This window comes from Notechis scutatus, chromosome 5 (genome assembly GCF_049901735.1).
Source record: "Notechis scutatus isolate UNSWTSFEM ecotype Mainland chromosome 5, rNotScu1.2, whole genome shotgun sequence".
In the NCBI taxonomy this organism is placed as follows: domain Eukaryota; kingdom Metazoa; phylum Chordata; class Lepidosauria; order Squamata; family Elapidae; genus Notechis; species Notechis scutatus.
In genome coordinates this window covers 87,753,212-87,897,390 of record NC_142013.1, presented here as the reverse complement: position 1 = coordinate 87,897,390, position 144,179 = coordinate 87,753,212, and the positions used below count along the sequence as shown (strand labels likewise).

The 144,179-nt window shown below is 38.7% G+C and overlaps 3 protein-coding genes and 1 long non-coding RNA gene across 8 annotated transcripts in view; 2 read left to right on the top strand and 2 right to left on the bottom strand.

The window, feature by feature from the left end:
- The window catches only part of NALF1 (NALCN channel auxiliary factor 1), a 485,452-nt gene extending 447,129 nt beyond the window's left edge, over positions 1 to 38,323 (bottom strand). The window contains 2 exon segments of the mRNA XM_026668865.2: positions 37,368 to 37,518; positions 37,520 to 38,323. Coding sequence (XP_026524650.2) covers positions 37,368 to 37,518; positions 37,520 to 38,031 — 663 coding nt within the window. The 5' untranslated portion in view covers positions 38,032 to 38,323.
- A 668-nt stretch (positions 38,324 to 38,991) lies between these two features.
- Positions 38,992 to 44,910, top strand: LOC148130574 (uncharacterized). Its single transcript, XR_015749900.1, has 3 exons — positions 38,992 to 39,122; positions 41,529 to 41,564; positions 42,147 to 44,910. It is a non-coding gene; the product is annotated as an uncharacterized LOC148130574 (long non-coding RNA).
- A 39,554-nt stretch (positions 44,911 to 84,464) lies between these two features.
- On the top strand, positions 84,465 to 115,285 carry NAXD (NAD(P)HX dehydratase). 4 transcript variants are annotated; one of them, XM_087967286.1, is made up of 11 exons: positions 84,465 to 84,548; positions 89,315 to 89,689; positions 92,718 to 92,868; positions 94,522 to 94,567; positions 95,892 to 95,980; positions 97,280 to 97,388; positions 100,751 to 100,801; positions 100,882 to 100,986; positions 102,553 to 102,673; positions 103,194 to 103,314; positions 104,266 to 107,431. In XM_087967286.1, the coding sequence occupies exons 1-11, from the start codon at positions 84,482 to 84,484 to the stop codon at positions 104,414 to 104,416; spliced, it is 1,386 nt and encodes a 461-aa protein (XP_087823412.1). In that variant the 5' UTR covers positions 84,465 to 84,481; the 3' UTR covers positions 104,417 to 107,431. The 4 variants fall into 4 exon arrangements, with proteins under 4 accessions (XP_087823412.1, XP_026524688.2, XP_087823410.1 ...); XM_026668903.2 differs by having other exon boundaries at positions 84,465 to 87,557; XM_087967284.1 differs by lacking the exons at positions 84,465 to 84,548; positions 104,266 to 107,431 and adding exons at positions 86,210 to 87,557; positions 113,943 to 115,285.
- On the bottom strand, positions 112,500 to 143,395 carry CARS2 (cysteinyl-tRNA synthetase 2, mitochondrial). 2 transcript variants are annotated; one of them, XR_015749899.1, is made up of 15 exons: positions 142,404 to 143,347; positions 140,905 to 140,955; positions 137,980 to 138,097; positions 135,621 to 135,692; positions 134,596 to 134,701; positions 133,709 to 133,792; positions 130,597 to 130,726; positions 129,081 to 129,214; positions 125,806 to 125,870; positions 124,185 to 124,251; positions 120,857 to 120,995; positions 119,873 to 119,996; positions 116,288 to 116,386; positions 114,167 to 114,499; positions 112,500 to 112,638 (listed from the first exon to the last, which is right to left on the bottom strand). XR_015749899.1 is itself a non-coding variant. In XM_026668895.2 (15 exons), exons 1-15 carry the CDS (start codon positions 143,261 to 143,263, stop codon positions 112,576 to 112,578), a joined length of 2,373 nt encoding a protein of 790 aa, XP_026524680.2. In that variant the 5' UTR covers positions 143,264 to 143,395; the 3' UTR covers positions 112,500 to 112,575. The 2 variants fall into 2 exon arrangements, 1 of the variants encoding a protein (XP_026524680.2); XM_026668895.2 differs by having other exon boundaries at positions 114,167 to 114,427; positions 142,404 to 143,395.
- Positions 143,396 to 144,179: the final 784 nt, after the last annotated feature.

The following is a 144,179-nucleotide window of genomic DNA, read 5'->3' as shown; positions in this document are numbered from 1 at the left end:
CCATGGGCCTGTAAGACCGAGACTGTAGTCTGAATTTATTCTGCATCTTCATGGTAACCTTGAATTCTCAAAGATCAGGTGAAGTTTTCTTTTTACTTATTGAATTCCATATTCTCCCAACTGGCAAAAGACAGGTATTAAGACATATACTCATTTATTTTATTTCTTTGCTGAACAATCAATGGAATTGTATATTAACTGAAATAACAGTATTTTAAAACTACAAGTAGTAGTAATCAATACACAGCAGAGATCAAAATGATGTGAGTATATCAAACTCAACAAAGACTAAAAAATATTGTTGTGGATGACACATTTTTGAACACAGGTGGATGAAAGAACCAGAGTAGTCAACAAACATATAAAATGAAAAGCAAAATAAGAAAATTCAGATTTAATGTAATGTTTATAGAACAAATCAAAAAATGTCCAAAGGCAATTGGGCAATTGCTTCAGCTAAAAAGGTTGTAATCTTATTACATGTTTCCTTTTTTGCAATAAATTCATTAGTTTTAAACAAAAAAGATAAAAATAATAAAAATTAATATCCAAGATACAGAAAAGTTTTTTAAAAGAACTAAGTCAAAAAGTGGGGGGGGGAGGGGGAGAGAAAAATATAAAGAAATTACTTCCAATTTTCTTTTTCAACAATTATAGACATAAATTTAAATTTAAAAACCTTATACGTTTAAACAAGTGGGTCTATAACTGGATTTTGCTGGATAGGAAACTCTGCTAATAAGCGGTCCAGTGCAGACATTATTGCAATATGGTACCTCCCTGTAATCACCACCAAGGGAAGGGCATCCAATCCCACCAATGTAACAATCTTTCTGTGTACAAAAACATTATGGAAATTTCCAAGTATGAGAAAAGAAGCATCCGCAAACTAGCAATAGTGAATATCTGAGTTTTGGGGAATATCAGGGTCGAAAACTTCCCACACTTGAGCTTTGCCAAGACTTTATCTGAACCCTGGCTACAAAGAGAGCCTTATCAATTCCAACTCTATCTTCATTTTCAAGGAAAACTTGTAGCTATTCAAAAGTGTAAAATGGGCCAAGATTTCACTCCAGAATGTTTGTTTTATCCAGAATTAAAATTAGCAAAAGTTCTAGTTGAAAAAGTGTATTTGCAGTTAATTACGGGATTCAGCTAGAATACATAGCTACATCAGATGATGTGTATACTTTATAGGGCTAAGGAAGTTTTCAAATAAAGTTTTGTTTCAGTTAAGTTTGAATGAAGCACCCTTAAACCCTGTTTCAAAAAGCAACAGCAGTGCCCTTAATTCTAAGACTGAAAAAAAAATAGCCATGTTGATATGCTTTGATCTATTTTGGAACCCTTCACAGCTGTCCTCTCAAGACCTAATGCTACTGGAGAAGGCCAAGTGGAGCCCTCTGCAGAAGCACTGCCCAAAGATTTCAACCTTTCAATGTGTGCTGAAGCAGGGGTCACCAACCTTTTGGACCTCAGGGACTATCAAACTCATACTTTTAAATCCCAAGGACCACTAATATGAATTTTTTAAAAAAGATAATATATTTAATATTACAAATTATGTTATATTAAATATAAATTTAATATTAAAATTAATTTTAATATACATATACATATACATAAATACATATACATAAGTTTTGGGTACATATACATATACATTCATCTATATATATACGTCATAAAGTACACGTTTGCAGAATCTCATCTGCCATCATCAGGCTTCTGTAGATGAGATTCTGCCGAAATGTTGCTACAACTTTAAAAGCACAACTACAATGACGTGGGAAAATACTGACAAAGCTGAATGCCATACATGTATACCGTCAGTAACTTAAGAAACACACATATATATACCCGTGTTTCTCATATAATAAGGCCGGGTCTTATTTTTTTGAGCCCGAAAAAATGGCTAGGCCGTCTTTGGGGTGACTTAATTCCCCCCCGCATCTTTGGGAGGGCGGCGACGGCTTGGATGTTGACCTCGGCGTTGGTGGGCACTTCGTATCGGGGTCAACGCAGGCAGCACCATATCCGGCTGTGCAACAAAAGTACTTCCTAACGGCAAAGCCCCCCCACCATTCCCCCATTTTGCATGTTTTAATATAGGCCTTAATTTGGGGGAGGGGCTTAATTTCATTTCATGCCTATAAAACATGCTGGGACTTCCTATTGGGGGAGGCCGTATTGTTGGAGAAACAGGATATATAAGCATGCTTATTTAATTAGAACAAAATTGTAAATGCTTAAACATAACTGTGGGGCAGAGTGAAGGAAAGGAGGGGCCTCTCTCATCCTTTGGCGGGAAAGAGGGAGGTTTTCATATTGCTGGGATTCAAAAGAAGCCACATGGTGCCTGGAGGCTGGGAAGATCTGGATGGGGAGGAACTGGCTCCCACTCAAATGGAAGAAAAGCAGAGCTGCCCACCCCCAATCTGGTCTCCTATCATTTCATATCTCCCCCGAGTCAGAGGAAACCTCTCCCTCCTTTGCCAGGTGTGGCTGCCTGGAGTTGGGGGAGGGAAGGAGGGCCAGGCTGGAAGTGCTGAGGAAGATGGGCTCCTAATAACCAGACAACACCCCGCTTCGGCCTACACACAAAAAGACTCCCTGAGGCTAAGCTCCAGGTTTCTCCTGCTGCTTCCAAGCAGAGAAGGGTCTCTCGAGCCCAGAAAAGCTTGAGTTCTCGCCTGCACAAACAGGCTGGTTATTAGGAGCCCGTCTTCCTCAGCACTCTTTTGGTCTGGGCATTGGTCTCCCCCCCGGCCCCATGTCAAAGGAAAACCGGCCAGGCTTCTCCTTCCCTCCTTCCCTTCCCCCTACTCAATCCTCCTTCGGGACAGAGAAGAGCATGCTGGAAACGTGTTGGCATTTCCAACATGCATTTTTCCAGCGCTCGCCCACAATTCTTTGTGTTCCTGCAGGCCTGGCTTGCTGAGGGGGGGACAGCAGCCCTGACGTCTCTGCTGCCCCCCCCCCCATAGCCCCAGCCATTGCTGCCCGGGGAAAGCATAGGAAAAGAAAGCCAGCAGAAACATAGCTCTCACTGGGGCAAAACAGCGAAGACTGGGGAAGGCACAGGCAACAGGAAGTGGCACTTTTCAAAGGCGGCAGCTTCCGTCTTCTCTTGCCTGTGCCTTCCTCGATCTCAGTTCTTTCACCTCAGTGAGGCAAAATGTTTCTGCTCGCTTTTCCTGTGCATTCCACGGGCAGTGATGGGGCGCAAGGGGCGGGGGGGCAGCAGAGCAAAATGCCGAGAGGGACGAGAAGATTGATGTGGACTTGCCCATTCCACCCCCTCTCACCACCACCAGCCAGTATTTTTCCTGCCCCAGGCTGTCCCTACAGCCCGCAGCCATCGAGGAAGTACCCAGGCCAGGAGAGGCAAGCTGGAAGGTGCGGGAGTGTCACACAAATGCAAGTAATGCATTGCCCCTGCACCTTCCGGCCATCTCCAACGCCGCTTCAGCCCGCCTGTGCTGCCAGCCCCCTCTTGCTGCAACAGCACCATTACCTCATCCTGGCCAGCAAGGGCTGTGCTGCTTTTTGCAGGTTTGTGCTCGGCTGAAGGGTGGGGGTCAGCTGGTGGGCAGGATATGTAGGCAGTGCAGCCTTGTGTTCCCACGCAGCCTGGATTGCTTTGGGGGGGGGTGCTTTGGGGGGGACATTTCCCTACGGCCCACCAAAATTTTCTCACAGACCACCAGTGGGCCATGGCCCACCAGTTGGCGACCACTGTGCCGAGGAACCCACTTTTTGTTAAATAAATCCATGCTGCTATACACAAGCCTAATAATTTAGCCCTGTTGGAATATACTGTGCTAAACTATATTTATTGTACATTTAGTTTAAGAGATTTTATGCTGCCTTTTAAGACCATTCATTTATAAGAAAGCACCTAACATATAATATATGAATTGCAATGGAATAGCTTACAAATAATAATAAACCAATTTAGGAATATAGGAAATGCTTAAAGTGCATAATTTTGATGCTAATTTCTGGCTTGGATAGTAAGCCAACTATGCAGGAGGTTCTACTGATTTTAAAACTCACAGGCTTCTGGGTGGTTATAAGGCACCAATTCAGATGCGCCAAAATTGTTGGAAGGAATTAGCTCCTGGTTCCAGTTTTATTTATGCTACAGTTCAAGTCAATTAAAAGTGTCAGAGAACCAAATACTTTCATTGAGAGTTAATATTGTGTGAGAGAATGTCCAACAATAATTGTTCATTTAAGCACTGAATGTAGCTATTCTGCCTTAAAATCGTTTCTTCACATTTCATTTTCTTTTTGTCAGAAACCTTTAAAATGTATTCATTCCTTTAACAAAGCCAATTCATAATACAGTAGTTATATGAACTATGCATTATTTTTATGAAACTCAACAACCACTCAAGACTTTTGACAATGTATTTCAATATATTTATAGGATTTATTCAATAATCTATATAGATTCAAATAAATAACAAAGATTTTATGTTTATGCCCAAACCAGTTTTCAGCAAAATGATGCTCAGCTTTATAATAGAATCCACAAATAATTAGTATAATAAACTCTTGTCTATGGTCAACATTTTAGATATATATTTTATTAGCCATCTAAATTGATGCATCAGTGTAGCTTGCCCCCAAGGCTCAGGCAAGAATTTCAATAAAATGTTAAAAGAAGTTCTAATGCCCTCAAATTCTTTTCCTTTAATCCTGAAGTAACCAAGGGAAATTTAAAATCTCCCTTCTCATTTTGTCTTGAATGCCACACTTAACACGAGATTAAATGGAAAGTAAAATGTGGAATGAGCAGGTAAATCCTGAAGACAGCTAAGATTTGGAAGAATGAAGTAGTGGGTAGTTTTTTAAACCTTCAGATTGACAGAGAAAAAGGAATGCAACTGCTTCCATTTTTTAACAGAAGAATTCACACTTTTTCCAATTTAGTCCAAGCAGAATTTTGGAATCATTTTGCTCTAAAATCCTGTAACTATGGAGGTAAAACAGGACAGATCCATTTGTCATATCAATGACACTATCGCCCTTGAATCTACCTTTCTTAACTATAAGTAATATTATTACTTATAAGAAGAAGAAAAGCACAAGACTAGGACAGGGGAAATGAGAATAAGAAAAAAGAGAAAATGTGAGTAAGAAAAACAGAAGGAATATTTCATAGTTGCTTTGGAAAATAAATTCACTGTTTGCAGCTATTCTTTCTATAAGAATGCAAGTTAAATTTACAGAAACCTATTATTCTAGACATTCTCTACTGTACCTAAAATGTAGGGCTGCTGTTCTCCTTTGCAGCCTACACTCTAGTACAAGGGTCTTCAAATTTGGCAAGTTTAAGACTTGTGGACTTCAACTCCCAGAATTCCACAACCAATTTTAAAGTTACTATAGTTGAGAAATCCTACTCTAGTTGGTCTCAAATGAGAGCAGCATCTGGCTGGCTACAAGCTAAAGAAGGGCTGTGTCTGGTTAGCATTTAGATGGGAGACTATTACCTAAATTAGAAAGTTTTTTTTAAAAAAGTCATTCTGGAAGAAGTCAATGACAAACCACCTTTGTATTATTGCCAAGTAAATGACATAGATGTATTGCAATTTGACCCAAAAGAGAATTAAGTTGTTTAAGATTCCAGGATAGGAACTGTATGAAGGAGAGTTGCAAATGGAAGCCATATGAGTGCGATAGGGTTGGTAATGACTTGAGCAAAAGCAGATGAAACTCAGCGGTGGTATGCTACTGGTTCAGTCTGGTTCTGCCAGTAGCAGCGATGAGCAGTGGAGACTGAACAGGTTCTCTCCACCACTCTGTTGTTGGGCCCGCCCGCCGACCGGGCTCCCATACTCACCTTTTATCTTCTGCTTTTGAAGCGCAGCTGCTTTGTGTGGCACAGCAGAGTGTTGCGCAGCAGCTGCTGAAGCGACTGGGAGAGTGCAGGCTTGCAGGAGGTGAGTTGGAACGCCTCTGCGCCTGCACAAATGCCTCTGCGCCCGCGCAAAGTGTGTGCACATGCGCAAAGCATGCCCGTCAAGCCATGCACACTGAACCGGTGGTAAAAGTTTTTAAATCCCACCACTGGTGAAACTAGAATGCTACCATTCTTCTTCAATAAATAAATACAGACCTTGTTGTACTACTATTTTCTCCCTTACTTTTTATGCCATAGAGCAGGGGTCGCCAACCTTTTGGACCTCAGGGACCACCAAACTCATAATTTTAAACCCCGCTGACCACTAATATGAATTTTGACTTTGAATGGTGGCTTGCTGACATTGGTGGGACAGTCAGTCCCATATTCCAGAGCTGCAGTAGTCACAGGACTGGCCCTTTGGTCACCCCGGAGCAGCTGCTCCTCCATCTGGGTGCACCTGCCTGCCATGGACCAGAGGAGCTGCTCCAGAATGACCATAGGGCCAGTTTTGTGATTACTGCAGCTCTGGAATATGGGACCAACTTTCCCACCAATGTCAGCAAGCCACCCCGGGGCGGGTTTTCCTCCCCTGCCGTTGGTCTTACCTTCCAGTTCCAGCTCGCATGCTCTACTCAAGGTAAGGTTTGCGCTTGGCTGAAGAGTTGGGGCCAGCGGGTGGGCGAGCCATGTGGGTGGCGCAGCCTTGTGTTTCCATGCAGCCTGGATTAATTGCTTTGGGGGGACATTTCTCTGAGGACCACCAAAATTTTCTCATGGACCACCAGTGGTCCCTGGCCCACTGGTTGGTGACCACTGCCCTAGAGCGCATGTGAACATCTTGTTATCCACTGTTATGATCACGTGGACATGGCAAGGCAGGCCTCTAGAGAGTCCTTTATTTTTTCTCAACAAGTGCTCCAACAAACAGCCCTCCAATGAACATTAAGGCTCCACCCCTATGCTACCCTGAAGGCAGCCACACTCAATCCCCCAAACACTATAGTACAAGCCCCTATAGTACAAGTGAACCCTACAGAGTAGGAGCACTCTCACGGGGCAACACCCAGGGTTCCACGTGCACAAGGCAGAATCCAGGCACAAGACAATGGCAGTCTTCCAATACAAGAAGAAGTTTCAAGGGCACAGTGAAGCAAAAGCCAAAAGTAGTCCACAAGAGAAGGGCTCGGTCCAAGACCAAAGGGAAAGAGCCATCTTCCAATAGAGGCAAGACAAACAGCAACAGTCAAGTCAAAGCTGGGGGAGTGTAAGCCAAAGCAAACAATTGTTCCTGGCAAAGATTAATTCCCCACGGCTGCTCCTTAAGTTTCTCCACTCCAAATGTTCCTTGTGAGGAGGAATAGGCTAACCTCCTCCTGAGGAGGTCCCTCTCTCCTTCTCTGGGCTGCTGACGCTCCGCTCTCCTTGCCCTTGGATCAAGTGGAGTAGGCAGCAGGCAGCTATTGCTCATCAGAGGAGATCTGCTACCTCTCAGCACCACTGCCTGTCAGCAGCTGATCCTCCCCTGTGTCTGCTCTCCATCTGGTCAATCACCTCCCCCAATGGCTGAGCAGCCCAAGATAGCATCATCCTCAGTCCCTGGCCTTTCCAAACCTGCCAAGGGAGACATGCCATCCCTATCACAGTCCCAGTTCCAACTCCTCCTCCTCCAGTGGGGCCATGACACCCACATGTCACAAACATCTCTCAAATCTATTCTGCCCAGTCGCCCCCTCCCCCACAAAACAGGAAAGCCTATCTGCTTTGTCAAATAGCTAATCAGATACCAATTAAGCAATTAGAAAACTACAAGGACAATGTACAGAAAATCTATATTTATAGCATGAACAAAATAATATCATAAAACAATGGATGGAATGTAGAAGAATTTATTATTAAAGCAATCATGCATATTTACATAGCCTAGCAGCTACAAATGGATGCATTAAAGCTGAAAAAGATGCGTTTGACATCTCCAAGGTGACATAAGGATGTGCATCCATTCCCATGCATTTTTATGTGTGACTAACTGCTCCCAACTTCAGCTCAAATCTGGAAGCTAACACTAACTGAGCAGTTGGTGCAGGTTCTGACTCATGGTTTTAGAAGTAGGAAAAATCCAGATATCCTTAAAATATTTAAATTAATAAATTAAACTCCAAACTAAATTTTACAATATTATAAAATATTAGATAATGAAATGCTCTCCGATAGTTTAATATAATGGCTTTCTTTTGAATAGAAATTATTTCACATATTAATTTTGTTGCAAAAGTTTTTCCACTTAATGTTGAAAAAAACACCAATACCACAAAATTGAAATGAGTTCTATTTGCATAGATTACACAATGATTTGAAATATTCACCTTTTGTATTTGAACAAACATTTGAAGGAGTATAGAATAGGTGTTGTCTTACCTGAACGCAGTTTCTCAGCATGCCTTGGGATAATCCACATATACGGGTTGAATCTGCCTTTCTGCCCAGAAATTGAGTCATCAATCTTTGCCACGCCTCTTCCTGTCAGGCCAGGAAGCCCCCAGGCCCCAGTCACGATGAATCATCTTCTTTGTGGCATTGGCTTTGCTCCCCACCTGGACACTGGACCAGACGGTTTCCAGTGGATTCTCCCAAGGCATGCTGAGAAACTGTGTTCAGGTAAGACAGTGCCTATTCTCCAGCACGCCCATGGAAGAATCCACACACATGGGAAACCAACCATCTGAGTGACCTGAGGGTATCTAAGGGAACCTGAACCTTGACATTGGACATGCTGGTCCCTGCCCTTTGGAATGGTAGGAGAAATGCGCCCAGGGAACTATGGCTATGCACGATATCATTTTTTCCCAGGAGTTTGGACAATACCACCAAAAGAACCACTCATTCCGCTCTGATCTGACTGATCAAAGACTTGATGCTGTCTTGGCGCTCCTAGGACAGGTAAGCTTGGCACAGACAGGTGTCTAATACCATGCCCAAGTGTAACAGGCAGGTGGATGCTAGTAACTGACTTTTTTGAAAGTTGATGGAGAACCCGTGTTCCTGAAGAACACGGATTGTGGTCCCCAAGTCAGCCTGTGCCTGTTGGCTGGAACTGGACTGGATGATGATATCATCCAGTTAGCACTGGACTCGCACCGGGATTGTTCTGGGGTGTGCATCCAGTGCATCCAGCACCTTTGTAAAGGTTCTGAGAGCCAACAATAGGCCGAATGGCAGGGCCCAGCATAATAGAACCTGAGGAACCTCCAATGGGAGGGAAAGATGGAAATGTGGAGGTAAGTCTCCGTCAAATCTATGGATGTCAGGAGTCAGCCCCCCCTTATGCCCTCCAAAATTGACTGCAGAGATTGCATCTTGAATCTGTTGTACACTAGGTGTACATTTAATTTCTTGAGATCCAGAATTACCCTCCACCCCACTCCCACCCCAAGACCTTCAGACCTATGAAGAGAATGCAATAGAAACCATGTCCCCCCTCTGGTCCTCCGGTTTGATGGTCTGAACGTCCAGCAAGTGCTGGACTGCCTTGTTCATAAGTCCTCTTCAAAAGAGGTTCTTGGAGGTGGGGCAATGGATGAATGTCCGCGGGGGTGTGGAGAGAAAGTCCAGAGAGAGGCTGAATCATATGATTCTCACAGCTCATGAATCAGATGTGATATTCTCCCACCTGTCTGCAAATAGGGCCAGGTGGCTACTGGTGGGAGGAAAGTTCCGGCAGTCATTTGGAGCTGTGAAAGGGGCAGCATCCCGAGCCATGAAAGGTGTGCTTGGATTGGAACTGATGCCTAGCCCTGTCCCGAAAACCTGACTTGTCTGGTGGTTGCTTGGATCTAGGCTTGTAGGTTCTCTGCAATTGTGAAAATTCCTGTCCTGCCTCTGTCAGACGAAAGGGCTGCCTACAGGTATAGGGAGAGGCCCTTCTATCTGCTCTCCTGGTAAGGGTGGAAAAGACCTTGTGCTTTTCCTTAATTTCTACCAGGAATGGATTTAATACATCTCCAAAGAGAGAAGTACCTGAATATGGAGCAGAGGCAAGCCTCCATTTTGTTCTGGCATCCTCCTGCCACTATCTGAGCCATAGCAGGTGGTGAGAGGTAATGTTGGAGGCCAGTGCCCTGGAAGAAAAATGGGCTACATGTAAGGAGGAATCTCTGCAAATTCAGAGGCTGCTACCGGTTTATTAATGTCCTGGTGCATCCGCATCTCCTCCGGGGGAACCTTGGCCTGTAATTGTTGAAGCCAAAGAAGGGATGTTCTGGTAAAGAAAGATGTGGTTGCTGCTGCTTTTGCGGCCCATGCATTGTCCTGGTGTGTTCTGCAGAAGTTTAGTTTCGCCTTCCTATCCTCTGCCTTGAGGGCCTCCACTATGTCTCCTGATAAAGCGGTGGGAGAGACCAAGGAGGCCAATGGTTCATCTAATGCAGGCAATTGAAGTGCCTCAGCAAGAAGGGGAGTCATATTTAAAAAAAAAATTATCATTACCACCCGGGGTGGGAAATGTGCCTGGTTATAACCATTCTCTTTGCACTACATCTAGGAACAGCTTGGGGCAAGGTATGTCTTGTTGTATAGGAGTGGGCTCAAAGAATACTTTACTGTTTGGGCCCTGGTTGTCAGATGGCACTGCTGAAGGGGAAGGTTCTGTGCCTATCTGAGCAGTGGTTCCGGCCTTATGTAATAAGTACTTTAAAAGGGCTGGACTAAAGAGTCCAGTAAATGCGGGAGGGTCAGGGACCAGGTCCTCATCTTCTGAGAACCCCTGTTCTCTTTGATCTTCCTCCTCTAGCAAAGATGCCTTATTTCGAAGAGAGCAGGTGGGAGACTCTTCTCTTTGGTGTCTTAGGGCCTCCATAGGAACCTGGTATTGCATATGGCCTGCAACGGAGGCTCAGATCCCAAGGAGGGAAGATGGCTCCTTCCCTACAGGGTGGAGGCTACCCCATGGGAAATGGCCTGGGCTATGAGGGCCTTAACCTCCTCAGATAAACCAGGTCCCCCTGGGTCAGGTGGGCAAAGATCTGCAGAAGTGGGGGTATCCCTTGACTGTGATTCTACAGGATCAGGGGCTAAACATGCAAAGGGAAAGGCCTTGGTTTGAATTTCCCCTGCTGAGGGTGGATAAACTTGCTCACTATCCCCCTCTGGTGACCAAGCCCTTTGAATTGCAGGCAAGGCTTGTTGCAATGGCTGAGGGTGGGAACTGTAGCCTCTGGCTGAGGGGAGGGGGAATACATCTCCTGCACAGCTTGCTTCTCAGCTCTGGAAAGCTCCCTTTCTTTTGTCCTGGTAGGTTTTCTGGAGTAGATGGCTTTTGCCCTTATTTCATCTGCCGCATCCTTGCTTGCAGATCTAGTCTTCCTGGAGGACTTCTTAGCATGCTTGGGCTCCACGCTATCTGCTGTGTAATCACCATCATGTAGCTTGAGGCCTGAGACTGCCCTGAGAGGACAGACTAATAGCTCAATCCACCTTAATCCTCCAATTAGGGGTAGTCCTTGTCCCAGGTCTTCTCCCCTAGGTTGTGGCAGTGATGGCAATACCAGTTTCCTGGGGTAGCCTGCACAACTCACCATGCCGTCGCTTCCAAAATGGCAGCCACTAGCCCCAATGATCAGCTGTGGGGCAGTAAAGTGAAAAACGGTCCTACCGGAGTTACCCAGGCAAGTCTGGGCATCCAAGTGTGCAGGAGGATTTTGCGGGTGTGGCTCTTCAGCGCGCTCCCTAAGGGGAAATTAATGAAGAGCTGTCTCCTCTATGCCTGGCTGTTGGGCCCTTATTGGTGATTCAGGGGAAGCTGCGCAATAAGCAGGGCGAAGAGCAGGCTTTGAATCCAATTGTTGCCTGCCTTCTGTTTTTCAAACCTTTTGGAGAATCTACACAATGAAGAATGCTGCTTTTCCAAAGTATCTCTGAAGCCAACCTTTGCCAAGACTGAGTCGTGACTGGGGCTAATGGGCTTCCTGCCCTGACAGGAAGAGGTGTGGCAAAGATTGATGGCTCAGCGCTGATGGAGCTGGGCAGAAAGGCAAATTCAACCCATTATGTGTGGATTCTCCCACAGGCATGCTGGAGAAATGTGTATTGCAAAGTCTAAATGCACCAAGGATTCTACAAGTACAAGTTTACATGCTTTATTTTCTAGGTATTTTTTTTCTTTTATTAAATCAACTGATTTAAACATTATGCCTTAATACTAAAATGTCACCGATGATAACTTATTGTTAGACAAAATATTTTTTCTTATGCATAATAAACACAACATGTTTATACTTTAAAACATATCAAATCATCAAAGGTTTCATCCTTTATGTAATCCAGATGTGACAGAATTCTGGATAACATCTACAATAAGAAGTCTGATTTTGTTTTGGTACTGATGATAGATAGCAGACTAACATCATTAGTAGCAAATTAAAAATACATTGTTTACATTTCCTGGAAAGTGAAATGTAGGCTAATTCCATGATCCAGATCTGTCAGATTCAATCAGTTATACAAATATGGTTGCTTTACTTAATTAACCTTCTATGAAAATGAGTTGACATACATTCTTACAGTATATAAAACAAATGTTTGTCAACAACTTGTAGATACTGCCAATCTACTTAATTACCAGGCAACATACACATGAATATGGAAATAAACTTAAGAGTAGAAATATAGAAAAGAAATACGATACTTTGCAGGACCCAAGTCATGATTATGCTGCCCATCACTGTATGTGAAGGTGTGTTAAAAAGGCAAAATTTTTGCAAATAAGAAAAACTGGCATTGGATGCATCAACAATTTACAATTATGAAAAAGGCTGTGATGAGGTACTTATAGTGTTAACACCACTTTATAATGGCCACACTTGGAATATGCATCTACTTTTGGTCATCACAATGCGAAGAAGAAGAAAAGATATTGAGACTCTAGGAAGAGTAAAGAGAAAAGCAACAAAGATGATTAGGGGACTGGAGGCTAAAACATAGGAAGAACAGTTGCAGGAACTGGGTATGCCTAGTTTAATGAAAAGAAGGACTAGGGGTGACATGATAGCGGTGTTCCAATATCTCAGGGGTTGCCACAAAGAAGAGGAAGTCAAGCTATTCTCCAAAGCATCTGAGGGCAGGACAAGAACCAATGGATGGAAACTAATCAAGGAGAGAAGCAACATAGAACTAAGGAGAAATTACCTGACAGTGAGAACAATTAATCAGTGGAACAACTAGCCTCCAGAAGTTGTGAATGCTCCAACATTGGAAGTTTTTAAGAAGAGATTGGATAACCATTTTGCCTGAAGTGGTGTAGGGTTTCCTGCCTAAGCAGGGGGTTGGACTAGAAGACCTCCAAGGTCCCTTCCAATTCTGTTATTCTATTCTACTTTAGGGGAGTCTTCAAATTATTGAGGAATAGAAAGAAAGAAATGAAGCCCAAACATACTTAAACACAAAGTATGTCCTCATGATTTCAAATTAATGTATGAATTTTAAAAAATTCACAGAAACACGTAACAGTTTGGCATATCCCCATTTTGCAGAATGTTAGGAAATGACTACTGCAAGCTATATTCAGGAATCCTGATGGCACCTCTCCTAGGAAAGGAAATTCTTTTTCCAACTGGTTCACAGATGCCTGAAGAAAAAAGGAATTTCTGTAATTGGAAATTGGACCACCCACTACGGTCAGCAATTAGAAAAGAGGACCTACAGCAAAACCAGAAAAGCGGTCAGGGTATATGCAAAGGAGCAGAGGGTTAGGGAATGATTGGTTTGGCTATTTATGAGACCATGGCCAGCAGAATAAATTCACAGGACATTGAAACAGCGTAATCATTCAGAAATTGACAATAAACTGCGGTTAAATGCTTTATCCATATGTAATTAAGCATTTCCTTGCAAATATTCCCTAAAAAGCAACGTCAACAGAAGATGCCAAACATGTTAAACAACTATCACTAAAATATAAATTGCACTGCTCAGTTGGTCTGTGATTTTTATTTAGATATCTTATTTAAAAAAACAGTTTTGCATCATAAGTGAGAGAGTGGTGGGTTCTAAATGCTCATTTAGCTATGATGAAATAAGCTTTCAGCTGCTGCCGTTAAATAGTTTTATCTGAGGAGCTTGAATGATTCCAGCTCTGTGACTTTTCAGTTCACACATCTCCATTTGCTCTTAATAGAGGAAACAAAAAGCAACTCAGTCCCAATCATAGATCAAAGTATAAACTGCACTCTCTGTACTAAAAGCTAAGAAATCAATAGTAAAATGGCCAAAGTTCAAGATTAATTTTGTTTTAGGTAGCCCTCAACTTATAACCACAATTGAGCCCAAAATTTCCATTACTAAGCAAGACATTTGTTAAATGAATTTTGCCAGCATTTTATCATCTTGCTTGAAACAGTTGTTTACGTGAATCCATGCAGTTATTAAGTTACTAACATGGTTGTTAAGCAAATCTAGCTTCTCCATTGACTTTGCTTATCAGAAGGTGGCAAAAGGTAATTTCATGACCCCAGGACACTGCAACTGTCATAAATATTTGTTGGTTGTCAAGTGTCCAAGTTTTGATTATGTGACTATGGGGATGCTGCAATGATCATAAATGTGAAAAATGATCATATGTCAGTTATTCAGTGCCACAACTTCAAAAGATCATTAAATGAGTGTAAATCAAGGTCTACCTATAATAGGCAGAGAATTACTCATATGACTGAGTACAGTATTGTTGGGAATGAGTTTAAAAACTTGTAATAGTTATCTACTGAAAGGTATCATTTGAATCTATATTTATACTGCCAATTCTAACATTAAGAAAAAGTATTAAATCCAGATGAACTGAATGACTGAAGTAGATGTCAGAAGAGCAAAATAGAAATAGAAACGGCTTAGGAGAAATAAAAGAGTCCTAATGAAATTATTCTTGATTGAATAACTGTTAAAAGTAAGCAGGGGAGGGCTGTAGTTTAATTGGAGCTGCAGGGGGGACACTTTCCAAGAGACTCTATCTGAAATGGCCTAGAATTTTATTCTCGCATTTTTCAATGTTTTGATCCCACACAAGTATTAAAGATGCCTTTACCAAATCTGTGTGGTTCTTGAGGATTTGTTTGGTTTGCTAGTTACGTAGAACTTGCCAATAATTAAGGAAGTATATTTGTGTTAGTGCCAGACAAGTAACCTTGGACAAATATATGGAAAACCTTGGATTATCCAACTATACTTGCACATAAACCCACACTGTACATGTAGGAAAGCTACTACTGGAAGAAGCTATACATGTATGAAGATGACTCAGCTGGAGAAAGATGTCTTTAAAAATAGGAAATGGACTGTGTATATATATATATATATATATATATATATATATATATATATATATATATATATATATATATATATATATATATATATATAAAACCTGAATAACCAAAGATAGATAGATAGATAGATAGATAGATAGATAGATAGATAGATAGATAGATAGATAGATAGATAGATAGATAGATAGATCGATCTTTGGTTATTCGGGTTTTTTATTTATATATGTGTGTGTGTGTGTGTGTGTGTGTGTGTGTCCACTAAAATGGATAGCTCCCCTTGCATTTATCACTGGCAGTGTGCAATCTGAGTAACACAAAACCACAAAAATAGCAACTCAAAACACTTTCATGTCACACAGGAGACAAAAAGTCTGTTTATTTGTTGCAATTCCTAAAAGTCCACATTGTAGGCAGAGAGGACCACTGGTTTGAAGAAAGAGTCAAGGAGACCATCTATATTAAAATTGAACAGACCCCTCTTAACAGAAGGGAAGGGATACAGCACCACCTATCTCCTATGTACAACATAGGCCTTTCAGCTGTCCCAAGAAGGTTCCACCCCCATTTGCACTGTGATTCAGGTGACACTGAGGACTCAGATAAATCCCCAAGTGGCCTCAACATCTCACAGAGAGCTAATAACCAACCTTCAGAGTTCTAACAACCAGATGACTGCTAAGGGAATATAAATCCTTCCATTCCCTACAATTCACCCAGAACTAAAGAAGCTTCTTGGATGAGAAGCAAAAAGTTTTCAAGGGGAAAAAAACTAAGAAGTCCAGTTATCTTTTGAAAAGCTCCTTTGGGACAATTATGACATGGATGATTAAGTATCTCCATAGACAAATTCCTGAAAGTCTCACTCAATTATGCAGTGAAACAGAAATTTTTGTCCTGAGAATTAGCCAAAATGTCCATATGTAGGTCATTTCACCATATCATAAAGGTGCTAGTTTGCATGCAATAAGTAATTCCAATTAAAAGTTATCACCTCACCATACACATATGTAATCATTTCTAGTGTAATTCCACAAAATAGTTGTGGCAAGATATATATTTCAACTGCACCAGCTCTGTTCAATTTACCTACCAAGTTCTTTAGAGTTCTCTTGAGGCTTTGATATCAAAATTTGATTTTGTGATTATAGGCATTTAGTCCTCCTTTTTTAATTAGGGATGTGTGGTGGCTCAGACTCTGGGCTTGTTGACTAGAAAACCGTCAGCCCAGGTTCGAGATCCGAGCACTATGTGACAGGATGAGCTCCCATCCTCACCCCAGCTCCTGCCCACCTAGCAGTTTGAAAACATGCAAATGCAAATAGATTAATAGGTACCACTTTGGTGAGAAGGTAACAGTGTTCCATGACATCATGCTGGCCACATGACTGCAGAAATGTCTTCTGACAGCTCTGGCTCAATGTCCTTGAACCATAGATGAGCACCACTCCCTGTAGTCAGCAACAAGAAAAGTAAAATCCACAGGAACTGGGTTACCTTTACCTCCTTACTTTTCTTCTTATTCTTCACTCTTGTTTTCCCCCTTAAAGATTGCAAAATATCCAAACAAACAAGAAGATGTGGAAGAAACTCAATAAGTCAGACATTACTAGCTGCCAAATTCATTATTCGTAAATAAATTCTATTTCCACAGGCACTTCCATTTTTTTTCTGCTATCTCTAGATTTGCTACATGTATAAACTAGTATTTTGAACTCCAACTAAGATAGAACAGTTCCAAGCAAGGAATCTGTTCAAAATGATTTAGCTGTAATACAGTGAACTTAAATTATGTCTTATTATTGGATTTCTTAATAACCTTTTATTTAGTTCCCTTTCCTTTGTTCCTATGCAACCAGGAGGTCAAGGAAATGTTATTCTTGTCCTTTCATTTACAAAGATTTGTTCTGGAAAAAGAAAGCAGATGATGCCTTCTGTGGCAGAGATCTAAATATTAATAGGTAGTACTGCAAAACATTTTCAAAGGGCAGCTCATAAAGGATGTAAGCATGAATGAGGAACCACTCCTTGAAGGGCTAAAGTAATTATGTCCTTTGGAAAGCTCCCCTGATTTCTTTGAAAGGTGTGTGTGTGTGTGTGTGTGTGTGTGTGTGTGTACACACAAAACCCAAAATACATGTTTAGTCTTCTGTTACACTAAAACTCGTTCCTATCTTTCTTGCGTGCATTAACTGTCATTCCTAGATGTGTTCATTCCACGTTTTTTTCTTCATAAGTATGCACTGGCATATATAAATAGGGACTTATCCACACTGCCAGATTGTCCCAACATCAGCACAGTCCAGCAATCATTTTGGCAGCAACACATACTCTCACCCATTGCAAAACTCACCTTCAGCTGCACTTCCCTGCTCTGCTTTCAAAGTAATATTTCCCTGTTTCTTTCTTTCAAGTGTTTTCAAGTCCCATCTGTTGTATCTGCTGCTGTTACCTTTTTTTTAAGCCAACCCTGCACAAAGTTGATTGTCAAAGTTAGGGAACCTTCTCAATCAATTCAATGGTTGTCATAGCTCTAAAGTCTTTGAGAGCTACCTTGAACAGTCTCTTGCAATAATGCAGTAATTAAAACCTTAAGTTGTTGTATGTGATGTCGCTGGTTTAAAACACAGCAAAAACCTTTGGGATTTTTATTACTATTTTTCTCTCACAGACTTGCTTGAGTGACAAGAAATGATGAAAGGCTACAAGGCTTATTTTAAATGGATAAGAGGGTAACTCAGGGAAAGAAAAAGTAATTTTAAAAAATGCTGGGTTCTGAAAAACAATATTCTATGAACTAAGCAAATGTTATTGCTGTCTGCTTCTGGAAAACCCTAATGACCAACCAGATGTCCCGAAAAACATTTCTATTTTAAAGCTGGCTGTTGTACCTACATCCATGTGCATATTAATGCTTTAGTTTGAATGTATAAATTCAATTTAGTGTGTGTGTTACTTGTATTGATTATATGGGTATATATTTATGTGCACATGCACACACAGACACAGATACACACACAAAGTTATATTTGTCCTGTAAGATCTGCCCAGAAAGTGATAATTGGCAGTTGCTTCCCTTGGACAGGAAATTGACAAGGCACAGAAGCAGAGGAATCGTCTGGTGGGAAGCTGGGGTACCCTGCAGCCCAGATTCAATCCTTTGCAAGTTTTTGGTAAACTGTCTCAGACCAGACAGGTTTTCTTTCTTTTTTTTCCTTTTCTTTTTTTTTTAATCGTTTTTATGACATTTTTCAAAAATACAAATCTCATCCATATTTATGACATTTTGGCATTGACAAATACATAAAACTTATGTACCTTATTCTATATATCATTATTCTATACATCTATAACTACCTACATCTTATATGTCTTATTATGTATATCAACAAACACATATATCTTATATTTCTTATTATAACAATATCTACAAAATGGTATCTTAAAGCCGTTTAAAGTCAAGCAGGAATGAGTAGAGAACTGGAGTAGCTTAAGGTATAGTGCAAGTATGCCTACATCATGATCAATTCATTTGTATTAAAAACCTAGCATGGCCAATCCTTATCAGCTTAATCCATGCCCTTCAGTTTAAATAGAGTATAAGCCATGTTATTCTGAAATATAAATCAGAAAGTAAGAGAAGTTCACCTGATAAATTTCATATATGAAAGAATGATATAATTTGCAATGATTTTTCCAGTTTGACAAGGATGGGCACTGATAACACTGCATCAACTTCAAATTACAGTGCTGTCCTTGAAACAAGATTTGTGCAGAACCATTACTTCAAACAGAGACTTGAGTTCTTCAGGAAATGCATTCCCTTAAAGAACAGAATTGCCATCTAATATTTCAAGAGATATAATTTCATATTACCTTTTTTAATTTAACAAAATAAAATGCAGCAGCATGCACAGGGAGACTATCAAACCAATAAGTCTCATGAAGGTAAATGATGAAGGCAAGTGAGTCTTATTTATATTACAGTGTTTGGAGGGGAAGGGGGAATTGTTAGAAGTGTCTGCGATATTATTATTTGAAATGGTATGGAGCAGTGGTCGCCAAACAGTGGGACAGGGACCACTGATGGTCCGCAAGAAAATGTTGGTGGTCCACAGAGAAATGTCATCCCCAAAGTACTCCCCAAAGCAATTAATCCAGACTGTGTGGGAACACAAGGCTGTGCTGTCCACACGGCCCGTGGGAACACAAGGCTTGGGTTGATTGCATTGCGAACAACACAATGTAATGAGGGGAGGGGAGAAAGGGGGGAGGGGGAAACTTGCCCCACTCACCCCACTCGCCTCGCCTGGCCACCGGGCTGCTTCTTTCCACTTCTTTCTTCTTCTGCTTTTGGCTGCACGCAAGGAAGGCAGCAAAAGTCTTTCTTTCTCTTCCCCAAACTCCACCAGAAATGAGTCTTTGGGACCCTGCAAGGCATCCTGCTCCAAGAGGCTGTGCCGGCACGACAAGTCTCACAAAAACACATTTCTGGCGGAGTTTGGGGGAGAGAAAGAAAGACTTCTGCTGCTTTCCTTGCATGAAGCCAAAAGTCTCTCTCTCTTTCTTTCTCCACACACCCCCAAGAACGAAGCTGGAGACAGTATCCTGCAATCCCAAGTAAAGAATGACCAATTGGTAGGAAAACGGGGTGGGGAATTTTCCTGCAGACTTTTTGGGGGATTTTCCCAGGGTCTCTGGTCCGTGGGATTTAAAATTATGAATTCGGTGGTCCCTGAGGTCCAAAAGATTGGCGACCTCTGGTATAGGGTCTCCTACTTGAGCAGAGGGTTAGACTAGAACACCTCCAAAGCAGGGGTGGGATTCAAATTTTTTAACAACCGGTTCTCTGGGTGTGGCTTATTAGTTGGTGAGCGTGGCTTGGTGGTAATGTGACTGGGTGGACATGGCTTGGTGGTCATGTTATTGGCTGGGCATGGCCAACTCAACATCACTCACATCGAGGCATGCATCTCCTCGCCTGGCCTCTCATGACTGTGGGGATGCTGCAATAGTCATAAGTGTGAAAAATGGTCATAAGTCACTTTTTTCAGTGCCATTGTAACTTTGAATGGTCCCTCCACACAAGCAAAGTACCAGCAAAGGAGGGTAGAAGCAGTTTCTGTAAGCAACACCAGAACGTTTCCTTCCTGTCTTCCTTACAGGATTGGCCCAGTAATTTCTTCTAACAACCGGTTCTCTGAACTGCTTAGAATGTTAACAACCGGTTCTAGCGAATAGGTGCGAACTGGTAGAATCCCACCCCTGCTCCAAAGTCCCTTTCAACTATTTTATTCTATGTTCTATATTCTATTTGCCAAAGGACCTGAAGGCAGGACAAGAAGCAATGGATGGTAAATAATCAAACAGAGAACCAACCTAGAACTAAGGAGCAATTTCCTGACAGTTAGAACAATTAAACAGAAGTTGTGGGTGCTCCTACACTAGAGGTTTTTAAGAAGAGACTGGACAATCATTTGTCTGAAATGGTGTAGGGTATCCTGTCTGAGCAAGGAATTGGGCCAAAAGACCTCCAAGGTCCCATTGTTATTCCATTATTCTATTCCAATATTATGCCACCACAACACAAGCCTCAAGCTTTGTGTAGATACATCATGACTTTGCACACACATCCAAAAAGGATAGGGTTTGGGATGCAACAACAAAATGCTGATGTCACTTTGACAACAGGAGCCAAAGTCACAGATGCCCACTACAAAGTATTTCTTTAATCAGTTACTGCTTTTCGAATGTTACGAACACTAATGCTCTCAATAGCAATACCCCCCAAAGCTACATATAGTAATAATAAATGCTAATATTGTAAAATGACAAAAGCCTGCAAAAAAGTCAAAAGACACAAATTAAGTGGAAAAACAAATATTAGAGGTCAATATATCAGGAAAAATTGCTCAAAAGGCAAACCCAGAAGAAGATGAAGGGGTTTCCAGAAGAAAACATCAAAATCTGTTGATTTTTGCAAATTTACAAGTAAAGGTTCAGAGATTATATGGCTATGTAAAAAGCTGTATTTACTAATTATAAGAGAAATTATTAACAATCTATTAGAAAAACATTTTACCTAACAATAAATATGTGTTTATTTGAAAGAGTTTTGAGAGTTAATTTAAATTGCTGCAACAATCACCTGGCACACCAGCCAAACATGGGCATGGAACAAGGAGAGCAAATGACCCACAAGATGACCTTATCACACAATTGTGACAGTGTGCAAAGCTTGCATGTGACAACCTGAGACAAGTAAGAAATTGTATTTGCCTACAATACCACTCTATTTGTTGTCATTTCATGCCACTGCACTTAGACAAATGATTTTGTGTAATCTGGATATTCAAAAACCATATCATTTTAGATTTGATTGATAACTGGCTGTCTTATTTGCAAAGCAAGTCCTGAGGTGATAAATATTTTACAAATTTGCTAACTTAAAACAGTGCTGTTTTCTGCATCTCTAGCGTAGGACTTTCAGATACGGACTGAAAAGTTGGGATAACAACTAAAAGGATATACTATCTCCTACTGATAGTAATTGGAGTACTGGATTAGGACTGAGGCAACACAGATTCAATTCCACATGAAATTCAGTAGGTAACTTTCAGCTAATTATCTTACCTATTATCATAGTAATAACAATTCTACCTAGTGTCACAGGAGCGTTCCAAGAAAAAAATTAGGGGAGATTCTATATACATTTGCCATACTCACCTTGTAGAAAGTGAAAGGAAGGGTTTAGCACAGGATACAAACTGTATTTTACTACCAGTTCTCATTCAATCTGTTGAAAGAAAATGTATTTTTGACATTTTCTTAAAAGAATGTGGGATTTCTCAAATGTTTTCTCCTTCCTTTGAAGAAGGTATCTATTTTTCTCCCCTGTTCTCAGAGTGATGGATAATTGTTTCCAATTTCTCTTGGTGGTATTTTAAGCTTATTGTATTGCTGGAGATTGGATATTTACACAGAACCTTGGCCATCTTGTCAGAACATTTCATTTCACCCATGATAATTATACTGAAATTCTAATCTTCTAACTCCATATTAGCAGTCTTTCAGCTTAATAAATTAGTTAAATAAATATGTTCCTTTTTTAGAAATGAATGTGGTATAGGAAAGACATGAAGATACATAATTCATACAGAATACTTTTGATGACCGTACCTATTCATAAGTAATCTTTTAATATTGGAGTTCTGAATTACTTTTAATAATGCTGCTTTCTATAAAATGGAATTGACATTTGTACTACATTGTCTATGCAAGTATCTGATAGAGAAGAATTCATTCTTGTGTCTTCATAAATATTTCCATTGGGTTCTTAACAAATGAGATGCATCATATTTTGTCATTAAATGTCTGAGAAATCAATAGACTAAAAGGAAAGGATCAAGGTTATATGTGGCAGCACAGAGCAGGAACTCCATTTAATATGACAAGAGTAAATTACTATCATTGACAGTAAACCAGAAAACTGGATGCTTTTAACTAAAAATGTTTTCTTTACATGGCTAAGTTTCTGGAGCCTTATCAGGCAGAATTCCCCATTATTATTTACAAAACTACCTGATATGTATTTTATAAGCATGTAAATCATAGTATAAAATCACTGTCCTGCTTACACTAATATTATATTGAATTAATGATATAGGCAATCTCTCGTTTTTCAGTTTAAGATGCCACTTGGGGCATATTTATCTGAGGATCACATTGAATATAAAGTCTTGTTTCTAAATAAACCTCACAGAGTTTAGCTGCAAATTCATCAATACATTATTTTCTAAAGCTTTAAACTGAAGAAAAAAAATCAATATAGAATGCATTTACCATATCTTACTTTTACTGTTAACATTTTTAAAGATGATTTTAAAGTATAGTTTTGGAAAATCTAAAACCTTGTATCAATAATTAATCTGAAAATTTTATTGTTAGTTTATTAAATGTTACCCTGGACTGCAATTTTTCTAGAATGCCAAGAACTATTGATGGATAAAGGAAAAAATTGTGGACGTAATAAAAGAAAGAAACTCAACTAGCTAGGCAATTTGCAGCACAGGATTCAAAGCAAGTAATGGATTTAGATAAAAAGTTAATTAAAAGGGTGGTAAAATACAGATGAAACAGTCCATTTTAGCAACTGAGGAACAGGAAGAATTTAACTTACCAGCTTAAAGTACAAATTGTTGACCCGCTTGCCAGCATCTCTTTATTTCTTTCCTTTTACAAGAGCTGCTGGTAAACTGGAGCCAAAAAGAACAGGAAGCATCAAATAGATGAGTTTGTACTCCAAGGCAGTACTAAAGAACGTTTCTAGACATATGCCTACTTAATAAAAAAAACAAACGCCACTGAATTCTTATGCTAGAAATGACATTATAAGTATTGCATTTTCTATAGAATACTAGAGCTAGGACTTTCATGTGACACCTTGCTGATTCAGTAGATTAGAGCTTTCTGACTCTTCATGACATCAACAATATCACTAGGATAAGACCACCATATATATTCCCCATATTTATTCTCAACAAACAGGTTCTGCATGGTATCTAATAACTGCATAGAAAGGAAACAATTTTTAATTTGTTTTCTTCTACAGTCCTTCCCACCAACTATCCTTTCATCCCCAAGTATCATTGCAGTTATCTTCTCCAGAAGTTGGCTTCTAAATAATGATGCTAAGACTACTGGAGTTTATTTATTTTGTTATTTTTGTATTAAATTTGTCATCCATCTGACCACAAGGCGATTTTTAAAGATGCAATGGACAATGCAAATCACCTGGAATCAGATGGCTGTGTTTTCCTTTAGCATAGATCCCACTTTGAGATAATTGTCCCCTCATTTTGTCTGCCATACCTACCACATTGGCCCTACTTCCGTCTTCCGGAGTCTAATATAATAATAAGAACTGCAGGGGAAAAACACATGCAGGACATTGTTTCTGGAATTCTTTCCAACCCTATCTGGTGATGGTCAGAGGTGGCATCCATCCTTTTGTATAATGAAGTATCTTGTGGTTATGTGCTTATACTGTATATTTATCTCTCCAAGGAACGTCACATTTTAAGTAAACATAACACTGTCTTTGTTTTTGAGGATATAATTGGGGCAAGCTAGTTTCATATCTTGTTTCTATATTTGTTTGAGTCTAATCAAGGAAGGGCATCTATGTTGCATTTGTGTTTGTGTTTCTCCTTGTGCTGTCCCTGTCTGCATCCATCTAACTTCTTTTTAAGGAAAAGTTTACACTCTCAGGCATAATTGGCATGACAAAACAGCATTAATGGATGCAAATCCTACATCTATGTAATTATTTATCTTTGTTTGTTTTTAAATAATACCTTAAGGCTGATTATTCTGTCAATCATTCACTCATACAATATTCTCAATTAGCAAAATCCTGTTTAAAATTCTTATGAAATAGGTGTTGGCTTACCTGAACGCAGTTGCTCAACATGCCTTGGGATAATTCACACATATGGGTTGAATCTGCTTTTCTGCCCAGAGACTGAGTCATCAATCTTTGCCATGCCTCTTCCTGTCGGGGCAGGAAGCCCCCTAGCCCCAGTCACAATTAAGGAGCGGCCATTTGATGATCTTCCTGTGGCATTGGCTCTGCCTCCCACCTGGACACTGGACCAGACGGTTGCCAGGATGGGAGTGGATTGTCCCAAGGCATGCTGAGAGAAACTGTGTTCAGGTAAGCCAACGCCTATTTCCAGCATGCCTTTCGTCCACACATATGGGACATACCAAAGCTGCCAGTCCCTATGGGCAGGAAGAAGTTTGGTCTTGTGCACTCCCGTCTGTATGCACTTGCTGTAGCACTCTTCTTCCGAAGGCCACCTCAGCTGAGGTGTAAGTGTCCAGTCTGTAGTGCTTTACGAATGGAGACGGGGAGGGACCACATAGCCACCCTGCACATATCCTCAAGTGAGACCTGCATAGCCCAGGTTGAGTGAGCTGTTACCCGTCTGGGTGTTGGAAGAGTCTGGGTCTCGTAGGCCTTGGCTATACAAGCCCTGATCCAGCGGCCTATAGTTGAAGAGGAGACTTTAGTGCCCATTGAAGATGGCTGAAATGAGACCAACAGGGCTTTGGTTTTATGTTACGTTGATGTATGTTTAATGTACCTGTGAAGAACCCTCCAAACATCCAATTTATGCCATCTGTGCTTTCTGTCTTGTGAAGGAGCAGGGCAAAAGTCAGGAAGAATGACTTCCTGAGCCCTGTGGAAATGAGAGTTTACCTTTGGGGTGAAGGAGGGGTCGAGGCACAGGACAACTCTGTTGTCGTGGAATGTACAGAGGTCTTCCCTGATGGAAAGAGCTACCAATTCTGACATGCGCTGGGCCAATGTGGGGCCACTAAGATGGCAACTTTGAGCGTTAAGAACCACAGGCTTACAGATTGAAGAGATTCAAACGGGTCCTGAGTAAGGGCTTGTAATACTGCAGACAGGTTCCAAGAAGGATATCTGTGGACTGTTGTAGGTTTTAGATTGATAGCTCCTTTGAGGAAGGAGCGGTCGGCCAGATAATGAGCTAAGGAATTCCTCTTCCCGTAGTGCAATACGGTGGATAGGGCTGCTACCTGCGTACTAGGAGAGAACCCTTTGTCGAGCCCTGTTTGTAGAAAATCCAGGATCTGTGGCACTGAGGCCACAGTCGGGTCTGTGCCCTTCTTGGTGCACCATTGATGGAACGCTTTCCAGGTAGTGTCGTATATTCTGTTTGTAAAAGGCCTCCTGGAGGCTTGTATTGTTTTGATGATATTTCTGGAAAAGTTATCCTTCCTCTCAAGTGCCAGGTGGTCAATTGGAGCTACTGAGGCTCCGGGTGTTCCAAGACCCCCTGGCTGAGAGATATCCTGCCTTGAGGGATCCTCCAAGGGCGAGACACTGACAGGCTAACTAGATCCGCATACCACGACCGTCTGGGCCAGTGGGGAGCGATGAGGATGATTTCTGCCTGTTCCAGAAGTACTTTCCTCATCACTCCTGGTATGAGGGGAAGAGGAAGGAAAGCGTAAAGGAGATCCTTGGGCCAGCAGCTGTGAAGGGCGTTTACCCCTTCTGCACCTGGCGACAGGAATCTGGAGTAGAATCAGGGAAGTTCGGTGTTCGTTAGAGTGACAAGGAGGTTGAGTACTGGCCTCCCAAATCTCTGAGCTATGTCTTGGAACAGATCTGCATGGAGACGCCACTCAGAGTTGTCCACCCTGGTCCTGATTAAGTAATCTGCCTGGATATTTGCTATCCCCAATATGTGCTCTGCCTTGATTGACAATAGGTGAGCCTCCGCCTAGGTTCCCAGTTGCTGCGTTTCGGACATGAGGGATCTGGAGTGGGTCCCTCCCTGGCGATTGATGTGTACTTTGGCCACCACATTGTCCAAATGGCAGGGCCTTGTATTGATAATGACCCCTTGCATAATAGAACCTGAGAAACCTCCAATGGGAGGGGTAAATGGGGATGTGGAGGTAGGCCTCCGTCAGATCGATGGATGTTAGGAGATCGCCGCCCCCCCCCCCCCAAGTTCTCCAAGATGGACTGCAGAGATTGCATCTTGAATCTCTTGTATTCTAAATGAGCATTGAGCTTTTTGAGATCCAGGATCGCTCTCCATCCCCACCCCCCAAGGACTTGGGAACCACAAATAGAATGGAGTAAAACCTATGCCCCCTCTGGTCCTCTGGTACCAGCTCAATGGCCTGGATGTCCAGCAAATGCTGGACCGCCATGTCCATGAGCTTTCTCCTTATGTGGTTCTTGGAGGTTGGGCAATGGGAAAAGGTCCTTGGAGGAGTGGACAGAAAATCCAGGGTGAGACTGAATCGCACTGTTTACAGGGCCCAGGAATCAGATGTGATGATCTCCCATCGGTCTGCAAATAGGGCCAGACAGCCGCCAATGGGAAGAAGGCAGTCATTTGGATCGATGGTACGGACTACCTCCTATGCCACGAAAGGCCCGTTTACATTGAACTGTTGTTTGTTTCTATCTCAAAATCCCAATCTATCTGTGGGTTAATCTGATCTGGGCTAGTAGGACCTTTGGAATTGCGAGAATTCCTGGCCTGAGTCTGAGGAACGAAATGGCTGCCTACGAGTGTAGGCCTCCTATCAGCCCTCCTGGTAAGAGAGAACACCTTTCTCTTGTCTTTATGCTCAACTATGAAGGGATTTAAGGCCTCTCCAAATAGGGAAGAACCCATGTAGGAGGCAGAGACCACTTTCCATTTGGTTCTAGCATCTGCTTGCCACTGTCGTAGCCACAGCAAATGACGAGAAGTGATGTTGGAGGCCAGGGCCCTGGAGAAGAATTGGGCTGAGCAATAAGGGCCTTAAGATCCTCTGATAATTCTGGGGCCACCCTATCTGCTGAGTGCTTCCCCGCTGCAGTTGGAGTAAAAGTAGCCTCAGGTGTTCCAGTCCTGTCTCTGATCTGTAAATCTGCAGGACAAGGAAGCATGCAATCAAAAGGAAATCTCTGAGTTTGGATTTCCTCAGCAGGAGGGATAAATCCCTGCTCCCTGTCTCCCTCTGGTGACCAGGCCCCTGCGGGCAACTCCTGTGCTAAAGGCTGTTGGGGGAGGGGGCTAACAGGCCCTGGGTGGAGGAAGGGGGGTATACCTCTCCCAGTCTGCTTGCTTCTGAGCTCTGGAGAACTGCTTTTCCAATGCTCTTTGCTTCCTTTCTTCTGCTCTTATGGGCTTTCTGGAATAGAGAGCCTTTGCCTTTACCTTGTTAGCAGCCTCCTTACTTGCAGATCTGGCCTTCCTGAGACTCTGCTTGGATTGTTTTGCACTCGTGGGCTCCATGCTGCCTTAGTCAGCCATGCTGATAATGCCCAGATACCAGATAATCAGAGTTGGAAGGGACCTTGTAGGTCACCTAGTCCAACCCCCGCCCAAGCGGGAGACCCTACACCATTTCTGACAAATGGCAGTCCAATCTCTTCTTGAAAGTCTCAAGTGATGGAGCTCCCACAACTTCCAAGGTTAATTGTTCTCACTGTCGGAAAGTTTCTCCTTATTTCCAGGTTAAATCTCTCCTTGTTCAGTTTCCATCCATTATTCCTTGTCTGGCCTACAAGCACTTTAGAAAATAGCTTGACCCCTTCCTCCCTGTGGCAGCCCCTCAAATATTGGAAGACTGCTATCATGTCTCCCCTTGTCCTTCTCTTTACTAGACTAGCCAAGCCCAGTTCCTGCAACCGTTCATTGTATGTTTTAGCCTGCAGTCCCATAATCATCCTGGTTGCTCTTCTCTGTACTTTTTCTAGAGTCTCAACTTCTTTTTATAATGTGGTAACCAAAACTGGATGCAGTACTCTACGTGCGGTCTTACTAAGGCTTTATAGAGTGTTATTAGTACCTCCCTTGATCTTGATTGTATCCCTCTGTTAATACAATTTAGGATTGCATTAGCTTTTTTGGCTGCTGCTGCACACTGCTGGCTCATATTTAGCTGGTTGTCCACTAAGACTCCAAGATCCCTCTCACAGTTCCTGCTATTGAGCCTGGTTTCACCCAGTCTATATGTGTACTTTTGGTTTTTCTTGCCTAAGTGTAAGACTTTACATTTCTCTACATTGAATTTCATTTTGTTAGATTATGGCCCAGTGTTCTAGTCTGTCAAGATCCATCTGGATTTTGAACCTATCTTCTTGGGTGTTAGCTATTCCTGCCAGTTTAGTATCATCTGCAAAGATTGCAGGGAGGAGAGCTCTCTCAATTCTCCAATCCTGATACTCCAAGGGGAATTCCAGGCCAGGAAGCCTTCCCTGGGCTATGGCAGTGGCACCCCTACCAGTCTCCTGGATAGCCTGCACAACTCGCCATGCGGCCAGAATGGCCGCCGCCTGCCCCAGAAATCAGCTGGAGACCTTGAAAACAAAAGTGGCTGCTCTGGAGCTATCCAGTTAAGCCTGGGAGCTCCACGACGCGCTGGGGGCAATCGCAGCTTCAGCACACACACACACGGGGTGGGGGATCATTTTGGGGCTCCCCCTTGACTGCCTGGGCTGTTAGGCCTTCAATTGGTAGTTCAGGGGGGGCTGCGAAAAACGGAGCAGGCAGAAATTCCATTGCTGCCTGTTTATGATGATTTGAATATCTTGAGGGAGTTTTTGCAAACCTTTGGGAGAATCCACACTTTAAACTGCTGCTTTCTGCTGAAATTGTTGGAGCCAACCTTTGCCACATCTCCATAGGGCCAAGACTGAGTTGTGACTGGGGCTAGGGGGCTTCCTGCCCCAACAGGAAAAGGTGTGGCAAAGATTGATGACTCTGTCTCTGGGCAGAAAGGCAGATTCAACCCATATGTGTGGATTATCCCAAAGACATGCTGGAGAATGAAACTGTAACAGCATATTTATAAAATATTTAAAATTTAATTTACAGTCAAAAATCAAAAGACAAAGCAGTAATGCTGTGAAAAAAATTGGAATATTAAATAAGCAAAAGATAGCAGCAAACATTAAACACTGGGGCCAACCTAGTCTGTACTGTAGTTTCATTCTTAAAGTTTAGTTGCTTCATCACTATAATCTGTAATTTATTATTTGCTTTAATACATAATTGTCCAAAACATGCAAAGCATTCTATACAAAGTTACGAGTTGGATCAAATTTGTATCCTGAATGAATCCTTTAACATACTATTGCTTTAAATCCAAATATTAATTCAAAGAAAATCTTAATATTCTTCGTTTCTCAAATGGTACAATAAGAAAAAAAAATGATTGTGATGTATCAGGTGGGGAGCTAAAGCAGAACGGAGGAAACTTGATTGAAAGCTTAATTCATATATGTGAAGTTTCCTGAGAGGCTTGGCCAAATAAGCTATGAGACATCTTGCATTCTGAAACAAGAGATGGGATATTAATGTAATAAATAAACTGAAAAAGATAAAAAAACATTCTTCTATCTCTTAAAGTCATAAGAGATTTTTCATTAAGAATCAATAAGCAATGGCCCATAAAATTTGAGTCTGGTCCTTGATGATATGAAGCGATGACTTCTGTTCCAGAAATACACGTATTAGTGACTTGCTGCCAAACTATAGAACCCATGATATTTCTTCACAAGAGACAGCAGGACAACAGGAAAGTGAAGCAGAAAACAAAAAATTGGAGTGCCTGCCAGAATGTCTCTTTCTATACTCTGTGCTTTCAGAGAAACCTCTAATACTCATTCATCTGATACATATCTCAGCTTATCAACAGTGGATATATTACTTGCTGCATCAATACCCATGGAAATTAAGACTGTGATTTACTATCATGGTGTATAAGAAACAGTGCTGATCAAACCAAAAACAATCTCCATAAACATGGTAGAAACAAATTAAATGTAGCCAATGACATAAATCTTCCCCTCCCATCTATCAAGGTCATTCCTAGAACCATTACACTTTGGAACAACCTCCTTTGTCAAACTTGCACAAGTTGAGCTGTGCACACATCAGCCCAATGCTCACGTGGCCTGATCTCCTCTCCACCCCAGCCAGGCTGCCAAGCCACAAAAGTTAGGGACCGCTGCATTATAGGAACAACCAAATTTTTAAAACACATACTTTATATATGTATAACAACACATCCACCATGTCTTTGCAAAGTGGGCGGGGGGGAGGGGGAACCCAAGCCAAAACATTGACACAAAAACTTCCATGCACACACCCAAAATTACTTTTTACCAGCTGCAGATTTGTGAAACAGAATAATGGAGCAACCTGTACATTTATCCATAAATACATTAAACAGACAAGGGGATATCACAAATTCATACTTCCATGTTACCTTCTTACCATTTTCTAAGCATTTCATTTATCGCCATGCATGTTTTATTTCATATACTATGATAATACTTAGCAACCTATCTTCAGCTTCATATTCATGCAAAACACTTCATAATTCAAGCCTATTCACTTCGTTATACACTTTCCTTAAATCAACAAAGATGCAGTAAAATTTCTCTTTCTCACATTTATATATTTCTCAGAGATCTGCTGAGGAGCAAAAATATGGTCTGCATTATGCCTGGCATAATCTTTCATCAAAAATTATAATTTTAGTAGTCTATGATTTTTACTTGCAAGCCTTTCTAATGGAAATGAGAAATACTTGTTCAAAATGTTATCATTATTTTTTAAAAAATGTGGGTAACCCAGATGAGGCCTTCAACTATCCATTATTCTACAAGTTTTCACTCTGTAGTTGATCTGCATCAAAAAGAAGCCACAGTTTGCCTTTTCAACAAGTTCAGTCCCTGATTGAAGGGAATTGTTTTCATGTTTAGTATCAATATACCACTTACAATGCACATTTGAAATGAGGTAGCAGACATAGACAATAGATATTGGTAAATAAATAAGCAACCAGGTCAGTGCTACCAAGAAAAAGGAAAAGAGCAAAGCAGAAACACTGTCAAAACTCCCATTTGGGATTTGATCAAGCAAGCCCACCACTACCTTGGACAGCTAAAGCAGGAGTATATTCTGATAGTAATCTCAGATTACCTATGTAAGTAGGATGAACTTTGAAATAAACTGCAGTACTTCCCTCCTAGGTTATTGTTGTATTATGGCTAATGGATATGCCATAACACCTATTATTACTGTTCTGAGAAATCTTTACAAGGAACACAAAGATACTAACTGAAATTGAAGGAACAGAATGGGTCAGAATTGGAAACAGGTAAAGTAATGGTGCACAGAACTGGAAGCAGGTATAGTAGTGGTGCATATTTCCCTATATCTATTTAACTTTTACAGTAAATATATTCCAAAAAATAGCAAGATCAGAATTGATGACATCAGGAATCAAAACAGAAAGATGAACATCAACAATTTGAGATGAGCAGATAACACCATTGTCAGTCAGGAAAAAATATGAGCTATTTAGAATACCACATTGTAGAAGTAAAATTAATAAAGTAAAAAGTATTAAGAAAACAGTAATGTTAATCAATGTGCTTAGTGAACTCACAGTTGATTGAAAAGTGAAGGTGTAAGACTGGTTTTCTTTGGCTCTAAATAAATAAACATGGACAATGTGCTAGACGAAGCAAAGAGGAATATTAATTCTAGGGGAAATGGCAATGACAAACATATGCAAGATAAGATAAGATAAGGAGATTTCTAAGAGCAAAAATATTAGAAGACTCAAAGAAGGTAAGGTATGTCAGTATAAACTGGATATTGAGAAAGAGAAAGCAGATGCAAACTTCTGAATATGAATATGAAGTTACTAAGAGTATCAGAGTACAAAAAAAAACTTGAAAGAAAAAAAAGTATTGTCATATTCAACCAAAAATCACCAAGAAAAAATGTATATATTGAGGGGAATTGATATAGTGAATCATAAACCAGATAAAACAACTATTCATGAAATGAAGGGGATAAAAGGGGAAGACAATAGATAAGGTAGATGGATGGTATCAACGAGATTAGGTATCTAACTTTTTACAAATGAGAAAGCTCAACAACTCATCAATTTTATTATATACTGCAAGATGGACTCCAATTGTTAAGTATTATAATTAATTTTGATCATGGAAGTTTTCCCAGTATATTTCATTTCAACGTAAAATAATGGGTAACTGAGATGGTAATATAAGAACAGGTCTAAGTAACATTGCACTGTTTTCTACACATAAACTTACAGTATTATACTGTAAAGACAGACCTGAGAGCTTTGAAGTGAAAACACGCTATTAAGCTGACCAAACAGTACACAAACTTTGGCTTAAGGCCAGTATCTGACTGAAAATGCACAGGGCCTCCACTCAGATATACAAGCAGGTTATTCTGGACTACAGATTTAATAGCCCTGTGGAACTACCATGTTTGGATATAGATTTGCTTTGTTTGGGGATTACTTATTTTTCTGATTTCATCTCTTTTCCTTTTGTCAACACATCCTTTAAGATGTGTGCATGCCTAAGCAGATATTTTATTATTTTTAATTGTATTTACATGTATTTATATTGTTAAGCTTATTTCCAAGTGTTTTAAGTCAATTCTATTTTTTTGGAAGCCTTCTTTCTAATTTCCCTCAGAAGGATCATATATTGTTCTCCCAAATTCCTGTCCAAAATAGAAACAGTTTTCATCAATGATTAATTGCCCAAAAGGAAAGTAGTAACCTTGAGTACCTAATGTGAAATCATTGTGTAAAACTGTCCTTCTGGCAGGCCCAGGCCTCCAGACATGAAGTTGTTATGAGAATACTCCAACTGGAATTCATTTCAGTCCTGTCCTTTAACTAGCAATCTCAATATTCTGAAACCAGAGACACATAAGACTCCTAAATCCAATGCACAGTACATGGCATAATACAACAACATAAAACAACAGATCTTCATTTCTGAAAATGGCCATTAGGTATGTCTTGAAAATGAAAAAGTGGAACTATCCCCAAACATCTGGATGAGACCCATTAAATTAAGCAGAATAATTTAGGAAGGAGGAATTGTGAATGAGTTCACAAGTATGGGTAGATTTCTGACTGAAAGTCAGACTGGTGCTGAAAATATCTGCCTTTTTGGTTATTCAGGACCTAATATCGAAAAGGTAGCTCTAACTTTTGTCCTTCAGTGCTCAATAAAATACCACGTTAATAAGAAAAAAAATTATTTCACTTGGTTGTGCTGTTTAACTTGTTTATTTTATGTATTAAAACTACCACAAGACCTTCTGGAAAGTAGGGATGCTGTGCATATTTAAAAATAAATAAATTTCAACCTCATTCAAATATTAAGCCTCAGTAAAATATTTTAATGGAGACATGGCTTCCATGAATTTTATTCATATCCTCTCATGTAGCAACTTTCAGAAGCACGTTTAATTCCCATCTTCAATGTTATCCTGAGTACAGGTTTAAATGTAGCGATTGGAGCAAAGGTCTCAATAAAATTAACCCTACATTCCTAGCTCATATTTCTTACTTTGCAATATAAAAGTATGTATAGACAACTTTCTGAAGAGATAGCTATATTTTGTTAAACAAGAAAAAATGTTATTTGTTTATACACAACATGGAAAAATATACTAAGATAAATTGCAATATATTTCCTCAGCAGTGCTAATGACATCTTGCTACTGATGTCAGAGCCATTGGCATTCTATTCAATTACTTTTCACTATCATATTTGTAAAGTAATTGTTATCCTGCTTCAACTTTACTAAATTCATGAGGGCATGAGATTAAGTTGTCCAACCTCAATTACACATGTTCAAAAGTAGCCAAAAATAGCATCAACAAACATGACTAAATCAGCATGCAAGTTACTGTGAGATCCAACCAGACTCATAAAAATGACAAATACAATTGGATAAAGAATTGTAACTATACTGACACTATTCCTATGGAATAATGTTGTATTCAGTTCAAATGTAAAACTTTATATTGTTGTTGTTTTACTATTTTCATGTAAAACCATCGATTCAAACTAACATATCAGCTAACACCAAGAAGCTTTGGATTGCCTGTAGTTAATAATCATTTGTAAATCTTATTTGTGGATGACTAAAGCTGCAGTAGCCATGGTTAAACCTCACAATGTTCTGACTGTGATACATAACTGCAAATATTACCTTAGTATGATGCACAAAGGTATACATGGGATAGTGACCAAAAGAAAAAATGGTTTTTATTATAGTTTCATTACATTTCTTTAAAAAATTATTTTTAATGCTATAATAATAAAATATCAGCATAGTGTCAAACAAGTAGCCTTTGACAATTACAATAAACAATACAATTCTAGGAGTATGATAAGTGAGAACATTGCCTGTGCCAGCCATTTGTTCTTTGAGGCTACTTGTACAAGAAAGAGGTAAGGACAGAAAAAACAAATGCTATAGGATATCGTGTGCATATTAAGTATCATTGCTTTAGTTACTGAATGTAAATTATAAATTGCAATAAATGCTTTCATGTCTGTTATGGAACAGTTGTCTCAATAGGTTTTCTGAGGCTGTTTAGAACATATCTTTTTTAAAGCACATTTAAAGGTAACTAGTAGCACATAAAACAACAACTAAATAAGATATAAAATAAAAAGTATCTGTAATTATTCCAAAGGTGCTTTTTCAATATATAATTCTATATCTTAAATATTCAAAACTGAAACAAAACTTATCTTATCTTAGCTGTCATACATGATTATATATCTGCAGATACATTAAAATTTCCATCTAAAGTTTTAATTAAAGAGTTAAAGGATTAAAGAGTCTTAGTACAAACAATACAAACATCAAAACATAGTTATATATTTGAGATAGTGAGGCTTCTACCTTCCAATGTGCTAAGAAAAACTCAGTTATAACCCATCTGATTATATTCAGTTATCATAATGATCAAAAAGGTGGTGCTCAGTGATTTAAGATACTCGGAAAATACCTTTGATTTCACAAAAACAGTACAAGCAAGGATAGCTAAGCTCTTTCAGCACCATGGACAGCATCGAGCCTCCGCAGCGCTGTAGGCCTGTTCCATCTCACAGGACTGGATGTAGGTATGATTCAATTTACAGTTCAGAATAACATACAACCTCAGCACCTCCATTTCCTCAAATATGAAGCAGCGCTTATGTTGATCACAAGAACAAGCTTCCAAGACACGTGTAAAGCTGAACTGATCATCATATCCCTGAAGTTTGGAAATCGCAAGTTTATTTATGAAGATACCATTCTCATTGCAAACTTTCAAAATAAGTTGCTTTTTTAAAAAAACAGAAAACTCTTCTTGACCAATAAATATTTCCTAAAGTATTACTCTTCCAGGGGGAAAGTAAACTGGTTCCATCTAAAAGTGTTTTAGGATATTTTACATTTTTTTGTTTTTTTACAAAACCTAAAACAAAATGCTTTAGGTTTCTTAAGGTATCATCCAGATCTTTCTCTTTCAAAATAATATTGCTGGCCTTAGTATTTTAAAACATAACACAATTCTTATAGAAAGTGATCACATAGCCAGTTTTATTTGTTTAAAATAAAACCATACCATTAGCTTTAGAGAAAATTATTTCTGTATGAATTCACTTGGGACCACAACTGTAAAGAGATTCACTACAACAGTCACAACACAACATGTTTTGCTACACATGCAATTGTGGCTTGAGTAGAATGACAAAATAATCAAGTATACAGAGCGACAAAGCAGACACAATTCTACCACCATCAGTGTTTTCTACCCAGAATCACTGCAGAATGTATTAGCAATTAATAAAACTGGAGCTAATCCTAACTCCAGAGATTTGATAGAGAAGACATATATCTGCCAAGAAAAATAAAGTCCACCTGGGACTACTTCCCTTCCTCTATGACCATCCTCTCTAGTGCTCCCAAGATAATCACCGAGCTTTGATTCCCAAAGGTAACACTTTAAACCCTGCAAGCAGACCTTTCACAATGAATTTGGACAAAACTGTCCTTCAAAGAGACGCTGTAAGTACTTGACCAACCACGCAGCTATTATCTCTCTGCCATTTATTCTTGACAGTCCGGAGGTATAGAAAAGAAGTAACACCCAAGCGCCTTATCTTTGGTAACACAGGATACTGTGATGAATGCACGCACACAAAACCCAAAAGAACATATATATCCAGTCTCTTATCACCTATTCAACCCCACAAACACAGCAACTTCAAAATTAACTTCCTCTGCAAAGCAGTCACTCTGGCTCACTGACCTCTGAATGACGCCTCTTCCTTGCCAACTCCGGGAAACAACCGAAATCGCAAATCCAAGTAAGGACGACGTGGGAAAACCCCTTTCCAACTATGCTTCAACTTAACTATCCCCTTCCCCCCCGCCTCAGCCCATGCACGTTATTTCACCTTGGATCCTTGCTCGCTGGCTGGCACGCCACCGCTTTTCCCTGCCAAGCCGCATTCCAGCCCCAGGCGAAGCGGGCCAGGGGAATCAACAGTGCCTGGCGGTTCTCGGGAGGAAGCTCCCTCTGCCCTCCCAAGAGACCGAGGATAGCCCTCCGCCCGTCCTCCCCCCACCCTCACGCCTAGACCACGCGCTTCCTCGAAGATCGCAGGCCAGCACGGTAGCCACAGAGCTGAAGGGTAAAAACAAACACAGCCGCCGCCGCCGAAAAGCAAGCGAAGCTCCTACCTTGCAATCCTCCGGGCCGGATTTCACCGAGTACTCCTCCGCCTGCAGGTATTTCTGGAGCACAAGCTCGAACTCTCGGTAACGGTCCTGAGCTTGTCGATCGTACCTCTGGTAAACCAGGACGCAGCGGCGGCAGGAGCGAAGCCAATCCTTCCCTGCTGCGCCGATCCCCTTCCCCAGCGCCCCCGTCGTCGTCGTCGTCGTCGCCGCCGCGGTCCACAGTGCAGTTCAGCGTGTCCGGCCGAGAAAGCCCGGCGAAGAGCTCGCGCAGCGTATAGGAATTACAAAAGGGAAGGTAGAGCTCCGCCTGGGCCGAGCCCCCCGGCTGCAAGCGGCGACAGGCAACCTCGGCGTCGCCCAGCAAGCTGAAGCACTGGCCAGCACTGGCCGGTGCCGCGGGGCTGCTGCTGGGGGCCGTCCCCCCTACGTCGTGCTCCATGCCCGGCTCCGCGCGGCGCTCCCGGTCCCGATGGCGCCCGGCGGCGACTTGCCTGGCCTCAACGCAGAGCCACAGGTGGTCGGAGAGCAGGACGGTGAAGAAGAGCAGGGAGGCCAACGACAGGCGCCATTTCTGTGCCCGCTCCGAGTCGGCGAAGGGCTTGTCGGTGTCCCGCGGGCCGAAGCACACGCCCGAGCCGGATCCTCCCGTGGGGCGGCTGCTCATATTTCGGGAGCGCGCAGCCCCGGCCGGCTCCACGGCGACGGGGGCTCCGCAGCCGGGCTCGACGGCCCCACGGGCATGGACACTGGGCGGCGGGGCGCCAGGCTCCCCCCCTCAGCGAAGGGTGACGACGGGGGTGGGGGTGGCCGCGGCGGCGTTGTTGGTGCGAATGGTGGCGATGGTGCTGGTGCTCCTGCGCGCTGGGCTGGGCCGGGCCGGTAGCCGTCCCCTGCCTCCCTCGCCTTTCCCGTCACCCGGGCATGGTCAGAGCGCAGGCCCCCATTTTGGCGCCAACCCCGCCGGTCCCCGCTTCCCGCCCGTCGCCTCATGCCGCGCTCCACCGCCCCCACCCCCCACCCCGGCGCCCTGGAGAGCCACCCGGGAACCCCGCGGACTGCGCCCCGCTAGCCCCAGACGAGCTCCCGGCGCTGGGCTGGCTGCGGCTCGACAGGTTGCCGGGGCTGCTGGGGAGATGCCGGAGCCCCGGGGCTGAGGCTGCTGCAGTTCCTGCCGCTTTGGAGGTGGCGGCTTCTGCTGCTGTGGCTCTCGCTGCGGCTGGCTCTGCTCTCGCTGCTGCTGCTGCTGCCGCCGCCGCCGCTGCAGCGGCTGCTAAGAGCTTTGGTGCCACTGCGCTGCGGTTGCTGTGGCTCTCGCTGAAGCTCCCGCCGGCCACGATCCCTCCCGGCTCGCGGCACGGATTTGGTTGCCTCCTGCCGCCCGGGGGCCACCCTCATCTTGGGGCCCTGCGCTAAGTTGCCGCCATCTTCGTCCGGGAGAAGCACTTTTTTGGTGGGGAGCGCACGGCCCTTTGCGTCATCTCCTCCTGCGCCGCCAGCCTGGCGCATTGGCAGCGGCGGCGGCGGCGCGGCGTGCCCTGCTTTCTTTCGACTGGGGAGGAGGAGGGGGGGTGACGGAGGAGGAGAAGAGAGGCGAGGGAAGAGGGGGGGGAGATTTGGGGAATTGCCTGCCACTCTGTGGCTCATTCTCGCCGTTTTTAGGATCCCCCACCGCTGACGTTCGGGCTCGCGGGGGAAATCTCTCAACTCTCCTCCTTTGCCCTTCAAGGAAGATGGACGCATCGGGGATCCTCAGGGGTGAGTGCCTCCGGCGGGTCTCTTGCATCGAGTTAAGGCATCAGTTGCTGGAAGACCCGCTTCCCATCTGGACCTGCGCGCCCCTTTCCCACCCACTCTCCCCGAAACTCTACCCTATGGCGCGTCCAGCGGCTCTTTCATATGCAGGCAGCCGCCCAGCTCTCCCCGAGCCACTTCGTAGTGCAGAAGGCACGCAGTTGCAGAGAACTTTCTCTGCTGGCTTTTGCGGGTTGTTGCTTTTTTCTAAAAAAAAGAAAAGCTAGAGTCTGACCGGAGTCCTTTTGCTGAGAGAAAAGCAGAAAGCGCGACGTCTCGTTTTGCCGAAAATCAGCCTCTTTGCGCTATTCTCTTAGTTCAGACTTTGACTGAAGAAAGTTCTTTTTCACAGGGCTAGAAGGGGAAAAAAAACCTTTCGAGTTAACTGTAGTTGATAACTATGACTGTGTTACGTTGTGCACTATATGTACCCGTGCAGTAACACTTTGGAGTAATACAGATTTTACCTTTCTAACTGAACTTGATTGTGAGGACATTCCTTCCGATTCTGAGGCTTATTCTACTATAGAGAGAAGTGTTGGCGTTTGTGGAATTGGAGCTGGAGATTACAAGGGAGTCTGTTTTTGTCCTGGTGCACTTCTTATTAAAGTAGCTAATTAGAGGGTGGGGGGATAGTTTCGTTTTAGCTTTCAAAATATGTTCTTGCTCTCTTCTTGAAGGAAGACAAAACTGCAGGTGAATTTAAGGCAGCAGTTAATGGCTACCCACCCCCCATCCAAATACCCCCCAAGACTATTCATACTAACATTCACTATGCTTCTGCTATTAGTGCAGCAACTCTCCATCTTCCTTCTATTTTGATGGCCCGTGTTCAAGAACAGCTACAGCACCACCAAAAGGATTTGCAGCAGAATAGTCTGGCAGTAGGCCACATCCTAATCTGATGCCCATGTACACAAAGCAAAGGCCAGCAAGTGTGATAGGAGGTGCTTCTGAAAAGGAGTCCATAAAATTACGGCATCAGTTGTGCCAGTGTTATAATACCAATCAGAGGTTAGACTTTCACATGGAAATTGAAGTCTTATTTTACTCAGTCCTTAGGTATCTTACTGATTGGGAGATAGGCACAATGGTTTTATAAATTTCTAGTATTATGAGCTGTGGTTTTTAATAATATAGAAACTGATGGCTACAATGTTTAGATATCTAGATGTAATACAGATAACCAACTTATAAATGTATCTCTTTAGTCCTTTAAACATTGAATGAAAGACATGGGATCTTTTCTTTCAAAGAATGGTGGCCTCGAATTTGAAACATTTCATATGCTAAGTTATGCTCCTGAGTATTTTCTTTCCAAAAAAGCTAGACAGATATGTTGACCCAATCTAATTTCAGCTCGTGTGTCTCTTTTATGCCATGTCATTAAGGTATTGCCTAGTAAGTGAAAAGCATAATACATAAATAAAATTCCATGTTATAGAAGTTGTGCTGTCCAAACAATCTCAGAGAATCAGACACAATTGAATGGAAGAAAAAAATGAAGCTGTGTAGATTTTCAGTTAATGTTACAAGAGAAATCACAGGATAACTCATATCAGTTACATGATATGTTTACATTTTGCTATTTCAGTATTAAGATTAATAAAAATTTGCAGGATATGTTAAATTTTATGCATTAACTGTATTTCCATACAGGAATGACTAAGGATGTCATGCATGTTTATAGTGAGATTGACTTATAGGTATCGGAATTACAGAAAACAAGAAAGAACAGTTTTCAAGAAGCAACAAATGAGGTCCTATCAAATTTTAATTTATTTGTCCATTTCAGAGAATTCTTACTGACTTAAACAGTGTATACATATCAAAGTGCAGTTACATTAATAGTTGCCTTTAGTGGCATTTTCAGGTGGGTTCATATGTATTCAGGTGGCATGGATAAGCTTTTTGGAAATGAATTACTATTTTCCCTCCATCTTCTCCACTATGTTTAGTTTTATTTATTTATTTTATTTATTTATTTTTATTTGTCAATTGCTTACAAGATAATAGGTATAAGTAAAAACATAGTTATGAATACATGGTAATATGATATATATATATATTATATATATATATATATATATATATATATATATATATATATATATATATATATATATATGAATGAAACACAGGGACAGTAGGCACCTTGGTGCACTTATGCACGCCCCCTATAGACCTCTTAGGAAAGGGGTGAGGTCAATAGTAGACAGTCTAAGGTTAAAGTTTTGGGGGTTTGGGGGAAAAAACCACAAGAGTCAGGTAGAGTATTCCAGACATTGACCATTCTGTTGCTGAAGTCGTATTTCCTGCAATCAAGTTTGGTGCGATTAACCGTGAGTTTGTATCTATTGTTTGCTCTAGTGTTGTTATGGTTGAAGCTGAAGTATTCATTGACGGGTAGGACATTGCAATGTATGATTTTATATACTATACTTAGATTGGACCGAAGGCGGCGTAGTTGTAGGTTTTCTAGGTCTAGAATTTCAAGTCTGGTGGCATAAGGTATTCTGCAACGAGTAGAGGAGTGGAGAACTCTTCTTGTGAAATATTTCTGGACTTTCTCAACTGTGTTAATATCAGATACGTAATGTGGGTTCCAGACTGATGAGCTGTATTCAAGTATTGGTCTAGCAAATGTTTTGTATGCTCTAGTTATTAGTGTAATATTACCAGAGAAAAAGCTACGTAAGATTAGGTTAGTTTCTCCACTATGTTTAGTACCATCTCTGTTGCAATCGTAGGTTAGATTTTGGGACTTCCATCTGCAACAGTTCACAGTACTGTAAGAGCGCCTATGTTTTATTATGAAAATTTACAAAGTGTGTACATGTGAACCTGGAGGAAATACAGAAACCAGCCCCAGTTCCAGACTTCTGGCAGTGGAGGGACAGGTTGGGTATAGCCTTGTCATACCAGTAGTATGCACCCATGGTGAGCAGATGAAGCACTTTTATTTTATTTCCTTTTATTCCTTTCCAGAGTGAAGGGGAAATATTTGTCTTATTGCAGAAGATGAGAAGAAAGGCAAGACATTAACAGCTGGTTCCTGATTGACTAAAACATTTTAGCTAATCACTTGGGCAGAAATCACATTCTGATTGGCTTCTGGTTTTTGATGAGCATTGGAGACTTACAGAACAGAAGTGCCTGTAGCATCTTGTGAGAATGGGCCACTCAAGACGTGCTTAATTTCAATCCAAAAAATACAAGACTTAGGTGATAAAATAGCTGGAAGTACTATCTGGAAGCACTTCAGATAAGTAACAAGCTTCTTATGCCAAAACTGTTTTCCAAGTTGGCCCAAACTAAGTATGACATTGGAGACCTGTATTTAGTGTTCATTTCTGCTATGGGTTATTTTTAATTAAAATGCAGTTAACAAATATAGAAGGTGACTCATCTCTTTCCTGTAGGCCACTTATTTTATTAAAATAATCTCCAAGGGCTATTTTTAATTCTGTTTAGGGCAGGGGTCCCATATTTGCCAAAGAATATATAAACAAATAGGAAGATGATTTAGATTGGGGGGGCAGGCAGAAAGAAATACTGGTGCAGGTGTTCACAACTTAACTTATTACTGCACTATTCATATATTTTTATATACTGGATATATACTCTGTCCATATCCAAAAATCTAGGGAGCTACACTACTTAAATTTGCATAATTGCATTTCAAAAATAAAGACTAAATAAGACTACTGTGCACTGTTTTAAAGAAAATAGGTCTGCAGTGGAAGCTATCTTGTAGAATCTGTACAATACTGGAAGAAGACAAGGTTGCTTTAATAGGTTATTAACAAGCGATCTATTATTACTCCTATGAGCTCCAAAGCACCTCTTTCCAATCTAGCCTGCCATTCAAACAAGCAGTTCAAAATACGAATCTTGACTGTAGAAATCCAAATTAAAGCTTCCTAGACAAGCATCCAGCCTCTGCCTGAAGCCATCCAATGAAGGAGAGAGAAAGAGACCACTGCCTCTTTGGATAATTAATTTCTATAACTGTTCTTGCCTTCAGGATAATTTTTCTAACATTCAACCAGAATCTGCCTCCCTGCAATTTAAGACCACTTTACAGATTCTGTACTAAACCCATTCTTGTGGAAAAAATTTATTGACCATTTTCAAAATGCTGGTAGTTGCATATAACTGCTATAATACAGTTTAGCAGCTCTCAAGCTGTCATTTGACACTATGTAGAATATCGATTTTTATTGCTTTGATTTGCAGATGCAAACATGAAAAACAATGTGAAAATACTGTATAGGATAGAGCTTACAAATTCTCAATTGGAATATATTTTACTAGAAAAAATGATAGGTGATCGATCATTAGTCAATTCCTGATATATGACAATGACCTTTAATTAATAACAGCTAGGCACATGGTAATTATTTTTCTAAATATTTATTACAAAATAAATTGTGACGTGTTTTCTATATTTTGGAAATAAACTCTGCGTATTTAAGTGACATTTAGTAAAACAAAGACAAATGATTTAACTTTTGTAATATGTACACTTTTCTCTTTTTCTGTTCCAGGAATTACACTAGGCAAAGTTTATGTTGATAAAGCATCTCCTATAAATATTTGCAAAGTTCCAATGCTCTTCTCCTGGGCAAACATGGTTTGCAAAGGCTTTATCTGATTCTCAACTGCAGCACACAAACCGATTCTGCCACATTGGAATAGGTGCAGTTCTGGTGTCCAGCTCCCCCTAGCGTTAGCCTGGGAATCTAAACAGTAATCAGTGATAATATGGTGCAAGGTTGGAGAGAGGTTTTGATTCACATCATGGGGAAGTGAAGCAGATCGATATAGAACCCAGCAGTATTATATGTATAAAATTATTGTCAATTTTATTCTGTTAACTGTTCTGTATTAATATCATTTCTGATATTATGGCAGCTTAGTTGTGCAAACAAGAAGTACCATACTGGCAAATAATTTAACCTTCTTAGCTCCCTTGGTGTTCTCTTATTTGTATTACGTAAGACAGTGTACTGTTGAAATTTTGAAACTTTCACTTTCATTACTGTCCCTTTTCAGTTTCCCATTTCCCTCCCACAAAACTCAGTCACAATTCCATGTCCATTTTAACCGTCCGTGAACCTGTAACAAAACATTGCAGCGTGAAGTGGTCCAGCCACTCAAGGTTCTAAATTGTCACCTAAGTCAATGTTCAAGATATTCAATTTTCATTTTCTCTTTCCTCAATTATGTTTCTTTTTTCAACCTTTCTATAGACCGCATTTTGTGGCCACCATGAATCCGTTTAGCTTTCACTCAGATTTGGCTCCCCTTGTTAATTATTTATAATTGTTAAAATAGACTGCAAACCTTACTTCCTTTTGATTCTTTGGTTCTTAACTGATCAACAATGATTTGCAAAAGATATTCCAGTGAATTACAGGACTTATCAGTACAATGCAAACACATTGACAGCTGCAGGAACCCTTGTTCAAAATGCAGATGGATGCCCTTTTCAAAATAAAATTGCACTACATGAAAAGCAAAGGTCTGATGTTTGAGAATATGCATGGCAATTATTTTGCTCCTCAAGAATCAGAGTGCTTTCCTCTGGCTCAGCTTGATGTACCTGCTACATTTTTGCCTTGCAATAGGATATCTCCCATGTCTTCAAACTAAATTGATCATCTGCTATTTTCTGTGTACAATTCATAGTATTAATACTGACCTGCCAAAGTCCTGTAAAATTTCTGTATATCAGGAATCACATTTGCCATATATTTATTCATTTGGAAATTCATTATTATTACATAGCTACCTTTCTTTTGGATTTTTTGTTGTTGAAAAAAATACTCATATTTTGAAAACTTTTTATTAACATTGCATGATGTGATAAATAAAATGCACATAAACGTATGTCTATTTCTACAGGGATAGATACAACCAGTTAGCAAGAAGTCTAGCTAGTCCAGGATTCTATTCTGCAACACTAAAAAAGTTGCTTAAGAGAAGCTTAGAACAGGATATGAATTTATACTTTCCTATGGAGATTTTGCATACAACTGATACCGATTGTTGATTCTAATTGATTCCATTAATACAGTAACACTACCATTAAAAACCCTTGAGTTTCTTGAAACATTCAGATTGACTAGCCTTTGCTGAACCCTTTGGTAGCACAGTATTAGTTGCAACAAAAACAAGAGGCTTGCATCTTGAAGGCTAACAAATGTATGATGGTGATTTTAATTTTCCCAACATTTAGGTATATCATGACAAACAATGTGTAAAGAAAGATCCAATTAGCCATAAATTATGGTTTAAAGTGAGGAGAAAATTGTATTTTGGACAACAACTGTGAGAAAGCTTTGGGTGAATGTAACAACTCTAAAATAGCAGTATTTCATCAAATTAACTAAATATGGAAACAGTGTTGCAGTATAATGTCACTTGTTGAAACTTTGTATATTAATGTAAAAGCTAAAGAACCAGTAATTGTTCATATATTGGAATCCAAGTGCCATCAATTCCAGCCAAAACTAATGATAATTTATGATAGAATGTATAATCCAGAAATATTCTTAGTCTCATACTCATGGTTTAAATTTCAACCCAAACTTTGTTAACTTGGAAATAATGTTTAGAGAAATTACTGGGGCACAATCTTAAGCTTATACAACATGGACAAACATCTATTATTTTGACTAATTTCTAAATATACATTCAAAGCTACATTATTGTTAGGGAAGCAAATACGACATTATCTCTTAAGGTTTGGCATATTGCACTTCCAGGAATGCACCTCTTATTTTAGCCTAAAATTTTCTATTACTAACTCATAGAAAACTTTATATATTAAATGTATTTATAATTCCCTACTCTACAAGGATTGATAAGATAGGAATTCCTCCAAGACTTTCTCCACAGTAAGCCAGGTCAGCAGATATTTTAAACTGGTGTCCGTGATCTACTTCATTGTAATGTAATTCAGCCATGCAGTGTTTTCAGTAGGGGGTAATTCTTCGGGTGTCATTTTGTTGTTCAAAGTGCACAATATGTCAGATTTGAAAAGATTTTTCATCAGTGCAAAAATAAATACAACAGTAGAAGCACTGTGCTTCAGTGCAGTATGGTCTCATTTTGATAGATTTGTGCTTTCTTGGCAATAGGCACCATTTCAAGTTCCTACATCTCTGCCTTTAACAAAAAACCTTATGATTACATAGGGAGGGTAAAGATGGAAAATGTTTAAGTGTCATGCTTTCTGCTCAGAAATTCCAAATTGATGCAAGATCTTAGTTTAAAAGTGCCAGCTTGTGCATGATTTTTGAGAATGGTTTATAATTCAAGCAATGCCAAATACATTTGAGGTTATTCAGCATATACTCTAAAATAATTTTCTGGAAATTTATATTAACAGGGCATTTTCTATACTTCTTCAGCACCATATTTATTGCACATTAAGAATAATAAAGACCAAGGTCAAAAATATTCTGCTCATAGCAAGAATGAGTATCAACTCCCGAAACTGATCCTAACTTATAACAATGGAAGCTCTAAAACATAAATGCTTGCTTCATAGCAGAAACCAAATAGCCAAATCCAAAATAGATGACAATTAAGATGAAATATGATATTGTCTGTTCAAATACATGAACATGTCTTCTGCTGCTCTTTTATGAAATATCCTTTTCCTATATAATTAGAGCCACATTGGTTGTTCCAGATTTTCTTTACAGTGTTTGAATTTTACTCACAAATACCACTAAGAAGTAAAATCAGAGCAAAAGAAAAGTAGGAGGCTCCCACTTTCATATATGCAGTTTTTTCCAGTAGAAGCATTATCTCCCTTCCTCATCAAATCTGGAGAAATAAATTAACTCTTTCTTAGCTATAGAGCAGTGGTCCCCAACCTTTTGGGCACCAGGGACCGGTTCTGTGGAGAGAGGTTTTTCTGTGGACTGGTGGAGTGAGTGTGGTTTTGCATGCTGCCTGCATCCTGCAGATGGGGATTTGCTTGTTTGCGTGGCCTGGTTTCTGGCATGCCATGGACCAGTGCTGGTCCATCACAGACTGGAGGCTGTAGAGGATGTAATGATGTAGCCATCCCAATAATAAATCCTAGTTACAAAATGTTAACATGAATTTACAGAGTTGCAGATTCTCAAGGCCATTTCCAATGCAAAGATCCTCTTCCCCAAAGACGAATGCTCTGAATGATTATATACTTATGCTGGTAAAATCTGAAATGAAAATATATACGGACAAATACACATACATCAAGGTTGGGTAATGCAGAGCAGTGTATCAGTTTATTCAGTTCAACATGACTGAAATCCTATTCATACTTATCTGGAAATAATCTCTAGCCATTTTTCATTTTCTGACATTCTGCTCATGTTGTTCTCTCAGACTTTTAATGTACTTTGATGAATCTCAACATTATAATCCATTACTGAATGGTCAATTCTATTTATCTGACCCAGGTACTATTTAATGAACCCTCTAAACAAAGGTCGGATTGCAGGGACTATGATGCACATGTATCTTCATTGTGAGATTGCCAGATATTTTTTTGCTTTATTTGTGTACAGTTGTCCTCCCAATTAAATTCTGTTGACTAATACTAAACTGTATCAGGCTATAGAAGGCAGAATTTCATCTTCTGCCACAGTTATTTTTGGGTGAGATATAAAGATCAAGATGAGCATATAATTGCTAAATGCCCACCCAGTAGTATTATCATGATGCAGTCAATTGTTTCTATATCTCCTGTGCCTATTCTGTTCTTTGATCATCTCTTTCTCTTTATTTTCAGTCAGTAAAGTCCTTTCAAAGACATGAGTATGAAATGTACCAACAAATAGCAGCCAAATACTTGGCTGTTTTGCAATATTTTTAATTGCTTATACTAATCATAACAAAGCAAACACCTTGAGGTCTAAGGAGCATCAGCAATGCATGGATGGAATCTTCTCTAGTTTGCATATCTTCCCAAGGAATTAGAATGTACTATGTGGACCACACAACCAACTTAATAATGAGGTCATTTCTACTGAATAACATAACATTGCATGATGGGTAGGTCCCTATCTCACTTGATACAGTGGTTTTCTGTAGAAGTATTTGCGCAGAACTATTGAGCATATAACTGTATCCTGAAATATTACAGAAATGTTTTCAACGTATACATGTCACACTCAAAAAAAAAAAAATGGAATGGTTTGTCCTTGCAACTTTAGTGTTTTGGGGCATACATTGAAGCAATGCATACATTGAATATTTTCTTTTTTCCATAATCCCTTCATTATTCGCTGCTATTTTAGTTCTCTGTTAAAAATATGCATTGTAAGTCAAGCTTGCTATAATGAATTAACATAAAGAATGTTAAGAGGGGAGGGATTACCAGGGCTCTTATTTCAGGATCAAATAAAGCCCTTAAATAATTTGTACCTAGTACCTTCTATTCTTGAATTCTTACTGTAAAATTGAGTAATGGTTTTTCATATCTGAGGAAGAGAAATTAAATTTGTATCACACTTGCTTCCTAGACATTTCAGTTTGGATTTTAAATTACAAGGTGATGTTCTGTTCACTAGTAGTCTGCAGTGACATACGTACACAGACTTATTATATCATTTATATACATTTATATAGAGCAAAGAAGGACGTGGGATGACATGATAGCAGTATTCCAATATTTAAGGGACTGCTACAAAGAAGAGGGGGGTCAACTTATTTTCCAAAGCACCAAAAGTTCAAGACAAGAGACAATGGATAGAAACTAATCAACCTGGAATTAAGGATAGACTTCCTAACAGTGAAGACAACCACTGGAATCATTTGACTTCAGAAGTTGTAGGTGCTTCATCACTGGAGGTTTTTAAGAAAAGACCAGACAACCACCTGTATGAAATGGTACAGTCTGCTTGAGCAGGGGGTTGGACTAGAAGACGTCCAAGGTCCCTTCCAGCTGTATTCTGATTGATTTTTTTTAAAACTTAATTTTAAACTACATTATTTCCAATACACATGGGTATGCAGTATATGTAGTGTGTGTGTGTGTGTCTGTGTGTTTAGTTTATATATGGAAAGAGATGTTTTAGATCAGAGGTCTCCAAACTTGGCAACTTTAAGACTTGTGGACTTCAACTCCCAGAATTCTCCAGCCAGTAGTTCGCTGGAGAATTCTGGGAGTTGAAGTCTACAAGTCTTAAAGTTGCCGAGTTTGGGGACCCCTGTTTTAGATTGATATTAGCTCTGCAAAATAGTCCAGATGTGAAGCACAACTAAGAATACTTGCTCTGACTTGTTATGTTGTTATATTGTTATGACTTTATTGTTAACAGAATCTTTCAAGTCTAAAAGTGTTTCTCCCCACCTTACCTTTTAGTCTGCAAAAATAGGGTTCTTGTTGAAATATATCTGATGCCATCCTCCCTTCCGTGGGCTGAGACTCTTTTATATGCTGCTTGTCCAGTCTGCATCTTTCCCTCCTATCTCCCAAGGTCATTCCCTCACAGCATTATAAGATTTCATTGCAATATCTGCTGCACAATTATTATATGAGGCTCTTGGAATACGGTCCCCATTTTGTTCCCATTTGAACAAATATAATTCGGGTCTCGAAGAAGCCTTTTTCTGGCTCCTAAGTTATAGATTGCCTGAGATTAGAGATATGACTGCTAGAGCAGAATCCCGAATTTATTTATTTTTTATTTATTTTTTTATTTGTCAATTGCTTACAAGATAATAGGTATAAGTAAAAACATAGTTATGAATACATGGATACATATAAGAAAAATAAAAAAATAAAAAAGAAACAATAGGACAGGGACAGTAGGCATGTTGGTGCACTTATGCACTCCCCCTACAGACCTCTTAGGATAGGGGTGAGGTCAATAGTAGACAGTCTAAGGTTAAAGTTTTTGGGGTTTGGGGAAAAAACCACAAGAGTCAGGTAGAGTATTCCAGATATTGACCACTCTGTTGCTGAAGTCGTATTTCCTGCAATCAAGTTTGGTGCGATTGACCTTGAATTTGTATCTATTGTTTGCTCTAGTGTTGTTATGGTTGAAGCTGAAGAATTCATTGACAGGTAGGACATTAGAATGTATGATTTTATATACTATACTTAGTTCGGACCGAAGGCAGTGTAGTTGTAGGTTTTCTAGGTCTAGAATTTCAAGTCTGGTGGCATAAGGTATTCTGCAATGAGTAGAGGAGTGGAGAACTCTTCTTGTGAAATATTTCTGGACTTTCTCAACTGTGTTAATATCAGATACGTAATGTGGGTTCCAGACTGATGAGCTGTATTCGAGTATTGGTCTAGCAAATGTTTTGTATGCTCTAGTTATTAGTGTAATATTACCAGAGAAAAAGCTATGTAAGATTAGGTTAACAACTCTTAATGCCTTTTTGCCTATGTAGTTACAGTGGGCTCTAGCACTTTGGTCATTAGAGATGAGTACTCCAAGATCCTTGACAGAGTTTGGATCATCAACAAGGTCTTGACTATTCAGCCTGTATTTTATTTTCTGATTTCTTTTGCCAATATGTAGGACAGAGCATTTATTTGTTGAGATTTGAAGTTGCCATTTGTTTGACCATTCTGATACATAGTCAAGTTCTTTTTGAAGGGTAGCAGTATTGTCTGTGGTATTGAATAGCTTTACGTTATCAGCTAAGAGAATGCAATTGCTCTTGATATGATCACAGAGATCATTTATGTAGAGTATGAAAAGAGTTGGTCCAATTCACCGGTTAATTTTATTCATTGGCTAATGTTCCAAAGCTGTCTTTTTTAGGGCTGTACTATATAATCAAGGGTGATTGAGCTCCTTTCTCCCATAGTTTTTAAGACATCGATCTCAGACAGCTTACCATGAACATTGTTTGATTAGTTTTTAAATCAAAATGTCTCCAGCAAACATAGATATAACTACCATTGTAATTCTTCATAATCAATATATTGTCCTTTAGAATGCGCTGTTGGAATTACAGTCCAGAACATGATGCATGGCTGGACATAAATTCTGTCTTTTGGTTTCACAAAGATTAGAGCAAGCAAAGGGAAAGACAACTTAGGTTTTCTTCCTATCACAAACAAAATAAACAGTTGCAAGGTGTCTTGGGATTCGAGATCACAGAAGACTTTGTGGCCCTGTGGCTATTAACTTGTGTATTTTAATGTGTGAACTTAAGCACATGGAACAAAATGTTCCATTATTATTCATTTAATTACCTTGGCAGGCAAAGTGAAAAGGACAACATATACCTCCAAAATAAAAGAAAGAGATAAGTGACAAGCAAGGGAAAAGGTTTTGTGTTTTTTGTTTCTCCATGCTTGTTTGTCAAGGTTTTATAGATTTTTCTAGATATTTGCTCCATTTAGATATCTCTTGTGGTTATTTATTCAAATCAAAGAGTAGAACTATGAACTAGAACACAAGATTCTGAGTTTCTTAGATCCTTTATTTTATTTTCATCAGAGATTTACAGAAAATGGCTTGATTTGTTGTTGTCATTTCCTTCTAAGGTATTTTCCTGCATATTTAATTAATAATGGATATATTATAAAGTCATTTTTATTTTCAAATCTACAATGTTAAAAACCAGGCTTTTGTGTTTCTTACATATTAGCATTCACTTCATGTGGTATCTCCTCTCACCTAACTGGAAGGATAGCTTACACCCATTCACCATGGCAACTGAAGGATCTAGCAACAGATTTAGGATTTGAAAGGGGAAATATCCCAGCTCTAAAATTTGTTTTGTTTTCAGAACACAAACCATGAAGAAAGATTTTCCCTCTGAGTCGGAATCTTCATAAATAGATGAACAGACAGCATGGATTGATGGCTCACAACATGCATGAGAAAGCTGAAGGCTTTTCTCCACAGAAGTATGAGGTGCCTACTTCTCTCAGATATTAAATAAATAGGATTGCCTGTAGTTGAAAAAAGGCACTTTCATATTGTAAAGCTCCCTAAATACAAGTCAGAAACATGAAATTCTACCTATAGTATCCAAGCTGACTTGGGTCTTTAACATCTTTCTGGCTTTAGGACACATATTTGAAGCCTCCTAATTCTGTTATCTGGCCTTTTGTAGGAATCCAAACTGTATGCCAACTGTCTTCTCAGTGGTAGCACCCCAATTACAGACTTCTGTCCTGCATTATATCTATTCTGCATTTCAGCATCAAACAAAATCTCTTAATCTGTTATTGCTTTATGCTGCTTGTTATTCCTTCATGCTGCTTGAATTTTATTACCCCAATAGTTCTTGTTTTACAGCAATTTATAGTAAGCTTGGGTAAATAACTGCCATGTGAACTCTTAAAAAGGCAATAAGGAAATACACATGAATACTCATATAAAATACAACCTCTTTCCTCAACTTAGCACTGTTCAGAAGCTCCGACTGTTAAAATTTAAAGCTAGCAATTGCTGTTTTTGGTTGAGAATTCTGGGAATAGGTATCCCAGTATAAGACAGCAGAAGTCTCCAAACTGAAAACTTTAAGACTTGTGGACTTCAACTCCCAGAATTCTTCAGTCAGCATGGTTGACTGAGGAATTCTGGGAGTTGAAGTCCACTAGTCTTAAAGACGTCAAGGTTGGAGATCCCTGGTCTACAGAAATAAATATAAAAAAAAGAAATATTTAGCGCAGCTGATTTTATGATGATTCTGTACAGTCATTGTATGTCCTAAAAATATTGCATCATTGGCTCTTGCTGCATGAATAGAAATATAATGTGAACCAGTTTATTCAATAGAAACTCACTTTCTGAAATATATTCAAGTGGTGTCAGGTTTTCACTAAGTCAATAAAACATTAATTTGCTAGCATAGGTATTTATTTATTTATGGTAATGTTTAATAGTGTCTAATTTTATTAATATTATTATTGTTTCTGCAGATATTCTGATGTCTAATTGCTAAAAAAGGAATGAGAGGATATATACTTAATGGAAAGGGGATTATGTATTTATGTTGATAAGTATTTTTGTTCATTTTTACTGGACCTTTATAGACCTAGGATTGCTGAAGACTTAAAGATAAGCTTATAGAAAATGGGGTGAGGTGTGGAATGAAGCCATATCTGGTTGTAATTTAAGAGACAGCGATAAATACTTTTGTGTTGAATATGGGAGTGAAGCGGAAAGGGAAAATTTTGTTTTTCTTGCTATCTGTTGAGGGGAAATTTTTATTTTTCACACTTTGTCTTCTTTGTGTATATACATACATACCTTTTTGTACCATGTTTTGTATGATGTTTAATATAATTCTTAATAAAATTATTAGAAAAAATAATCTATTTGTCAGCCTAAATATTTTCCACATGGGCATGTTTCAGTCTCATTCCCTTTTATAGTTCAAAGACTTTATCATTTACCTTCACTTTTCTGTGCTCTTCTTAAAAGCCCAGCTTTCTTCCTAACTTGAAACTATCCAGCAAAAATTAACATATGGAAAGTAGAGTGAAAAATCTTTCTGCTATAGTATACCCTAGATCAGTGGTTCCCACAGTGGATGGTACCACCCCTGGGGGAGTGGTGGGATGCCTTGGGGAGGCGCTAAGAGGTGGCAGGGGGGCGTTCAAGGTGCCAACCTCACAGGCTCACTGACTGCCGGCCACACAGTCCATTGACTGTTTCATTGCTCCGTAGCCAGCACCTCGAATGCAGAACCCGTGCGCGGCGAGCCTTGCCAAGCCTGGAGGGGAGAGGTGGGAGATGGCAGAAAGGGGGTGCCTTAGCTTGCAGGCTTCCCTCTCTGGTGGAAGCGGTGGAGGTGCACCAGAAGGCCTGAAAGCAAAACCCTCCCAAGGTGCGCAGTGGAAGGGGTGGGTGGTCCGGCGTTAGGGACCCCTTCCCTGGAGAACAAGGTAGCGCACAGCAACCACCCGGCCTCCACCCCTCCAGCCAGCCGGGTTTTCACGCAGGATGCGAGTGGATGCAGCTGCGGCTCTCCAAGGCACATGGCTCGATTTGGTTCAGCTCTGCGTGGCCGGCCCAGACCTAGAACCTGGCCTCCCTCTGCAGCCTGGTTCTTCTGACCGAGCCCTGCACTTGCTTGCGTGCTTACTTTCCAAGTGATCGTTCCCTCCACCTCCGCCGGTCTGGGCTGTTTCCGCACACCTTCTTCCTCCCGGGCGGAGCGTAAAGATGGGTGGAGCACTTCCCCGACGTTAGAAGTCTCTGAGCATGTGCAGAGCACCTCCCCTTGCTTAGCCCAATGGAAGTGGACGTTGGGTCGAAGCAAAGAGGGTCAAGTCAGCCACATCACTGCCAAAGAAATTGGGGCAGGGGGCTGGAGAAGGGGCAGAGGGGCAGCTGCATTAAGGAGCAGGAAGATCTTAGCCATGGTTTATTGACTAAGCCAGAATCAAACAGCATGCTAAACTCTAAACCAGAATGGCTGGATTGATATATTCAGCCCGTGTTTCTCAACCTTGGCAACTTGTGTGGACTTCAATTCCCACTCTGGCTTTGCTCTACTTTTCCAAAGTGCTTCCACTGTCGCATTCTGTCTGCCTGCCTGCCTGCCTGTCTGTCGATCCATCCATCCATCCATCCATCCATACATACATACATACATACATACATACATACATACACACACATGCATCCAAAAGGTCTGCCTGTCTTCCTGCCTGCCTGCCTGCCTGTCTTTCTGTCTACCTACCTACCTATCTACCAAGATAGATCTATCTATCTACCTACCTACTACCTATCCATACATTCATCCAAAAGGTCTGCCTGCCTGCCTGCCTGCCTACCTATCTATCTACCTATCTATCTACCAATCTATCTATCTATCTATCTATCTATCTATCTATCTATCTATCTATCTATCTATCTATCTATCTATCTACCTACCTACCTACCTACCTACCTACCTACCTACCTCTATCTATCTATCTATCTATCTATCCATCCATCCATCCATCCATCCATCCATCCATCCATCCATGTTCAAAGTGCCAGCCCCACAGGCACATCAGGAAAGTAGAGCAAAGCCAGTCTGGGAGGGAGAGGGAGAGAGAGAGACCTGATCCATCAGATTGAAATGAGGCCCTTTTCCACATTGAAACATCTTTGGCTTCTATTAAAGGTTTTGTGGACAAAACATGGTCAAGACTATCAGGAAGCTCTCACATTTTGTTGAGGCTTTAAACAGGATCCATTGGAACAGATTTCCACCCTAAAAATTACTTTTCCCCGATGTATTACAGTGCCAATTCTGAAGAAGGCAAAACCAAAAAGTACTGGTTAATTACAAGGAGAACACACACACACACACACACATACACACTCCCTTCTAACCCTGCTGGAGCAGGTGATTGGATGAGAATAGATATCTCATTATCTTTCTCCTCCCTCCCTCCTTTATTTCTTTTTCTTTTTGTCCCTTTCTTCCACCCACCCCCTCTTTCTTTGTCCCTTTTTCTTTCTTTCTTTCCCTTTTCTCTTTTCTTCTCTCTTTCTCTCTCTCTCTCTCTCTTGTCTCTCTTTCTCTTTCCCTCTCTAAGGCTCACCCCATTGACTTGACTTGCTTGGGCAGGTCCTTCCAGTGCAGTGGGCTCAATGGGGTGGACCTGCGGGGCCGGCAGTGGCAGCATGTTTGAAAAGTAGAGCAAAGCCAGAGGTCAGTAATTTTTGCTGCAGAGAATCACAAAGCTTCTGGGTTGTGCACAAGAAGGGACACACCATGTGGTCAATGCGATTCAGCAACATAAAATAAAGAGATACAAATAAAACAAACAACAAGAATCGGCAAAGCATCTCTGATTAGATTTTATTCACTACTAGAATCTCATCAGAGATGCTTTGCCAATTCTAGTCCAATGACCTGCTCCAGCAGGGTTAGAAGGGAGTGTGTATGTATATGTGTGCATGGCTGTCAAAACTCCAAAAACAGGCCAAGTATCTCTGGGGAGGCCAGTCATTAATTAGAACACTTGCTAAACAACCGGCCATTAAGTGAGGACCACTTGTTTGCCAGTCACCTGGCCATGCCCACCCAGTCACATGACCACCAAACCACACCTACCCAGTCACGTGACCAGCAAGCCATGCCCACCCAGTCACGTGACCAGCAAACCACACCCTCAAATTAGGCCACGACCACAGAAATTTGAATCCCACCCCTGGGTGGGGGGCACCGAGGATAGTTTGTAGCACCAAGGGGGCGGTGGACTGAAAAAGTTTGGGAACCACTGCCCTAGATGGTCTTTTAGCCCCAAATTTTACACCGTCATGTCTCTTCTTCATCTAAATAATCCAGAAGCGTATCTATGATAGCTGAAACTTCTTGCAATTTTCCAAAAGGCAATTATTCCTGATAAATATTGTTGAAATAAATAGCCTGAAGTCCTCAACCACCGGGCCACAGACCTCCAGTGGTTGGCAGCCTGCCAGGAACCAAGCTATGCAAGTAAGTGAAGCCCCCTCTGCGCACACACGGGTTCCAGGCAGCATGTGAAATCATGCCCCCTCCCCCCGGTCGATGGAGAAACTGCCCTCCACAGAACCAGTCCCTGTTGTTCAAGAGATTGGGGGCCACTGCTATAGCCCAGCGATCTCCAGCCTTTCCAGATTGGCGGCCCAGTGTATGGGGGGGAAAAGAGGGGATAGGTTTGTGTGAGAAATAGGTCCTCCTGCACAGAAGCACAGCTTCATTTGCATGAGCGATGGTCACCTGTACCCACCGTGAGCACAAGCGGGGCCTACATGCACTGGTGCCCACATTGAGCACAAGTGGGGCTAGGTACACACATGCCGTCCCACCACTCACATGGCTTGGTTGTGAATAGGCCACAGCCTGGGAGTGGGCCGTGGCCCATAGGTTGGGGACCCCGCTATAGCATTTCTTTTTTCTTGACCATGTGGATTATAAGCGGATGTATTAAAACCACTCCAACTTGCTGGCTTCCTGTTCTGAGTCATATAGCACCTCCAGCTTTACAAAGGCAAGATGCACCAGTGAGAGAATACAGAGAAATTAGGAAGAACTCATTCCTACCAGTGCATGCCAACCTTCCTCATTTAGCATCCGGAAGAATCAAATCCAGGAAGCCTCCACTGCCACTGGCACAATATCTGCCCAACAACTTTAACATCAATTCCCAAAGGAAAGCCAACTGGGTTACTGAATGTCCAGACATAGGAAGACATAAAAATTACCCCACAAAAAAGGTGCCAGGATTAAAACTACCATATCAGCAGTAGACAATCCTGAATAGGATTCGCACCTCACATGGCATCTGCCTGGATTCTCTGTATAAAGGGACGTAGCATCCTCCCCACAGTGTTACTCCAGTGTCTCATGTCAAACTGTACATCATAAACTGAAGGCATACACTGGTCCAGTATCTGTTGTTTTTTTTATATAAACGAGGCTGCGCTTCAATGGTTAAATGACCTAGACATTGGTATTTGAACATAGATCTTTTTAACATTTATATCTTGTTGTGTTTTACTAATCTAGATGACTGGACATGGAACCACTGATAGGTTCAAAATTGGGAAAGGAGTCCGGCAAGGCTGTATACTGTCGCCCTGCCTATTTAACTTATATGTAGAGCACATCATGAGAAAGTCAGGGCTAGATGAATCAAAAGTTGGAATTCAGATTGCTGGGAGAAATTTCAACCTCAGAATGCAGATGATACTACTCTAATGGCAGAAAGTGAAGAGGAACTAAAGAGCCTCTTGATGCGAGTGAAGGAGAGTGCAAATGTTGGCTTGAAACTCAACATTATGAAAACTAAGATCATGGCATTCAGCCCTCTCAATTCCTGGCAAATAGATGGGGAAGAAATAGAAGTAGTGACAGATTTTATTTTCCTGGGCTCCACGATCATCACAGATGGGGACTGTAGCCAAGAAATTAAAAGACACTTGCTCCTGGGAAGAAAAGCTATGGCAAATCTAGACAGCATACTAAAAAGCAGAGACATCACCCTGCCAACAAAAGGGCATATAGTCAAGGCTATGGTTTTCCCTGTTGCAATCAGAGGTGGCATTCAGCAGGTTCTGACCAGTTCTGGAGAACCAGTTGCAGAAATATTGAGTAGTTCAGAGAACCGGCAAATACCACCTCTGACTGGCCCTGCCCCCATCTATTCTCTGCCTCCCGAGTCCAAGCTGATTGGCTGGGTCTTCTTTTGTTGCCCTGCACAGGAGAACGGAGCTGGAAAGCAGGTTAGTGGGGTGAGGAGGGAATGGGGATTTTGCAGTAACCTTCCCCTGCCACGCCCATCAAGCCACACCATGCCCACTCACAGAACCGGTAGTAAAAAAAAATGAATCCCACCACTGGTGGCAATGTATGGCTGTGAAAGTTGGACCATAAGAAAGGCTGAGCACCAAAGAATTGAGGCCTTTTAACTATGGTGCAGGCTAAGAGTCCTGCGAGTCCCTTGGCATGGGCTTAAATGGACTCCAGAAGATGGTAGAGGACAGGAAGGCCTGGAGGAACGTTGTCCATGGGATCGCAATTGGTCAGACATGACTTCGCAACTAACAACAACAAATCTAGATGGAAGGTTAATATATATTGCTAGTCCATGTATGATATGCCATACCATAAATAAATAAATATTTGTTTTTCTAAGATACTGTAAAAGACATACCATGAAATGCTCAGTAACAGATTTTTGAGGAATAAGATAATAGGATAAGATAGGCAAACAGTCTGGACCCATACATGAAGGGCATATTTTTAAACTGAAAGGAGAAGTGATAAGCCAACTAGAAAAACATTACATGTTACTTCTTGTTTTCTTTGGCAAGGCAGAGGAGAAAAGTCAAAGAGCACGCTAGTATAAGATTCAGAAGACCATAACTCTTTCCCTACCCAGATCACAGGACAAGATGGAACTCTTCAGCCAGCTTTTTTTTTTTTTTTTTCATTTAAAAAGCTTTGCATGAAAATAGCATTCATTTCTACCAGGAAAAAATTAAATGGATCTTTCTTCTCACTGAAAATCTCAAATTCCACCATTTACCTGAATCTGCTCTAAAACGAGCACATTCCTCAAGAACTATGCCTGATCTTATTATATGTAGATATCCCTCACTCCTGCTTGAAAATGAGGATTGATCAATAAAGAACCAGGGCATCCATGGAGAATGATATATGATGGTTAAAAAGCAGCTTCAGTTGGCTTATCAGCACACTTCTGTTGAATACAGTTTTACTGTTCTTATTTAAGATAGAGTTTGCATCAAATTAAAATCAAGGTGTATAGATTTTGCTTTTAAGAAATTACTCCAAGAGACCTTGCATCAAATTTAATTTATACACCATTATCTGTTATTTATTTTTAAGAGACTTTTATTCGACAAAGTACTGTCATTAAAAAGAGTACCATAACTAATAAGATTTAAATGGCAGACACCATCAGCATTGTTGGTTTATATTTGAACATTTCATGTCATTCATGTATTATAGTGCATTCATTATGATTCAAAAGATAATACCTTCTTAAAACTATTTTTTAATCACCAATTAAGGTTTAAATAGCTTTTAACTGTTTTCCTCAAAAACATAAAAATTGTAAGTTAAGGTAGACAGCTTGATTTCATACTATGTAATGAATGCAAATTACGTTCAACTTTTATGCTCATCTTGCAAATTAGAAGGATGTGAACAAACAAACAAAACTCAATGTTCACAACTCAACTCAAAATCTTTATTTTGTTCATAGAACAGTTTTCAAAAAATACAAACAATTAGTGATTTTAAAAGCTAAAAAATATAAAATATGAAAGGTTAAAATAAAGGTGGGGTACAAATAAATAAAATATGAAAACAAAAATCTAAAACCTATAAAAAGGGGCAAAACATTAAATAAGGAAAACATAAATGTTAGTATTGTAATAGGATCATAATTTATCCACTCTAGGAGATGAGTAGGTTAAGCCCAAGGGAAGGGTTAAATTTGTCATTAGTTTGGAGTTGTTGCATTCCCACAAGAGACCTAAATCTAGTCCCTCATGAATTCAATTGAGCTTTATCTAGCACCAATTTGGCTTGACTATTAGTAGATCAGATCTTGTTTATAGGTAGCATGTGATAAATTTTTAGTGCCTTCAACTCAATTCCTGTTACTTTTGCCTGATATCCACTCTATTCTGGGGAAAAAACTCTCAGGAAAAAATAACTGAGGTACAATTTCTCCAAATTTTTTAAAACACCCCTAGATAAAGTGTTTTCCTCTACAAGGACAGATTCTTAATTTCAGAATTACTACCCAAATATTGCTGCAATGTTTTGTCCACACAATATTTTTCCTAATGAGACAAAAATCAGCTTCCTTCAAATCTGAGAAAATAGTCACAATGCTCGCAGTTCAGAGGCCTTCCATAATTTAGATTATCTAAGGAATTGAATGTTCAGGAACTAACTTAGTAAAATAATTTACTTTATCTCAAATATATGACTTGGAGCTATTGGAAGTAAAATGTGATCCAGTTCCAAGCCGGGAAAAGACACTGAAAAAAACTAACTGGAAGCAGGCTACAGGAAAGGAGGTCTCTATTTATTTGGTAGCCAGAAACTACAGTGACAGCAGCATATTTGTGGGGCGGCTGACAGCCTGGCATGGTAAGTAGAGTGATTTGTATATACCCTTTTGGACCTTTGAGATTGAGATGCCTGTTGGGGTTATTTGATGAAATTAGATTTCTGTATTCTAATTGTCCCTATTTGGTTTCCTGGGTGGTGGTCAGTATCAAGGCTAGCCTTGGGGAAAGATAGGGAATAAATTCTGTGTGGCTTTGTGTTTTCTGACTTAATCCTGTCAACTTGGTCTGTCTCAGTCTTCTTCTTTTTTTAATTTTATTGGTTTTTAAAAAGAAACATAAACAAACAAAACATAAAAACATCAAGCTATCTTCCATAGGTGTACATACAGTGTGCCGGTTGATTTACAAATTGTTTTGTGCTTCCATTTCATAGTCTTCAATTACAACTACATTACATATAATCTCATATTGTCAATCAAAAATTAAATACCTTAGTATCATTATTAATCATTTGACTATACTTTTATTCATTCATGTTTTACAAGATAACCATAATTTACTTAATTTATTTTATAACAGTTCATATTATCATCCCAAATCTATCCTAAAATCATTTTGTAGATATAATAAGAAAGAAGTACATCTTTATATATCTATTATTTTCTAAAAATCTACATATTTCATTACTGTACTTTATTGTCTAACCATTAATAGAAAAGATCCCAAATTTTATAAAATTGTTTATCCTCTTGTTCTCTAATTTCAAATGTCAATCTACTCATTTCAGCACATTCCAATATTTTCTTAATGATTTCCTCCTGTGATGGTATTTTCTCATTTTTCCAGTTTTTAGCAAATACAATCCTAGCCGCTGTTAATACATTTACAATCAGGTATTTCAAGTCTTTACTATATATTTCAGGTAAAATTCCCAATAAAAATATCTCTGGTTTCAAGTCTATATGTTTTTTTGTCATTTTTTCCAACCACATGTGGATTTTAGTCCAGTATTTTTTAGCATCCGCACAAGTCCACCACATATGGTAATATGAGCCAGGTGTCTGATGACATTTCCAACATTTTTCGGATTTGTTCTTGAACATTCTTGCTATTCTTGTCGGGGGGAAATGCCACCTGTAAAACATCTTATACAAATTTTCTTTATATGCTGTTGACATTGTCATTTTATAATTTTGAGACCACAATTTTTGCCATTTCTCTAAATCAATCCCATATCCAAAATTCTTCCCCCAAGCAATCATAGTTTCTTTAACTTGTTCTTCTTCTAGTTTAATTTCTAATAGATATCCATACAATTTTTTAATCACCTTTTCATCAGTACCTGTCAAAATCTTATCTAAGTCAGTCAGTTTATCATAGAAACCTTCTGTTTTAGAATCATCATACCTTGAATGTGCGCATATGAAAACCAATTCATCTTTATACCTTGTTCCGCTCGTTTTTGCATTGATTTAAGTTCACCCTTTTCATTCAGTATTTCATCATATCTAATTGTTTGTTCCTTTTTGTATATTATAGGATACGAAAATGCTTCAATAGTCGATAACCAGACTGGAATTTTCAAATAACATTGTCTTTTAATCTTCTCCCAGTTTAACCACAGAGACTCCCGTAAATAATGTCTTCTAAAATACCCCTGTGTTTTAGTTCCTTTGTACCATAAAAAAGCATGCCACCCCAATAAAAAAAGAAAAAGATATTTTTTAAAAAATGAAATAACTAAAGGGACCCTCTAACCTAAAATATTACAAAATCAAAAAGGAGAGGGAAAAAATAGATATAAACGAAAAAACCAGTCCAGTTTCAAAATACAAGATCATATATAGAAAATCCAGCAATGAGAAAAAAAGAACAAAACATTACTTTGACATTCCTGTTTAAAATCGCCGCTTAATCACTTCTGTCAAAACTTTTACAGATTCTTTCTTTTCCTTAGGGTGTCCTTTCAGATCTTAGAGTAAAAAAAAAGTTCTCACCAAACCGGCACACTCTCTCTTTCTGCTCTCTTCCGTTTCGGAGCTGTCCCAACTTCAGCAGCTTTAATGGCTGCCTCTTTGCTGCTGGCAAGAAGAGCTTCTCCTGGATCTACCAGGGACTTTGCAGTATCCCTGGGATTGACAGGATGCGCTCTTCACTTTCACCGTCTCTTCGGGACGGTTTAGATCTGATAGGACCGTCCAGGAGCAAAGATATGGGCAGCGATCGCAGACCTCCAAGATCGCATGCCGTATCGTCACGACGCCAGCTCTGCCCTCGGTCTGTCTCAGTCTTCTAACCAGAGTTACTTGAGGCCATTCTGGTTGGGAGGCAGGGATTACTTTAGCTTCCTTGGATTGTTCTTCTTTGCCTTCTCTGGGGGCATGGAAATAAAGGGAGTGGATATGATTCTTCCTACAGAGTATATGGCCTAAGCAAATTGGTTTTGAGTACCTGAGAGATTTTTTGTTTTTGTTTTAATGTATATTCTTTTCATTTTTGTTCTGTACTTATTATTATATCCCACCCAAAATTCTGCAGGATTTGGTAGGCTTTAAATATTGTTGAATAAATAAACAATTATTAAGAAATGTTTATTATTATTATTATTATTATTATTATTATTATTATTATTATTATTATTATTAGATTGTACAGATATATTTGAAAGGGAAAGTATTCCTATGCCACTCTGCAATCTCTGCTATTAGACAACTCAGAATGTCTTCAAGTTGTGTTGCTACCAGGAAATACTGCCAAAAGTATAGAAAAGTAATAATGGCAAAGCTACATAATTTGCACTTCATTCATTTGTAGAGTAAAATACAGTATTTCTGATGGGGAAGTTGCAGACATTTTTTTTAATCATGCACAATCATAGAACGGGCATTCCTCTGGCATGTGAAGGAGGAAAAATGTGTTCTTAAGACGATGCTCTCCATCAGCAGTTTTCAAGCACTTGTGTTAAAAATAGTATGCAAAATTATCAAATCTGCTGACAGTTAAGTAGGCATATGTTTTAGCCAATTAGAACTATTCATTATGCAGACTGATTAAATATTGCAGTCTAGGAAACTCAGCAAGCTGCATTTCAGTTATTTTAAATGGAAAAAAAATCTAGATATGGATTATTCTGATAAATAATGTCTAGTTTAGATTACAGTATATGTATCCTGTTGTTTAATTATTGAACTTTACATATAACCTCATTCCCAATAGCAAGGAGTAGAAAGAAATTGTCATTAGTGTTTGCCAATTAGTTTGTTCCCTTTTCAGATTTTTTTTCCATAATTATGAGAATGAAACATTTCCTGAATTCTAAATGAATTTACAACTCAGTTCTTAAGTGTAAAAAGTTTAATGTTAGTTTCTAAAGTAGCACTGAAAAAGAGGGACAATCTTGTAATTGACTGAACTGGCATTCATTGAAAAGATAACACAAGTAAAAAGTTAGATACAGAGGCAAACGGGAAGGCAGGCAGGCAGACAGGCAGGCTAAAATACATCCTGACGAATAAAGATGTGGGATAGATAGGTAAGTAAATAATGTAGCCTACATCTTACTGCATTTGTACCTTCAGAAATTCATCATGAATAATGTATGCAACAAAAGAAGGCAGGATAAATAACAAAGATGGAAGATGAAGTAAGCAGAGCACAATGGAAGAAACACAAGCATAAAAGACAGTGGGACATGGCTCAAAGGTTAGCCTGAAGAAAGAAAAGGAAGAAGTATTAAATGGATCAATGTGACTTAATATAGATTGTGGGTGGAAAGGTTAGTGAAAATTTTATCTTACTTTTGAGTACAAGGCAGGCAAGGAGGATTTTTATATGAATACTGAAATTCAGTATTCAGAAATCTAAAAATTCAAATCTTATCAAAACCCATGAAAGGCAAAAAAAAAAAGTTATCTCAAAAATGTAGAAGCACTGAATAGTGTTTTTATGAAGAAGGCAGCTCCTAGTGATGGTGGATTTTTAAAAAAATATATATTCAATATGAGGAAAATGCAGGGTTGAAATTGGCATCCCTTCTGCATGACCCACTATCAGCCATATTCATAGGGAATGTCTTCAACCACTTTTTAAAATATAATTAACAAAATGGAATTGCAATGGGAAAATCTCCCTGATTCGATTGGGCATTTAATTTTCTGAAACTCAAAGGCACTATCCTGCAGGCTCATATAGTCAAATAAAATCCTCAGCAACTATTAAGCTAAGTGATTCATGCAGAGCCAGTGATCTGATTTGCAAAGGAAGATCAACAATTAAGCAATTCTCCAGCTTTGTTTTCAATCTTCTTTCATAGCTACAGGAAAGTTGTTTGTTTGGAATAGAAATTCCCCCCCCTCCCCAATCTCATAAACCCAAAGTAGCTACCACTTTTTCAACCATACATTGGTGTTATAAAAAAAAACAGTAAATGGCTTTTGTTGATGATGATGTCAGTACCAGCAGTTTTAAAGTTTAAAGCACTGATTCTTACTCAGAACACTTATTTTAAAAATGCAGGTTGACAGCAATCTGAAGGTTTGACTTTGGAACTTTTTGTTAAAGACGCTTTCCTTACTATCACTGATAATGTTACCTAGTTTTGGTAAAAACAACCAAGCTCAGTACCAAGAACCCTTCACATGATGTTGTCTAAAGATTTAAAAAGGTATTCTCAGGAGCTCTTCATTTAAGTGAGGAACTATTGCTGACATGAAGAGTGAGAGCAAGGAGATTTAACTCATTTTTATATTTGACTGAATCTTGGAACTAAGAAAAATGATTTACTACACTGCTTATAAATATATCTAAATAAAAACATTAGGTACAGAAAAAAAATAATTATAAGTACAGAAGCCATCCTAAATATCAGTGTGAAATTTTTAAAAGAAAGACATTTCTGAATGGGTAACTGAATCTCAGGACAAAACTGAGATAAAATCAAATCTAACATCCATTCTGTATACAGTTATTAATTTTTTTAAAAGTGAATCATGTGATTGTTAAGTAAATCTGGCTTCCCGCATTGACTTTGCTTGCCAGAAGCTTCCTAGGAATAGCAATAGCAATAGCACTTAGACTTATATACTACTTCATAGTTCTTGGCCCTTTCTAAGCAGTTTACAGAATCAGCATATTGCCCCCAACAATCTGGGTCCTCATTTTACCGATCTCAGAAGGATGGAAGGCTGAGTCAACCTTTAGCCAGTCAGGATCGAGCTGCTGGCAGTTGGCAGAATTAGTCTACAATATTGCATTTTACCCACTGCACCACTATGGCTCTTGCATGAAGATTGCAAGGACATCGGGATAATGCAACCATCATAAATATATGCCAGTTGCCAAGCATGCAAAGTTTGTTCACATGACTGCAACAGTGATAAGTGTGAGAATTGGTCATAAGTCACTTTTTCGATGCCCTTGTAATTTGAACAGTCATTAAACAAATGGTTGTAAGTCAAGGACTACCTCTGCCATGCTTTCCTCTTTAGCCTGTTAATTATGTATATAGTGCTATCATATTGGAGGATTATATCTGATGTGTCAGTTGGGTTTTATGGAATTATAATGAAATGCCCAAACTCTTTATAAAGATATTTAAAATTATTATTCTTTCAAAATTGAGGGAAATTATGTAACCATATGAAAAAATGGAACATCTATCAAAAACACTAACCAGTAGTTGCATATAAGGTTGAGAATATCCATTCCATATTTCCGAGGTAGGTAAAATGAGGACCCCGATTGTTGGGGACAACATGCTGACTCTTAGAGAGAGCTGTAAAGCACTGTGAACCAGTATATAAGTCTAAGTATGGTACTATTGCTATTGCTATTTCCATGAGGTTATCTGCAAGATACATTGCTTGTTTCTACCACATAAGTTTATAGAGTAAGGTGTGCTAAATAATCTGTCCTAAATTGCTAAGTACAGGGAACTGGCACAATCATATACTAGAACTTTCAAGTAATTTTAGATTCATTGCAAGACACTTTTGAAGAGACCCAGGTGCAGAAGTCTTATAATCACTTTCTTCTCATTGCATTCTGCCTCCTTTTATTTATTCTCTCTCTCTCTCTCTCTCTCTCTCTGTGTGTGTGTGTGTGTGTGTGTTCCTTGAAATCAGTGGCTCAGTACTGATATAGTATTAGAGGTGTTTAATGGCTTTAATGTGAACCAACAGAATTTCCCAGCTTGCGGGAGGGAAAGGAAGCTCAAAGAATGCTGAGGCTCTTACTTTGGACAAAGATGGTGCTGTAGGCCGCAGATTGGTGTTGATCAATTATAAATATTTCAACTGTCAGACTTCCAATCTCAAGGAAAGCCTATTCATAACTACATTTCTGCTCCACATTCCTATTGGAGCCAGATATTATTCACCCTCAACAAAATCTCTTCCAATAGTCTTTGCCACCTTTGTACGTTCTATAGGCAACTTCCAGGAAGTCTGATCTCTGTTACCAATCTACAGAAACGCTTAGTAAAAGTTCTGGGTAACTGAAAATAAAACACGTGAAAATAAAGCAATATAGTTGGGTGTAACAGAGATAGTCCAAAGTTAAGTTTTGAAAATCACTGTTTTTTTGTTTTTTTTAAATCTAGAATATGCTGAGTATGTTGTAGCATCTTGAAATGACACAGCAACAGATGGGCCCTAGCTACTTCTCCTTATTAAAACCATAAGGTGAATGCTAATTTGCTTCAGTGCTGAGGAAATGGTTTCAGTTTTACTCATCAAACATAATAGCAGCAACCTAGCTGAATTAGAGACCAAGTCATTAGAAATACTTTTTTCAGAATTAATCCTTCTGTAGTCAGAGGATACTTGACTTCCACATTTCCTATGACATAAAAATTAAGACTCTGTAAAACAATATAAACCTTTCTTTATAGAAGAACAAGTATATCTATGCCAGATATACACCACATAATTAGCTTTGAAAATTTACTACCATGACAGCCATTAAACTTTTATGTGTATTTTTTAAATTAATTATGATTGACATATTACTGGCAGTTAACAATAGAGATTAAATTCAACCTCCACACAAGCAGTAAATCATTGAATTTCAGGTGCTGATAAGAAAGATAAGTAAAAACTGATTCCCTTTCTGTGTGTGTGTGTGTGTGTGTGTGTGTGTGTGTGTGTGCATATATATGTTTGTTTTCGTAGATTTTCACGGGTACAAGTATGTAGGTCTAGGTGTGTTTGGGTCTTTTCCCGTGTAAGATTAAGAGTATCTTGGCGACGTTTCGGCGAGGTCCCACTGGTCATCCTCAGGCTGGTGCTTTCGGCTTCGTGCCAGTGCAAGCAGTGTGTGATCGGAGCTGCCGTCTCTCTATAAATACTGGGGGGGGGGGCTGGTGGGTTGGGCTGGTTGGCTGTGCTGCTGCCTCTTGATTGGTTGATGGAGTTGATGTTGGTATAATGGGCTGAGTTGGATTGGTTGATGGAGTTGATGTTGTTATAACCAGCCTGAGAATGGCGAGTGGGATCTCGCCTTAAAGTTGTAGCAATGTTTCGGCACTCTGAGAAGCATAAAGCCAAAGACACAAGCCTGAAGATGATGAATGAAACTTCATTGAAACGTCACCTAGATACTTCCAATTTTACGCGGGAGAAAACCCGAATAACCAAAGATGCATATATATATATATATATATATATATATACATACATATACATATACATATACATATACATATACATATACATATACATACATATATATGTATGTGTGTGTGTGTGTGTGTGTGTTTTCTGAGGTTTTCACGGGTATTTGTATGTGGATCTTTGGTTATTCGGGTTTTCTAGATACTTCCAATTTTACGTGGGAGAAAACCCGAATAACCAAAGAGATGATAGATAGATAGATAGATAGATAGATAGATAGATAGATAGATAGATAGATAGATAGATAGATAGATAGATTTGTTTTCTTAAGTTTTCGTGGGTACTTACATGTATGGTATTTAGCTTTGTTCAGATGAACACAATACAGACAAACACAATACAGAAGCCTGATGATGGCAGATGAGATTCTGCCAAAACGTTGCTACAACTTTAAAAGCACAACTATAATGACATGTGAAAATTCCCGAACAAAGCTGAATACCATACACACACACACACACACACACACACACACACACACATACAGTACATATTGCCTTTCCAGGACAACTAGAGATAATAAAAACTGTAAAACAACTCTATAATATAAGTAAACAATCTAATAGCAAAACAATTTAAAAAGCTTAACTTTCTAGAAATAATTTCTGGAAAATTATTGTAGGAAACAAATGCCCCATTACATAAATCAGTAGGATTCACCATGAGATGTTTGTCTGAGGTTGTGATGATCATAAAATGAATTGGTTGCACGACCTATTTTATGAAAAAAAAATTGGTGGCAGTCACCTTGGTCATTAAGCCAACAATGGTTCTCTGTGGGCAGTTTTGCCAAAAACTGGAAATAAATGCCAGTTTTCAGCAAAACCATCGTACAATGTGGTCACATGACCACAGGATGCTGCAAATGGCTGAAGTTCAATCATATGAAATCGGGAAAGGACCAACCTTTGAAACTTTAAATTGGGTCATAAATAGTCCCAACATAGGATCTTCATAACTTTGAATGATCATTAATCGATCATCCATAAGTCTATCTTTATTCAAGGCCAATTAAATATTGTAGTAGGAGTTATCCTAAATAAAACAAAATTCTCTGTGGTTATTTCTTGTGCTTTTAAGTCTACAATATAAAGCCTTCTATATTGCTAAATTTTAGCATTAACCAGGGAACATGGTACCTTGTTCTCCTTGATAGATTTAATACATTCTGAAATTTTTTGTTATTACTCTTTGGATCTTGTGTCTATGCAAAGATATAGATTCATTTACTTTCTGGAGGGATGACTTTTGAGCTTTTAAATATAGGGCATTTCAGAGCAAGCCCTAATCTTTGTACTACAGGGCTGAGCAAAAGATTATTCATTTATATTGTGTTCTAATAAAAATGTAAAAATTTCATTGAGAAAATGGATGAACTCACACAGATTAACATGCTTCAAGCAGTTCAAAAATATGTTTAGCCTATAAGGAGCTGATGTACAGTTTGCTACACTTCTTTCTATTTGGGAAGAGCCTTGCATAACAAACCTACCCTCCATCACTAAACTTTCTTTAAAGAAAAGCATAATTTTAGATAGATCATAGCATAGCCTCACCCCACTTCGTAAGTGCTGCCAGAAGGTTAAAGAAAATGTTACTATGAACAATTGTGCAACCTGCTGCTACTTTCTTTACATTCTTGCAAGCCCTTTCTGTTTGATGTTAAATTGCTTCTTAAAATAAAAGGAAGCGATTCATACCTTCTGTAAAATTATATCTAACCATATGTATAAAATGAAAAATCATCATTTCACTTTGCATGAAACCATTGCTTTGTACCCCTCATGGATGCAAATAAATTCCTGAGAATGTTTGGAATAAAGTCCTGATACATTTAGAGATAGGTGCTGGAAATCAGAGTGATGAACATTTTTTTATTCTTTTTGTTTTTAACCTTTAGATAACTATTTAATGTTAACTTCATCACAAATTGATTTGTTATACTAAAAAACACTTCAGATTTAGTTTGTACTCTTTCTCTGCTTTCTCTTTTTTCATTTTGACCCTTAATGGCAACTTTACAAGCTTTACAAATAAGATTATTTAACATGTTATATTAGTAAACTGTGATGTAGTATCTTATTTTGATTTGCAAGCATTTGATTCCATACCTCCACGGCCTCCATTGTACCTTGCAGTCAACCCAATTTTCCAGTTGGATATCACATTGCTTGAAATTAACTAGCAATCTGTAATGGGGAAACTCTGTGCATATCCCTTGGGCTTTCAATCATACTAATTCTAGTGTTAGTTATTTTCTCAGTTAGAATAAAGAGCTTAGTTGAGAGCTCTGAAATGTGTATTGACTACAAAATTCTACTCTAACGAAACTTCTCAGGGATATGAAAAAATAAGAATTAGAAATGGAAAAGATGATTCTTTAAAAAAGATATATAGTTTATATCCACCCAGCCAACTCTACTGTTCATTTAGACATCTCACTCTTTGAGCCCAAGTCATTTATTTGTTCCATTGCTATTTAGGAATCTCAAAGGCATGTTTACTTAGATGGCTTCTCCCATGAACTTTGGATACATACCTGTGTGAAAACTATAGTTTTCTATAGTTTTGTTATAACTTTACTTATGAATTTATTTTCTTGAAATAGCTTTGGTTTGCTTTATTTTGTTGAGAGTCATAAGATTGAGATGACATTATTTAATTTTTGTTGAACTGCATTTTGAACTACTGTATACTGACCAGACTGTATGGAATTGGGTGGCTTAACTTGTGCATTTCTTTATTCTAAATAATAATATTAGTTTTCTTTATTAAGTTTCATTCTTTTAATCTCAGCTCACTTTTCTAACCAGCCAGGAACATTTTTCTTTGAACTATCAACCTGATAGCATCTTTATTTTTTCCCTTGGAGCTATTTGTAGCTGTCGATATAGGATTTTCTTTTACAAGGTTAGTTTTCTGACTAGTGGGATTCAAATGATGATTACCTAAACTAGTGTTTCTCAAGCTCAACAATTTAAAGATGTGTAAGCTTCAATTGTCAGAATTCTTACAATGCAAAAATACTTACCTGAAACTGTTACTCCATGTACTTATTTCCAATCTCTTCAGGATCCAGTTTAAAGCCCTTCTGAGCAAGCCCACCATGTTTCAAAGAAATCCTTTTTTCCCAGTCTGTGAAAAGCATCAGTTTCTTCTAAAAACTTAGGCATGGTTTCAGAAATTTAATGTTGTTCCCATGCCTTTTCCTACACCCTACTCTTCCTATTCATGGAAAGACAAATGAAAATACCAACTAAGCCTTCAATTCTTTACCTTTAACCTTAAACCTAACCCTAGAGGTTTCATCAATCAATCTGAAATATGATTGTCACACAGTCAGCCCCATGTTCAGACTGGAATTGTTATTTTTATCCACCTATCCAGTCCTTCTCAAGGACCTGGGAAAGGTAGGTGTTTATGTTTGATGGTATTAGAGGTATCATCACAGGATGTAAGGTATTCCAGGTAAAGCTGCCTTTTGCAATTAACTGATGGTGAATTTGTCAGTGCTGATGGTGTTCAAGTGGTGTTTTGGTATTGTAGTCAAAGTACCTTTGTTTTCTTTTGCCGCAGTCTTTCTATTTGCAGATGTCATGGTTGACTCACTACACAGCCCCACTTGCAATTCGACAACAGTAACAGGGGGGAAGGCATTGGAATTTAAGAGAGGCTTGGGAGGGAAATTTGGAATGCAACTGTGCTGACTGTAAGCCTGAGATGGACCCAACACCCCAGTTCACCAACTGGGAATGTCTAAGGCAGACAAAATTGTTCCCAAAACAAAGTGAATGCAAGTGATTGGTGGACAATGGGCAGTAGGAGGTCCAGGGGTGGGGGAGGGGGAACGGAAAATTTTCCTATACTATTTGTGTGCAAACTTGTTAGAACTTTTCTACTTCTGTACCCATAGGAAATATTTAGTAAAGTTATACTCTTGGTTAAAAAAAAAAAGTCCTAGGAGTTTCTTTTGCTGCCTAACCCAGTAGGATGTATGACGTTAGGTCTTTGTATTTTGTTAACTTCTCCAGTTCTATTTCTTCCATTACTATTATTATATCTTGATTTTGTACAACTTAGGGCGGCTTACATAGTGCTCCCACTTTCTATTTCTTTTCCAAAACAACAGCTTTATAAGATGGGTTGGGCTAAGAGAAAACAACTGCCTCAAAGTCATCCAGCCAGCTTTCATTCTCTGATTATTAACTCCATAAATAAATCTTTACATTGAATGTTGTTGCTAGCTTCCTTGATGGGACCTAAAAATGCTGCTTGCTAAGTATTATTCCAAGAGTATCTCTCCCCCATAAACATACTATTCCTTACTCCTCCTCTCTGAACAGTTATGCTGCTTGAAATAGAAATTAGATATTTAGCTACAGAGACCATCTGATTTCTGCATTTCAGAAATTCACAACCTGCTGTTCTTCCACATAGCTCACTGCAGGAGGCTGACAATGCTTAGATGCTGTGTTTAAAGTGATTTCTCAAGGAAGAAAGGGAAGACAAAATGTGAAGAACCTATCATTATCTTGAAGGATAATGAGTTTTTTCATAGGAGGGACCATCTCCAAAAAACTGTCTAAAGGAGAACTTCCCACTGGTAACTACCATTGTCTTTAAGTCATTATGTATAGTAGTAATCTGTTTATTGTGTTATCATGAATGTTTGCTTGAGAAAAATGTTTAGGCAATTGACATTCTTTGAGATGGCAATTTCTGACATCTGCAATCTGTTCCTGTACTGGATTGCTTATTTTGGAAATAATCTCCAAAAGTAGCAATTGTCAAGATAATATTTCATTGCTAATACATCAACAGTGTGTTAATGCCTAACAATTAAAAAAATAGAATGGGAAAAAGAATTGAATATAGGAATTTGCTATTGCTAGTCCATGTCTGACATGCCATATGCTAAATAAATAAATAGGAGTTTGTGAAAGAAATTCATGTTTGACATTGTGTGTCATGTTTGACAATACATTGAATTCATATGCCATATGATTTTTTTTTAATTTTGTGATACCCTATGCTCCTAAAATGATAAATGAATTCGTGTGACACCTTGCCCCTGCCCCATGAATAAAACTAACCCTATTATTAGGATAAGGGTTAGTTTTTTTAAAAAATCACTTAATCAAAGTTATATTCCTGACTGAGGCTTACTTTTATCTCACACATTGCTCATGCTTATATTTATCTTACTTCCTAGCCATAGCTTTTTTTTCCATTTTGAAGGGATAGAAATGTAAAGCAATAGAAAACCATACTCCACTAACATCTACCATGTGCATAGATGGTCCTCAACCTATGAACGCAGCTGAGTCCAGAATTACAGTCCTAAATTGTGCTGGTTATTAAGCATGTCACCGTGTGATTGTGTCCAATTTGTGGTGGTTGTTAAATGAATGTGTCGCTCATAAAGCAAACATGGCAATTATTAAGCAAATCCATTGTTCATAATGGATGGGATTTTTTTGCCAGAAACTGGAAGTAAATACCAATTTCTGGCAAAAAGCAATAAATCATGGTCATATGACCACTGGATGCTGCAAATGGCTGTACATGCAAGCCAGTTGCCAAGCATCTGAAATGGAATCATGGAAGGACGGACACCTGAACTCTGAAATTGGTAAGTAGCCCTCGGGACGTCCATTGTTACATGAATGGTAACTAAACATCCAGTCAAGGTCTACCAGAATTATAGATTTATTACTACACAGCACAACAGCAGTTACTATAAATTCTTGCCTATATGTCCAAAGATTGGAGAAGCAGCAAGTTGCCAATCCTTGCTATAAACAGAACAGAACAGAATAACAGAGTTGGGGACCCCAGAGGTCTTCTAGTCATGCCTGCACAAGCAGGATACCCTATATTATTTCAGACAAGTGATTGTCCAATCTCTTCTTAAAACCTCCAGTGATGGAGCAAGCACCACTTCTGGAGGCAAGTTGTTCCACTGATTAATTGTTCTGTCAGGAAATTTCTCCTTAGTTCTAAGTTGCTTCTCTCCTTGATTAGTTTCCACCCGTTGCTTCTTGATTTGCCTTCTGGTGCTTTGATCATCTCTGCTTTGTGGCAGCCCCTCAAATATTGGAACACTGCTATCATGTCACCACTAGTCCTTCTTTTCACTAGACTAGACATACCCAATTTCTGCAAGTGTTTTTCATATGTATTGCTTCCAGGCTGCTTTTGTTGCTCTTTTCTACACTTTTTCCAGAGTTTCAATATCTTTTTTTATAATATGGTGATCAAAACTAGATGCAATATTCTAAGTGTGGTCTTACTAAGGCTTTATAGAGCACTACTAATACGTCATGTGATCTTGATTGTATCCTCCTGTTAATGCAATCTAGAATTGTACTGGCCTTTTTCCCTGCTGCTACACACTGCTAGATCATATTTAAGTGATCATACACTTGTACTCCAAGATCCCTCTCACAGTTACTTCTATTGAGCCACGTTTCACCTAATCTGGTGGTAGTGAATCTATGGCACGTGTGCTAGAGGTGGCACGCAGAGCCCTCTCTGTGGGCACATGTGCCATCGCCCCAGCTTAGCTCCACTGCATTTCTCCATGGCATTCCTCTCCGTCGTTTGCAGGGAAACAGAAGAATATCTCATCTCTTGCAGAGCTGCCAGTGTTGGGATCCCCCACCTCCCACTGGCCAGCTGATCCTTGGGTCTCTGCCATGCATGTGTGGGCATGTGTACATGCACCCGTGCGCCTTGCAGTTTGGGCGTTCATGCGTACACTTTGGGCATTCAGTGCCTAAAAGGTTCACCATCACTGACCTAATCTCTACGTTTGGTGTTTCTTGCCTAAGTGTAAAACCTTACTTTTCTCTACATTGAGTTTGATTTTGTTAGATAGGGTTCAGTGTTCAAGTCTGTCCATCCGGATCTTGAGCCTATCTTTGGGGTGTTGGCTATTTCTGCCAGCTTGGTGTCATCTGCAAATTGGATGAGTTCCTCTTCTATTCCTTCATCCAAATCGTTATGAAAATGTTGAAGGGTACTGGGACTAAAATGGAATCTTGGGGTACTTCTCTGTTACTTCCCTCTGTGTAGATGTAGTTCCATTGAATTGGTTCAATTGGTCAGCCAGTTACAAATTCATCTGGTGGTGACACTGTTTATCCCATATTTTTCTAGCTTGCCAAGAAGTAGGTTGTGGTCTACTGTGTCAAATGCTTACGGAAATTCAAGTATACTACATCCACAGCATTTCGTTGGTCCACTGATTTAATCACTTTGTCAAAGAGTGAAATAAGATTTATTCGGCATGAACTATTTTTGACAAATCCATGTTGGCTTCTGGTTATAACTTTGCTTGATTTTAGGTGTTTGCAAATCTGTTGCTTATTATCTTTTCCAGGGTCTTCCCAGGTATTAAGCACAACAATCAGCACAACATTGTTTTACTGCTACTTCACATTTCCTTTCTGAAATTCAATTCCCACAAAGGTCTACTATTGTATAAAAGGATTTCTTTTTAAAGCGATCAGATTGACTTCTACTGTTATGGGATAGTGATTTATGTCAGCAATAATTTAAGGTGATGTTACACAAATCTAAGGAGGCAGAGAAAATGAGGCAAAACAATACTGCTGGGGACTGAGGGAAGGAATAATGTGTGATAAACATACTGAATGATGGGTGAAGAAAAGATAACAAGAAGCTAGTTTTAAATATGGCAACTTAGGCTTGTTCGTACCCTAACATCTGATTACTCTGTTCCGTGCTGTTCAGAATTTCAAATCTGACAATATCCAAAAGCTGATAAGGAGATCTTGATCCTTCTGATATAGTTATCCCCCATTAATTCAGTGCTTTTCATCATACACACACATACACAAAGACAGAGGGCTTCTTTTCACATTACATTAAAATAATTCCTGCAGTCCTTATGCTTCATTCCGTTTCCGTAATGAGATCAGGGAGTGATTCTTGCTATTTAGTTTTAATGTACAAGTTGAGAAACATGACTGAAGGTTCCTGTTACTGTGTTCTGCATCACAAGCCATTAGAAAAATCACAAGCTCTCTTATGTACACTAAAGCAATCTTGGGCAACTGAGGGGAAAAGCCAGGGAAGGAACCGTAGTCACTTTTCAAGCTATCTGGGTGAGAAGTCAGATGTGCCCTGCACCAATGCCCAGTCATCCAGCTGTTTCTCAATATGGATCTACTGATTTTTCTGGAGCACCGGTAAATCCTTTGTACAAAAATATATTGGCTGACATGTAAATATCAGGAGAATATGGAGTTAAGCAGAAGTAAGCTTAGACAGTAGACCAAGAGAACTCCCTCCTATTGTACCTAAACTTTCCTATGTGCCAACTACTCATCCATTAGAATATTTAATAGCCAGGTTTCCATAATTATTGTAAATCAGAAAATTGGCTACCCCATGTTCGGAAATAGACATACAGGTCTTGGGCACCATAGGCATTGTAAAGAGCATCCATCCTTTCTAACTATATCCTTTGGTTTCATCTGCAACCTATCACCTGGGTTACAAGGAGAAACTGGCAGTGTTGATTTTTTATCAGTTTTGCTTCAGTATCCACCAAATCCTAATCAGTAATCAAAGTGTTGTGAGATAATGGCAGTGCTGCAGCAAGTTCACTGTTGGCAGCATCCAGAAATATCCTGAAGTATGCATAATCATATTACATATTACATATTAGGCAAAATGGGGTCAGTCTCTCCCAAAGAAAACCTGCATGAAATTTTTGCCAGCAGAACTGGTTGAAGATCTAGGATATGTTGGTTTGGGACCGAAACACCACACCCAGCTGGAAAAGCCCAATTCTCTCAGTTTAAATTAACATTCCATACAACAGCTTTAGCTGGTGCTACTTCTTAGCATTTTCCCACAAATACAGAATCTACTATTTTTTCAGATCAATTGAATGTTGATCTATTGACTGCAACAATAATTGTCTGACCAGCTTGTTGCTTGAGCCCGACTTAGAAATGAGTCTTTGTGAGACTGGTCGTGCTGGCGCAGCCTCTTAGAGCAGGATGCCTTGCAGGGTCCCAAAGACTCATTTCTCGTGGAGTTTGGGGGAGAGAAAGAAAGACTTTTGCTGCTTTCCTTGCGTGCAGCCAAAAGCAGAAGAAGAAGAAAGGAGCGGAAAGAAGCAACCCAGTGGCCAGGCCAGGCGTGTGGGGCGTGTGGGGCAAGTTCCCCCCCTCTGCCCTTTCCCCCCTCACTATTTCATGTTGTTTGCAATGCAAGTGACACAAGCCTGGATTGCTTTGCGGGTGCTTTGGGGGTGACATTTCTCTGCGGACCACCAAAATTTTCTCGTGGACCACCAGTGGTCCCCAGCCCACTGGTTGGCAACCACTGTTCCAGACTATTCAGGAAGATCATAAAATTCTATCTGGCTCCAGTTGATTGCTTCAAGCACGCCTGTTTCTTTAAAGATCTTATAGTTTTGTTGTAACTTTATTTATGGTTTTATTTTCTTGAAATAGTTTTGGTTTTTCTTATTTTATTGAGAGTCCTAAGATTGAGGTGACATTATTTTAATAGATTTTTATTGAATTGCATTTTGAACTACTGTATACTGACCAGACTGTATGGAATTGGGTAGCTTAACTTGTGCATTTCTTTATTCTAAATAATAATATTACTTTTCTTTATTAAGTTTCATTCTTTTATTCTCATTCTTTTATTCTCAGCTCACTTTTCTAACCAGCCAAGAACATTGCTCTCGCTCAGTGATGGATAACTTTTTTGGCACCAAGTGCCCAAAGCATGCATGTGGACACGTATCCCCAAAATGCAACACTCGTATGTGCCCCTCACATATGCCCTTTGCATGCGCACATGCTCCCTGTGCATGCACACATGCCCCCTTTGCCCCCACACATGTGGTGTGACCCCCACCCCTCACACATGCACACATGACTCCCGCACATAAGCCCCATCCCCACGCATGCACACACAACTCCCATGTGCACGATCCCATGCATGCGCCCCGTCCCGTGTATGCACACATGACTCCTGCATGCCCCATGCCCCCCATACATGCACAACAGAGTCCCAAAGACCTGCTGGCCAGCGGGAGGTGCATGCACGCAAATGCTGCAGAGCCAAGCTGGGGTGACGGCTCTCGTGCCCAGAGAGAAGGTTCTGCGTGCCACCTCTGGTACGCATGCCATAGGTTTGCCATCATGGCCCTAGCTACAGCTCTTCCCCATCTCCCAAGGTCATCACTGTGTATTTTCTCTTCTGGCCACAAGTTCAAGGTATATTCCAAGACTATGTGTCTCCAATTACCATATCATTTATACTTCAGATCTGCCAGTATATGACATCAAACATTTTTCATATAAATTATTAAATTTTAATATAAATAATGTGATTGCAAAAGCTGAACTTTCCTGAGACATTTGTCTAGTAGCTCCTATGTTTATTTGTTTTCCATGTACCAAACTATTATTAAAAAGTAGTAACTTCCCTAGAGCAGGATTTATCAGAATTTATGTATCGCAGAATTTCTCCTAGGTCCTGTCCTTTCTAGGAAATAGACATATGTAATAATGAGAGTTGCAAGAAAGATTTATGTCAATGATACATTGCTTGGTTGAATTCAGAAGTCTATCCTAGATCTAAAACTACTGTTCTCTCAGTAACATTTCTCTGCAGGTTTTCTGTCTTTTTAAAAAATTCACCTGTCATTATAAATACATTTAATCTTGTCTACTACTGGGGGGAAAAAACTGGCAACAATCTTTTTCCAGAATTTTGGGTAATTGCTGAGCCAAACCCAGCACCAGACATATGGACTATAACTTGCTGTTATTCTGATCTTCTGGTCTACTGTCATTTATCGTCTCCATTAATCATTTCTGGTATCCCATAAGAAACCTAATTAGTCAGACCTATGTGAGTTTTAGTTTTCAGAAATGGCACTGATCTACTATCTCTGAGTACCTGTAAGATAAAGTTCATTTTGTTTATATCAAGACATCACATTGATGACTTTTTTATAATAATTTGCATTTTAAACATACAAGAATAACCCTCAGAGGCCTCAGATGTCCAGGTTTCATTCAGAAATTCTCCCCCTTCTGTCTCATATACCATCTTCCTGTTTGTGTTAAAGAAGAGGGTATACAGAAGAGGGTACACCATAGTCTTTTGATGCATTTTCCGCTCTAGCACAATTGTTTCGGACCACCAAGAGCTGGAGAAGGAAATCATTGCACACCCTCTTCTCCAGAACAATCTACATCCGAATCACTTGTGTAATGTTGTTTTAATGTCTTCCTCAAATGATCCTGTTTTAAGACTGCAATTTCCCAGGTGAGCTTTTTGTTTGTTTGTTTTTTGTGGGGGGGGTTTGGCTAATGGAAGAATTAGGCTAAATTCCATTATCCAGCTAAAAAATGTGAATTTCCTGTTCCTAGGACAACAAAAGGTATTACCACTCCATGAGTTTTAACTACTGAGCTGCTACATCCCAGCCATCTTGATGTAAGGAAAATGTAATTTGAAACAAGATGAGAAAGGACAGTTTCAATAGGTGTATGAATCATGGATAATCATGAAAGAGAATATATGTTTGTGCAGTATGAATCCTGTGTGTGGTAAGGACAGCTTCAAAGGTAGAACAGCTTCAAAGATGTAGTGAGTAGGCAGGCCTCCACCCCACATTCATAGAGAACAGCATCCAAGTTTAAATTTGCTTCTTCTATAAGAGGTGTCCTCCCTATCACACATTGAGTGAAACTTTCACCAGACCCTTTCTTTGCTACATTTTCAAAATTCTTCTTTATCTGCACTAAGTATTGGGAACAAGTTATGCTGCTTTTTAAAAAAAAATTGTTGGAAATCATTTACAAAGCACTAATTAGAATGTCAATCTTAATTTTTCTATCTATATTGTTACTTGAGCTTTATTTTCTCTGGGGCTTATTTCCCAGTAAAAGATTAATAACTGTGTGTTTTGTGTAACTCGAAATATCTTTACAGAAGAGTTTCACATACTAATTGCAGAATGAAATCATCTTGAGATTCTCCCTAGAATCTTTGTTTTCTTTTATATTTTTTCTGTTGAAGAACTTTCTCAGTCATCATCAACTCTGCACAATATTTTTATCTATTTTCACTGGAAGTTAGAACAGGATTTTTTTCTTTTTTCCCCTGTCAAATTTGTTTTTATTTCCCTTATGAGATTTGTCTAGTTGGAAAAGGCTGTTTAGGGAACTGACTTCTAAATTCTGTTTTTTTTCTGAAATAAAAATCAAGGCATCCAAGGAAGTTTATCCTAAAATTCAGCCAGAACTTCCTTTTCTGTAACCATGGTTCTTTGTTCCTGTGTTCTAGGACAAAAGAGAACAGATCTTGACATTCTTGTATGAGTACTCCCAAAAGTAATTAAAGAAATGAGGATCACAATTCACTGAACCAGAATGAATGCCAAAGGAAGCATAGAAAAAATGGTACTGGAAATTATTTAAGTTCAATTTAGGTAACCTCTTGTGAGGTTTTATCAGATATCAGTAGTATAAGTGTATTACTAGTGTTAAGTGGAAGTGATTTAAGTTCAGCCAAATCACCACAAGATGGCAGCTATAATTTTGTGCAGTATAACCAGTCACTGCTCTCCAAACAGGAAAAATATAAGGGATATCCCTATTGTTGATAAATACTTGAAAAAAATCATCAATTACTTCAAGAAAATAATTTTTATTTTGTAAATGACATTGTTATACAAATTATTATTCTTATAATTTTAATGCATTTGAAGACTACATTTCTTTTAGGGTAAGGTTTTGCAGAGCTGCAACTACTGAATCTGAGATATGGAACACAGACATGAGGGAGATTTATATGTAGGTACACACACATACACACACACACACACACACACAGAGAGAGAGAGAGAGGGGTTAAAGATGTGTACATCAATTGATTTTTGCAAAAAAGAAAAGTGAAATGTAAACAGTGATAATTATGGCAAGTAATAAAACAACTGAGTCTCAAGTACTGTACCAAAAGAGAATTTAATTAAGACAGATTAAATGCAAATGCTTAGTCATATACTGTACTTGCCAGTGTTCCAGATTCTAAGTTATATTGTTATTCCATCAAACATCTCTTAATGTTACTTAGCTATGTCATTAGCTTAACAGTCATGGGACTCCTTGAGAACTCTAAAGTATGCTTAAATCTTAATAACATCAAATTTTAACAGATTAATCTCCTGGGTTCTGAGGCCCATATCAATTTATCTTCAAATTATTCCCTGAGAAAGAGTATCTTCCTCCATTTTCAGTGCAAACTATGAATCAGGTTTATCCTATAATATCAAAAGGTTAGATCAGTAAGTTAATTCAAAGCATAATACTGTAACGGCAATATATTTCTTAATATCTCAGACAAATAAAGAAATGAGAACCGTTCCACAAAATTCGTTTGAGTCTTCTGCTTATTTATGATCTTCCAATTTATCCAGTTTCTACTAATCCAACAAAAAAAAAGGGTGGTGCTTATAGTTTAAAAGCAAAGAAGTGCTTATTAATTGAATCTTCCTTTTAATGCCTCATTTACTTTTAAAAAAAAATTCACCAGCTATATTTACAGCCAAAAGGCAGACTTTTATTGTCAAAGCTTATCGCTAGGGTGCAGTTTCATTGTTCTGTTCTGCACAAGCATGAAAAAAGATTTTGACCTTCCAAGATTTTTGGCAATTACTATCATTCTTTAGTGTGTGTGTGTGTGTGTGTATTATATATATACATACATACATACATACATACATATATATATATATAATCAATCATACATACACACACACACACACACACACCTGGTATTCAGCTTTGTTCGGGTATTTTCCCACGTCATTATAGTTGTGCTTTTAAACTATAATGACGTGGGAAAATACCCGAACAAAGCTGAATACCATACATATAAATACCCGCGAAAACTTAAGAAAACACACACACACACACACACACACACACGTAGGTCTTGGCGTGTTCGGGTCTTTTCCTGTGTAAGATTGAGAGTATCTTGGTGACGTTTCGACGAGGTCCCACTTGCCATCTTCAGGCTGGTGCTTTCGGTTTCGTGCGCTTTGCTCGCACACACCACAAGCCAGGCAAACACCTGGGCACAAACAGATCCCCCCTGATACCCCCAGCTCAAACACACCCCAACCAGGCACCCAGATGAAACCTAGCTTCCTAACAAATGATAGCCGTCCATTTACTCGGAGCCAAGCTGCACTAAAAGCCTCCAATACAGGAACACAATGTTGCCAGCCAATCAAGACACAAAAAAAGCCACAAAACAGACAGAAGATATTAGAAACACCAATCAAGCAGAACACAGCAAACTCCAAGACCAATAAACACAAACCAAGACTCCCAACCAATCAGGATGAAGAAAAAACCATTCTGGCACAGCAGTAGGCTAGCCCCAAATTTAAAACTGAAACAACTGTAAAAGTCTGACTCACAGACGAACACAATACAGAAGCCTGATGATGGCAGATGAGATTCTACCAAAACGTTGCTACAACTTTAAAAGCACAACTATATTGACGTGGGAAAATACCCGAACAAAGCTGAATACCATATGTATGTATGTGTATATCAACTGCAGGATGAAGGCCTCTTCTGCATGTTTCCAACCTCTACCTATACATATCTACATACATGTATATGTATATATAATCTTAAAAGAGTCCTTGTGGATTTTACTCTGCTAGTTGTTGCCAACTATAGGGAGCAGTGCTCATCTCCCTTTCACCATATATATATGTAAATATATATAATATTTCATACAATATTTTTATTATCTTGGACTAATCAGTTATCATTCTTGCTTGCTCTTACAAAGTAACCTAAAACAATAACTTGCAGTGATTTCTTGTTAGTCTTCTTTTCCTAGTAAAAAAAATCCCTTCCAGCCATTCCTTATCTGTTCTTTGAAGATTCTTCCTTGCCATATTATGACATTAAAGTGGTCGACAGCTTTTGCATTTTATGCTGATTATCAACAGCAAAGAAATCAAGAAATACACCATAAACAAGCATTTGTTAAATAGCAATGAAGGCCTAGAAAATATACTCATGTGCTGGGATGCCCAGGTGTACTATAAAGATTAGAATCATGCAAGCAATAATTTTCCCTATGACAGTCTGTGGAAATGAAAATTGAACTTTGAATGAACAGGATAGAAAGAGATTTTACAGTTTTGAATGTTAGGGTTGCAGAAGACTCTAAGAACATTAGAGAGGGAGGGAGGGGGGAGAGAGAGAGAGAGATTAAAAAATCAACCTAGTAACTTAATTACAATATAGGACAGTCACATGATTAAAATAATTATTAAGCTGTAATAGTTATAGTGTCATTATAAACCAGTTATTCCTGTACTGGAGGTAATTTTGCTTCATGAGAAGATTGTAATTGGAAGCAAAATTAATTGAAAATAACTTGCCCTTAAAATCTAGAGCAAAGAAATGGTGTTAGCATTAGTGAGCATATAAAAGCTGGATTCTTTATCAATAATTTTTTTAAAAAAAGTATTTAAGAGTTTGGAGAATTAAAACAGAATTATAGGTGATCCATTTTGGATCTTTTCCCTTTAAAAAGAAAAGAGGAGGGGCAGAGCATCCATTGAGCTAACTTACATCTGAATCAACTCACTCCTTTTTATGTTTTAACACCATATATATTTAAAATAAACAGCTTGGCTCGGATACAACAACAACAACAACAACAACAACAACAACAACAACAATAACAACAACAACAACAACAACAACAATAATAATAATAATAATAATAATAATAATAATAATAATAATAATAATAATAATAATAATAATAATAATAATAATAATAATAATAATAATAATAATAATAATAATAATAATAATAATAATAATAATAATAATAATAATAATAATAACCCTGCACCTATAGTCGCGTTGCTTTACCCCTCAACTTTCTGAGGATGTCAATCAATGAAAGAACGGGCCTACGATTGGCTTTTCCGTGTGCGGCGCTCTTGCGGAAGGAGAGGGCGGGCAGAGGGTGGCCTGTGCGTTCCCATTACCGCGGCTGGGCTTTCCACCCGGAAGGAGCGCGGATGGTTTGTGTCAGCCGCTCGCTTGTGTGGTTGGCAGGTGGTGCTGCGAGCCCCGGTTGGTGGCGAGGTAAGAAGGAGCGGAGCGCAGAGGCAGCAAACTGGCGGGGGCGCGGGATAGCCGAGGAGGACCCAGTTGGCGCTTTTCTCCGCGGGAATGATTTGGGGAAGGGGCGCTTACGTAACCGTAGCATTGGCCTCGGCACTGATTATATTCTGGCTGCAATATGGCAAAGGTATGAAGCGTCTTTGGAGTGTTTATTTCACGTGCGTAACGCGTACCTTTTACGCGTCGGCTGCTGCAAAGCAAGGAGTGCATAGCACGCCAGAAACACTGCCTGTTTCCATTTAGTCACCTGGAGTCGTATGGTATGAGGTTGTCTGGACAGCTTGCATTTTCGAACTATCTACATCTCGTCTCTTGCTTTATAGAACACCCTTAAAAGAATGGGGGGACGGGACGGGGGCGTGAGAAGGAAACTTGCTTTGAAACTTCGTGTTTACTCAGAAGTAAGCGCCACTGAGTTCAATGATGGTTACTCAGCAGTATGTAGACCGTGTATGGAGTGTGACAGCAGAGTATTCGGTGAGAAGTGGGTTCATTTGGGCACGTTTAAGGACAGAGTAAAAAAAAAAAACAGTAAATGTTCCCATTGAAGGATGAAGGCCACCCCACAATCTTTTTTTCTCTGCAAAATCACGGAGAGGTTTTTACAACAACAACAACAACAACAACAAAAGTTCTTGGCCTTAGTCACGCTCAAAATGAAAACTTGAAGCTACAAAGTAAAACCGACCGATTTGTTTCGAGATCGCGAAAGGGCCACTCAGTAGCAGTGGGGTTAAATTTACCTTGGTCTTACTTCAGGCGTGATTTTGTTTTTTTTGTTTTTGTGTACCTGTGCCCGGATTGGTTGCATTGAACCTTGTGCCATATGCCATTTCGCAGATCGTGAATTGGCTTTTCAAGAGGCAGCCCCACATTTTAGACGTTTCAGCTCATTTCTAGCGCCCAATCATTTGTGCGCGAGTAGAAGCGTTCAATGGTTAGAGAAGCCAGATGCACCCTCTCTCGAACTGCTTTCGGCGGAAGCGTGGCAAATTCGCCTGAGATCAATCGCTCGGTTTGCATAACACGGGGAACCAAAAGCGCGTGTATTGTTTGCGTTTGCTTGTGATGTATTCTGCGGTCTCTCAGCCAACGCGCTTTGTGAAACACAATTTAGGATTTGGCATGTACGCATGACTTCAGTGGGGATTTGTTCACTGAACTGCGGTTTAAGCAATTCTATCCAGTATTTTTCCAAGGAAACAGTATTTCCGCGGTGGGTCCCGATGAAAAAAGGGCCGCAAAGATAACATGATCATTTGGACTTTGGTTGAAAACCCGCTTTTATTCGGAAAACTATAATCTATCTAAATGGCGTGTGTTTTCTTTTGGAGCGGTTCGACCTTGTTTGAGGCACGTTAGTATCTGTATTGTTTCCTTTTATTCTGCAGCCGCACATGCACGCCTCTTTTATTTGCAGAAGGGAAGTCTGCTTTATGGAGTGCTGCGGGCTTCTTAGTGGATCTGAGAGGTCTGAGATTCCATTTTCTCCCTTACCGCCGTAGGCTTTAGATTCGTCGGTCGGGACCGGACCCCGAGGAGCCGCCCTGTTTTGGGGGATGGAGGAGTGGAGGGGGGCGAGGCCTCGCGCGAGGCGCATTGTCTTCGCCCCCTCCCTCTCCGCGGTTGAAGTTGTGAGCCCCGAGTCTCCGCCGCTTTGTGCGTGAACTTGGTGACTGATTGACTGGTGTGCGCGCACGGAGGGGAGGGGGACCGAGTGCAATGCGCGGTGACGCCGGGCTGGCTTGGGCCCTCCGGAGCGGGGAAGGAAGAGGAGGAGGAAGAGGCCGGCTCAGAGCTTCTCCTCGGCGCCGAGCTCATACCGCCACCGTCGCCGGGCCATCCCCGAAACCGCCGGGCAAGTGAGGCGATGAACCGCCAATCGGCCCTCCAAGTGCCGCCACCGCCGCTGCTCCCGAGCTCCCGCAGCCCGAGGCGAGGGAGCGGCCACCGCATCGGCGGCTGAAAGGCCAGGCCTGCGCCAGCCGCCTCCAACCGAAGCCGCGACGGCGGGGTCCGGCTGCAGCCCGGTGGCGTGGGGAAAGTTCTGCTCGGGGCCGAACGGGCGGGGGCGGGGGCGGCCGCGGAGGGATGAGGAGGGGGCCCGGCGCAACGCCGGGGTCTCTGCCGCCGCCGCCGGCAAGGCGCGCAGAGGGTGGAGTGGCCGGGCGGCGCGGTGGGCGTTGATTCCCCCCTCTCGCTCGCGGACCCCGCCGCCCCCTCCCACTCCCCCGCCCGTTCCTCTGCCGGCCGGCCGCGCTCCTCGCCTCCCTGCCCGGGCGGGCGCGGCCATTGCGGCCCCCGGCTGGGCTGGCAGGAGGATGATCACCAACACGCGGGGCTTTCTTTGGTCGGACCTGGAGACGCGGGCGCTGCTGGAGATCTGGGGGGAGGCGGACGTGCAGAGCGCGCTGGACGGCAACTTTCGCAACAGCCATGTGTACCGGGACGTGGCCTGCCGCCTGGCCGAGCTGGGCTTTGAACGCACCCCGGAGCAGTGCCGCATCCGCATCAAGGGCCTCAAGCGCCAGTACTACCAGGCCCGCGAGGGACTCAAGAAGAACGGGCACGCCCGCAAGATCTGCAAATACTACGAAGAGATGCACCGCATTCTCAGCTGCAGGCAAGGCGGGCACGGCCTCGATGGGCACGGAGTGGCCGAGCGGCCCCTGACTCCCGCGGAGATGATGGTGGCGGCGGCCGGAGACGAAAGCCACCACCAGCCCGCCATGGTGCTCGCCGCGCCCCCTTCCGCCAGACAGAGCGGCCTCCGCAACAGCCGCCAGGCGGACGCGGAGGAGCAGGACGACGACGACGACGACGATAAGGAGGAAGACGAGGATGGTGGCGAGCTGGAGTCTTCCCCGCCGGACAACTTCCAGGACGATTCGGGCGAGTGCTCTTCTTACGCCGACCACGCCATCAAAGTGGAATGTCCCCCCTTCGCCATCCCGCTACCACCTGCCGAAAGTGAGTTACTATGCTAACAAAAAAGGAGGGGAGAGGGAGGGAGAAGGATCTATCTTTGACTTGTACATTTATATTTACAGCGGGGCCTGGTTGGTTGTAGGTGAGATGCTTCTACCTTAGTTAAGGTCTTGTACCTCACTCTTGTGTTTGCAACCTGGAGACTGAGGCTGCAATGTTTTGCTGCTTGCCCAGAAACAGTTGCATTGAGCATGGGCATGTATAAATGGTATGTGTATGTACAGGTTATATATACAGTAGATGGGCATATACAGGTCATGGAGGATTTCCATTTAGAGCAGTGTTAATCAAAGTTTGCAACTTTCAAACGGTGGAGTTAATGCTGGCTTGGAATTCTGAGATTTAAAATCCACAAATCTTAAAAATTGGCATGAATTAGAGAAAGCTCTGTTGTGCTCTGTGAGGTTGGCTTAAAAGTGAACATGCCAAAGATTGCATGCCATAAACACATTTTCTCTGGTATGTTCTCAATGCTACCTTTGTCTATCAGAGATGTTAAGAAAAAGGCTCAGCACAGCTGTCACCTTTCTCTCAACTTCTTGATTAAATTAGCATTTCCAAGCTGTCCCAAATGAGTCGGATTTCTATCCCCTCCATCACATTGAGAAGAGGTAGTATATATGGTGCAATATGTTGAAGAAATCTGGTCTAAAAGAAGATAAGAGCCTTACTTACCTAATCACACAACTTTAGAGCATGAATCATTCAGATAATCCTCCCTTTCTTTTCACTGAAAATATTTTAATTACCCTCCTACATACAGAGGCTGGTTAACATTAGTAAATGTTAGTAAATTTCATTTGTTATAATAACTGCACTTTATTTTAAATGAATCCCAATTAACCATATAAGTGCTTCATTTAACTTAACCAGAAAGAATCCTTGTCCTGTATATGCCAACTGCATATTTAAATGTTACCCAACAACAGCAGGGAGTCAAAAAATGATGTAACACCTTGGAAATATCTGTCTTGAATTCTCTAAACAATACACTTCATATTCATTTATCCATGAAGAAATCTGACATGTCTTGGGATCCCAATGAACTTTTGATCCATTTATTTTATTGAAAGATGGAAAATCCACAATATAAAAGCATGCTCTTTATCTTCAGTCTTAATAACCATTTACCCCTCAGGCTAATTTTTGATAGGCCTTTTACACAAAGTCTGTGTAAAAGGAACAGTATTATATATTAATGCTATTTTCTGCAAATATTTTTAGAAAATTATTCATAGAAAGCAACAGTGGTGTTTTACCCTGTGTTTTTTATTTTACCTAATTCTCGGTTCATAAAGTGACATGCTTAAGTCTGATAGTTCACGCAATTTTTTTACACAGAAGTTATATCAAAGACAAAGTGTATAGTTACATTCCTTGTAATATATTTCTAAAAGCAGGAAATAAGCTGATGATAATCATTTGCAGTGGAAGAGTTGTGTTGTAAACCACCTGAACAGTGGTATTGCATTGTGATTAAAATAAGCACATACATTTTTTAGAGATTTTGCCTCAAAATCAGAACACGCTTATAGAATCTGAAAGCCTGATGGATTATGGGGTAATATTTTATGAACTGCACTCAGTTAATTTCTATGAGGAATACATTAGACTATAGTCCACAAGGTATTATACTGTAATGAATATTTACTAGAATAGTACATAGATGAATATGAAATTTTAGGGACACTTCTTATTACTTCTAGTCTTTATTAAAATTAGCTTGCTTTTATTTTTAGGTTTTAAACAAATTAATGCTCACACCAATGCACCACCATTATTATCTCAGGCTAAAAGATCAAAAAAGCGACATGCAAATTTAACACTGGACAAAATGATGGAAAAGTTTTTGCAACAAAGTATGGATACTGAAGAGAAGTTTTATAAATATGAAGAACAACGACTTAAAATTGAAGACAAACGACGTGAAGCAGAGCATGCCAGGGAGCTCCAGATGTTGCAGATGTTGGGACAGATGTTAGCAGGAATCTCTTCCACAGTATCACAAAGGTCCCAGTTTATACCAAGTAATCCTTCACAAAGATCAAATCACCGATCGTATGGAGAAAATTTTAACTATAATTCTATGACAGCAACATTATCTCCACCCATAGGTACTTCATTCTCTTGCATTCATGATACATGGATCTACAGTACTAATTTAAGTTTTGTGCACATAGTTGTGCATCTTTCTAAAAATCAATGAAATTATACTTGGTATTCTGAGGTTTGTTTAAAAACTGAATCATAATAAAAATGTTTCTATAAGCATGGAATTTATTTAAAGTTATGCTTTTCTTGAGCATTGCTTTGAAATATATCATTGTAATGTGTAGCTCACATAGTTCAGCATTTTTAAAGATATAGAACAGTAAGTTATCATTTTAGATATTTAAAATGAAATTCTATATACTGATAGTAAAATCCATGTAGGTAGATATTCAGTGCTCGTAAACTTCTGGAATTAAATATTTAAAATAATTTAACGTATCTTCATTAGAATCAAAATTAACTACTTAAAAACTACAAGCATACTGTATAAGTAATTGCAGAATACTTAAAACTTCTAAAAAAATCATGGCTTATAGCAGACAGAAGGGTTTCATCAACCCTTTCTAATACTAGATGGGAGAAGAATGTTTTTTGTTGCTAAATAGCAATGCCTGGCAATAACAGCCAGTAGCACTACTTCCTTTTACTACATTTCTTTCACTAATCTTCCCCAGTTCTGCCTCCCCCAAATATCCTATTCTTCATTTGAGGGCTTTGCGACTTCATTAAGCATTAAAATCTTTCAGATTAATTGTTTCTTATAAACTATTAGCACTGATTCTCAGAATTTGCCTTAGCAAATTTGATGATCTTCCAGCCATACATGATAATTAGTGCTGGAAGAATTGCACGGTTATGTAGGTAACTGTAAAAGCACTTCCTGGTTACTAAATTTAGATTATAAAACAGCTGTTAAGATGCCCCTAAAGCTGCTTTCGTGCACAGTAGGTTTTGCATAGTTGCACGGTAATGCAGTGAACCAAGGAAGGGGAATAAGGAATTTGTAGCCTGCAGTGTCAGGGATTTCTCCCCCACCACCACCAGCGCATTCGCTGTGGGACCTTCACAGGGTTTGCTGGAGATTAAATTGAGGAAACGTGAAAAGGATGCTTGCAAATCCTGTTGTATTTAGTTGTTACCCTTGGAAATTGTGCATGTTAGGATATGCTTAATATTTCCACCCATAGAGGTCTAGAAGATTTTTGACAGTGCACAACCTGCTATGGAACAGAATTTGAAAACTGGTTTTAGAACAACTCTCATAGCTCACTGTGCCGATGTTCTTCAGGACTAGAGGTAACTGCAACTGAATCCAGGTCTATGTATTTGATATAAATCAATTTTGAGCCTCCATTAATTGTGGAGTTTTTGTTGTTCTCCGATTTTGGTTGTTTGCTTGCAGATGTTTCAGTACCTTGATACTAGGTAATATCATCAGTGTGAGTCAATGTGGGCTTTACTTGCTATTTATATACAGTTACTTGCCTTGCCAGTTTTGATGGGGTAAACAGGGAACAAACCCCACATTTGCACTGATGATGTTACCTAGTTGGGTACTGAAATGTCTGTATGGAAACAATCAAACTTAGAGGACTCTACAGCTCAATCCTATATATATATGTATATATATATGGTATTCAGCTTTGTTCGGGTATTTTTCCCACGTCATTATAGTTGTGCTTTTAAAGTTGTAGCAACGTTTCAGCAGAATCTCATCTGCCATCATCAGGCTTCTGGTTGCTACAACTTTAAAAGCACAACTATAATGACGTGGGAGAATACCCGAACAAAGCTGAATACCATACATGTACATACCTGCGAAAACTTAAGAAAACATATGTATAGTTTTCGCGGGTACTTACATGTATGGTATTCAGCTTCGTTTGGGTATTTTCCCATGTCATTGTAGTTGTGCTTTTAAAGTTGTAGCAACGTTTCGGCACCAATATATATATTAGTGAAGCCTCCATTAAGATTCAGAGTTTCATTCTGAACTTGTAGAATCTCTTATGATTGGTTAGTAAGCTTCATTGTACAAGTACAATGTAAAAATAATACTAGTGTAGTGATTAAGATACTGGCCTAGAAACTAGGCTTCTAGTCCTGCCTTAGGCATGAAAGCCAGTTGGATGACTTTGGGCCAGTTGTTCTCTCAACCCAGCTCACTTCAAGATTCACTAATTCACATATGTACCACACCATCATTACTTATTCAATACAAGGAAAGTTAACATGATTTGTGAGCTTAACTCTTGAATTAGCATCTACCTCTTGGCATTTTTTTCATTCTTAAGCAATATGTTTTTAGTCAGTTGTAGTATTGTCTCTTTGCAGTCTCATGCATAAGATAGAAGTCAATATATGCTGTACATCTGGTTAGCCTGGGTTCTCTGGAGTGACAGGACTATTTCAGGTAGTTGGCATGCAACAAGTAAAACTTGACTTGAAAAACTGATTTATGTAAAATCAGCTGCCTGGAGCTACTTATAAGAGAACATTTAGGTTACAGTTAAGACATATCCATTTTTTCTTGTTAGCATTTCCTACCAATATATTCATACTACATCTTGAAAATCATTAATAGACAAGTTGAAAAAAACAAACGGGAACTTGATTGTTCAACATGAAATATTTAGATCAATATGTTTAGAGTGTGCAAGACATTTTGCACACTTCTGTTTCATAGTGAGTGAAATATCTCAGGATAAAATATATGTCTTTTCTTAAGAGATTTGTGGTACTTCCAAGTATGTCTGAACATACCCAAGTAAGGAATTGGGAAACTGATGCCTAGATGTGGAAGACTAAAATAATTGATTGCCAAACTAGAAATGTTTTTATATCTGTTAGAAGGTTGGTGATTGGGGGGATACACGTGGTTTATTCAGACTGATAAACAAAAACACACATGGTATACTGCTGTTTGTGAATAAGATTATGTGGAATTTGGGTTAAAATATCTTTACAACATAAATAGGTTTAACACAGCAATTTCTTTAGAAACGAATTCTGATCTATGAATACAGATAACCTACTATCTTAAAAGTTTATATTTGTAATATTTAATTAAATGTCCTTATTTTTTTCCAGTTATAGAGAGATCTTTTTCAGTTCACAAAACACATTCCGTAAAGGAAATGGAAAATATATTTCAATTGGTGCGAAATGTTATTCCACTTTTAACTGCCAAAAAACATAAAGGCCAGGATGGACGAATAGGAATTGTTGGAGGATGCCAAGAGTAAGTTAAATAAAAATGTACAAATATGTATTGGTACTATTCTATCTCAGACATTATGTTTATCTTTGTTTTTTACTTGTATCACTTTCATACCAATTATTTTACCATTTTTAGTTATTTGCCATTTCCAAAAAAAAGTAATTATTTTTCAATTTTACTATTTTTTTTCTTGCATGGAAGTAGTTGTCTTCAAATAAATCAACAGATATTGCTATTACATACCTGGGGGCATAGATATGATGTTAATCATCAATTAAGGTGTCATAGCATATTCATGCTTTAGCCTTTAGAGGTGTATCAAGGGCACCTTTCTTTTGTGTGTTCCAAATATACAGTAGATATTACTGTCAGGGTTATCTGAGGGAAGGTCTCTTGCCAGTCACATCTACCTGACCCATTAGAGCGGGGAGGCAGGGAATGTTGTGGGTCCCATCCCTGAGGGAGATACACCTGGTGGGACCCAGAAGAACGGCCTTCTCCATGGTGGCTCCCTCTGGAATATCATTCCCCAGAGATTAGAATGGCCCCCACTCTAGCACTCTTTCAGAAGGCACTGAAGACCTGGTTTTGCCAGCGGGCCTGGGGATACCAGAGTGGGATGGAGCCCATCAAATGGCTAGTGTGATCTGCTGTCATCGGGATGGGGGGTGGAGTTGGTTTCTCCCCCCATTTTGTTCTATTATACTTTACTAATTTATTTGATTCTTTTTGTTAGTTTTTCTTTTTTCTTTTAAATATGGTTTTACATTGTGTAAGACGCCTTGAGTCACCATGGGCGAATAAGCGTCAATATAAATTAAATAAATATGTTGCAAATGTAGCTTGATTCTAACTAGAAAGGTTACTGCTTTAATGGAATGTTACATTTTGGTCTGGAGAAAATGACAGAAAGGAAAAAATACATTGGCCTGATCGCTGCCATATTTCTGCACTGTTGGAATATGACTCATTTTATCATTAGAAAATTAGAGTGATAGTTTTGATAATGGCTGTTTTTAGTCTGCAAGTGATGATTTTCACTGTTCATTAAAAGAAATATTGGAACACAAACAAAATAGTGATAAATGTGTATTCTATTTATAATTAATACAGTGTTAGCCTATTAAATCAGTGAAAGCTTCTGTTTGGATCTTTAAGAGTCATCATCTGACTGCAATTCCACAATTTATTATGTAAATTAGTATCTAATAAAAAGTAATACTAACTGTTAAGGAAGAAAACGCAGAAATGATAGCACAAACAAGTGGAAAGTATTATGAAATATTAAAATTTACTAAAAAATAGTTTAAAATTGTATGGTAAATGAACTTTTATTAATTAATTTCTATTTTGTGTGTATATTCACTAAAAGTATATGATAATCAGTTATTTAGGGTGCTTTTGTCACATCTGAAGTTCAAAAGTGAATATAACTCATTGAAGTTAGAATAACTATATTGTACAATGTTAATAGTTGTGTGAAAAGGCAATGCAGTGTTAGATTTACTATATTTGACAAAAGTGTTATGTCAAGAAAATATCAGTAAAACTATATTGATAAAATGATGTGATGTTTCTACTTTAATATATCACATAAACACATTGTGGTACAAGTACATCAGTCACAATTTTTAACAAAATATATATTTCCTGGTTTTTTTTTTTCATATGCAGGTATACAGGGGCACCATATTTTGCTGCAATTTCTGCTCTCAAAGTGGTATGTTTCTTCTTACATTTGCGTGGAGTACAGTGAAAGATAATGTTCTTTATTCCACAGAGTTAAACATGCAGTTCAACTATTTAAAAAATGTGCTGAACTCTGTTCCCAATAATAGACAAAAATGTTAGTTTTGTATTGGTTAAATGTCTTGATTTATTCAGCAAACTGAGATTTTAGTGTGTTGATAGTAACTATGTAGGTCATTGCATCTATAAATTTTAATATCCATTTGGATCATCAGATGTAGATGTTGGTTACGTAGTGTGTACAATGGTATGGGAAATTTTGGAAATAGTAGTTACTAAAGCTGCTAATTAATCATGAATGAAGCTTGAATTTCTTGATGGATTGGGGAATTTAATTTATTCAAGGTGGACTGGATATTCTAACCTGTTGTGTTCCAAATTTGAATTCTTTGTGAAGTTCTGGCCCACTTGTTACTTAAGAAATTTGGCAAGTGGTCCTGGGGCACTATGTCAAGAAGAAGAAGAAAGCTTCTGACATTTATATAAAACTCCATGCACAGGAGGGGGATAAGTATTGGGTTTAGTTATCAATTAAATCAGAAGAGTCATATAATTGGACCATTAAGTTGGTCCATAATTGAATGCTTGACTTACAACTGTTCATTTAGTGACCATTCAAAAGTTACAATGGCATTGAAAAAAGTGACTTATGACTATTTTTCTCACAATTATAACTATTGCAGCAGTCCATTGTCACATGATAAAAATTCAAATGCTTGGCAACTGACATGACATTTGTGGTTTTCTGGGGCTACGTGATCAACCTTCTGAACTTTTCCAACCTTCTGACAAGCAAAGGCAATGGGGAAGCCAGATTTATTTAACAACGTGTTACTAATTTAACAACTGCAGTAATTCACTTAACTGTAGCAAGAGAAGTTATAAAATGGGGCAAAATTAACAATACAAATTTTGGGCTCAATTGTGGTCATAATTTGAGGACCACCTTATTTATAACAAGTTAGTTCAGGGGGTGTATTTCATTTTTTTAATTGGCTGCATTGCAAACTTCATAGGGAGAAACTGCCCTTGTTTATATTCTTTTATTATTAATAAAGTAAGGGAGTTTGAAGTATTGGCTTTTAAATATAGAAAATATGTTTATTTCTAATCCAGAAAAGGTTTTTTTTTAAATTAAAATTAGTGAGATTTACTTCTTTTATTTAAGATTGGGGAATAGAAAGGAAAGAGAAACCTGAGAATATTGAATTTCAGCATGAAATCAAGAGATAATAAATGTAATTTTGAGAAATGTTAAATGTTATTAATGATCGCAAATGTGTTCATTTTTTTAGGGGGCAGACCTATCCCATGTATTTTGTACCAAAGATGCAGCAACTGTAATAAAATCTTACAGTCCAGAGCTTATAGTTCATCCAGTTCTGTAAGTATTCTGTCTTTCCTTGGATATGAAAAAAAGTACATACTTAGCCAGCTGCTATATAACTCAGGGTCTTAACTGAAAAAAGTTAATTCCAACTCATAATTTTTAGTGACATGTTCGTATCATCATACCAGCCATTGTCTTTTGCATCTGTCTAAAGAGCTTTAGGTTGGTGAGATGAAATCAGTATGCCTAGAATTAACAGAGTAATATTCAAAATTATTTAAGTGTCGCATGCATTTCTTCATTTTTAACAACAAGTAAGTTTTATCTTCCTTGAAACTAGGATCATTTCAGAAAATTATATTGAGATATCTTTTTCTCCCCTTTCACATAGTTTCTTAAAAGGCATGTAGCTGTTTAATTGCTTCAAAAACTAGAGGTTGCTCTTTGAAGTCACTTAAAACAGTGTTCTCAAACTTGACAATTTTAAAATGTATAGACCAACTCCCAGAATCTCCCAGTTGCACTGGTTGGTTGGGGAATTATAGGAGTTGATCCACACATCTTAGAGAAACTCTGTATTAAACCCTGCAAAATGGTACCCAAAACAGGGTAACTCTTTTCTCCCACAGACAGTGATACTCAATATGCAAGCCCAGCACTACTTGGATTTTTGTTCAGGCTGAGTTCAAACTGTAAGTCAGGCTCACACACACACACACTTTTTGTTAAAGCAAAATGTAGTGCTTTAACAAATTTTCAGAAATTCTTGTATAGCTAAATGCATGTGCCTTACATTGTAAATATTATATGAGCTAGGAGGTTAATTGTATGGAATGCGTAAAAACTAAGAAAGGCAGATTGTCACTCAGATAACTGGTTCCTTGTTGTGAAGGACATGATAGGTAATAACCAGCACTTTAAATTGTGAAACGTACTGTGAAGGGTTCAGTTTTCATGCAAAAGTCAGTACTGTTAACCAGAATATAGTTCTTTACAAGTGTAATATTGGGAGCGGCTCTTATGAGATACCTACCCCAGGTCTCTTGTTCTGTTGCAATGCATCATGCTTCTTCCATAGGAGTAAATTGATATCCCATTTGTTTTTCAAAAGTACTGGATGTTAACATTTTTAATGATATGAATGTGATGATCTATGGCTGAGGAACTCTGGCTGCGGAACTCTGGGAGTTGAAGTCCACAAGTCTTAAAGTTGCCAAGGTTGGACACCCCTGATCTATGTTTTAAGGAACATTTCTATAATGCTCCTAGTAGATGCATAGAAAGAAAAATGGCATAGTGGTAAACTGGAAGATTGATTTTTTTTTATTTGATTTGTTTGCTGTTTCTTTTTAGTGACAGCCCTGATGCTGTGCGTGAGGTAGAAAGCTGGTTGCCACGACTTCACTCAGTTGTCATTGGACCAGGTTTGGGAAGAGATGATTTATTACTTGAACATGCCAAGGTAACCTGGATTTCTTAAGGTGTTACTGGTACATTGCCTAGATGTTGTTATTATTTTTTTAAAAAGAGTGTCAGCTTTATTATTATTAATTTCAAATATTTTATGCTATTTCAGAAATGTAACCAATGTTGCATGGCTAGTAAGTTATAAAAGCAGAATAATTGAAATAGAAATTGTTAAAAAAGTCCTATGTTTATTTGTGGCTTCTGCAAGCAAGTTCAAAAAGTTGTTACAGATGATTGAAACTCAGGCATTGGCTAATTTCTGGCATTCATAATTAATGGTTTCTATAAAATATACATGACATTTGTATTCCCTCAGCCTATATACCCATGTGCAAGGTATGGTGTTAAGTAATTATTTCGAATGTATTTTTCTTGTTGCACTGACTTTTGTTGGGAAAGAATGAATGCCAAAATAAAGGTTGCCTCCCTACAGGGGTCCATTTAATAAACTTAGTAACACTTGTTGCTTAATATTGTGAATGTCTATATCATGGTACTACAAGAATTGCAACATGTGGAAAGTGGCTTTATTGGGTATTGAAGAAGAACTCAAAGGTTCTTTTTTCTTTAAAAGGCAACTGGACTGTTTTTTCTTTGAAGAAAAAGAAAAAAAACATTTTATTTCTCAGCCAAGAAGCTTCATCAGTGGGGGTGATGGAAGGATAGGTATTGACAGTTGAGATTGGATGGAAGAATAGGTTCTGATAGGATGTTGGGGGGGGGGGGAGATAGAATTGTATTTCTTTGCTGTCATCTGATCTTTAGCTCTCTCCAAAAGCTATAGAGGCTCCTTGGGGAATTATCTATGCCCTCAGGGTTACCTGAATCAGGGTACAATGGGTTGTGGAATCTTCTTGGAAGTGGCGCAAGGGCTGTGTCGTATATTGGAGATAGGTGGTATCTTATTCCTCCTCCTCTGTTGAGGGAGGGATATTCAGTTCTAACATATACGGATTCTTTTACCCCTCTTTCAAACTAATGGTATCTATCCAAAATGTGGACTTTGCAGTCTTCAGACATCGTTGTCTTTCAAATGCAGATGGATCCCTGAATCTTGTCGTGATGGCTTTAATTTCCTATGTTATGCCATGTGCTTGTGAAGTGGCTGTTTTGTTTCACCAATGTACAAGTCTGCATGCGTCTTACTGCACTGTATTGCCTATAGCACATTACTCAGTTTGTATTGGGATGTTTGACATACAAGCTTGTGCCTTAGTGTATTCTTGGGTTTAAACTGTGCATGTATCTTGTGTTGGTAGAGAGTCCTCCTGAGCTTTTCTTGAAAGGAGAAAAAATTCCCATGTTATATGTTTTACAGTCTTACAGTGACTTAGGTCACTCTTAGGTCACTCTTTTAAGACAACAAAGTCTACATAAACCCCCAAGTGGTCTCAACAGTTCTAAGAGAGTGTTAACAACCAGGTGGCTGCAAAGAAATACTATCCTTCCATTCCCTCCTCCCCTGCCATCAGAACTGATGACATTTCTTAGATGAGAAGCTTCTTCCTCAAGGAAAAAACAGCCCAGCTGCCTTTTGAAGAAAAAAAGGACCTTTATTTTTTTGAAGAAAAAAACCTCTGTCAAGGATCTTGGAGTACTCATCTCTAATGATCTAAGCGCTAGGGCCCACTGTAACTACATAGCCAAAAAGGCATTAAGAGTTGTTAACCTAATCTTACGTAGCTTTTTCTCTGGTAATATTACATTACTAACTAGAGCATACAAAACATTTGGTAGACTAATACTCGAATACAGCTCATCAGTCTGGAACCTACTTTACATATCTGATATTAACACAGTTGAGAAAGTCCAGAAATATTTCACAAGAAGAGTTCTCCACTCCTCTACTCGTTGCAGAATACCTTATGCCACCAGACTTGAAATTCTAGACCTAGAAAACCTACAACTATGCCGCCTTCGGTTCGATCTAAGTATAGTATATAAAATCATACATTGCAATGTCCTACCTGTCAATGAATACTTTAGCTTCAACCATAACAATACAAGAGCAAACAATAGATACAAACTCAAGGTTAATTGCACCAAACTTGACTGCAGGAAATACGACTTCAGCAACAGAGTGTTCAGTGTCTGGAATATTCTACCTGACTCTGTGGTTTCTTCCCCAAACCCCAAAAACTTCAATCTTAGACTTTCTACTATTGACCTCACTCCTTTCCTAAGAGGTCTATAAGGTCATGCATAAGCGCACCAACATGCCTACCGTCCGTGTCCTATTGTTTCTTCTATTTTTCTTATATGTATTCATAACTATGTTTTTACTTATACCTATTATCTTGTAAGCAATTGACAAACCAAATAAAATAAAGTAAAAAAAGTTCTTCGACAATTCCCAATAAAGCCACTTTCTTCAGTGCAAGAACTCGTAATAGTTACTAGGTAAGACAGGCAGGCAGAAGAGTAGCAGAGCGTATCCATGATCACCAATAAGCATCCTATTTACACATATTCAAGAGATAATAAAACTAAGAAGGAAACAAGACCAGAACACATCCCCTTCAGCAGCCAACATCTAGACAATCATGGATTAACACCAGGCAAGTGATCAAGCAGCAAACAATACTCTAATCAAGGAACCACCAAGGAGAAAATAACACCCTCACCAAAATATATTATTGGTAGTAAAAAGAGATATTTAGAATATGGACATTGATACAAAATAACTCATTGAAATTAAAGAGAAAAACTGTATATTGAGGTTAAATTTTATAATATTGTTAAATGTATTAAATATGGAAATACTGTCATATTTGTTTTAAAATGTAAGACACCTAGGCATCACATTGTTCATGCAATGCTATGTTTGTAGTTAAGAAAAATAAAAAACTTTTTTAAAAAAAATTGGCAGGGAAGCCTCCTGTATATAAAGTCCCAACACTAATGATGTTACTTACTTGGGTAATGAATTACATATGTATTCTCTTCTAATGAATGAGATTATTATAGTTAAATATTTACAGTTTGCTTTTATCTTAAAAAGCTATTTGTATTAGCTTTGCATGCATTTTTAATATGTGCTTTTAAATGTGTGAGAAGTCTTCAATAGATTCACTAAATGGAAGTGTGAAAAATGTGAATATATTTTTGGTGAAAATATTATGGAAGAGAAAGAGAAAAATGGCAAGAGTAGTAAACGTGATATATAGCATATAGTATGCTTTTTAGAAGAGGTGTTTTATTATTTGGAATGGTTTGAGTTTTACTCTGTTTTATTTAAAATGTTGAAGTTGCCTTTTATTTAAAATGTATTACTTTTTGCAAAAGGAGAAAAATAATTGCATTTTCCATTCAATGTTACATTTAATTTAAAGTTTCGAAATTTTTTTTTGCAAATAGGGCATTATAGAAAAATCCAAGGTCAAAGGAATTCCTATTGTAATTGATGCTGTAAGTATGATAATTTTATTAATTTGTTTAATAATAATTTGTACCTGTCATTAAATGTTTCCTCTTATTGTCCCATGCAGGATGGTTTATGGCTCATTGCCCAACAGCCTTCTCTCATTCAGGGTTATCCTCGAGCTATTCTTACTCCAAATGCTATGGAATTTAGCAGACTCTATGAAGCAATGGTGAGTCCATACAGTTCTTAATTATATTTCCATGGGGGAAGGTACCCCAAATCCAAATTACATTTAATATTACTAATGTAGAATTTCAATAATTAATCAAATAGGCTGTGTGATTTTAGCCCAGTTTAGGCTTTTTAAAGCATAAATTTCTAGGCTGTCAACCAGGTGAAGGGGACAAATACTATAATATACTATAATGACACGCAGAGAATAATGCAATTATCAGTACATTAAATCTCAAGATGGCTGCTTTATTTAATATGGCTGCCCACCTTAACATATGTAACTTATGTATGGGGTCTATGTTGTGAACGTTGAAAAGGCAACTTTTCACAAAGTCCATAGAAGTTACATTTGTAGTTATTTGTTTACTTACAGATATCTACAGCCCCTACATATGTACGGTCTTTGTTTAGTGACCATAATCGGGATGGGCAGATCTCTTGTGAAGTAAAGCTGACACTAAGTGGGAAATCATGTGTCCATGACTGCTTTCCTTTTTCCCCATTCCTTTTCCCATTCTCCTGCCCTTTGAAGCATTCATCTGGGCATTGGATAATTAGCAAGAAGGGAATTAATGTTTATATTTAAATTTATTGAAAAGGAAGGAATTAAAAGAGAGTAAGCAGGCACACAATTGAGAATACACATTGAAAGAAATGCAGTGGTGCAAGCAGCCCCGAGCACAGTTCGCAAACAGCCTATATATGCCTTATTGTGTGCCTTCTTATCCTCTTGTAATCATTTACTCTCCAATCTCTCAGTTCTGCAAGGAGGAAAAAAAACAAAAAACGAGGTCAAGCATAGGACAATAGTGTGCTGATTATAATGATGATCACAATCTGAGGAATGCTGTTCAGTCATAAATGTGGTCATTGGTTGTAAAGTTGTTTTTTCAGCACCATTGTAATTTTGAACAGTAACTGAATGAGGCAGTAAAGGAAAACTAATTGTAGAGCCAATGGATCACAAATCTAGCTGGCTAGGCTAAGTTTGAGTTCGAGAAGAATTGAGACAAGATGCCTCCATGCACCTACCTCATTCTGTGCAATAGAAAAAATTAAAAAAACTAAGTTACCATCCATCTTCGAGTAATTTGGTCAATCTTCTAGTACTTCTTCATACTTTTCTACATGATGAATAGCATTATCTCATCAAAGTCAAATGCAACTCTTGTTTGAGAGAATGACTTTATGTTTTGAAATCATTGCTTGTATCATTACACTTCATTATAGTGTTTATTTTAAGATTACATGAGTTAATATCTTCCAAAACAAATCCTTCTAAGTTCTGGGACTTGCGTTAAGTGGATTTTTTGTACTTTTATATAATCTCCATTTTTGCACAAATAAGTGCAAATTGCTTGTGACCAAATCAAATGAGACATAGTAAGACTTGTTATAAATATGGCAACATCTCTTGTATGGCTGATGGAGACTACAGTTGAGCGGGTAGCTAACATTTCATAACAGAAAAATTTAAAAATAGTATGAATGAATGTTAACCATTTTCCTCATTACTTACTGCAATTAATCCTGTATGATTTCCCCCTTTGCTCTTCTCTAGCTTAGAGATCCTGTAGATAACAATGATTATCATGGCTGTCTGTTAAGGCTCAGCCAAGCCTTGGGGAATTTGACAATTGTCCAGAAAGGCGAACGAGACCTCATTTCAGATGGAGAAAAAGGTATATGAAACACAGATCAAATATTTTTATAAATGTAAACATTATTTTTCTATATGGGTAGATGCTATGGGAAATTAAAACAAAATGAAGGTGCATGCATGTAATATGTCAAAAATAAAGAAGGGAATACTAGCATTTTTTTGCTAGTCATTGGTCAAAACTTGACTACTGTGCTATAGTAAAAATGTCACCATTCAAACATTAGCACCATATTTTATGATTTTAAAATATAGATAGATTAGCCATCAGAGCTGTTTGAAAATTTATAGCAAAATTATTAAATAAAAATTGTTGTCGCTAAAGAGGTTATAAAAATATAACAGTGTTTAAATATTAATCTTACAAAATACCATAGTTTCTTTTAATGAATTAGTTAAATTCAGCTCTGGTCATACTTTCAAAATGAACTTTGTAAGTAAAGATATAATGCCTGCTACATTTCACATCTACGTTTTTTCAATTCTCCCACAGCTCTGTTCGGTGAGGATTGAGTATTTTCTTTTCATTTTTTGTGTTACAGTGCTTGTATGTAGCCATGAAGGAAGCAGCAGGAGGTGTGGGGGACAAGGAGACATCCTCTCTGGGTCCCTAGGAGTCCTAGCACACTGGGCCTTTCTTGCGGGACCAGAAAAAACAAACGGGTAAGCCATGTCATGCATTCTGATCAGCTTCTGTTGAAGGTACTTTATCGCAGGGGAATCAAACTCAAGGTCCGGGGGCCTGCAGGGTGCTTAGATGTGGCCCGCAGAAACAGCAGAGGACCAGCCCGTGGTGCCTCTGCTAGTGAAAATGGAGCTCAGGAGGGCCATGCACAGCCCTCCCAGGGTCTGTTTTCAGCCGTGATGGCCTCCTCCTGCCTTCTACCAGCGACCTCCGTTTTTACTGGCAGAGGGTGGCAGGAGGCTGTCACGGCTGAGCTCGGGAGCCCGCTTTCACTGGCAGAGCGCATGGGTCATTACAGACGCCCCCGACATGAGTGATGTCAAGCTGGCCATGCCCACCCTGGCCCCCGAGGTGAAACACAACCCTGATGCGGCCCTCAATTAGATCGAGTGTCACCTCTGCTTTATACAACAATTCAGCATATGTCCAATTTACACTGCCCAGAGCCGCTCTGTGAAGAAAATGGGTGGTTTCTAAATTTGGTAAAACAATTAATAAATTTATATTAGAGGCTGATAGACAAAGCATCATGGCTAATATTGCAATGTTTGGTGCAACTGTTTGCAAAATTTATCAGGCATGAACTGAAAGTAACACTGGTAAATACATTAATTTGATACTTGCTTTTTTCTTATGTCACGGTATCAATTTTAGTCCCTTTCCCTTTGAGAAATCCTTACCTGGTTCTGGATGTTTTTATTGTTACTTGCATTTTAGCCCACAGTTGGACAAACAGGTCTGGGACATGTAGCATATTTTAACTCTGATCTGGTGGGCAAATGAGATCCATCATTCTTATTCTTTTCATTGCTCCTACTGTTCTACTTGCACTGCCCTAAGAGCTAATAAAGATTTGTTGGTTGGTTTGTGCTCTGGGGGAATAGCCATGCTCATTTCAGATTTAATTGAGGTTCTTGTTTCTATTTTAGTCAAAATCCCTTTCTAGTGGCTGCATTTGGAGCATGTTCACTTACAAGGCAGTGCAACAACCAAGCCTTTCAGAAATTTGGACGGTCTATGACAGCCTCTGACATGGTTTTAGAAATTGGAACAGCCTTTAATAAACTCTTTGAAACCTAAGACCAAAGCAGCAGAAGAGGAAAAAAGAAGAACAAGTCTAGCAGCCCACGAAAGTTACAGTAGGATATCCTTGTACAATGCACCCCTTTTCAAGTGCTGTTAACAGTAATGGTATACTAGGTAGTTTTTATTTTTTAAAATAAAAAGTGTAGGTATTTTTAAAGGGTTTGGAATATTTTTTTTCTTTCCCTTTTTTGGGATGAATAAGCTGTAGTTGCAGATGTTATAATAAAACAAAACTGAAAGTATTTCCTCTGTTCTATCTTACAGGTTGGTTTTTGAGCAATAACTACTAGTAGCAAAAATATTCACTTGATAGGCAACATAAAGATCAGCCATCTGTGGATTCATAAGCCCCATATATATATATGTAATTTGAATTCAACAGGGCTTATTTTCTAGTAAATACTTAAAGGTCTGTAGATTCCCAGTCATCCAGGTCATGGTTGTCTCAAAGATGCTTTTTCATAAAGGCACCTGGACCATGTTTTTTCCTTGAGGAAGATGAAGCTTCACTTCTTATCCAAGAAGGTAAGGATGGAAGGATCATATTTCTTTGCAGTCATCTTGGTCTTTAGCACTCTCTCTGAGACCATACTCTCTGAGACTCAGTGACTCTCAAAGAGAGTGCTAACAATCAGATGACTGAAAATAAATAAAATCCCTCCATTGCCACCCACCCTCCCCCCCATCATCCAGTTAGAACTGAAGAAGCTTCTTGGATGATAAGTGAAACGTCTTGTCTTCCTCAAGGAAAACACAGTCAAGCTGCCTTTTGAAAAATCACTAATTATTTAAATGTTCATGGCCCTGGACTTAACTAATTTCAATGGAATGAAAATGAACTATATGTGAAGCTCTCCTGTTGAAATAAATGGGATTTTAAAGTACTTAACTTTGGTGGCTTGTATTACAGTATTCTTCCACCAGCTCTCAGCTTCCTAATTTGATTTGCAAGAATTAATTCGTTTGTTCTCGCAACAATTACAGAGGTTCAGTTCTGCGCACTTAGTATGCCACTTTTGATAAGTGCCATCTTTGAGCAGAGACTGCATGCAAATTGCCTTTGACTCCTTGGTCTGTAAAGACACTAATTTTTGTTCCTTCTTGAAAGGAGGGGGGAAGGTTGGAAATGCGTTGCTAGTTTTTGTTGTACAGCAGCACCAAGAAGCTGTAAATCATGGCATGTGAAAATAGAATTTGTTTAGCTGAATGTATTAAAGCTTATCTATTATTCAGTGCTAGTTTAGAACATAAAACCAAATCATTTGCGGAAAAATTAGGCATACTTAGAATTAGGGGTTCAGCAGGTTGTATTACAAAAGGGGGAATGTTTTAGAAACAGTTCACCATAAGCAATTCTTGCATAGTCTTTGCACATAGATAGCTGTCAATGGAAAGTGTCCTTCATGCTTTTATACTAGCATTAAAAATCACCTTGTAACATACTACTGCATGTGGACGTGTTTTTAGAGGGGAAAAAAGTCACCAGCATTGAAGTGATTCAAAAATGAAAAGTGAAGAATTAACCTGAATTGCACAATAAGATCCAGACTGCAACATAGAGAGAAGATAGCAATTTATTCTTAATATTCAGCATCATTGTAATAAAGGCTATAGAACCACTCAAGCATTCAGCTGCCCTAAGTGTATCCTTTACTTCAGCTTTACTGAATGAAAAAGTTTAATTTGGTATGATTGATGAACTAAATATTTTGATTTCAACAGTTTCATCTCGTAATAATGGTTTTCAAAAGACTGCATAGAAAGATGATGGAATATAACTGGTTTACTTGAATGATTAACAACCTACGACTATGCATATTTACTCAGAAATAATGTCCAACAATTCAGTGGAGCTTATTCCAAAGTATATATGTGGACAATGTAAGCCTTAGTGTATACTTTCTAGTGCTAAATTAACACTCCTCTTTGTGTATGGATAGTTGCTATTGGGGTTTGTCACATGTTACAGTACCGTTTAATGCTAACTTTCTTTGTGCAAGCAGGAAATTGCTCTGTATAAATTCAGTGCTTATGATTAACATTTCAATGCACTGAGATTTCTACCTCAGAACAATACATTTGTTTTCTTTATATTAAGAGTCTTTTCTTCTTCGGTTGTTTCAAAGTTCAGAGCACACAGCTCATTAAAAAAATTACGATACAGGTTCTGCTCCTTGGAAGTATGAGTGAAGGATCGCTCTACTATATGTGGAAGAATAGGACAGCAGGGAAGAATGATGGGCCCCTGCCTTGTTTCCGGTTGTACAAATTGGCATGATTTTGCTTTCTGAATTTTTGAATTGACTCTAAACAAGAGTCTGTTTCTCCGGAACCAAAAATATTTCAAAACCAGAATCTGCCTGAAGCAGATCTCATATTGTGTTCCTACTTCTAGAAAATTGCAGTAGAACTTAATCATTATTCTTCCTATCTGTGTAGGTGACTAGGATGTTATAATACACAGAAGTTTTACATGACTAGTCTCCACATCTAAACCACTCAGTGCAATTTTTTTATTTCTTGCATGTTGAAGGGAATCTACGGTAGGACATGCAAGTTTTTGTCTAAACCCTATATCTCTCATGTCTGCTCCATTATACAATCTGAAGTTATTTGAGATACAAAAGGCAAGTCAACCATTCAACACGCTTCATTTGTGGGTGTTAGACCCATAAAGTGGAACGGGTTCCCTGTGTTGTTGAACTCATGGCAAGTTCTTGACAAAAGGAAGATGTTAATCATACACTATATGTTGTTTTCAGTTAACATGTACCAGAGTTCTCCCATAAAATTGAAACCATCATTAGACCTGAGTGATGGGAAAGGTGAACATTTAAGTTAAATTTGTAGGGAAACCAAATGTCCAATTTTTCAGGTGGCTCAGATGAATAACTACATTAAATCTGCCTGTTTTTTATGTTGTTCACTAGTGTATAAAGATTTACATTTGAAACTTTCTGAAGCTGTAGGAGTTTCTTTTGAGGAAATAAAAATGACAGATTGAAATAACTATAGCGAGTATTTGTTCATCCTGATCTGAATGTGGCTAATGAATGTGACACGGCATTGAACTGGCGTTTCCATTTTAAGCTACATTTATTTGCCTCATCGCTGCAGCTCATTTCTCCCTACAGAAAAATAAATAAGGATTCATTCCATCAACTGCCTGTACCTGTGTGTACAATAATATTCCATTAGAGATGTATTTCCATGTCAAAAGGGTTTTAAGCAAAGCCTTTCTCTAACCAGTATCTCAAGACCTGTTCATGAATAGGAATCCCCAACTTTTTGAATTGATAGAACATTTGGATTACTTTGCAAACTTTACTTCGAAATGGATTTTGGGTTGATGTTTTCATTCAGAAAATAGCTCTCCTGGTGATAGAACCAATACAAAGCAACTGGTTATGAAGTTAGCTCCACAAGGATGCATCCTGTTACACAATATGTTTTTTTGCTATGTGGATGGGGCTCATTTGGAGCTTAGAAGCATTCTTGCAAATCAGTATGTCAAGTCAAGACACTTGTTCTTCAGTATGCCAGTTTCCAATTATTTTAATAAAATGTAAAAAAAATAAATCGGGAAGCTTTCTTGGTACCCAAAATAGTATTTACATATATATTAGGGCTTCTGATTCTGTTTAGCAAAGTCCTTTCATATAAAGCAAAAGGGGGAAAAGTACAGTTTTCTATTGCTCTCTCCTTCTGATCCAGGTTAATAGCAGCTAATTTTTTAATTCCCCTAAACACATTTTTAGTTGCCAAATTTGAAAAACGCTGCTCTACACTGTTCTGAATTTAAGAGTGCTCACTCACAGGATTAAACAGGCAATTTCTAGAGTTTGTAAGAGAAGGGGAATTTGTGAAACTGAGTTCCATGACGGGCACTGACTACGGTTACCTCAACCACAGATGCCATCCCCATAAACACCCACTAAGATTGGTACTTGGAACAAGCTCGTCTCTTGGATTCCTGCAGAGTGATTTTAGGTGATGGGGACAAACAACACTCTTCACTCCAGTAAATGTATTTGCTATTCGGTGAAAGGAACAGAAAGAGGGAAATGAACGACTACATTTTAAAATCAAAATAGCTAGCAGAAATAATCATGTAGCTGTGAAAGGAGCTCCCTCTAGAGATAAGACCTGCTCCTTTCTCTGCTGCAGGAAGGTATATATAAATATAAAAAACCTGTTGATTTTCCTTATTCAAGCCAGTCTGGAGACTGAGAGGCAAGGATAAAATCAGTAATCCCATTTGGGTGTTCATATACGTGCATTCTTTCTCTCTTTACATGCAAACACAATAGTCTGTTTAGCTTGCAAGAAGGCATTGAAATTACAGTGGTTGTACTTGACAACTAACAAGATAATCAAATCCTTTCCTTATAACATTTGTTAACTATCAATTTTTTGAAAACTGCAAGAGATGTCAATAATGTGGAATTCCCAGGATGCCAAAAGTATAGATAATACAGATAGTCCTCGACTTACAGTTCGTTTAGTGACTGTTCAAAATTACAACAGCACTGAAATGGGACTTTTTTCAGTTACGATCTTTGCAGCATCCTGATGATCATGTGATCAAAATTCAGATGCTTGACAATAGGTTCATACTTATGATTGCTGTGTCCCAAGGTCATGTGATCACCTGTGACCTCACAAGCAAAGTTAATGGGGAAGTCAGATTCATTTAATACCTGGGTTACTAATCAACTGCAGTGATTCACTTAACAACTGTGGCAAGAAAAGTCATAAAATGGGGCAAAACTGACAACTGAAATGTTGGCCTCAACTATGGTCACAAGTTGAGGACTACCTATATAAATGCCTATGGTCATGTAAACAAATGAATCCCATTGATTTATTTAACCTTTTCAAGATAGATATTTGAATTTTATTTCAATAATATTGCTAAAGGGGATATAACAAAGATGCCTCATTTACATTTGTAGTTCCTTGTGTAATTGATATTAACATGAATGAAAAATTTCCATATGGAAAAAGTAAATAAACTTCTACATTAAGCTCCAATTCAGATAACTCTTAAAATTAGACTTTAGTTACAAGAGGGCAGGGGCCAATGATTAGAACATACAGGTAATCCTTGACTTGCAACCACAATTGGGACTAGTCACTAGAACATTTGCTGCTAAGTGAGGTCATTAAGTGAGTCATATTTTATGACCTTTATACCATGGTCATTATTAAAATCAATTGGTCGTTAAGTGAATCATGCAATTGTTAAGTGAATCCATATCCCCAATTGATTTTGCCTGTTGGAAGCTGGCTGGGAAACTCATAATGGGACACTAGGTCTTAGGGCTCCGGCAGTTAAATCATGAGACTCTAGCCGAACTTCCAAAACTTAAATTAGGAGTAAACATGCCAGCACTGCCTGGGTGTAGCTGACTCTGAGACACATCATTCATTGTCACCCTTGACCCTGGTTTTCCCCCACCCCCTGGGTGTATCGTAATTCATATTCTCCAATGGGACACATCCATAGCCAAGAATCATTGATCATACTCTCCAGTTAGAATTTTGCCCAGCAGACACTTGGGTCACCAAGAAACTATCTTTGAAAACATGGAATACAAACTGCCCACTGCTTCCCCCTTCCTTTATGTTGGCAACTCTAAAAAGACAAATATTTTGAGTTGACATTAGGATACTGTAACTGTCATAAATACATGCCAATTGGCAAGTGCTTGATTTTTGATTGTGTCTTTGGGGATGCTGCCACAGCATGGACTAGTTGTAAGTCACTTTTCACCACCAACTTCAAATGATCATTAAGCAAATGGTCATAAGTTGAAGACTACCTATGACGACAGGCTCAGGGAGAAACTTGTCTTATTAAAACCACCACATTTCATTCTGCTTTTTGTTTTATTTGCTCTTCAAGTACTCTGAGGCCTTCAGAAAATAAGGTTATAGATGCCTATGAATCTGAAGGGATTTGAAAAAATGGCTAAGCAGTTGGACAGTGACCTTAAAACAGTCAATCCTCACTGGGTCAGAGTTGACTTGGCCTTCCATCTTTCCAAGCTCAGTGAAATGTGGACCCAGATTGTTGGGGGCAATATGCTGATTGTAACCACTTACACAGCTGTAAAGCGCTGTGAAGTGGTATATAAGTGTAAGTGCTATTGTGAATCAACCAAATAGCTGAAGGGGGGATGGAAATGAAAGTCCTTGTATGGCCCAAATACACATACAAATGACATCAAGATGCTGTAGTGATTGGCCATGGATATGCATACAAGAAACCTTCAACATTGCACAGCTGAAAAAAATTCTGGATGAGGCATGGAAAAACTTTCCAGAGATTGGCATGCAATGATAAGAAGTGGTTTCTGCCAAAGGTATATTTTTCATAGAAAGAAATGGCATCTGTTAAATTTTTATTGAATAAACTCTTGCAATGTCAATTTTTCATATTTCAATTCAGTTACATCAGTTTTTGACATGTATATATTTTTTCAGTATATAAAGTTGATGTCATCATCCATCATTCTACCTATTGTCTATTGACTGCAGGATAAAAGCCTCTTCAGATTTCTTTTGCCAATTCTTCTGATGTCATCAATCCATCTTGTTTTAGCATCCACAAAAGACCTAAAACAAGATGGAGCTACATCAGCAAGTACTGAGAACTCAATTGGCAAAAGAAAGCTCATCACCGTATTGGATGGAAGCATGCGGAAGAGGCCTTCGTCCTGCAATGGATAAACAATGGCTAAAATGATGATATAAACTTTATATACTGAAAATGTTATGCACACATACATGTCCAAAACCCCGCCCCCTAACATGGTTATACTTTTTTTCATATAACTGTATATGTGTTTTTGAGGAATTACAAAAAGGATATATAGCAACCCGCTGCCCAAGCAGGAGCCCCTACACCATTTCTGACAAATGGCAGCCCCAATCTCTGTATCCCCCAAAAAAGTGTTCCTGCAGGAAAACTAATTTTGTAAACAGAAGTTTATTGTGATTTCATCATTCTTTTGCTTGCTTTTCCACACACAATATAAATCAAAATAACCTAAAACAACAGAAATGTCCATAGATAGCAACATTTCAAAAAGATATGCACAAGCCCCAGGGAATTCTGCAGCAAAACTACCTAAACTTTTTCTGTTTCTGATCAATGTAATCAGTCACAGAAAGCATCGTATAGTCATTCATGAAGGTGGGGTGAGGCTACAGTGGCAAAGGCAGGAGGGCCTTTCTGAAAAGAAATGTCATCCAACATTTTCTGGGCAAGTATTGTATCCTTCATACTCGTTAAAACATTAGTCTGTCTTCTTTTTGAGGGAATAAACCAACAAAAAGCATTGAATCCCAGATACTATTCGGGACCTGCCTATTTGGGGAAACTCTTCTTAACGCGCCTTGCTTCTATCTCTTCCAACCTCTGCATGTTACTTGACTTTTTCCACATACTCTTCATTAAAAAAAAAAGTTGTCTTCAAAAAGCCCAAATGTATCTACTTTGCCAATTGCCTCTGTTTACCTGAATGTTTCTTGACACTGTAGGGAACAAGGCACCAGCTGAGGACGGCTGCAACTTCCACAGACCATGCTCTGTGCTTCAGTTCTTGAAATGCTCATGTGGTATCAACCAGAGAAAAACTGTTAAATCCGATGTGAAATTCTGCTAATCCTGACAAAGTAGACTTTTGATGTTAAAATATAAAATCTTTAATTCATCCCTGTTCTCAAAAATTCACTTCATTTGGTGCTTTTGGTGATGTTAAACTGAACCATACTTTAATTATGTTACACTTCAGTCAAAATCATTCAAAAGTGTGAATATGTAGAGAGGTTCATTTCAACCATATGATTGTAACAGATGGGAATAAGCTTGAATCATTAGAGCTGACAAAGATTTCACTAGATAATTTCTATTACTTTAGAAGACTCATTTGAAGTAACTAAATTCTCACATAGGCAGTGACAGATGTCAATCAGTAAATCAACTCTTGTATTCCTCAAATCACCAAACTAGATTTTTTTGACAATATTTTATTTAAGTTGGTTTAGAATAAAAGTCCAGCAATCCAAGGGGCAATAGTCTTTATTCTGTGGTCTGGCTTTTCTTATTAACAAAAGATCACTCCAAATGTACATCTGTCTTTTTATCAGTGCTTTTCCAGTTCATTATTGATTTTTTCAAGTTCCCATGTAGAAGTAGAATTTCTATCCTATAAATATGTTGGGGAATGGGGTGAGGATAGGAGAGAAAAAGCAGAGAATTGCATTATATTTCCTTTTATAAATCAAAGCTGAATTTGGAATACAAATCTTAAGGACACTTAGCCAAAATATCAAAGCTTATTTTAGTCCTCACTTCAGATGCAGATTCAGATATGGAAAAAAAAACCAGCTTCCCATAATATTACTTTTGCAGATCTAATCTGTGGAAGTTAAAGTGATTATGACAATTGTCATTCAATTATAAAAATACAAGTGAATAAATTATCATTAAAAAATATTCAGGTTTGGGCAAACTTCAGACTTTTAATGTTTCATTTAAGCGTTTAACAAATGGCTTAAATCAAACCTTACATTTTTAATGTGATTGTTTCATTCCAGTATAATGGAAACAATTGTATTTTTCCACTCGTGTAATGATGTATTTAAGGCAAGGATCACTGATCCACAAGACTCAATGTTAGTTCAGGGAATTATTGACTGAAGTTTACTTTATGAAAAAAGTAAAGTTAGCAGTTAGTTTTAAAAGTACAAATTCAGAACACTTGATTTCTTATTGACAATGCTATTTGAAAAAAATAAATAAAAACCTATTGGACTGCAGTATGTTGGATCCTTTATCTTATTTTCTGTGATTGGTATTTTCTGTCTTGAACGTAATATTTTACTGATAACATTTTAGACTTCACGTAAACCTTATTTCATAATTTAAGCTTTCTATAGCTTAACAAACTTAAGTGATGGGCTAAATTTTTCCCCAGAAACACCCTATCTGCCCCTACCTACAAATGTTCTGCTTTCCCTGTGCTTTCAAGTTTAACATTATGGGCTCCAGCAAAACAACTCCCAATAATTGATATGTTAAATAGTTCCTGGAACGCAATCTCAACACTGATTATATGTTTCACTGGAATAACTTCAAAATCAGTTATCTTTATTTGTACCAAAAATGACCGTGTTGTACAGTATGTACTGCTTAATGTTCATCTTACAGCTTGGCTTTCTTCCTTAACAGGAATTGAATAAATAAGTATATGATGTGACTGAATTAAGCACTCCTTATTTTTCGGAAGTGCTTATTCCTCTATTTTAAAAAATCTGGTGGCCTGCGGGACTCCTGGCCACTCATTCTGGTCTCTAGGCAGATAAAGAAAAGCAAAAGCTGCTTGAACAAGTAAAATTTGTGGAACCCTATGCCCTTTCTTTCTGTGCAATTACGGGACTAGTATTTAAAATTTCCCAGTGACACTTCAAAACAATGGAGCCTCTTTAATCTCAACCATGTTGTTCCCAGGTAGAACATCTGCAAAAACAGCTTGCCCAGCATTAATGAGATACGACATTCTTCAGTCAAACATAGGGATTCAGGCCAGACCTACCCTTAGATTTCTCATTACAGTATGGAGCAGAAAAAAGGACGCTGCCTGTTGTGAAGGAAAAGTACAGCTGGAGCTTATTCCTCGGCTTGCCCACGCAGTCAGTAAAATAAAAATGATTCTGGACAATGCAGAGACAAACCTTTATGTTGATGCCATATAAGGCCAAGTCTTGGCGAAGGCGGTCACATGCTAGCAGAAGGGGCATTCTCTCCTGCAACCGTTGCCGCCTTTCCTCTTTCTGTTGCCGTTTTACTTCCTCCAAGAGATCAGCATTTGGGGCAGATGGACTTTCTTCAGCCTCAGGGGTAGCAAGAGCAAAGCTGCGCACTTTGATCCGGAAGCTCACTAGTTCATCTATCACACTGGAGAGCAAAGCTGAATGCTTGTGTTCAGGGAGAACCTATAAACCATTATCAAGTTTGTTTTCATTAAAGACTGGTTTTCACTGTTATTGTACATGAATTCTGGGTGCCTTTGGAGGAACACAATATAAAATGAAAGCAGTAATAAGGGTAAAGTTAAAATCAAGACCAATAACATACATATATGTGCCAATAAAAGTCAATTATAGCTTCAATGATGCAACAGGAAAGAGGTCTACGATAATTCGCTGCGGCCAACTCACTATGGCCAATTGGCTGCAGCCAATTCGCTGCAGGACAACTCGCTGCGGGAAAAGAGTTACGCTAATATCGAAGAGATATGTTGTGGTTCGCAGGCAGCCTCTGTAGACGGCAGCAGAATTGGACAGTGGGAAAGAAAGGGGATCAGTCCGGAAGTCTGGAGAGGACTTGGACGAGGGTCCTGCGTCCGATCAGAGATGGGGCCAGGACCATCTGGAAGTGGGGTGCTGCCTCCGGAGCCTCCAGAGTCTGGCAGAAGAGGCAGAGGATCCAGGGGAGCCTGTTCCCAGTGTGTGTGCGCTCAGAGCTGCTAGAAGGCAAGAGCAGCTGAAACAAAAGGGGTGACTCGGGAGTAAGGCTGGGAGGTGACTGCCCCTCCCATATGATATAAAGGACAGGCAAAGGTAAAGAAACCTTTTCAGGAAGCAAAGTCGTTCGTTTGGTTCAGATTCATTCTTGAAGCTCTTTGTACTTCGGTTGGTTTTTTCTCTCGTTCATTTGATACTTCTGTTATTGGCAACACTTCACAGAAAAGAAAGGTGAGTGCTTATCTCGAGGGATTGTTTGAGATTAATTACCATCTGGGAATGAAAACAATTCCCAGCGTTGCAATAAAATAAGACTTGTTTTTAAAATAAGTATGTGCGTAATTACAGTCTAGGAAGCCTTGGTCAGAACAAGATGGTGGCAAAGAATCATTAAAAAAAGGATGCAAAAAGAGGGACAGAAAGAAATGTGAATGGCAAAAAAATTTTAAATTTATTTTAAATAATAATTAAATACAATTGCTAAATTGTACTGCAATGAGTTGTCCGTGGCAAGTTGTCCTGCAGAGAGTTGTCCCATTCCCATAGGAAAAAAGTGTTGAATCTCAAAGTATTTCCCCAAATTTAAATTAAGACCAAGTTCAAACTTAATAAAATCCCATCAAAGAAAACAGTACAGCACTTGAGCTCAAGTGAAGAGGTTATTACAGAACTGCATTCTTCCTGGTGGAATACAGAGTGGTGGGAAACATGCCAAAGTCCTATGCTGAAAATTTGGTTCCACTGAGAGCAGGAAAACATGTTCCATTTTTTAAAGTCTGCCATAACTGCTGCTGCTCAGAAGCAGATGGCCCAGAGTGGTCGCAGCATTGTACGTTTAAATACATAAAATTCTTAACAATGGAAACCATATACAGGGTAGTCCTTGACTTACAAGCACAATTGAACCCAACATTTCTGTTGCTAAGCGAGTCAGTTTGCCATATTACTTGCCACAGCTGTTTCACTGCAGTGTTAAATTGGTAACATGGTTGTTAAGTGAATCTGGCATCCCCACTGACTTCACTGTCAGAAGTTTGCAACAAGTGACTCCAGTACACTGCAACTGTCATAAATATGAGACAGTTGCTAAGCATCTCAGTTTTGATGACGTAATCATGGAGATGCTTGCAACGGTTGGGTGAAAAATGGTCGTAAGTCTCCAGTGCCATCGTAACTTCGAACAGGCACAAACGAACTGTTGTAAGTTAGTTGTTGAAAATTGTTTTCACACAGCCCATAAGCCCTGACAAACATTTGGCTATATGCTGGGGGGATGAGCCTATAGTTAAGGTATTAGTTAATTAACTCTCTTTTATAGCAGACTCTTACCTGACCTTCAACAAAGGTGACTCCAACTGCGTTAAAAAATTCCATCATGTAGGAGACTATGGCCCCAAAGACAATAGCACTTCTAGGGGATCTTGTTTCCTGATTTCAAAATAGATACAAAGAAAAAGCTGGAATAACTGGAACCCAGTCACTTCGATGACCAAGGCTTCAGCACATGAACTCAAGATGTAAATGAAACATTTCCCAACCATCCTGGAAAGCAACGTTGCAGGAAATTGCGTTACCTTAAACCTTTGCTACTTTATCCAAGAATGGAAAATTCTGAATGGTAGCAAGGGAAGCTATAATTCTAAGGAAGATGGGACAACATGAGATGCATAAAAGCAATTCTCTTAAAACCCATGTTTAAAAATACCTAACTACAGGTAGTCCTTGTCTTACGGCAATTGAGCCTAAAATTTTTGTTGCTAAGTGAAACATCTGTCAAGTGAATTTTGCCCCATTTTATGACCATTCTTGTTTAAGTGAATCATTGCAGTTGTTAAGTTAGTAACATGGATGTTAAGTGAATTTGGCTTCCCCATGGACGTTGCTTGTCAGAAGGTCGCAAGAGGTGATCGCATGACCCTGGGACACTGCAACAGTCATAAATGTGAGTCAGTTCCCAAGTGTCTGAATTTTAATCACGTGATCATGGGGATGCTACAACGGTCATAAGTACGAAATTTTTTGGTAAAGTTGCTTTTTTCAGTGGCATTGTAACTGATCACTAAGTGAACTGTTGTAAGTCGAGGACTATCTGTATTGTACAGGAAATGACTAAAACAGAACTGCAGAGTGAACAGAAATAAGGAAAGAGGGCATATTTTTTATATGCCCACAGGGCATGCCAGACATATCCACCTAGTACAGTGATGACTAACCTTTTCGTCCTCGCGTGCCTAAAGTGTACATGTTCACATGTGCCTGCACCCATAATGCAATGCGCGTGTGATCCCCCCATCCCCTGCACATGCACGCACGACCCCCCACATGCCTCTGCGCATGTGCCTTCCGTGCACCCCCCCACCCATGCACAGCAGATACCTGACAATCAGCTGGCTGGCGGGAGGTGTGCGTGCATGCGCAGTGGACCTGATCTGGGGCATTGGCTCGCGTGCTGGCAGAAATGGCTCTGCGTGCCACTTCCGGCACGCATTCCATAGGTTCACCATCACAGACCTAGTACTTTTATTATCCAAAGTCTAAATTGAGAAACATTCTGAAATTCTATCAGAATTAAGGAAGCAGAAATTGTGAAAAAAGCAGATACTCACTTTCTTATTAAACTGAGAGGGAGAAAATATACACATATAGGAAAAAATATCTCAGGAAGGTTAAGTAAACTTGATACTTCAAGGAGTAGGTTGAGAAGTACCTTTCCAATTACTTTTGCACAGTCCTAGCAAGAGCACCTTATTTCATCTCTTCTCCTATATGTCCTTCATCACTAAAATGACTTGCCAAACTATCATTCAAAAGGAAACAAGTTCTACTGCCTTTGTTATCAAAAGTACTGTGGCTGTAAAACTTAGCAGCCTGATGGTATAATCGATTATGGACCAGGGATAAAAAGTCACAGACGTGGGAATGGAGAAAAGAAGCAAAAACAACTCTCTTCAAGAGGAAGTATTTGTGTGTTAAAGGCAAACAATGGAATGGAAGTTAGGTAGACAAGAGGTCACAGGATTCAACATCTTCAACAGTCTTTAAAACAAACCATGACTCCAAATCAGTGAAAACAATCCAGTCAGTTTACTGCAGGGTTTCCCAAAATGGTCAATAGCAACCTCCAGAGATTGATGGGACTATCCCAAAAGGTCAATATTATTATGTGTGGATAATCTACAGTTAGATTAACAGTCTAAGACTGGTGGAAACATAATAATTCAAATACTAACCAAGGAGCTAATAATTATTAGGTTAACATCTAAGAATATAGACAGTTCCAAGCAGGGTGGTTTTTGTAAAATTGGGGTCCAGATGTCGAGGGAACCACTTAGATATCACTCAGTTGGGTCCAATCATGATTGGTATAACAGTGGATTTCTTTTTCTATAAATGTTCAATTTTAATCTACTAGTGCCAATTTTTTCCAACTGTTTTTCCTCAATTGTAGCATTAAGAATAGCAACTTCAATGAATCAGATTTTCTTCATTTCAATAATTATTATATGCTGAACAGATGATATTATGAACAGGATGCCTGTCCCATAAGATTTTAGCCTGTTCATTTTCCAAAATCTTCTCAACTTAACAAGCCCATATTTTTAATTTCCAACCACCTTAAATTGGATGATTTATGCCTCATAGCATTCTATTTCCCCAGCTACTGATGTTGCTTATTGCATTATGTTTTTCAAACTTCCTTCAATTTTTCTGGTGCTAAGCCAGTATTTTTTAATTAGGCTTGTCTGGATTCTTACAATTTTCAATTTGTGGTATTTCATGTTTTTTAAATTACTTGCATCTGATCTTAATTTCTTCATCTGTGCCTCCAGTCTGATCTTCCACTTTGGAATTGAATATAATTTAGCTTTTGGTTTTTTAATGTTAATACTCAGTTCTTCTGTAATCACCATTGCTGTATTGTAGGCAAACTATTTTGATAGTTATTTTAACCCTTGCAAATTCACATTCTGCATTGTTAGGTGACAAGACTTTGGGGGCACAAATTTAAATACTGGCAGTCTTTGTCTTTCTACTAGTAATTCTGCATATGCCATAATTAAAAAAAAATTCTTTGTGTGTGTGTGTGTGTGTGAGACTTAGTTCATAGGTTGTTTCAGTTCTGCCTCGTACTGACTATTCTTGCATTTAAATTATAATTTCTGCAGTTCATATCATTTTTTTCTTTATATTTACAATTGTTATCTGAGGCTTTTCTACTATTCTATTGTTTTGGGGTCTTCCAGTTTTACAATTTTTTACAGGATTCTTCTTTTGTTTTATCACCATATTAAATCAGCTGAAAAATACATCAGTTTGGCAATTCCGCAAAGACCTGTCTCGCATGAGTGACCCTTCCAGTAGAATACACTACCACCAGCATAGCTCTCAACTTTATTAATATTATTCACAATATAATTAGCTGAAATCTTTCTTAAATTATTTTCATATAATAAATGTTTGGGTGTCAATGAATAATCTGAAATTTCACAAAGAGGTCAATGAGTGGAAAAATTTCGTGATTTCTGTTTTACAAAACCGTACAACAAATGCAGGGGAAGCTTTTTACAAAACCCTTCACAATCAACCACCATTTGAGGAGCGGTGATAGGGAAGGCCTCTCCAGAATGAGAAATAAGAAAATCCAATGATTGGCAAAGAAAAAGGCATCCTTCATAAGCTGCTACAAATCCAGTATAAAAAATATGACCAAAAATAAAATTTGAGCAATTTAAAGCATAACACATTCATTTTTGACTTTCTGCAAATGCAGTACGGATAAAGCCTGCTATAGGAATGAAGTATGTTGCTATTTTTTTTCCTGATTGCTTATTCTAAAAAAAATAACACGCTGATTTCAGTCAGTATAGAATTAGACAACTGTCGCTTTCTGATCTTTGTGTCCTAATGGGTTACCTTAGTGATGGTTTTAAGCTGTCTGTTGCCATAGTGAATGAGGTCCAAAATTGCACGAATAGCCCTGGGAGTGTCGAAGTCATCTGCACATGCTGCCTCTACTGTTGTCTTAGTAAGAGCTAGTCTTGAAGAAAAATGGAGAATGTAAGATACCAGAATCCAAACTTTGCCTCATGACTATAAGGCAATCAGCAAATAAAAATACTTCAATTCAGATGTCAAACTGAAAGCTGCTTTATATGGAAACCATAGGCATTTTCTACAATTATCCCTGACATGTTCTAGGCATGCATGTGTATTGTGTGTGTCTGTATTATGATGGATGGAAATGCACCCTGGCTAAGAATGCTAAAAGGTGCAGTTCAGTAATACACCAATTCTCTCAGGATAGTGTCCTACTTTAAAAAAAAAGTGAAGAATTGCTTGTTCTGTTTATTCGTACACAAAACAAAAGGTATTTCATCACCCATATTTTAGGTCTAGACAAGGTAACTTTGGAATTGTTAACGTACACAAGTAGAACCTGGCACTTGTAGGCATTGAGTTACTCAAGCCACCACTAGGTGGCACTTTATTTTTTTAAAAATGAGGTGGCTGAATCATGCAAGTTGTCCATGCTTTCACATGAGATTTACTAAAATTTGCCATTAATTTATTTTTAATATTTGGCTACCCATGGCATTGCACAAAAAATGCACAAGGTCAGCCTTCAGAAAAGAACACACAGGAAAATGAACTAAAAATATACTCCATTACTTTCCCACTTGCAGTCTATGGCACCCAACAAGTAGACAACCAACTCATATTAAATTGTCACCCTTATATATTAGATTTACATGCAGAAGTTAATTGCAAGGGAATGTCTTAAAAAATTATGCCTACTGCTTGAAGCAGTTTCTCTTCAGATCTCTACCATGTTGTTCTTCTCCATAAGGCAACAGGCAAATCACAAATGCAAATGATAAAGGAGAATATAGCACTTACTTCTCCCACAGTTCATCTTCCCTAATGGCATCACAGTCAAACTGTCCTTTCATGTAGGCATTGGCACTACTTATAAAAGAATGTATTATGTGAAGAATGTTCTTTGCATCATTCATGGTATCATTACTATATTCCACTCCTAAGAAAATAAATTTAATTATATGGATTAATATAAACAGTTTTGCAATATCAAAAAATAGAACAGCATACTTTAAAATTGAACAAAACAATACTGTGCTTTCACTGCCTCTCCCCTGTCCAAAATGTCTCACTACGGGATTTCTTGCTTATATCGAAAATTATAAAAGCAAATTAGAGCAATATCTTATTCTGTCAAAGAAATTAGATCTTTTGTTGTTATATATATCTCCCCATTAATTCCATTTTTGGTAGAATTCGTTCTATAGAACACCAGAACTAAACTTGAAAAAAGAGCAGCATCATTAATAATATTTGGGACAACAAACAAACATAAATGCTTCAAAGAGATACAATACATAAACAAGATATCAAAACAAGTAATACTCTGTTATCATTAGATTTCTATCTTTGGAAATTGTTCAAGGTACATACCGTAATACGAGGGCGAAGTAGTAATAAAAGAATTAACAGTCCAGATGTTGCAAATTATTGCTCTGGTCACTTATTAGCAGTCAGATTGCTCTAAGTAGCACTAAAAGAAAATATTTTTAAATGTCCCTTGTTTCTTCATCTATTTTAGTGTCACCCAATTTCCATAAATAAATGGAAACAAGTTGTGAAATAAAATGGATTTTCTGGTCCTCCTCATCTTCCAAGGTAGGCTCAAAGAAAAAGTACTGTAACGCTACTGAGTCCAATTTCAAAGATGTAGATGTTTCACAGCATTTAATAGCTTTGACTAAAATATAGATTTATTGCTTAGGCGCAAATGAGAGCGTGAATGCATGAAGGAATCTTTATTACTGTTCACTAATAAATCGAACAGGATTAACTAGATTAGCCAACAAATTAATAGTTTTTGAAGGAATTTCTTCAATCTTTCTATTACCTTCCTTGTAACTCTACCAGACCTATTTAAAGACAATGGAAAATTTCAGGAGGAAGTCACTGGGGGAATCTGGAACTAATAATCATCTTGTTCTAAAACAGTTTTTAAAGCTATTCACTTGTGTAGGCAAGGCTGCTTTTCAAAAAATAGGAAGAGAATCCCACATTTTCTTCTTCTTTTTTAGTGTTTGAAATGGTTTCACCTAAAATCTGATCTGCTGAACCTGGGGAGTAGGAAGTGTCCCAAAGCAGCAATTAATCACTGAAAATGTATTTGCCCCATCAAACAAAATGTATTATTTCTAATGCCATGGATCGAATCAGAAAAGTCTCCACATTCCTAATGACCATGTGATTGAGAAATAAAGGAACTATCAGCTCCCAAAATAGACCGAAGCAGAAAATTAACTCCATAGGAAGATTAAAACCATACTTTATTGAGACTGGCTATAATAATAGAATTCTGCAAGTCCAATTGTGCTCAACCCCTCACCTCCTTTTTATAACCTAATGAATTAGGAAGGTATCTCTCTAAGCTACTTCTAAATGTTGTCTTGCTTTCTATGCCTGAATATCTTTTAGCCTCTTTTGCCTAGGTCACCCTTCTTAAGTATTTCCATCAACTTCAACTTGCTTATTCTCTACAGATACTGATTCGCTTACCATTATGATGTTATAATAAGAGGATTACTGGCTTTGGGGGAACCAAGGTATGTGACGTAAGGTTGACTGACCAGAAGTGTTAGGCAGCATTATTGTTAATACCCAGAATGATGGCTTGTCTGAGTGGGAAAGCCTGATTGTGTATAGCAATAAAGCAGAAATTGAGCAAGCAAGCAAGAGAAAAAGGCTGTGTGAATGCCTGCAAGGTTATTAGGCAGATAGGGTAAGCAGACATAGTGATTAGGTGGCAGAGACAGAACACATATAATAATGGGGGGGGCATCTTTTTCAGATACAAATGGATTTTTGTGCTGATATTGGATCAAAGGAGAAGGAATAATGCTTCAGGGCCATCCTAGACAGACCATATTTTGACAGATTTTACAAAGCCTTCATGCAGAAATTCTTGGAAAACTTTGCTTTGTTCTCATTCCTCAGACTTGGCATGATTTGCTTGTTATGTCTTTGCTTTAGATCAAAGCACACAGATGGAGATATGTTTGATATGCGTTTCAAATATACAATCAGATATTTTTATGTGCCTTTCCATGTGCATCCATTACAAATAAAAGCAGCAATGTCGTTGATGCTCCAGTTCGGATTTTAGTAAATAGCCAGTTAATGTGATATTGTAGTCTTGCTGTTAAATAATAAAAGAATCCTTTTATCTAACAGATTTACTGTATGTCCTGCTTTTCCTCTAAGTCAGCGACAATGGTGGGATTCAAAATTTTTTACTACTAGTTCTGTGGCTTGGTGGGTGTGGCAAGGGAAGGATACTGTAAAATCTCCATTCCTACCCCAACTCCTGGGGGAAGGTTACTGCAAAATCCTATTCCCTCCCCACCCCACTAACCTGCTTTCCAGCTCCATTTTCCTGTGCAGGGTAACAAAAGAAGACCCAGCCGATCAGCTGGGACTCGAGAGGCAGAGAATAGATGGGGCAGGGGCCAGTCAGAGGTAGTATTTGCCAGTTCTCTGAACTACTCAATATTTCTGCAACTGGTTCTCCAGAACTGGTCAGAACCTGCTGAATACCACCTCTGGTCAGTGATCCCCAACCTTTCCAGCTGGGTGGACCAGCACAAACAGCAGGGGAGGGGATGGTTTTACACATGCACACCACTTTCACAAATGCAGTTGCGCGCCCACCCACCACTTTCATGGCCTGGTTCTGGGCCAGGGATTGGGGACTCCTGCTCTAAGTGAATTTCTTCTTGCAATTTTCCCTACAACAACTCTATGATATGCAGGTCTTTTCAAGGTACTGAAAATGTATTTTATTATTGAAATCTGCCAATGAAATTAAATGGGTCATAGTATGAACTGTAAACAGAACATGGATTTAAACCACAACTTCATCAAATATGTCACTAAATACTCCTGCATCAGTCAAAACTCTTATCAATTTTGCTACGAAAATAGAACCTAGCCTTTCTGTTCAGCTGGAAAAAGATTTTAAAATTTAGCTGAAATTAAGAATGAAATAACATGACCTGAAAATTTAAAACTCTCCCCCGAAAACATTTTAAAACAAAAGTAGTTATTTCAGAGATATGCACACAAAGTAAGCATCTAACTCATTAACAATATATATATCTTGTAAAGCTATCTTTAGTCCAAGAAATGTTCTTACCTGAGCTGTATTTGGTCCGCAAACAAAACATTCTAAACTGATCGGATGAAAATTCTTTTAAAAAATCCTAAGGAAACAAACAAAAAAAGAGAGGAAAGAGACTCATTCTTGATTCTGCTAACAGAATTAGATCATGAAGAGTTTGGCAGGCATGGATGATGGATCCCATTTCAGAATTCAAATGCTTTCCATCATATCTTAACCTCTAAATTAAAATGTAGCACATTGTCAACTTTATGTTCATCCAGACATGCCAATATTTGCTCTTAGATCTAATTATTATTCAGGTTTTGAACTGGTACAAATCTGCCCAGACCAGTTAGCAACACTGATTATTTTTTCATATATATAATGCTATATATATGATATAATTCATATATATAATGCATACACACACACGCGAGAGAGAGAGAGAGAGAGAGAGAGAGAGAGAGAGAGAGAGAGAGAGAGAGAAAGAAAGAAAGAAAGAAAGAAAGAAAGAAAGAAAGAAAGAAAGAAAGAAAGAAAGAAAGAAAGAAAGAAAGAAAGAAAGAAAGAAAGAAAGAAATACAAGCACACTAGGTGCACTGCAAGAATGAATGTATACCATCCCACACTGTAAATAATACATACACACACTATGTTTCTAACCCCAGGAAAGGTTTCTGGGACTCAGCTGGAAAACTTTTGCCTCCACGACTCTTTTTCCTTTTTAAAGATGCTCTTCCATTTCTATAATCATCGTTAAACCCCAAATCATGAAATCTGACAAAGTATTTGGGGCTTTTTCTGAAAACAAAGCATAGCTCTACTTCTTATGGGTACAGAGATGTGGAAATGCAAGACAGCAAAAGCTCATCATGACTCTGTCCTGGGTAACTAGCAATGTTCTTTTCCATTCCCACTCGTCTTTTCAGAAACATTAACATTTCAGAAATGTAAAATACATTAAAACTAAAATTCAGCAACCTCAGGATAAAGCAAACTGAAAATATATACCATATTGGCGCACAGTAATTATTTTCAATCTATTATAGTCCAAAGTGAAAGAGATTCGATTTCCTCAGTGAAAAGGGCCAGCACCGTTTAGTGGCAAGTCAGCTGACCAGTGCTGTTTTATATATTGTTTCTGGTAGGATCGCTCAGAGAGTCAAACAGGGAACAGAGCTTATTCTTTGATAAGAGGAACAAGAGATGGATAGTAACGAAAGTAAGAGATGTAGAAGGCAGAAAACTGCTGACAAAGAGTTGCAGATACTGTGGCATGCTTTTGTATCTTGAATTTGCAAGAAAGAGGACATACAGTTACAGCAAACACAGCAATGCTTTTTTAAAAAATTGAATATTTGACTCCAAAGAGTAAATCCTGCATAATAATACATAGGACTGTACTGTTCATTTTTAAGGGTTCCGCCCAACTTCAAATAATAGAAACTGGAAGCTTTTATTACTCTGTCTTTATATACATTTGTCTTAGATGCACACCAAATTTGAAGAGAGCCCAATGTTCATGTGTTCAAACTCTTCACACTTAGCCTCTATAAGCCAATTCCCATCCACCTTCTACACAGTCAAAATCCTTGCACGTTCAGTTTTGCCCAGAAAAACACTATTAAGTAATAGTCTGGTAAGATTACAGTACCTTAATTGTAATGTAGTTTTTTAACGATTTGGACATTTTTCTGCTCCCTCTAATATGCAGATGTCCTGGAATGAAAAAGCAAGTTGCTGCTTTGTTTTAAAAACAAAAACTGCTCCAGAATTACGAAAGACAAAAGAAAATTATTTTTCTTAATAGGAGATAGGAAAACAAATAATGAAACTGTTTCAACACTCATATTTAAATATGTATCCATTGTTTTTATGTACCAATAAATACTATGAAGAATTCTAAACCTTACATATATAAAAATTGATTTTTGGTAATTGACAGGAATGTGTTTTATGATAAAATTTAAGTAATTAAATACTGTCAAATAGAGAAAACTTCTCATTTTCTATCAATTAATTAATCACAGGATATATTTAATGGCAAAAAATTACTCCTTAAGATAACATCCCATGAAACCTTTTGCATATCATTTAGTCCACTTTTTTGGGAAAAAATAACACACTTCCTGAGATAGAAACCAACTCAAATTTCTTTTACAGGCTGTAGTTCAAGAACTTACAGCTGTTTCAGTATTGCTGGATTCCAACATCCATCAGTACATTTCATAAATACTGCAAGAAAAGCTAGAAGCTATTATTATTAAGTTTAATTCTATATTCTGTTACAGAACACTGACCATTTATTTTCTCAAACTAATAATTATAGCCAATTATTAATTCACACCAAGTTATAGAAACTTTGTAGAAACTTTTAAAACCATCCAATGTAATGAATATAGCAGCTTCTATCCTGGTAATGTTTATTTTCATTCCAGTCTTTAGTATTTTTTATAAATAACTCAGGGTGGCAAACATACAATAAGATATACATATTAGATTCAAGACATTAAATATTTAAAAATTACTATATCAATTTAAATCAACATCCAATCTGTTTCCCTTGTAAAATTCTGAATCTTTTATCAATTGTAACACTAAAAACTCTGTTGTTTCCTAAACCATTAATAAGAACAGTAAAATAATGTGTAAGAACTACATGCTGAAAAACTCAAAACGCTTTAAAAGACTTGAGGGAAATTGGCCATTCAAGAATTAATGTCTGTTATATATGTCACGTGTTGTGATGTCATTAAGTGATCAAATTACATCAACTGCCCTAGACATTTGGACTGTTGCAAAAGTATTTCCGTATTTTTCACACTATAAGACACACCTGACCATAAGATGCACCTAGAGGAGGAAAACAAGAAAAAAAAAATAAGATGGAGCCTGAGAAGAACAGAGATAGGTGTCCTTTCATGGGCCAGCTCTGCCTATCGACTCCTGCACTATGGAAAAGAGACAGAAGAGGCAGGGTTCAGTACTGTAAAAGGACCCTGCCGTCACAACCCGGTTACTATTCACCAAAGGACCGGCACCGACACACAGACATTTCCATCACTTTTGGGGGAGGGGTGTGTGCATCCTATGAAGTGAAAAATATGGTACATTTGAAATTTTAAATTAAACAAATATTTAAAAAATCACCCTGAATATGTGTATTTTCATATATATGTATATGTATATATTTAAAGATAATCAATTTTCATCTACAAATCTGGGTATGCAAAGATTTGGGGCCCACAGTTACATTCAATATTTTGGAAAATACTATAATGGAAGCTCACAAAATGGCTGCCATAGCTGGGTGTTCTAGTCATAAAATGGCTATCAAAGAGATTGTGGCCTATTGCAAAAACCCATTTCCCCCAAGGACAAAGGAATGAAATTGTTACCCCTACCTCCCCAAGGTGTTTCCTATTATTCAATTTTACTTTTGTATTTTCCCCCTCCAAAATGCAAAAGGCAAGTACCATTTTTATTTTCTGGGACTCGGATACGAGATACGAGTTTATCATTTAACGGCAAGAAGCTATGTTTCTGGAGGACAAAAACACAATGAAAATATTTGCAGAAATATTACCATTTTTTCAGAAATAAGTCCTTCCTTCCTTCCTTCCTTCCTTCCTTCTCTGCTCAGAACTCGAAATATGTCTTGTAGTAGCTCTATGTAAATATTTCCAAGAATATAATGGCTTGAATCTCAATATTATTTATTTATTGAATTTAGGTACCGCCCATCTCATTTTCTAATATCCATCATCATAATGTAAGTTCCTATTAACTCAGTGATTCAAAGGAATTTTACAGTTCCTCTTGAGCAAAGTGGCCAGCAGTATAAGAGGGTGTAATAGTAAGATCTAAAATTGGGCAGAAGTGTCTTATGTAACAAAATTCCATTCTAGCAAAGTGCTACTGCTCTGTTTGAATAGCTCTTTATCCTTACATGATGTTTTTAAGAGAATCTCCAAATGCCACAACTCTTGAAATATGTTCAGAAGGAAAGGGGACAGCAAAGTCAACTTTTATGAATTTCCATTAGTTCTGGAAATCAGCGTCCACATAAACTTTTGTCTTAAATTCTTATGTAACCACCCAGATGGATAGATGAGCCCTGCACTGTTCATCCTTAGAAAGTCAGCTAGAGCTACTACAGGCTGTTGAAGTGACTCATGCTATAAAATCTGCCTAAACCTATACCCTATATCAGTGGTGGCTAACCTTTTTGGGCTCCTGTGCCAAAAATTGTGCACGCACCAGCACACACGCACTTGCGTGCCAGCACCCAGAATGCAATGCGTGCCTCCCTCCTCCCGCCCCCTGCGCATGTGTGCGCAATCCCCCTCTCCCGCCACCCCCCTTACCTGCACTGAGCCTCACAGCTCATTTTTCGGCTGGTTTGAAGCCTTTTTTGGCCTAACAGAGGCTTGAAAAAAGCCTCTGCAAGGCTATTCAGGATGAATTATAGGCCTGTTTCGTCACGTCCGATATGTGGGCTTATAATTCGGTCTGAAAAACCTTGCAGAGGCACTTTCCAAGCCTCTGGGAGGCCAAAAAAGGCCTCAAACCAACCTAAAAAAACCCAGCTGTGAGGCGCACACATGCACAGTGAGGTAAGTTTGCCTGAGGTTCAGGTGCCAGCACAAATGGCTCTGTGTGCCACTTGTGGCACGTGTGCCATAGGTTCGCCATCATGGCCCTATATGGTAGAACAGCACGAGATAAAAGCAACCCCAATAGTTTCAACAAGGAAACATCTTGTAGTAGGCCATGAAATAAGCACACTTTATGATAGTCACTGTATATCTTGATTTATTTAATGTGTTCTTCAAAGTTCATTGTCCTTCACAGCTATGTAATGTCCTGAATTCTGATATTTAAATAAAAGGAATAAAAAATTTTAAGTTTAGTTAAACTAGAACTTACCAGAATGTAGAAAATAATTTCCCCATTGTTCACACTGATGATAAGCTTCACATTGAGCAATTTCATTTTCATGATGAGGAAATGCCAGATCTATACCACCAGTATGGATATCCAAATGTCCCCCAAACACTAGACTATTAAAGTAATAATTAAAATAAATAAACAATCATTAGATTTAAAGAAATGTTAATAATGTAATAAAAATGGTATCTAAACTACTGCTTCAAATCAATAGAAAATTGGGAGCCAACCTAGGAATTTATTATTCACAACTTTCAAGGGACTTTCTTTAAGACATTTGCTTGGATGCTGCAATATGTCCAAACTGTAATAGATCTGATTTTTTACATGTTTGTGTTTAATTCAAATGTGCCACTGAATGTAGCCTCGCTCTTAGCATTCAAATTGTCAAAAGGAAATGCTAGATTATCTCTTAAAGGCCCAGACTGTGCTAAAATGTTTGATACAGTAAAGAAATATCTGGCTCACATCAATATTACTTTTACATTAACATCCTCAACTTTACAGACTTCAATATAGATTTAATTATACTGAATATTAATGGATTGTATATTACTTATATATTAAACTGAATTGGAACTATTTTCTCTCCATCCATTACCTCCCATTAATTTAATTGAGCAGTTCCTGGAAAAGCTAAACTTTTTGATGTCTTCTTTACATTGTGAAGGACAAATAACACATTGGTCCTTATAAACATAATTGCTGCAAGGGATTTTCCTAGACAAAAGGGGATACAGAGCTATTTGCAAAATGTACAATTCTGCCTTTATAAGCTGTCTTATTTGAGGCATTTCCTTTCATCAGGCCCAAGGAAATTGACCTGGGAGAGGAACCAGTAAATTTCTAAACTGCTTTCCCTCACCACGTTCAACAAATTTGATAGGTTCAGTACAAAGACGTAAGGCATATAAAACACAAAATAAATTCTTTACTGAAACTCTACTCAACATTCATTTTCATAACCCACAGAAAAGTCTGTCAACACCTTCCCATTCTTTTATTGCAGTCCCCCCAGATCATCTACAAGCTTGGCTTCAACCCAAGAGACATATGTCACAATCAATCAATCAACATTCAGGATGACAATGCTATGGACCACAGCAGTTAGTTTAGAATTCAAGCTGCAAAGGAGACAAAAAGCTGTTGGCATTAGTTAGCCATCATGCCATTCAGAAGAGTCTGCTTCCAAGTGTGCACTTAGAACAGTCCCAAACTGCAATTAATCCTATTAACTTATGAGTTTAACAAATAAAAACATCTTTGTGGTTTTAATAGTTATTAATATTACTTTATGTTGCTTTATTATTCATATATTGTTTTAATTCCTGATTAGGAACCACCCAGAGTTTGATATAAAATGAGCAGCTGCATGTTTTAAGTAAGTAAATAAAACAAATAACTGACACCCCACATTGACCGTGTAGGGTTTCTGCCAGCACTGGTTAGTATGTTCTTGAACAGAAGCAAGAATAGGAAATAAAAAAGAGCTGACCTTGATATTGTAGAGCATTCAATGTGCCAGCCAGGTCTTCCTTTCCCCCAGGGGGAATCCCAGCATATCTCATGAGGTCTGGCTGCCTTCCAGAGAGCAAAATCCTTCTTGTGACGCTTATCAATAAACTCTGTCAGTAACAAAGAGTGATGGCATGATTAAACAGAAAAAAAAATATGGAATTCAATGTTTCAAAGAAATCCATCAAGAACTCGTAGTGTAGACGTCATGGGCCTCATTTAGCTAGAATGACCAGAAGGAATCCCAAATACAGGTAGTTCTCAATTTACAACCATTCAGTGAGTGTTCAAAGTTACAATGGCACTGGGGGAAAAAAAGACATATGACCAGTCATCGCACTTATGATTCACAGCATCCTCATGGTCATGTGATCCAAATTCAGGCATTTTGACTGGCATGTATTTACGATGGCTGCAGCATCACTGAGTTATGTGGTCAATCGTTTGTAACCTTTCCAGCCAGCTTCCAACAAGCCAAGTCAATCGAGGGAGCCAGATTCAATTAATGATGTGATTCACTTTAACAACTGCAATGAATCGCTTAACAACAGAAACTTTGGTCCCAATTGTGGCTGTAAGTTTAAAAAGTCTACATCCGTGAACTCCACCTATTGTCTGTGTAGGTTACCTTACTGCTAACTCATGCATTAAACTTTCAATTTCTATTAAGCTTAGCTAGAATTATCAGCAGTAGCTAGCATTGTGCATTGGAATGAAATTTGTGTATAAGAGAGCAGGATTAAATGCGTACGCACACCCTTATCTTTCTTGAGAGTCTTCCAATTTCCCATTTAAATTGTTGGGATTTCAGCATTCTTTAATGCTAAAAACATCAAGTTATAGTAAATGTAAAATAATAGATATTGATCCAGCAGTGGATAATTAAAGAAAGTATTACAAGCTGGAAAGGTTTTGGGACTGCTGTATAATGTATCTGGACATACAAAAGAAACCAACTGAAGTCTTAACAATTTAAAGGGATGTACAAATGCCAAACTAATAGTGACCTGGATAATTTTCCTATATTGGATTTGCAAAAAGGCTTGTTAAAGCTTTGAAGAATTTTGTGAGAAGGAACAAAGACAAAATAAAAACAAATCATGTTTCGGATGCTATATGACAGGACTATAGATCAAGATTGTTAAAAGTAACACTTAATAGACTTTTGTTTGCAAAAACTGAAATGATGAGGTTTTAAGGATCTGTATATAGTTAAGAGATGGGATATGGGAAGAAGCAATCACCTGTATTTTAGGAAAAGATGATAAATTACTAAAATTGCTTATACAGGTAGTCCTCAACTTATAACAGTTCATTAGTGATGATTCAAAGTTACAACAGCACTGAAAAAAGTGACTTATGGCCATTTTTCAGAGTTACAGCCTTCGCAGCATCCCTATGATCATGTAATCAAAATTCAGATGTTCGGTTCCTATTTATGACCACTGCAGTGTCCTGGGGTCATGTGATCACTTTTTACGACCTTCTGACAAGCAAAGTCAATGGAGTAGCCAGATTCACTTAACAACCAGGTAAGTAGCTTTATCAACTACAGTGATTCACTTGGCAAGAAAGGTTGTAAAACAGCAACACTCATTTAACAAATGACTCACTTAACAACAGAATTTTTGGGCTCAATTGTGGTAATAAGTTGAGGACTATCTGTTCTTGTGATAATGTCTTTACTTTTTCCTTTATATTTTTGCTTTCTCTCTATTTTTTCTTGTCTTTTTTCTGCACCTTCTTTTTTTCCCCTTATTTTTTAGTTTATATTAGACTAGCTCTATACCCGTGCTTCGCAACAAAACGATGTGATTGGGCTTAGATTTGTGAGACAAAAATAAGGGGGAAAAATGTGTCTCTGCCTACAAGGCTTAAAGAAGGTGATAGCATCCATCGGTATTCATCTGGCTAGCGTCCAGTCAATGAGAGAGTTGAGGGCTGTTTGGAAACTGAAACAGTATTTGCTGTGTGAGCAAGAAAGAGACACCAAGAAGCCTGGGTGTGGCTTTGCTCAACTGTTCTGTACTAAAGCTGCTTGGTGTTCTGAAACTGAAACTCCTCTCCTCTGCTTGGGTTTTGCATTTGGAACAGATTTCTTTTCAGATGAGGAGGGGAAGTAGAACTCCTTAGCATCAGAGCGTATTAACAATAATATACAAAATACTAATGCTCTGATGGTCATTTTGAAAAATCCTTTCTTAGTGAGCACTTAGAAGCCAACAGGAATATATGTGCCAAATTTCAAATTTGTAGGCTTTACAGTTCTGGAGATTTTGTGATGATGCATGAATGGTATTTTGCTTTTATATATATAGATTTTTATCATTGTAGTTGTAATTTTTAATAGAATTACTACTTTAAAAAAGGAAAGTATCATACATCAGCAAAGACTGCCTGTAAATCTGCCTATCCCATGCATGCTTCCAAGGAAAAGATGCTTGGGGTCCAGTCTCTCAGAGAAATCACTGACCAAAACCCCCATCTTTCTCTATGATGGGCTCAATGCTGAGGAACCCTTTGCCTCCAGAAGGTTGCCTACCACCTTCTTTAAGCCTTGTATAGTTGTCAAGACAAATTTGAAAAGTTCTGGGGAGGTAACTTGGAGCAGATTGTCTAATTCCTGACATTTCTATATAACATTATATAATATAATGAATCTGGATTATAATTTTCATCTTGTTTCCAATTTGGTTCCACTCACTTTATTTGTACAATTTATTTACTACCAAAATTCTTATGGAATCCAAAGAGTTCACAGAAATAAAAATTATTTTCATTACACAAACTATATGAAACATAGTCTGACCTCAGTCATGCATCTGCCAAGATAACTATGAAGATTAACTTGTGGGGAAATCTTATGTTATGGAAATAATTCTACAGCTGGTCAAGACTATAGTTCTAGGAAAGAGTACAGGAAACACTTTTTTCCTATTTTTGCTATATTGCTGTTACTGCTTTATACTAGGCTGGTTAATATTAAGATCATTTTAGGGCATTTGCAAACTCCCTAGGACCTTAGTGAAAAAATATGTATAGTAAGTAAATAAATAAACTTGTACAAAGGTCAGGAACTGTCAATAACATACCAAATTCCTCTTGGGTCTCAGGATAAATATTTGTTAGCTTTCCGTATCTGTCTCCCCTAGAACGGACATCAAAATAAACATTACCTGTCGAAAATAAACAATTTGATCTTATTATAAAGATGGGAAATATTGGTATTCTACTCAAGGGAATCATCAATCAATGCCTCTATTTTTAGGAAACTATTCATATTATGCATAACAAGCAAAGCAATGGTCCTTTGGTCCAAGGTATGCTGTTCCCTGGAGATAGATATGTAGTTCCCCGGAGATGATGGTAGGTAGCCTATGCTGCCCACATTCTAGTACCAAGTCAGGAGATATTTCATAGCAGACCCAAGAGACAAGAATACATTAATGGACAAAACACACTGAGACAAAGACCATGCCAAGGATGCAGATTTCTCAGTCTCCATAAATAGTGAAGGCGAGCATATTCTACAAGCAAAAATTGGAATCTGGTATTGTGTTCAATGACAAATCTGGCGTCAGGTCAATTTGTTTCTTAAAAATGGTTTGCTCATGTTTCTACACCCTATTATTTCCAAAGTCCCTTGCCAGTAAAATAGTAAGCCCCCAGAAAGAAGAGGGGGGAAATGTACAAGTGATAGAGAAGCCAGAGGAAATGCTGCAGGGATCTTGTGGATAAACCCTAACTTAGCAATGTAGCCTGTTAGCCTACACTTCATCCTTTGATAACGACTTTCAACAAGCTGTGCGTCACAATCTCATCAATAAAAAAGGCAGCACTCATACACAAATGCAACAGTGTTACTAACACTCATCTTCTCCATACAGGTGGGCCAAGAATGCCCTAGTCAATTCCAAAGCAACATACTAACTGAACTGCAAACACACCACAGGACTACCATAAGATTGGGAAGTCTTACCTTGTGAAGTTGCATAACCATATCCATTAGTAATAAGTTGTTGTATAAAAGAAATGATCTGAGGAACATTTTCAGTTACTCTCATATAAATTGTGGGAGGAAGGACCTATGTAAAAAAAGAGAACTATATATTAAGGAGATGATTAATAACAGCTGATTATAGTGATACAAGAGCAATGGACTGTCTCTAAAGGAGAACATCAATTATCTTAAAAGGTTAAATCTTGACAACTGAACCAAAGTTTATTAAAACTGAGATGTTTTGTTATTCATCCAAGTAACTTTTTCAGTCAAAATGAAAATTTGGGTAGGCAGAGAGTCAGATAGGCATTGGAAAGAACCAACTCTTGCTGACTCAGTTTTAATAAACTTTGGTCCAGTTGCCATGATTTAACCTTTTAAGATAGAATCGCAAGTTCATGACTCTCGGCAGCTAACAATAATTAAAACAGCATATAAACCATAAAAGTGAAGATACAATAATGCACGTGTAATTTGTAACTGTCAATCTAAATGTTGCAAAGGCTCCAGATTCCCTGGGACGGTTCTGAGCCGAGTATGATTCAATGATTTCCACCTCATTTTCCCTCCACTGTTTCCACTCTTTCATCTCACCTTCTTCTTATCCCTCCAACTTTTATATCTATGCACCTGCTGAACCTCCTTTCCTTTGTCTGTCTCCTGGCATTGCTCCCTCTTTCAGCCTTTCCCCATTTTCCCAAACTTAAATGTTCCTTTCTTTGTGTCAGCAGACATTGTCTTTCTTCTCAACTCTACTTACTTCTCTGCTTGCCCTTGTCCTCAGAAGTTATCTCAGCCACAGCCTATCTATTGTTGCACCCAGAATTATTTTTCTTAAAGGTTTTAAAGTGTTGTTACAAAGCTAAATAAAGAGGGTGCAACAACTATTATTACAACTAGGGCATCCCATGAGCCAAAGGGAGTTCTCCACCACTGTCCTAGCAGCTCTGCAACAAAATAAGTTTTACAATCAAGATTTAAGCATATCAATTAAATATTTGTACCTTTAAGGCAGCCATATCTTGTTTAAAGTCCTCCTCATAACAACGAGCAAGGGTTTCTGGGGAGATTTCCATCTATAAAAAAAACAGCAAGTGACTAAGTCATATATCAAGTGTAAGAGCTAACAGAGGTTATGAAATCATGATATAACTAAGAGGTTTCACCAACCGTTCTTCTAACGAATTAACGTATTAAAATGTTTAAAAAACACTGGCCTAGAGAATTTCCAAGATCCGTTCCAACAGAACTTTTATGATTAATAATTACTAATTTCATAAATCTATCTATATAATATTAGTACTCTGATTCCTTAACCTTTGGGCAAAATGGTGCACAATAGGGCAAAAACTTTTTCAACCAAGGTAGCTCAAATGGACTAACTTACAAAAAGCATCCAAAATCCGGGACCCATGACTCCCACGGAATTGAAATTTGAAAAATTTTGTAAAACATTTTATGACGTAAAAATGATCATTAAATATTTTGTGACACAATCCAAAATGTCATAAACATAAAATTCCTTATGTCTAACTATGCTATACAATTCAACATGGGCTACTTTCAAGGCAGAACTTTTCCATTATATTAGAAACCCTGCCATTGTTGAAGGTACCTAGCAAAGAAATCTCTCTGAAACAATGACTCAGCGGGTTATCCACTAATACATATATAATTTTGAAATATATACAAGTAGGCTTTGTTTTATGACCATTTATTCAGCAAGTGCTCACAATGCTGCTGAATGAAGGGGACCTATGACTGATCCTTGGAGTTCTAGTCATCAAAGGGCCCTTGGTCATGTAATCCTTATTTCTGGCATTCCCTACTAGCTTCCTATGATCAACGTCAGGAACTTGTGATGATGACAGTGGATCCTAGCTTAATGACCTGCAGTCATTATTTCATAATAGCAGTCCTCATTTCATAATAGCAACTGGGATTGCCAGAATTGTTGCTATGTAATGCTATGTAATGCAGTCGTTTCATATCATGCTTTATGATTGCATCACTTAGCAACAGAGTTCCTAGTCCCAATTATTATTGTAGCCTAACATAATTAAAGTAATAATATGAAGGAATTAAAAATGTGCTGATCTACAGTATATATCAGACAGAAAAACATTCTCCTGATATTAAGCTTTGACCTCTTCATTCTGCACATTTACTTGGAAGGATTCTCCAGATCATTTGATAGAGCAGCAACCATGACAATGCAAACTAGGAGAAAGTCATTTCAAGTGAGGATTTTCATTTCAACCAAGCCTAATTGCTCACCATGATCATTATGATGGCTTTCCATTGCTTATGTAATTCTACCAGTAGTTGCTTGAGCTTTCTTTCTAAAGTATTCCTAAAGCAATGGCACTGCAAACAAACACCACTTTTCAACTTCATCTTTGGAATTCATTGTTTCAGAAATTCTTATATAATACCCAGGCCATTTAATGCCAACCTATTATGATAAATGTCATTGTGTAGGAGAGAAAAAAATACATTAACTGTTTATCAAGCAACACTAACCGAATTGCTTCCTAAGTGGAACCAGGTAACCTGCTTTGAATGTTATGGTGCTGTGGCATGAAAGTTATGTGTACCTTACACTGGAAAGGCACTCGAGAACTAGTTTTGGGTAGTGCTTGAGACAATCAGGCTAGAACCTGGGGAGACTGGAAGTTCTAGTCTCACCTTAGGCATAAAGCTAGGCATAAAACTGTGCCCCATGGCATCCTGTTCCCTGTCTCTTAAGTGCAATTAAGAGAACCTTCTCCATCATGGTGCCTCTGAACCAAGCAGAGTGATTCATTGGAAAACAACAAAGATAAATGTAATAAACAAATCAAGATGGCTGAGGCTGCTTTTCTACCACAGTATGGAATATTGTGTGGAAAAGCCTCCTTGTAGAACTCAAGCTGACTCCTTTTCTGTTGGTTTTCTACCAGCTTCTAAAGTCTGATCTTTTTCAGAGAGCTTGTTCCTGATTTGACTTGTTATTGCCATATTTGATTCTCTTACTACTTTTGTACTTTACTGTTCTTGTATTTTCTGTTTCTATTTGGGGTTTGTTTTATAGTGTTTCTTTTGAGTAGATTTTGATTGCAACGGCCTACCAATATGTTCAATAAATAAACACATACATTTCAAGGGTTTCAAGTATTTTCAGCTTAGGTAAAAATCAATTTGAACAGATCAATTGTATTTTACTATCTAACTTGGATATGCAAATAGCACAATACAAGAGAAGCACACATTTCAGAACAGATTTTATATACCAAGCAGTAAAACATACATAAGGTAATACGGAATACAATGTACATACACATTCTAAAAACATGCATAAAGTAGGTTGATTTATATGCTTACCTCATTTGCTCTTTTAATTATTTTATCATCTATATCTGTAATCCCCATCACCATCACTACTTCCTTTCCAAATATCTTTGTCATTATTCTTCGAATTATGTCAAATCTTACATAGGAACTGAAATACAGAGAGAAAAATCATGAATGTGTTAGGGTGAGACAGGTTTTATAAACTCTGATCATCATTTTCAGCTCTCTGAATATATCCAAAATATATTAGAACAACAGAATCTTATGGTACATTAGAAGATTTACTGTGACATAAAATGTAGTTTTTTGCAATAGGAATGCTTCAGGATTCTGAGATCTATGCTGCTTTTTAATTAGACATCAAATGTGCAACAAACACACACCTGTCTCTAATAGATCCTTAAAATCACCTACAATTGAAATTAAATAATTCTAAAGCCAGGAACTGAACAAAATTTATAGTCACTTGACACAAAAAATATTATCCCATGTTTTCTTAATTTCAGCAGTATGAAGATTTCACTTGGTGGGTAAGGAAGGGAGGGGACATTTTACCATTGCTACAGGTAACAAATGGGAATCAGGTCAATCAACAGCAAATCCTCCAGATATGTATAAGATCCAACAGCAATTTTTTTACCCCTCCATAACTTTATCTGATGTTTGAACTGTTAATGCACAGAAAAGAACTGTAAGCAAACAGGCTACAAAATTCAAGAGACAGGTGACATTTCTATACAAATTTCAACTATCTTTTATTATAGCTATTGTTAATTATAATGCTGCAACCATGGCTTACTTTTTATAATTTTATTTCTTTACAAAGCAATCCTACACCTACCGTATAAATTCTGAAATAAGTTCCAACCACTAACATGCAATAACCTGGATGGTAAATTTTCTTTAACATACAATGTGAGACAAGTCTCTTGTTTTGATTAAGCCCTAAATAAACAGGCCTAAGTTGCTGATAAATAAGTAGTTTATAGTTTTCCTTGAAGCTACTACTGTTGAAACAATAACTTCTACTTAGAAAATACAGATAGTCCTCATTTAGTGATCACAATTTGAACCAGCAAGTTAGTCATTAAGTAAGGTTATTGCTAAGTGAAAATGCAACTGTGTTTATGATCATATTTCAGCTTTCCTTTGCTTTACAGGTGAGCAAAGGTAATGTGAAGATTTATTTATTAGATTAATATGGCTCACACACAGTGACTAGGATTAGTATAAAGTTTCTTTTCTATCACCATTATAATTGAATACACACTAAATGTGTGTATTCAATGCTCATAACATAATTTTATATGTGTATATATACAGTCATTATTAAGTGTAAAGTCAGTCAGTTGTGGCATTTTCAAGGAATCCTGGCTTCATCTGATTGCCAATAGGTTTAATGTGGCAAACTTCTTATGCTCCAAATCACACTTTCTCCTCTAAATCTGGGTCCCTACCCAGTCATCTTAGATATTTCAGTGAGTTTACTTGGTGATTTGGAAATGTCTCATGATAATAAATAGGTCAAAAATGTATCATACTGCAAGTAGGTGAATTTCAGGTTGCATTCAAAGTTGCACTTTGCAGTTAGATACCAGTGCCAAAAATGTTCAAAACAGATTTACCCTACTTCTGAAAAGAAAAAAAGTGTAGAAGCTAACCTGACCTCAATGGGATAAATTGTTGCAAAATGAAGAGCTGTAATTCTCTGGGAACCTACCCTCCAACTCCTCTTAGGAAGGGCACCTGTAGCATCCTTTCCCAGCTGGACCATATAGATAAGACTACCAGATTCTACTTAAGGAAGATGTTCAAAAAACTATTCTGTATTTGACTATATCTTTGCTTTAACCACTTCACTCATAGCTGAAAAATGAAACAAATAATAAAATGTTTCGCCTAATCTTTCAGATAACAGATAATCAGAGTTGGAAGATACCTTGTAAGTCATCTAGTCCAACCCCCTGCCCAAGCAGAAGACCCTACACCATTTCTGACAGATGGGAGTCCAATCTCTTCTTGAAATTCTCAAGTGATAGCAGTCCCACAATTTCTGAGGGCAAGCTGTTCCATTGGTTGATTGTTCTCCTTAGAGAACAATCTGGTTTCAACAATGGTTGAAAGTTTCTCCTTATTTCCAGGTTAAATCTCTCCTTGTTCATTTCCATCCATTATTCCTTGTCTGGCCTAGCTTTGACCCCTTCCTCTCTGTGGCAGTCCTTCAAATACTGGAAGACTGCTATCATGTCTCCCCTGGTCCTTCTCTTCACTAGACTAGCCATGCCCAGTTTCTGTAACCGTTCTTCATATGTTTTAGTCCCCAGTCCCCTTTCAATCAGAGTAACCCACAACGTAATATATATTGAAATTTTTTTCTCTCTAAGTCAGATGCAGAGATGTCCATGGGGACGGGGTGTGTGTGAGTGGGTGTTAGAAAAAGACAAGATGCCATCACAAAAAACATAAAAAGGGGCAGGGCACATTTTTCATGGACACCACTCTGCAGACCTCCCTGGTCAGATAGATTAGTCATCTGTCATGCTACATCTCATCTTCATCCATTTAGATGTCTTTGGCAATTCTCTATGTAGTTTCTTGAGGTTAGTGAACCTAATGAGACTTTCATTATGAATAAATACAATATCAGAGTTAACTCAGCTCTTACTTTTTGTTGAAAGAGCTAATTAATGCTAATTTATCTAATAAAATGGTTATTTATAGGGAGATCAAGGACAAGATAAAACATAATAATAAACAAATGACAACACTGTCATACAAAAACTGCAATTTGAACAGATGTCACAAAAGAAGGCTTTAATGGCATTTGCATGCCCCACACAAATGTCAGCATTTTACTATGGAACACAATTTGCTATGGATGCTGCTGCTAAATTATAATCTATATCTAGAGAAGTCTATGAGGTACAAATATAAATAAAAATGATTAAAACTCACCAAGCATGTCCAAGGTGTGCATGATCATATACAGTAGGCCCACAGCTGTACCTGCAAATAAAATTAAAGTGACAAAAATCAGAGATATCACTGAAGAGTTTTTAAAAGTTCAGCATCAGCCACAATGGCTGACAATAGGTGATGACATTATCTGGTTATGATGACCTTGCTAGGGAGACTTCACTAAGAAATATATTTAGAGAGTCATATCTTATTAGCCACACTAAACCTGCTCAAAATTTACCATCTTAATTGGGGTCTAACTGAACAATGGCAATTTTCCAAATAAGAGGGTATAAAGGCAGAATAGCAACCTGCAATGGCTAAATCACACCTAGATTGGGAGCTCGCTTCAAGCCCAGGAGGACTCACAAATCATCATCTTTGATATGCAAACAATAAGGTCCTTCCAGAAAGTCCCAAAAGAGTTTGGATTTTATTTTTACCCATTTCTTTGCCTAAAGCAGCCTTACTTAACACTAAGTCTTCCAACTAATTCGCAATCATGGTAGATAAAAAGACTAATTATGTGTACTGCACATTACTACAACACCAATTAGATAGTACCACCCAGTCAATCTTAGATGACAAAATAGAAGATGAGTAAGTGGTCCCTGGATAAAGGCAATGACAAACCTATTTCTCTGTTTTGGCCAGGTAAATTATATTAATATGTCTGAAAAGTGATCAGGAATTGAACTTTTACTTTTAGGCAAACAAATCTGTCAGCACATGTTATTTAAATGCTTATCTTCATATTTTCTGCTTCTCCTTTAAACATGTAACATCTTAGCAAAGCTCCAGAAGATCACTAGATGGCAGTAGATTATGGACATTCAAGTTATTTTCTGCTGTCTAATTGCTGTCCCTAATTTCCCAGGTCAGATACATATACCTATTTTAACAGAAGCTGGCACATGAATTTCTTCATCTGTAGCTACTCCTTGGCCTCTGCTAATATTCCAGATCTTGATCCACCTGTCTTCTATCTGCTTTAGCATTATCTGACAGGGTTCTTTTTCATTTGGAAGGTAGATACTGTATGCCCATTTCATTGCAAGCTCAAGTTCAGGAGGAGGTCATTGAGCCTTTGGGACAGGTGATTTTCCATATTCCACAAACCAAAACTCTGCCATTTTAGGGCTTAGGCTGCAATCCCCAAGACAAGTCCCATTCTATTATACTAACTTATTTTTATTTTTTTAGAAAAGAGGGATACAAATAAGTTTTTTTTAAAATTGACCAATCCAATTAGGTACTACACTACTGCTTTTCCTTCCCATTAAGAAGGCCTGTAGTTTTACAAGCCCTTGGTCAAGGAAACCTTCAACAGGAGAGGCTCCCCCCACCGCCCACCCCCAACGTTTACTACATCTCCATCAGCGACAAAATAGGTTTATTTCGTTGCTTCTATAAACTGGCGGAGGAGGGGGGGGGGAGCCTGAAAATTTAGCACTAGCTCAGGATAGATTTGATAATTTTCTACCAAATTATTCTACCAAGTCACCACGTTGGCCTTTCCCAGGATAAGGGGCTCTTTGCTTCTGCTCAAGCTGTTATAGATCTGGATCCCGGTGTCTTGGCCGGTGGGCTTGATCCACTTCGTCCCGACCTCCGGGGTGCCCCCAGTGCACCTTCTCCTGCGGGGTTCTTCACCCAGCGGCTGGCGCTTCCTTGGGGCGGCAGGCGGAGCCCTGATGGCCACCGAAGTCAACCACCGACGCCCGTCAAGCCGCTGCAAAGGAGAAGCGGTGGCGCTCAGGCAGCTCCCGCCAGGCCGGGCTAGCAAAGGAGCGCAAAACATGCTTCCGTTGCAGCGAGGAGGCCGCCGCGACGGCGGCTCCTCTTCTATTGCTTGCACCGAAGCCAATCCAGAGACACGCAGCAGCCGACACGGCGGCGAGATCCCCTCGCGTTGTTCCTCCTCCTCCTCTTCCCTCCCTCCCTCCCTCCCTCCTCTCAGCAAGCGGGAGGGGCTCTCTCGGCGCCGCAGCTCCCCAGCAGAAGGAAGCGCCGCACAGCCCACTCCGGCGGTAGGAACAGTCGGCGCCGGTTGTTCGCCGCTGAGGAGAGCGGTAGCTACAGGCGGAGCCCAGCAGGAAAAGGAGGAGCTTGCGTGGTTTTCTTTGCCTACGTTAGGAGGGAGAGGCGGAGAAAGCGAGGCAGCGTTCGACAACAGCGGAACGATGGCTTTCGCAGAGTACGCGATTCTCCCCCAACTCCCTTTCCAGACTTGCCGGTGACCTTGAAAGTTGACTAGCTCCCCCGCGTGAACTCGCGAAAAAGCCCCCCGCGGAGTCTGAAAGTAAAGCTGGTGCCCGTTTTCCAGGAAAGGCACCCGATGAAGGGCACGGGGCATGCTGCTTCGGAAGCCTGGCTTGCAAGGGGAGGGAGGGGGCAACACCGGACGTTTTTTTATGTGCGAGCGGTAAGTGGCTGTAGTTGCCCCAGACGGTCGGATTCGCCCTTCTAAAGCATTTCTGAAATACAGTGCAAATCTCTACAGCTTTACTGGGAAATAAAACTCGTTGGTAAATAAATTCCCTGCGGGGAGTCTCGGCCGGGGAAAATCCGGGTTCGGTCCCTGTTCAGTCTGGGCTTACTGGATGACTTGGGGCCAGTGTGGCTTTAAGTGAAACTCGGACTTTTACGGGGATGAAGGTGATTGTTGAATCCACGTCTGCCACCGTGAGTTCCTTAGAGGAATATGAGGAATAAAGGCTTTGAACAGCAGCTTAAGACTCTGGGTTTAAACATCAGACTTTGTAGAATCTGTATTTTTATATTTTATATAATTTTTATATTGTTTAATGTGTGTGTATGTGTGTGTATCAGACTGTAGAATCTGTATTTTTATATTTTATATAATTTTTATATTGTTTAATGTGTGTATATATGTATATATATATATCTGAGATTGATTGATTTGTATTGTCATAGGAACTGGTTTTGTTCAGAAGCCAAAATTATGTTTCTTAATTTTATCATTGGTTTATAACATGGAAAAGCAAATGTGAAGGTGATTTTTCATTAAACTTAATGGACATATTACATTTATCGCTCAATGGCTAAGATGCTGCACTTGTTGATCAGAAAGATCGGCAGTTCAAATCCCTAGCACCACGTAACAGAGTGAGCTCCCATTACTTCTCCCAGCTTCTGCCAACCTAGCAGTTCGAAAGCGTGTAAAAATGCAAGTAGAAAAATAGGGACCACTTTGGGAAGGTCATAGTGTTCCGTGCGCCTTCAGCATTTAGTCATGCTAGCCACATGAG

What these genes read in the sequence shown, in the direction of transcription:
- CARS2 (XM_026668895.2), bottom strand. Translation starts at nt 143,263, where the DNA reads ATGCCCCGTGCCCTTCATCGGGTGCCTTTCCTGGAAAACGGGCACCAG. An exon ending in GAATGCTCTACAATATCAAG is followed by an intron (nt 129,215 to 130,596) that starts GTCAGCTCTTTT and finishes TTACTTTAATAG; the next exon opens with TCTAGTGTTTGGGGGACATT. An exon ending in TATATGGCATCAACATAAAG is followed by an intron (nt 112,639 to 114,166) that starts GTTTGTCTCTGC and finishes ACATATTTATAG; the next exon opens with GATAGAAATTCTACTTCTAC.
- NAXD (XM_026668903.2), top strand. Translation starts at nt 86,909, where the DNA reads ATGATCACCAACACGCGGGGCTTTCTTTGGTCGGACCTGGAGACGCGG. An exon ending in GCAGACTCTATGAAGCAATG is followed by an intron (nt 100,987 to 102,552) that starts GTGAGTCCATAC and finishes GCTCTTCTCTAG; the next exon opens with CTTAGAGATCCTGTAGATAA. An exon ending in GGACCAGAAAAAACAAACGG is followed by an intron (nt 103,315 to 104,265) that starts GTAAGCCATGTC and finishes TTTCTATTTTAG; the next exon opens with TCAAAATCCCTTTCTAGTGG.